Consider the following 144,179-nt stretch of genomic DNA (forward strand, 5'->3'; position numbering starts at 1 on the left):
AACCCATCAAGGCTCCAATAACGGCTCTAAAAGGGCAGCGGACGTACAGGACAGCTTTGCGAGCTACTTTCACGGCCCCGGCGCTGTAGCTGGCAATGGGCTTAAAGGCTGGGTAACACTTTGCCAAGTGTAGCCGCCGCTGTTATTTCGCTTTAGTACAAGCAGCGTTAGTTCTTTACAGTCTTGGTGATTGTGTGTGTGTTTTTTTTTTCAAGTGCCACAGCTTATGTTTGTAATACAAAATACCAAGTACAATAACTATTTTGTTTGAAAAAACGGATTTCGCCCAAATTTTGTTAAAACTATGTAGGTTACAACGACTAAAAAAAGAATGAACCGAACACTTAAAAGTCAAATTAGATAAATACACGAAACCAACCATAACGTCAATTCATATTCATTCCATGGTACAGGTACATAAAGAAACAAAAAGAAAAAAAAAAACGATGTGTTAGAGCATCAGATAACTTTAGCCGCACAAATTAAGCTGAAACAAAGTACAGTTCACTAAATTTGGAACAAAATTAACTCTCGTCACCACGTTTCTTCCTGTACAAAACATGTTGCGCCTGCTTTAAACTGGATCACTTAAGCTGGACGTGACGTCCAGCTTCAGTGATGTGACATATTAAGGAAATGCCGCCTCCAGTGATGAAGTGCACACTTTCAGCTTCATTTTTTTTTCTTGCTTCTATCATTCAGCCTGATTATGAGTGGCTTCATGCTAAGGAGGGAAATCTCATCGCCATCTGTGGTTGCTGTTGACCTCATTTCGTGTAGTCGATGCCTGTTTTCAGTCAATGTAGCAACCATTCAATCATCAATGTCAACTTGCCTCCTTTCTGGTATTTGGCTTTTGCATTTCTTCGAATTTAAAATGCGAGTGAAATCGCTGCGAAAAGTTCCTGTCAATGCACCTGCATGGACTTTGTCACGCTCCCCTGGCGAGAGCGGCGGTTCTTGGATGTGCTGGTCGTTAGACGTTGGCTCTGGTGCAAAGTCGTCATCCAGCACTGTCTCGTCACGACTGTCCACGTAAAAGAAGTTGCACAGCATTCCGACCGACCTGCTAGAGTCACTGCCTGAGGCAAACGTTGTCTCATCACGACTGTCCGTGTGAAAAGAGCTGCGCAACACTATACGTCTGGTGGGCTTGAGTCACTGCCTGGAGTTGGCGCTGGTGGAAGTTGCGCTTTGTCGCCGCTTTGTTGGGCTTTCCTCCGATGATGGAGATGATGCTGAATTATAAAAAAAAAAATGTTTTATTTGCAATTAGCTGCATCAGGTACACTCTCTGATAGATTATGCAAGCTTTAATAGACGTAGAAAGTGCTTTACACAAGGAAGTATTTTCATCTTCACTTCGCAAAGGCTATAATGCACAAGATATTAATTGTTAGGAAGCTTTCATGATCTAATATTAAGTTAGGAAATAGTCAATCGGCACGTAAAATGCCAAATTAGACTTCAGCGAAACGGTATACAAAAGAAGTAAAGAACGAATGGGCCAAAATAGCTAAAGTAGTATCGGTAAGCACACAAACTGGGCATAATAGCGTTGAATGTCTACCTCCAGCTCTGGATTGCATCGGCGAGGAACATCAGATGTGGAAAGAGGATCCATTTAGTTGGCACGTCCGCAGCTCCACTTTCCGACGGTGTGTACACCTTCCTTATAGCCTACGAAACTTTAGTCTTAGGCTGTTTCACGTGTGTTGAAGAACTGTCTCTGCGTTGGAAGGAACAAAACAAGATATAAACGCAAGTTCAGATTTCACAATGACCGACCCACTAATATATGTTTTTTAAAATGTAATGTGACCTTCGGAAAACATTTAGGTTATAAATGTTATAAACTAGCGGACGCATGGCGCGAGAAAATATCGAGCAGTAAACAACGCACACGTTCGTGAACGGCCTCGCGATCCTTTTGCAAGCAGCGGAGCGACCGATATAATCGCTAATCTGCATAGCCTGCACACAAAAATGAAAAAAAAAAAAAAAAAAAAAAAAAATATATATATATATATATATATATATATATATATATATATATATATATCGCAAGGGTGCAGGCGAGCAATATTAACCATGTTGAAATAACTTGAGACTGGGGCAGAGAAGAAACATCAAAACGTAGAAGAAACAGAAACGTAGAAGAGACGACGTCTAAGAAAAACGTCGTCTTGTATATTTTTTATCTCTTCTACATTTTGATGTTTCTTCTCTACCCCTGTCTCAGGTTAAGTCAACACGGAAACAGAACTGTAATATCAATACTGAAGAATATACATTGCCTGCGCGAGCCAAGCTTCGACAGCTCTTGTAGCTCCATAATTAGTGAGCATTTACCACAAAACCAGAGCTTTCTTCAATATCGCGCAATTTTCTGCTTGTGTCAGCGCCGAGCATACACAAGTTAAAACGGACTTACCGTTTTGTCCAAGCACAACGAATATTTCTCTCCAAGCGTTCATCTTTCGTTGAGTGTCTCAGTACACCTTGAGGCGCTGGCTGGTCATAGAGTATCGGCCTTGCGCGCACTTCTATCAGCAGCTCGTCCGTCAACAACGTCCCCATACCTACGCGCCAGTCTCTACTCGCGGAAACGAGCACAGCACAAAATTTACTAACTTCAAATGATACACACGCCACAACAGGCCGGCCAAGGATGCAATGTAACACCCTGGGAGCTAGAATCCGTAAGCTTAGAAAGCTACCGTGCAGAAATGGCCAGTTGTTCCAAAGCACCGCGCTCGCCACTCTGGAGCGTGGGCTGACGGGGAGGCGGAAGTCCCGTGACCACTAGAAGCTAAGCGAAACCTTGCCGCGCATTGGCTAATACGTATTGGTCGTATCGTTAAAAGGCGTAAAAGTTGAAGACCCTTTCACACCCTCATGCACGAATTTTACCGTCAGGTGCGCACGTAGTTATTATTCTGCTCGTAGTCTGAACGAAACCGTTATGTTTGTTAGGCTTACGATTGCGTGTGTTGTGAAAGATCGGCGCGTTGAGTCCGTAGTGTGAACATAGCTTTACCTACAGTATTGAAGATTGGGTCGTAGTGAACTTCCAGCGAAGATTGGGGGACATCACTGAAAGCCAAAAGCACCCCGTCAGAGCAAGATCAGTGAAGTTGAAATATTCGACTTCTCGAACTACAATTCACTCTCACAGACTCGTGGATGTTTGCCAAGCCCCGATGAGCTGGAGCTCAATCAATCGGCCTTTTTTTAGTCGGGTTAGACAATGGGAAGTGCATATGCAGTTTTACCTAATGATAGCGCAGTCTCAGTAACAAGAAATCAGACGAAGACAATTAAGACTGCTTACGTGTAGGAATGCTTTCGCATTTCTACACGCAGCGTATTCGTACAAGCAGAGCGCCACGTCTTCCTTTTTTCACACGGCGCTCCGGCGGTGACATTACGCCCCCCCCCCCCCCCCCCCCCTTAATTGCGCAGGCTTCCGTGACGATGCATCAGCTTTGACATGCTTTTCTTTGTTTTTGTTTCTGAGGCGCGTCCGCTTTGTCCTTGAGCGCCTCGACGGCATCTATGACGAAGCATCTGCGTTGCTCTGCTTTTGGCGATTAGGAATTTAACTGCCGTTTCGCTAAGCCAATGGGAATTGAGGTGCCGTTTTTCGCTGCTACAGACAGAATTTAGGTGCCGTTTTTCGCTGCTACAGATAGCACCGACTTCGCTCCATGGGGCAGTTCATGCTTTCGCAATAAAAAGGCGTCCACTCCTTTTACCATGACCTTTCATATACGCAGCAGATTCAGAATCGATCAGCCCTGGCACGGCTATTAGAACAAGATGCCAATGCTGCCTTAGCTGTTTGAATGAAGATAAATTAATGACTGGTATACCCACTGTATCGCGATGAGGCATACACCTAAAGCTGGTTCACACATGCATCATAGCGCAAAATCAACACTAGGAACAGCATTGACGCGGCGCTAACTTGAACTTAGCGATGGCAGCGGTGTATCAGGGTTGTATAAACACTAACAGCCCGAAATCGGCATTGCATCAGTAAGGTCAGCGCTACTTCTGTCGCTGAACAATTCCGCCGGTGTAGTGCTGTGGTGTCTGTTTCAGCATGGCATTATAAACTTCTAAAAGTCTGGTGCCTAACTGTTTGTTTGTCGTTTCAAATATCTTCGAATGTATATCAATTTTTCCTCGAGTGTTCGCCCGTGCTCTTGCTTTACGAGAACTCCGTGGTAAGGCGCACGTACTTGACGAAGAATGCGCTGTGCGTCAGCATCTTGTCCCACTCGTTCGACGCCCGCAGCAGGAGCAGCTTCACTACGTCGGTCAAGTACGACCAGGAATGGTTTGTCTGCAAGTTCGAGATCAATCCAAGAAGTAAAAAAATGATGACACACTGTTTGATGGGTGGCGGTTTTGTCCACACTCGGAGAAGCTCCTGCGCGACCGGTGCCTCAATATCCTTCTGTTTAGGGTGATGCCACCCTTTGTAGTACCCGATGCCGACAGCACGCGCTCACGGGGAAAATACAAAGAAATCAACGAAAACAAAATGTCGCCATAATACAGTCAACGCCACAAACGCATGCAGGGCCACGCTCTTTCACGCGCTTCTGAACAAAAAATAAAAATAAACGTGTGAGACAAAATGGCGAGATGCATCCACCCTAAGCAAAGCGCACATGAAGGCACCCTAGCGCGACCACGGTTGCGTCAACATTCGGCTCAAACTTGACTCGTTAAAACGCTGATGCAGCCCTCGTTTCCAATCTGTGGCCAGCGTTGGTCTTCTCTGATGTTACCATCTCATTCGGCACTGCTGCTTCGTTATCTAGGAGGTGTCGCGGGGCGACTACTCCTCTCTGGCTCCGCGCCAACTGTGCGCGTGACTTTGACGAAAACGAAGGGCTCGTCTCGACGAAAACCCGGCGGTGTCTGTCCGTTTGTCAGCGCCGGGGAGAGAGGGAGGGGTTGACGCGTGCTGACGTCAGCGCATCGGACCTATGGGAGCGTCGCACGGCCGCCACCTCCCCCTTCTTCTGCTGCTCTCCCCGGCGCGGACAAAACGAAATCCACCGCCTGGTTTTCGTCAAAACGAGTGTTCTAATGCTAACGCATTAAAAAAATGAGGTAAACACACAAAGCTGCGTTTGCGTTGCGTTGACAAAAGGGCCGCGAGTCGCATGTCATCCGTGCCTCCTGTGAAGCGTGGCCACCAATTCATAAAATAGCTTGGCAAGCGGTATGCGAAGCACGAATGTCCTGGTCACTGGCAGTCGCGACTCGGTACAACCAGTACCACGCTTTCAAACTACATATCGCCACTCCAGCTCGGCGTGCCATCTACCCTTATGGCCACTAGATTATACCGAAACCGGCAGTTCACTGTGGACGTCATTTTCGTTTTAAGAGCTTGTATAGCGGTAAAGCCAACCGTCAGTTTCGATTTCGTTGATTTTTAGAGCGCAGCTCTTAGGCGCCCGTTTCCGGCTTGAGCGGCGTCGGCGTCGCCGTCTGCGTAACCAAGGTCACCCCAAAGTCACGTGACCCCAGGACACGTGACCCCCAAGGTCACGTGACCCCCGAGATCAGGTGGCCCCCAAGGTCACGTGGTCCCCCTCCCCGAGGTCACTTGACCCCCTCCCCTCGAGATCAGGTGACGCCCCCGGAGCATATTAAAGAATGAGGGGAGGAGGAGGAGAAGGAGGAGAAGGAGGAGGAGGGGTCTACCAACACCTCCTAGAAGACAAGGCCGTAGCGCTCTCCTCGTGACGTCGCAAAGGAAGGCCATTGCGGGCGCGCGTCGAAGCGCCGAATCGAAGGCAACGCACGTGGATCGGCCGTCGCAGCGGCGTTTTTAGTTACACAAGCGTGTTTAATTAGCTAAACTTCCACTGCGCTCATAATGAAAGCTCGGAAGCTGATTTTATTACTCGGGAAAAGTATTGCGGCGTCGAATTTTCGACGTTAAATGGAAGAATGCTGCAGTGTTTAGCATTGTCCCAAGATATGTTGTGTTCATTCGTAAACAGCAATATTCCTAGTGGTATAATTATTCCTTGAAGATGAATGATTTTATGAGAAGTAATTATAACGAAATGACTAGATGCAGTGATAGCGAATTAACCACATCCTTGCGTGAAATAAAAACGTCGGAAATCATCACTGAAGACGAGTGGTCTAATTCCTTTTGTCTCGAACTGTTTTTTTTTGCATGCGCAAATGCAAAACGTACAGCACCAAATGCTTGCCAATACAATGTTTACAAAAGCAGAGAACATTTATGCGAAAGACTGCATGAAGCTTGTCAGCTAGAATGTAGCTAAAATATTATTTTTATTCCAGTAAGCTATTAGGTAAATGGCTACCTTACACTGCAACAAAAGCTTTAATAGGAGAAACTTGTGCACTTCATCACATGCCTGCCACAAATTGTGAAGATTTCTAACGAGCCAGTTAGGTTGTCATAAAAACTTAGTTGTAACTAGTTTGGTGCAGCATGTCTATTGCTTCTGCCTACTTCAATACATTAGTCGCATTATATCAAAATATTCGTGCTTGGCAGCAGTGACAAAGCCCCAATCCAGTTTCTTAGGCAAATCGCAGTGTTCTATGAAAACTTTGAAAAAAAAAATCTTTCGAGGTACTAAAAATAGTTCTCCAATGTCACCTGACAAGCCTACAAACTTCAACTGAATCTGGACAGCATCACAATCTCATAAGTACGTTTTCTGCTTAAAGGTAAATAGTTGGAGGATCGTTCTGCCCATGACTTGCATTCAGCACTATAAAAGTAAATTGTAAATACTGCATTTCTCACCTGAGACAGTTGGGGAAGAAAACCGCTCGTCTATCCAATGGTTCTCACGTAGCCGCGCATGTGCATTTCACATGCTGTTTTGTAGCTCTCCAGACGTGACATGCACGACACATACTGCATGTCGACTTCAATGCCGTATCACCACCACCACACTCGAGAAAGAGCACACATAACACAGAATAATGTGGCATAAACCTTCAGCACATATATTTTAGATGCACAACCATACTGTCTTCGCTCTGCAATAAAGGGCTTGAGTTCTTTGGTTGGGTGACTATCACGATAAACAATTATAATGTTCATATCACAGTTGGTCTGCAACAAAATATCACAAATAAAGTATAACACCGAGGTGCCTGCAATGAGATGGAGGTCTTCACAGGTGCAAAAGCCAGAAGACTTATCACTGAGTGGCAGTTGAATCGGAAGACTTGTGGCGAGCTTGCGCAGGTCCAGTGATGGTTGATTTGGCTCTAAGAGTTTCTGCTTTCCTTTTCTTTGCCTTGGCGTTCGTATCAATTATCTTATCATTTAACCTGCGGCACAGATTCTTCAACATAATGTTTGTGCTACACCATAAAATATGCTTAAGCACCTGCTCGCTCGTGTGTCCATCTCCACAGGTGTCAAAGTCCGAGAATTCATCGCTGGCTAGAAGTTCAACAGTGAGCTCTGTTGCTACCTGCCGCTGGTTTGGCATCTGCAAAAACTCTGGCTGCTTCGACAGTTGGACAACAACAACATAGTTGTTTGCAACTGCATTTACAACAAACATTGTTGGATGGATGAGTCCTCCCCTGTCAAGTTCTCTCACAAGGTCGTAGTGCTGCTGCATGACTGAAACCGTGATTGTTTTGTCTATTGACCATACAGCCCTGCATTTCTCACAGTTCAGCTTTTTCACAGTTGCATACACAGCATATCCTGCTACATAGACAAGGACCGGGATGATGTCCTTTATCTGTGACAACGCTTCCTCAGTTACTACGACGTTGCAATTGGGGCGTGGGGCATCCGTGCGTTTGAAGAGATCTTCCCATTGCTCGTCTCTTTTGCTGCCACTTACGGAAGCTGTGGCGATCTTTGGCAGAGTGCTTTGCAGCCGCAGTTTATGCTCAGCTTCAAAAATTTGCCTTATGGACACATGATACTGTGATCCAGCCAGTCGTCTGTACTTTCCAAAGCGCTCTTCCAAGCTGTCCGTCTGAATCTTTCCCAAGAGAAAGTAGGACAGCTGCAGTTCTTCGAAGCAGTACCTGGCGACCTCCAAGAGTGCATAAGTCGTCTGGTGGAGAGCAGCATGGGTCTCCGGGGTTAGCTTGCCTCCGGTAAAGTCTGTACTCTTCCACTCTTCGAGCCAGTCCAGAAGGTTGTAGAGAAAATCCACCTTCGGATCATCCATCGAAGGAAAGAGAGGTTTTTGAAAGTCATCCCTTTTTGCCATTCCTTTGCATGGTGTCTTGACATTCATAATGTTCCACCATTTCACTATGATTTCGATGAAGCTTGCTGTTTCCTCACAGTATTGGAGACTTGTTTTCGATCCAAGTGCACGAAGGGCATGGGGCAAGGACTCATGGAAGATCTGCAAAGCAAGCTTCACGTTTTGCCGTTCAATACTTGAGGGGTTCAGAGCCTTTCTTGACGGAGTGTAGCCAAACCTCAGCACTTGCTCGCATTCCAAGTTGTGCGCATCTCTGATTGTTTCAAAAGATGCTCGCAGCCTGCGCCGCTGCCTTGTCGGCTCACTCTCAAACTCTGGGTAGTAGAAACAAACTTTGTCATCTTGTTGGTTGAGCCAATTGTTGCGGATACACTTCAGAATGTGCACCGGATCTATCACGAAAAACAGTGGCCTGGGAGGATCAGATGGGTGTGGATACACAATCCGTGGTTCTTTGGGTGGTGGTGTAACGAAGTGGGACATCGCCTTTCTGTTCACCGCATTGTTATCACTCACGACACACACAACCCTGTAACCGATGTTCTCCAGCTCACAAATCACGTCTCCCAACATCTTGTGCAGAAACTTCGCGTCCGCTCGGTGCACAGGGACGATGTGGGCAACTTCCTTGAAGTTGGACGTGATGCTTTGAAGCATAAAAACAAACGCACTGTTGGCTGGTTCCGTGGAGTTGAGCGCCACGCCGGTGATGTTTCCGCCTTTATAGTCAAAAAAGGGCTTTATGTGAACCTCATCCACCATAAGTGTCACAAAACGCTGGCGATCATCAAGGTCAAAAATCCTCTTCCTCATATAGCTCAGGAATGTTGAACTTCGATGCTCGTGTTGAGGATTCATGTCGTACGAGGAGCAGATTGAACGGATGGTCGCCGGGTGTGGGAGAAAAATGTTACCACTGCTGCGGACATACTTGTAAGCATGAGGAGATATTGTAAAAAAAATACAACAAAAAATCATGAAGTCGACTGAGTAACGCCTTTGCTCCTTCTTCTTCGATAGTAGCGCCAACTGCTCATTAAGGAACTGAATGGCATGGACTTTGTCCTCTGCTGGTGTCGTGGACAACTGGCCAAGTAGCAGATGAATGGTCTCGAATATGTCCTCATCTGCATCCCGGGTGCTTAAGCTGTTGTCCCACAATTCAATGCTCTCTAGGAGCTTGATTAGTGCCTTCTTGCTGTTGACGCTAGCAGGAATCTGTAAACTGGATTCTAGTCTCTTGGTCGCCATTTTCCCAACGTGGAATGTAAGGCGCAAATCAGCATTCAGGACAATTAAATACTTGATCCATGGTGCTTCATCGTGAACAATGTGCACCAAAATTAGGCAATTGTTGCTTTCTATAACATGCCACAATCCAGACTTCTTGCTTCTTAAGTAGTCAGTTACATCTTTTATGCCGAGAATCCTATCGGCCTCCTCCTCAGCTTGGAACAGGTCCATAGATTCTGCAACTGCAGTTTGGAGAGCATCGGCTTCCAGGCGTACTCTTCTGGCTTCTGGATCTTCTCTCACATTTACATCAGTAGTCGACAAGTAGTTGGGGCAGTTGCGGAATTTGTGCGGCACAGCACCTTGGCAGAGTCGAGGATACTGTAAGGGTACCTTTACGGTGCACCCTGTAGCAGCATCGGTGTGCGATGTCACTCGAAGAATGTCGCTGTCAGCAAAATGGAGCTCGCACACCTGGAAAAAAATGTTGCCTTTGTATAAATAACAGCTACTTGTCAGCATCTCTTTAATTGGACCCACGGATCACGTAACGAAGAGATGTCCCAATAAATTTATATTACGCAGACACGCATGTGACCATTTTTCACATGCACGATTTTTACGCGGGCATATATGACGCTTATTACAAGCATACGACCTCTTTTAAACACTCTACAGCGTCCAAAATTTGGGGAAAACTACTGGTTGCCGAAACAAACTATAGACCTTTTCCGTGTACTCTCGTCCCCAGCCACCTATAGGCGAATCCGGTATGGGCGACGAAAAAATAATCCAACGTTTCAACCTGCAAATAGTAAAAAAATAAAGGGGAGGCAAAACGACAAAGTGTGACGTTTACGCTTATATCGTAAATGCCTTCTATTGGCGTGGCAAAGGCGAAACAATGTTTTCGCCCATACTGGAAGTGACGTCAATTCAAGATGGCGGCGCACTCGCAGAAAAGGTCTATATATAAGTATGGGCCTGCGAGAGCAATTTCCCGCGCAACGCGTGCTCTGTTTGGACAGACTCTCAGCTACCGGCCGTATTCTCGTCCTCGAGGCAAGCTGTTTAACGTCATCGAACGCTACTGTCAACGGGCGCTTAGCACCGAAAACGCACGACGCATGCCACCAGAATTAAACTCCTACTCACAAGTTTCGTGCAGCGCTGGCAAAGGCAGCGGCGCGAGCCAACGCGAGCACGTGGCTTTAGGAAATGTCTTCCTTGCACAAACGCTCGTGCAAACATTAATCTTACGGCGTTCTAGAAAGCTCGTCAACTGACTTTAATCTATACTCCTTTCACCTTAAATCTGAGACTAGAAGTTCCGCCTTCAGCGCGAACTTTCTGCACTTGCTAACACAAGTGTGAACGCACAGGAACGCGCAACCAAAGCACTGCGGAAGCCAGCGAGGTCGTTCTGAAAGCGAAACTTCTAGCCTCAGCTTAAGGGTGAACGGAGTATAGCGCTGCACACAACTGGTAACATCGAGGGGAACTCGAGAACCTCAGAAAGCTGACGAAACTGTGCAAGAGAAACGGCAATTCGAAACAGTGGGGAAGTTCTCACCCTGGAGTGTCGCGAGACAACGAGATTCTCCCGGGGAATGGCTCGTATCCACGACCGCCGCTGGTCGCCGTCTTCGGGAAATTTGAAGATGTGCACTGTTTCGGTGTTCTTGTAGTTTCCCCGACAACCCGGAACGCAGCACTTGTTCCGCATGCCGACCAAACAAACGTTCGCGCGCGCGCGCGGACAGTTTACGGAGACGAGACGAGACACTCACGAGGCGAGCACGACGAGCACACGAAACAAAACTAACTGCAACGGAAAAGTTTGAACGCGGGAGCAGCGGGAGCTGGCTGGAGCATGCGCGTTCAGTGCCACTCCGCGCGACGCCAGCCACGCCAGCGACGCCGGCGCGCCGGCCCACCGCCACCGCACCGCTCGAGATGGGCGTTTTCTCACGTCGATGCTCGATGGTTTTTCTCACGTAGTTGTGCGATGGCCTTCCTTCCTCCGCCATTGTGACGTAACCACTCGGAGCGCTATGGCCGCTATGGCCTTGTCTTCTAGGAGGTGTTGGGTCTACCCTCCCCTCAGTACCCTTCCCTCCTCCTCCTCAAGAGCTGCGCTCCAATTCGGCGTTACAGGGAGTTGTAAACGGCTTTCACTTTTAGAGCGCAGCTCTTAGGGGCCCGTTTCCGGCTTTAGCGGCGTCGGCGTCGCCGTCGCCGTCGCCGTCGGCGTAACCGCGCGGTGCATCATGGGAAATGTCCCATAATGCACCGCGCAAGCCCCCCACCGGGGTCACGTGACCTCGTGGGGGGCACGTGACCCCCCGAGGTCACGTGACCCCCCGAAGTCACGTGACTCCCCTGAGGTCACGTGGCCTCGAGGGCTCGAGGGGGGTCACATGACCCCCCGACGTCACGTGACCCCCGCCGATGACGTCATCGTCACTGATGACGTCACCGGCATCCACATCGTCATCGTCATCATCACTGATGACGTCATTAATGACGTCACTGATGACGTCACCGGCATCCACATCGTCATAATCACTGATGACGTCACCGGCATCCGCATCGTCATCGTCATTATCACTGATGACGCTCAGGAGCCTGGATTCAGGCTCCAGCACGACCCCGAAGCGATCCATACGAGAACCACCCTACAAAAATAAAGAGACGCCATGTTGGATTCTTTACGGCTTGGCTTAGAAACGGCTTCAAAGTAGGCTACTACGTCCCAAACGTGTATATAGAAGTCGTTTTGAAAAGTAAGCCAGATATTTTATTAATAGCATGGTTAGCTCTTAATATAATTTTACAATTTACCGAATATAAAATAATAAGTTAACTCGCTCAAGTAATGAGAGCCCCCCACCACGGACGAGGAATTCGGCGCTACTGTACAAAACTCGACTCCATTGGCCCTATGGAATCCGTCCGGGGGTTGCTATGGCCTTGTCTTCTAGGAGGTGTTGGGTCTACCCTCCCCTCAGTACCCTTCCCTCCTCCTCCTCAAGAGCTGCGCTCCAATTCGGCGTTACAGGGAGTTGTAAACGGCTTTCACTTTTAGAGCGCAGCTCTTAGGAGCCCGTTTCCGGCTTTAGCGGCGTCGGCGTCGCCGTCGCCGTCGGCGTAACCGCGCGGTGCATCATGGGAAATGTCCCATAATGCACCGCGCGAGCCCCCCACCGGGGTCACGTGACCTCGTGGGGGGCACGTGACCCCCCGAAGTCACGTGACTCCCCTGAGGTCACGTGGCCTCGAGGGCTCGAGGGGGGTCACATGACCCCCCGAGGTCACGTGACCCCCGCCGATGTCGCGTGACCCCCGATGACGTCATCGTCACTGATGACGTCACCGGCATCCACATCGTCATCGTCATCATCACTGATGACGTCATTAATGACGTCACTGATGACGTCACCGGCATCCACATCGTCATCGTCATAATCACTGATGACGTCACCGGCATCCGCATCGTCATCGTCATTATCACTGATGACGTCATCAGTGACGTCACTGATGACGTCACCGACATTCGCATCGTCATCATCACTGGTGAAGTCATCAGTGACGTCACTAATGACGTCATCGGTATCCGCATCGTCATCGTCACTGATGACGTCATCAGTGACGTCAGTGATGACATCTTCGGCATTGGGGGGGGGGTTCACGTGACCTCCAAGGTCACGTGACCCCCAAGGTCACGTGACCCCCCCAGGTTAGTTGAACCCCCTCCCCAGTACCCTTCCCTCCTCCTCCTCAAGAGCTGCGCTCTGATTCGGCGTTACATGGAGTTGTAAGCGGCTTTCACATTTTTTTTATACAAAATAATACAAAGTATTACTTTGTATTTTGTATTTTTGTACAAAGTGTACAAAAAGATCGATAATATTGCAAGGTCTCTATAGAAAGTCGAAAAACACCGTTTCTAAAAAAAGATTCTAAGAAAAAAAAATTCTAAGAAGCTTCAAAATCTGCTTCATGGTCCCTTTAAATGTATTTTTTTCGCTGTTTAAATTATTTATGTTTCTGCATATCTAAATATAATTTTGAATTGTTACGACACAAATTAAAGTAAATGATGCAGATACTTACGAATGGCACTGTCATGTTCGCGAACTGTAAGAAACGGAGCATTCACCGTGGGGATCGTCATCCAATAACTCAAATTTGCTCAATTTTTTTTTTTTTTGCACGTTGGATTACGTTATAAACCACTAGTTGCTTTGAGGCCCCCCTAAAAAAGAAATAAAGGCTCGTTCTCACAGTTGCGTCGACTGCGTTGAGCTGCGTTGCGTCGTGAAGCACAGCACCTCCCTAATGAATCGCCCTAAGAGTAGCCACAGCAACAGCTCGACGCGAGCAGTCTTAACGCAGTCAAACGCAACTGTGTGTGATGACGACTTGAACTGAATATGCCAGAACAGCTCACATACACGCGAAAGTTTGAAGAGGCTCAACGCTGTGTTGACGTCTCCCGACCCTACATGGAGTTTGACCAAGACATGTCTGCCAGTGCTCGGACTAACGAACATTTCGAGCCTTTTGAACCATACTGGGCACTTCGCTTGCACTTTCTAGTGACCAAAGGCGGTGGTGCGTTAAAACAAAGAGCGCCTTTCTTCCTCGCGCCTTTGTGGCGTCTCCCTTTGCATCGTATGTCACAAAGATTTGATCACAAACAATAGGTGTTGGTGACGGCGTGATTCGAACGTGCAGGCACGTATTAACCGTGACTGCCTTTGTAACTTGTTCGTGGCAGTCGGCCTCCCGACTTACTAGACAAAAAGGCAGACAGGTTTGTTACGTTGAAAGGACACAAACAGTGCTGCTAGAACACATTTTACAACCCTCGCGTAGAATTAAATCACTGACAAAATATACAAAACGTATGTAAGCTAATAGCAATTGCAAGTCCTATCGCACATGAGCACTCTTAAATTTGGGATAAAAATTACATATAAAAAAAATGCTTGTTTGCATTCTAATATATCTATCAGTAAATGAACAATTCCCCGAGCACTCATCTCACCGGCGATAAATTGCTACCTTACAACTTACGTTCTCGATCAAGTCTGGGTTTTGCTCTGCGACGACGAATTTGATTCCTTTTGCCTAGAGAAAGAAGCAGGCTATAATGTTAGAGAACATTTATATCCCAAGATGTCCCCGAGGGTGTCTGGCACTGTGAAACACACGAAATGCCAATCAAATATTGTTTCGATCAGCTCAACTAATGAGAACGCGAGGTGGCACAGGGACGCACCTCTTTTGAATCACTCACCCTGCACGACAAAATATTTAACTAGAAGGGAAACCGATATACCGAATTTGCCAAGACAGCAGAGACGGCTGTCTTCGTTGTCTCGGCGCGTTTTCAGGACAATGAATGGCGGCAGCACATCTATCTCAATTCAAAGGGGAAAACTCCGAAGCTGCGGCCGATCCAGCCATTCTAACTATAAAGAAACTGTCGGCGCGAAGGTCGTCGAATTTGCGCGGAGTAGGTTGCGTCCCCTAGTAAAGTATTTGGCACGACCACCGGGGCACGACTCCTCTCGCCCTTCCCACTGCAATGGACTGATAGCAAAGACCAAGAACTGGTGCGCTACACACGTTCGGAGGTCTTCTGGAAGCGACACCTTTGACGTCACAAGGCCTCCGGTGTTCGAAACGGGGTTCGGATATTAACGAAGAAGAGGGATGACCTTGCTAATGGCGTGCTGTCTGGTATTTGCGGTCATCCACTGGCTGTAGTCCAGGTTGTGCGCCATGGTCGCCCGGAGTTCTTCGCACATTCGAAGGACTTGCTTCTGGAAGAGAAACATTACGTACAGTACATAAGCAGTAAAACTTGGATATGTTTACTCTAACTGCCATTGTCCTTTTCGCGTTAACTATCCTTCGTATTTTGTAAGGCTCCGCGTAGTTAGTGTGAGGCAATAGCCACACACTAATAAAATAAAAGCACAACATATAAACTAAAATTCTGAAGCGACAAGTGGCTCGCCCTTCAGTGCCTTGACGGCGTGTTTCCAAGCACCCCAACTTCTCGATAAGTAGATAGCAAGCATGGCTTGCGACGATAATATGACTCAGTATCAGAAACCGTCGAAACGCTGAAGGGACAGGGGTGTGCTGTTTGTGCTGCTTCGCGCTGAACTGTACCAAGCACTCAGCTGGCGATGATCGTAACACTCCCCCACATGAGGAAGTGTTCGCATCTCTTCTCCTCATAACGGGGAGTGCTTTTCAGGCCCTCACTCATAGGGGAGTGTTTGTAACATTCACGGACATGTAAAGGAAGCTTTCATAACACTCCCGCTTACAGAGGAGAGTATTCGCAACACCCTCTATTACACAAACGTGTTTGCACCCTTCCCCGTTCTCCAACTCTCCACATGCATCGCTTCTTAATCGGAGAGTGGAATGCTCGTCGGCACCCTGTTGGGCGCGAGCTGATTGGAGCGCGCAAAGAGTAGCTGTCCCGCGGCGTGCGGAAGCCAGGTCCAGAGGTCGTGCAGGCAGAGCTCGGTGCGGGGCGCGTTGCTGGCCAGGCCGACGCGGCGCAGGAAGTCCTGCTGAATGGCCACGAAGGCCTCGCTCGTGTACGGTCCCAGAGCCAGGATGACCCGCCAGGCCACGTAGTTGATCAGGTGGCGCCTGAGGAGTGCGGCGAAGCGAGCGCGGTGGGACGAAAAAAAAAAGAAAAAAAAGAACGAAAGCTTTATGGTCACCGAGTGCTTGAAGAAAGCTGGGTAGATTGAGTTCCGAACATCTGCAGGGTTACCACTGCGCAGCCAGTAAGAATCTGGCATTGAAGAATTTTCGTAGAGCGTTTTGATATCTCCGATAACGATACCCGATGCTCGGCAGACACAATAGAGAGTTTTAGTAGATCGTTCCCATGACTCCGATAACGATACCCGATACTCCGCCACCGCCTCCCTTGCGCATGCATAGTATCGTTATCGGGGCTATTGGAGGTATCCGAACGATCTACTAAAACTCTCTACTTGCGCATGCATCGTATCGTTATCGGGACCGGTATCGAAATTAGCGGAACGTTTCTATGTTAGACGATAAAAACGCCGAAAAACGAATCATGAAGTGCGACACCTGAGCCCAAGAAAAATGCACTCTCCACGTTTCTTGAAATGGCTGTAGATATAGCTCGCTAATCCAATCGCCGAAAAGGTTTTGCCAGATTTTGTCTTCCACTTCTGCACTGCCTTGATTTCATCCGCCATGATTCGGTTTGCTCGCTTCCTGCGAAAGTTCGTTCTGCAGCTTTAATCTTATGTCGAAGAAATATACCTTCGAAGAAAGTAACAAGCGGGAATCGTCACGGGTAGGGTAAGATGACGGCATGACGACAAGTGTAAACCAATGCAGCACTATCGGACGCTCATGCTTCCCTTCGAAGCGTGCTTCCCGAGCGGTATCCAACTTGGGAACGTTTCTACAAATGCCTATTACTATAACCGGATGGCCTATATTAAAAAAAAAAAAAAAACATAAAGAAGGAAAGGGAGTGTATTCTTTCAAATAAAATGAGATTACCTTTGTCGGCGTATTTTTTTCTCAGTAGGAAATAGTGATTCGCCTATCATTATTCCTCTAGTAGATTAAATTAATAACAAAATTAACTAAATACACAGAGGATAACTACTTCTTGGTTTAGGAACTTTACAGCTGTTGTCCTGTCGTCCTAGACCAGCGCTGTGTGTGTGTTTTTAGCCTGGTTCGGTGTTATTACACGTGCTGTCTTCATTCGAATCACGCAAGTAGCCCAACTTCATGCTTTGTTTACAGCTCTGGTTAAGACGATAGAACAACATGACCGCAACTAAAGGCTCCCATTGAGTGATCCTCTTATTTCGTACAGCATAGATACTATGGCAGGTGTTATATAGATACAGCGGTCAACTTCACTTCCTGACGCCTACCTGATAACCGGCTGCCTAAACAGGTGGGACAGGTAGTCGAGGTATCTCTTGCTCCACAGGACAACCTCGAGGCCTTCGAGATCGCTGATGCCCGCATTCCTTGCCACGTCCTTGATGATCCACGTCCAAGGAATCTGGGATAGATAGTCCACTTCCAATTCCCTTCTTTCCTTGAAAGTAAAGGCAACTTCTTCCTAAGAAAGTATGCTTTTTGTAAAAATAATACATCTGTAGTACTGAAACACCAATAATAATAAGTCCCATCATGAAAGTGATCACCATTGTGGACGTATTAATTTTCGAGAACTTGACCACGGCGGAAGTCCAAAGGAACGATTTTTCGCTGAAGAACATTTCCACAGTCTACAAAAAGAAAAAGAAAAAAAATCATCAACAAGTATTATTACAGGCCGTGCAGCCAAGAGAATATTAATAATAAGACTCCACAATGCATTTGCAATGTGCGAACACCCACCTTGGCGAGGTTGACCTCAAACTGGACGATCTCCCTGGCCACCGTGGAGAGGCGTACGTCGGTGCGGAAGAAGCGCGCCACCCGGACGATGAAGTCGTGGTAGTGGTCCAGAACGCCGGCTTTCTCGGGGTACTCGAAGCGGAGCAGGCCTTCGGGCAGGCCGAAGCTCGGGTTGTCAATCTGGGCCGCAAGGGTGTCCTCGTCGGCGAATTGTTTCGACAAGACCCAATCACCTTCGAAGCACCCGTGCGCCTACAGCTCCCCCCTAACATCCGTGCAAACACGATCTTCCAATGGACATATTTGCAGTTGACCCCGCAACACCGCAAGGCGGTTCTCTACTTCCTGCTCAACTTCGTTCGGACTGCCGGACTACAGGATTCCTTGTAAACACATACCCCACACGTCGCTCGCCTTCATGCCCAACCATCCCCCATCCAGAGCCTTCATACTGATGACTGCTGTCAAGAGCTACGTCGTATCATTTCAGCTTAAGAAAGACAGGTTTCAATGCTACTCTTACCCTCACCAAAGCCATCTTCGTGGATTACGAAAAGGCTTCACGCGTATGGCACATATGCGTGAACGAATGAATGCAGCACAAACGAATGCAGCTCGCAAGAGTATCGGTCATATATAAAAAGGGCGATAAAAACGATCTTGGTAACTATAGACCGATTTTCATTTTGCCAGTCTTCTCTAAAGGACTAGAAAAAGTGCTGCTCCTTCGATAGTCATTATTTGCAGATAGTCATAACTTAATCGCCCCATCTCAGTTCGGTTTCCGCAAGCAACGATCTACTGAACTCGCTCTTCTCACTCAAAAAGAATACATTCTTAAAGGTTTTGAAAATAAAAAAAAAAAAACTAATTCTCGGCTTATTTATTGACTTCACGAAGACTTTTGATTTTCTCGATCATAAACTTCTAATTAAAAAGCTCGAAATCTATGGCTATCGGGGTCAGGTTTCGCTTCTTATTCAATCAATCAATCAATCAAATCTTTATTCAACATCGCACAGATGTTGGGGGCGCAGACAAAAAGCCTATAAAAGGCTTGACTAAGGGTCTGCGCCCCCTACAAAAAACTTAGCATTGCAACAGGGGCACGTCATAACAAAAATAGATAATCACATTGGAAGTGCGTCTCAATTTTGCGAACAAAGCACTGTAAGAGCGGTACAGCAACAGAAAAAATAGAACATACTGTGACTTGCAAGTGCTAATCAACATTTAGATTATTTAATAAAGAAGGTAAGTTAAAACGAAGCATCTGACGACCGTAATTTGTACGTGTTTGTGGAATAATCCAGTGACAAGTGGAACGTATATCGTGTATGTATACCTTACGTTGTAGATGTGATAAGTTTAAAATTGCCATGTAATGTTGTCTGATGCTCATATTGTATCGTTTTAGTAAAATATCGTTATATAATTGAGGTATAGGGAGTATTTTGTGCGTTTCAAAAACGGACTTAGTATGGGCATCGTATGGTATGTTTGCCATGATTCTAATGGCTCGTTTTTGGATTACATGCAGTTTGTTGATGTTGGAGAAAGTCGTTGTACCCCAAACCAAAAAGCAATAAGAAATTACAGAGAAAAATAATGAGTTGTACAAAAGTTTCTTAATACATTGAGGCATAAAATAACGCAATTTAGACAGTACACCTACAATTTTGGAAATTTTTTCGGCAGTCATATCAGTATGCTGATTCCATGTGAGATGCTCTTCAAATAACACTCCTAGGTTTTTTACCACCGAAACAATTTGAATGAATTCTGAGCCAAGCTTAAGGTCAAGAGTGGGAACATGAGGATATTTATTTCGGGGTCTGAAAAGTACTGCATGAGATTTGCTTGTGTTTATGGTTAACGAATTTGAAATGGTCCAGTTTTGAAGCAAGCGCAAACAATGGGAAGCTTGTTCTTCGAGGTCCGACACTTGTGCGCCTCTAAAGAATAAACTGGTGTCGTCGGCGTAAATAACGTATGTGGGGTTAGAATAAATAAGAACAATGTCGTTGATGTAAAGATTAAAGAGTAAAGGTCCTAATATGCTCCCTTGAGGAACACCGGCAAAAATGGGTTTGAAGTCTGATAATTCGTTATTTATTACAACCTGCTGACAACGAAAATCTAGATATGATTTGATTATTTGTAAAAATGTACCACGAAAACCGTAGGAATCAAGTTTTAAAAGGAGTGTTTTATGGTTTGTGGAGTCAAACGCTTTTGAAAAATCTATAAACACACCAAGTGTAATTTCTCTGTTTTCAAAAGATTCCAAAATGAGCTCTTTTTGAGTGAGAAGGGCGGTCTCTGTTGAGCGAAGCTTTCGAAAACCGTGTTGGCAGGGTGTTAATAGGCTATATTTCTCACAAAAACCGCAAATTCGCTTGTAAATTATCTTCTCTAGGCATTTTGAAAAAATTGGAAGAATTGATATTGGACGATAGTTAGATATATCATTTTTATCTCCTCCTTTATGAATTACAGTTACTTTGGCCATTTGCATGCTCTTGGGGAATACTCCTTGCGCGAGGCAGCTGTTAAATATATGCTCCAAAACAGGACTGACTAGATCTATTACATGTTTTATGGGGTAAATTTGTAGATTATGCGGATCACGTGATTTACTGTTGCGGAGAGTCAAAAAAGAACTTATAATTTCATTTGCGTCCGTTGGAAACAAATAAGCACTGTGGGAATTACGCGGGCCCAAGTACGTCGTACAATTTGGATCATGGTCGCTCTTAATTAAGGACACATAATAGTCATTAAAGCAGTCGGCTAATTTTTTTCCGGATAGTTTTTCATTATTTGATGTAATTTCAATAGTATGATTTGTGGCTTTTCTGACATTCAAAATCTGGTTTATTTGTTTCCAGACGAGATCGCTTCTTTTCAATATGTCTGTGTTAAATAATCTGTGCATGTAATCTTTTTTGGCCTGACGAAGATAAGACGTGACTTTATTTCTCTAAGTTTTAAATTTTGCAAGGTCATCTAAGCGTCTACTGCGAATAAAGCGATTGTAAAGGAAGTTTTTTCGTTGAATCATGTTTAAACATTCGTTAGTAATCCATGGCTTGCGCGCTTTTCTTGGTATTTTGTATGTTTTAAATGGGAAACACTGAAGATATAATGATGTAAATTTAGTAATAAAAGCATTATACGCGTTCTCTGGATCGGTTTCCTGATAAACATGATCCCAGTTTATATCTTCGAGACTGGTTCTAAAAAGTTGAAGCGTACTATCGTTTATGCTTTGATATGTTTCATAGCAAGGTTTGTGTCGTGATAAATCGGTGTGACAGTCAGCAAAAAGAAAAGTTGGCAAATGATCGCTTATTTGAGTAGATATTACTCCTGGCAGAAGGGATGAGATATGCATGTTTGTAATGAATGCATCAATTGACGCTGATGTCCTCTGTATGCGTGTTGCTTCTTTTATGACGTTTGCAAAACCATTGCACTTTAGTATTCTATTTATTTCACGCTCTGCTAGAGACGGGGATAAAAAGTCGATGTTTAGGTCGCCTCCAAGGATTAAATTAAGCTTGTTTTCGTTAATCCAAAATAAATATTTATCAAGAAAAGATAAAAACCTAGAGAGGTTTCCGTTGGGAGGGCGATAGACAACAGAGAACACATTTTGACCACAATTCAAGGATAATATTTCGCAATCACTATCAACTTTTGAAAAAGCGGGGACAGCAGAACATTCAAAAGACTTTTTGATAGCTATCATAACCCCTCCTCCTCTTTTATCTTGGCGATTTTGAAGGAAAGTGTTATGCTGCGGCAGTTCAATTACTTTGCTATCATTTTGGTACCACGTTTAAGTTATCATAATGATGTCGAAAGTGAAATCCAGCATGCTATTCAATATACTTGTCTTTCCGTCAGCAGTATGTCGACATCATTGGTCAATTTTCCGATGTAAAGCCAATCAAATCAGGGGTTCCTCAAGGAAGCACTTTGGGTCCTTTTTTATTTAATCTTCATATAAATGATATTGTAAATATAAGCAATTCAACAAAATTTATTATCTACGCAGACGACACGAGCATGCTGTTTAATGGAGATAGCCCCGCAGAGCTTATTGAGAACGCAAACGTCACGCTAGAAAAGTTAAATACATGGAGTAGGTGTAATGGGTTAAAAATAAATGTGAATAAGACAAAGCTGTTTTGTTTCGTCCGAAGGGTAAAATTGTTAACATAGATGAGGATATAATGTTCAATTCTTTTAAAATAGAAGTGGTACCAGCATTTAAAACTTTCGGTGTCTTTTTTTCAGAGAACATGTCATGGGATGCTCATGTAAATTATGCTACATCAAAGCTGTCTAGCATTGTTGTACTGGCGTATCGTCACAAAGATATTTTGCCTCTTAAAATAGAGTTGCTAATATATAACTCGCTATTTTACTCACAAATTAATTACGGCCATTTAATTTGGGGAACAACCAATCATACAAATCTACAAAAGATATTTTTATTACAAAAAAAGATACTACGAAGCATTTGCAATGTTTCACCGGAATTTCTAACGGAAAAATTATTTAACCAGCTAGATGTAGTTAAAATTTTTAACTTGTATCGATATAGCCTATGTGTTAAATATAAAGCTGAAATGAGTATGAATGTACGGCATCTTGTGAACTTAGCTGACTTAAAAGAAAAAGTGTATGCATATCCAACAAGAATCACAGAACCTTGGGTAGTCCCATTTTTTAGAACTAATTACGGCCTTCAAACCGCGGCGTTTACTCTTCCAACCACCCTCAACTATTTTTGTGCGCAACACACCGAGCTTGAAAATATATCTGCAGATAACCTTAGAAACATAGTAATTCTTAGCCAAACTGATCAACAGTGAGTGGCATGTTTATATGTTCATTTTTTTGTAATATATGTAGTACTGCTATTGTGACTTTTCTGTTTTGAACATCTTGTTGATGTATGATGTGATTTTGCTGTTAACTTCTTTTTTTTTTTCTTCCGCTGCTGATTTCTGGGGGCTCGGGACCAGTCAAGCTGTTTCAGCAGCTTTTTTCCCAAGCCCCACCAACACTGTACCTTATTCTTGGAAATAAAGCTATTATTAGAGTGTCTTCTTCTGCGTGACTTTATAGATTCCTGGAGAGGGATTGACTATGGCGTGATAGCTGGCAAACTAATTACCAAAAGCAAACAAATTATCCGAAATTACCTAACTATAGAGTGCTTACACGTCTGATTGTCTCAGAGTGAAGACGTCTTTTGTTGCACTAAGTGGGGCAGCGCGTGACGCGGTGTGGCTTACACAGTGCGTGACCTGTGCGGTAAAATGGTGTCTGAGCATTAGCCAAGGCTGCTTTCTCGAGCTAAGTCTCACCGGGGCTGCGCGCACTTCGAAAGACATAAAGAAACGATGGGGCGGAAAATGGCTGAGACGTCACCACTCAAGCAAAAAACGCGTACACGTTTGGATGAAGACACTCTACGCATGCCTAACTTTGTTCTTTTATTATATGCGCCTTAGCCGGCGCATCCCAATAAAAACAAAATAAACCTCTCATAGCCCTTTTTACTATGCTACCGCTGCGCGACGGAGGGCAACGAGCGTGTACTGGAGTCCGACAGTGGAATAAGATACCCTGCGTTTCTTGTCCTGCCAGTTCAGAAAATATTTATTCTGCTTCGCACTGTCCGGCAGTGTATTCGTTCTAGAAATATTCCCTCGCAAAATTTATTAGGGAGCAAACAGGAAAGAAAAACTGCAATTTTAACGGGAACATAGAAGCGTATGAGTGAGGACTCTTCAAAAAGGGGAGTCCGTGCTCACGTTGAGCAGGACCTGGGAGCGGTTTCGCAGGCTCCGTCGCACCCTGAGTGCCACGAAGACGTCTAGGCGATAGAGTAGCAGGACGCGCTTGAGCAGCCTGGACGTGTTGTACTCCTCGCCGTACACGTCCAGCAGGGGCCAGTAGCGCACCGACAGGTTGGCCAGCACGTCCCGTAGCGGAGACAGCTCCAAGGCGTTGCGCCCCGCTGGACACGACGTCGCGGGAGACCGCCCTCACGGAAGGGCCCCGAACGGCGTTCGAGTCGGAGCTCTCAGTTTCAGACAAGCGGAATGGGTAGGGAACACGCGTACTTTTCCGTTTCATTCGCACTTTCCAGCGAGAGTGCTTTTGTTCAAAAGTCCCCCTCGTCTGACATCTTTATCACCAGAAAAGCAGGAGATAAATTTTGGGGATACACCTCTTCTAGCCAGTGTGGTGCTTGCAACGCATTCCGTTTGTAGTACGGCTAACGCAGCGGAGTATACGTGATTGAATAAAGCTAACATGTTTTGTTCGAAGTTGGTGGGGCTTTATGAAAGCCAAGCAGATTGCTGCCTAGGGAGGCGTTATATCACCCCGCACAAAATTCGCTGCGTTGAACCCCGTAACTTTCTTGCTCGAAGCAGGCACGAAGCCGCCCCCCCCCCCCCCCCCCCGAATTCTTTTATTTTGCTGGGACTTCCTCTCCCCCTCCCCCTCATACAGCATTTTGTCATTGGCGGCGCCAATGACAAAATCCTGGCTACGCGCCTGGCTCGAAGGAACATAAAATTAAGATTTTAATATGCGCCAATTTACTCTGTGAGTGGCTGCACGGATCTAACTTCCGCCGATACGCGACAACTTCGGCTACCTTCGGAAATTTTGGTCTGGTAGAGGAAACCGGACGACATATCCGACGGATTAAAACGCCCGCGGCAAATGTCCCTCAGAGTATAGTTCGTTCGAAATCCACAAGGTGACAACACACCTTTTGCGAAAATGCCGAAATTTAGCGCGTAAAGTTCGCAACAAATTAAGGAAACGTATTTGCTCTAGTAGAATCTACCAAAGAAGATAGCGAGAAAGACCGGAAAGTCGATAAGCGCAGTTGCTTGTTTGCCCTCACCGCTCGCCTGCAATTCCTCCATCATCTTCAAAATGCCAACAAACTGGCCAGTGTCACTAGCAGTCATGTTTGCAGGTGACGGAGTTAGCAATGGTCGTCACTCTCGATCGGCACAACGAGCAGATGAAAGATCGCCATCTGCTTGCTGTGCTTTGTACAAAATGACGTCAGTTTAGAAGTGTTGCTAACTCTGCAAGCATGACCACCGAAGGCCCTGGCAAGTTTGTCTCATTTTCCCCAGCACTAAGAACCTTTGTACACACCTATATATGTGCTAGTCATGTTAAAATTTGACAAGTGTTTCACAGTGCCAAAATGGCAATATTTTCTTTTGTATAATTGTGATGTGCAATTGTTTTTATTTTCAGTGTTGTGTTGTTCTAGAATAAATATATTTCCAGAATAAAAGCGCGAATTCTTGTCTACAGATTCCTGGTCCAACTTTTTTTTCGTAAAATGGTGGTGTTAACCTGCCTGAAAGTTCGAGCATATCCAGTCTTCGCAGGCATCATTACCATTTGAATTAGGTTTGGACATGATGCTGCTTGCTTGGCAACACAGGCTTGCTTTTTCCAAATAAAGGTGCGAGACTTCTCAAACGTACTGCTATGTTTCCACCTTTTAGCTGTGAAAGGTCTGCAGTATTGAATACCTGCCTGTTCTGAAAAGACACTTTGTTCAACTTTTCAGAAGAGATACCTTTTCAGACAAGTTGCGCAATCTATACCTTTTCTGAATAGGAAGCTGTTCAATGCCGCTAACCTTTCACTCCTATTCATAGCTGAAGGGTCTCACAACTAGTAAATTCGTCTCTAAAAGTGGCAAAATTCGCCCACAAAGGGACCAAAGTTACTCCCTCATTTCTGTAAAATTAATCTCTAAAAGGATCAACATTGACCCCCAAAGGGACGAAATTTACTCCCTCATTACTATCAAATTCATTCCTAAAAAGGTCAAAATTGATTCTCAAAGGACGAAATTTACTCCCTCATTACTGTAAAATTCATTCCTAAAAGTGTCGAAATTGATCCTCAAAGAAAAGAAAGTTACTCCCCCGTCATTATAAATATCATTCCTTTAAGTGGCAAAACTAATCCCCAAAGGGACAAAATTTAGTCCCCAATCAAAAAAAGTTAGTCCCCAATCACCACTGTTGATCCTCAAAGGAATCAAAGCTACTCCCCCAATTACGGACACGACGCGTGGCGCTCAAGGGACCACTATTAAACCCCTGAAGAGTTAAACTTGGTCACTGATGCCCCGCTGTAGGGATCAAAAACACTCCTTTTAACGGATCAAAACTTCGACCTCAAGGGATCAATGGAAAGGGACTAAGAGAAAAAGAAGGAACTAAACCGGGGCTTTGTCGTTTTTGGGGATCACTCTCAGTGACATCGATTTAGTCCCCAAAAAGGACGAAGTACTATTCCTTTTCTTTTAAAGAGTGTTTGTCGTCTACTACAGCCGGTTATGATGTTCCCAGCAGTCATTGTGGCGCTCCGAAGTTGCAAAATGTCTACTGCGTCGCTGGAAAGTGCGAATATTGCGGGTTAAAAACAATACCGTAGCGATACGAGGCCTGTTTAAGAGGACATATGAAGAGAGGAACGAGGCTTCTTCACGTGACATTCAACTCACTCCAGTTGGTACAGGAGAGGTAGAAGTGAACCGCGCTGCTTTCCGCCTGTGTCCGATTCCACGAGGGCCTTAGCCTGGCTTTTCCTATTGCGTCTGCAATTGAAGGTTACGGTCTTCAGAAGTATTAATGAAACATAAAAAGGTTTCCTTCGACGTTAGCTTCGTTTATTCAACAAAAAACCGCCGAAGTGCAAGCAAATGCATGGTGTCAATTAGCGTCAGTGGTCTGAAATTGACTGTTTTAAAGCGGTTGCTTTATAGGCCCATCCACGCTCAAGGTCGCGTAATTAAGGTCTAAGGTCACCAACCGTCCGTGGCTGAAGCGATGGTGGCTGAAGAATATGAGGTTAAAGCGCCGGCGATCGAAGCGCCCGTGGCCCGTGTCTTCACCAAAGGGGGGGGGGGGGACCGCTTTGGGTGCCGCTGACCCTAGGGTCGCCACTGCCCGTTGCTCAAGCGCTGTTGGCTGAGGCGCCGGTCGTGTAAGCTGTTATGCGTCGGTCGCGTCAGCTCCGGTCGCGCAAGCTCCGGTCGCGGAAGCTCGTAAGCGCCAGTTGCGTAATGTCCACTCGCCTAAGCGCCGGTCGCATAAGCTCCCAAGCTCCAATAGCTGAAGCTGACGTGACAGGACGTCCTTGACGTCGCCCTAGAAGTTGTCTTAAAGGTTGTCCAAAACGTCGTCTTTGACGTCGTCCTCTAGGACGTCGCCCAACACCCCATCCTAGAGATCGTCCTCGAGGTCGTTTTAGAGGTCCTAGACGTCGTTCTTGACGTCGTGCCATTTCCTTTCCGAATTGTTTTTACTGCCGATGTTCCTGTAAGGCTACAGCATTTCATCGCGTTTCGTCGAATGAACAAAGATGCAACAAATTTTCTTAAAAAAACAATTCCGGTCGAAAACGGAAAAGAAAAAGATTGGTATCACTTTAGTGGCACGAGAAATTATCACAGCCAAAATATTATGTGAATGTGAATTCGCGTTTTCTCCTAAAACCAATTTTAAAGATGCGACCAGCTGCTCTTTAGCGTGCGGCAAAAGGGGGGGGGGGGGGGGGGGGGGCAAGCGGGGCAAGCGGGCGGCAAGCTTTTAGTTAAGAGACATTGGCGCAGCACCCCTGTGGCGTCACGTCGCGGTGCAGCTGCGATTGGTTGATTGTAACATGTACCACAGCACCACGATGACGTCACTTTGCGACCGGATGGATGGATGGATGGTAATGGCTATACCCCTTTTAACAGGCAACACTCCGTACGGCTGATGATCAGTGTTGCCACCCCTCTAGCGGGTAGTTTTGGTTTTGCCATAGAAGCCAGAAACCAAATTTGAGCCGTGCCCATTTATAAAACTACACACGATACCGAGAGAACAAATATATCTTGTTATTCAGGGACACTGTCTTAGCTGAAAATAGTGGTAATCCCAAATTAAAAAAATATTGACCGGAGTTGCCCTTTAAAGGCACAGACAGGTCAAAATCTTTTTTTTTTTTTTTATCGTCCCAAATGATTGCAAACGACGCCTTTACATTACCCTAAAAATTCTGATCTTAAAAACACAATTTTTCAGAAGCAAAAAAAGAAAAAAAAAGAAAAACAATTTACCAAAGCCGAATTTGAAGTTTCCGCGCCAGCGCAGTGACGTCAAGGATTGAGTCGTCCTGAAAGTAGAGTTTCCCTCATGCCTCCCAAGCGTCCCGACCCGAAGTGTCGTGTTTGCCCGAGTCCGGCGATCAATCGCTCTTCTCCGTGCCTGCCGCCTATCGCTTTGAACAGACGACGCTTCATTTTCGAGTTTGAAGTTCTTTTAGAGCCCTTTCAGCGATCTCAGGCACCTAAGAAAGAGAACTTCGCCCGATTCCCCGACTCAGCGACCATCCTGAGTGCTACATGTGCTGAACGCCGTCATGTTTCCCGAGTGAGGATAAAAAGCCAGGAGGCGACATCATTCAAAGCTTCAATATGCGGTGTACAAAAAAAAAAAAAAAAAAAAAATACCGGAAGTAGTGCATTCGAAATTGCAAAAAAATTATGTACTACGAATGTTGTTGTTGTTAACGTTGTTAAATATCATAAAAATGTCGCTTACCAAGCTTTTAACTTTTGTAATTTTTGACGTCACAAATAAAAAAAGGCGAGGAGGGGAGAGTAGGGAGAAAAAAAGTGAAATAAAAAAGCACACGCGCTAGTGGGAATTTTTTTTGTGGTATTTTTTGTATGTCTATGACTACAACTTGTATTGGTTTAGGCAACAACAAAAAAAAAATACTACATTTGGGGTGTCAGTCAACCTTTAATTAATAGTTCTTAATGTCGCATGTACTCTCAAATCCTACACTCTGAGAAAAAAGGGCGCCCTTACACCTTTTGTAACATGTAATACACCCTAAACTTTCAGTTCCTCGTTCAGCGCACTGACGCCGTTCAAATGAGAACCACCCGATAAGGTGTGTAAGAATATATACTTTTTTTTTCTTAGAGTGTAAAACGTTCAGCACCGAATGTTTGCATTTTATTGCAGCCGATCTGTCGGACGGCAAAGAAAAATCTCCGTTCTCCGACAATACCAGGCTCGCACGGCAGCCAGCGTCAGTAGAAAAACGTCCAGCGAGCCGCCGTGCCGATAGTGCGGTTGGTCCTTTATGGTTCATATTCGTGATGTCACCACCAAGCTTTGCCTCGCCGTGGCCTCCCAAGCTATGAAGCCAGCTAAAAATCAAGTTATCATCAGTTTGGAACGACAAGATCAATGACGTGTGTAAGGAGCACACGCTGGAACCTAGCAGTCATCGCATGCTCAGCTTCAACACCATCAAACTTGACTTTCTGACCTCGACTTTGTTGTCACTGATGAAAGCAGAATAAAACGCACTACAAACGTCACAGTGAGCCGCTTTCCAACCACGAAGGGCCGACCGCAGCCACGCTCTTGGTGGCACATGTCTCCAATAACGACAATGTCAGCATAAATCCCCTTGATGTGTTCGTGTTTGTCCTAAGCCTGATTCACATGGTGTAATTTTACTTGCGATTTCGCAGTTGCGATGTCGCTCGTGCGGCGCGCAGCACTCATTCATGTACATGTCTCACGCGTTCGCACATTTCATATTCGAGGGGGGGGGGGAGGATAGTGCGCGCACAGCTCCAGTCAGCGCTCAAAAAGGGAGAGGGCACGCGTCCCCGTACCTTTGACAGCATTGCCAAAAAAAGTTGGCCCCAAGTATAATAAAAATGTAAAGCTTTTTTTTCCTTTTTTTCTCTATGGCCTTTATGTGAGCACGCTCTTTGGAAGACCTCCGGGAGTAAAGAAAGCCCCTGGGAGCTTCTTTGTGGCATGCTCTGAAAGGCGGGCCGCCCAGTTCGCGCTTTCCACTTTCCCCTTGCTTCCTCCTTTCTCGGCATCTACACTACCCACCGTTACCTCTTTCCTCCTCCACCATGGTGAGGAGGATCTTCTGCCTTGCAGAATCTCGAGTCTGGTCGTCGGCCTTTGAGGCTGGTTCACATACTTGTGACCGCTCACGACCGATCTTGACGAGAAAACACATTGGCCCCTTCTATTGAGTAGCCGTGCATTTTCGTATATTTCCTTTTTTTTTCAGGCATAATTTTTTTTCTTGCTCAAAAAACGTTTGTCAATGTCATAAACGACCATTTCTCATAGATTGTACGTACATTTTATCTCGCAAATACCACAAAGTCTTCGCGCTAGTGAAATTAACTTTCATAGTCACCTCATAGATGGCGCAAGCGTGCTAGCGTGATCTCTCGTCGTTAGAGATCACAAGAACTCGGTCGTAAGCGAACGTGAGTGTGTGAGCGCTCCTGGCCTCCAAGAGCCTCATCAAACACCAAGTTCCTCCGACCAGCTTTGACTCCCTCCGTGCCTGGTTTGGGTCCCAGTCTCCCAGCAAGAGTGCGACTCACTGTCGAGTTCCATGAAGACGTTCCTCTTGAGCAGGGTCCACACGTTGCTGGCATTGTCGGCCAGCGTAGCCGCCATTGTCTTGGGCCACTGGTGGCAGGCGTACTCGTAGAAGTGGCCGCACGGCTCGGCGGACCGGTTCAGCGTCGACTGGAGGAACCGGGCTGCGCCGTGCAACGAACAGGAACTGCATCCTCTGAGACTCGGCAGCCTTCCAACAACTTGTCAGTCACATAGACGCTTCAAGGAATCGAGTGAAACCCTTGGTGCTGGTGCAGTAGCAAAAACCCCAAACTTTCTGTATTTGTTCATGGCCATGATATGATCTGTGTTTGGCCGAATTACTGCTCGCACAAAATATTTTAACTTATATCGTTTTTTGTTTCAGCACACCGACGTAGTCTGGCATGACCTGGCACCTGGCGTGGTATTCATGGTTGACACCGCCGTGTTTTGAAACACTATGTATTCTATTGTTCATTGCAACTCAAGAAGAAAGGGCGAGGGAAAGGAAGGCCGGGGAGGAGGAAGCAGTCAGAACTCTGTAGAGAGCAGGAGGTTTTTCCCCATCTCCTCTCCAGCTTTCCGTCTGCTTCTCCTTCCCGCAGCCTCCATTTCCCTCGCCATACCTTCTCGAGCTGTAACTTACTCGATCTGATTGTCATAACAATTCTTTTAATGCGATAGCATTATTAAGCTACTCATTACATATTTCTGGGTATCTGACCTTTAATGTTCACCGCTAAATTTAGCGGAATAATTCACGTCACGTGACCTATGCTCCAATTCAGTTTCCCCGCTAAATTTAGCAGAAACATCTACGTCACGACCTATGCACCAACTCAGTTTCCCCGCTAAATTTGGCGAAAAATTGATGTCACGTGACCTGACGTTACGTGACATCCGTACAACCCTAGTTTTTTTCATTATGCGTGTACTTTCTAAAACTTCTCCCAAATGTCTTCAAAATTAAATGAAAGGATGCAGACACAACCACAAACACGGCTATCATGTCAACGCACATTTAAAGGATTAAACGACTACATTAAATTAAATTATATATATATATATATATATATATATATTTATAACTCCAGGTCAACTTTTAGTCACTTGCTGCTCCAAGTTCTAACAGACCTCGCGTACCATTCTATATGTGATTTTGCTGACAATTGACTCGATTCAGCGCCTCCAATTTCGATCGCCTACAGTAAGAAGATGCGCTCTCATAATTGAAAGCTCACTTTAGAGCGTAGTATATACTATATCGGCAATGACTGCAGCGTGGTGCGAAAGAGGATTTTAATAAGGGTGTAGACGTACGCCCTCTAAGCTGGTTTAACTGGAGCGTACGTACACTCCTAAACCAGCTTCCGGCGATGGTAAGTGCATGTCAGGGAGCACGGGCAACGCGCCAGGAAATCCTTTCAATATTTGGAAACGGCCCAGATGGCCGTTCAGAGTCCTCGCAGCGAGACCCGCGCCCACCTTGCTCGATGCACACGTCCTTGGTACAGACGTCGAACTCCATGCCGAACACGTGCTTGGTGTTCACCATGTTGTAGGTGGTGGCGAAGTAGGCCAGGTACGTGGCGGTCGTCATCAGCAGGAACAGGCCGAAGCAGAAGCCCATGGACAGCACCTGCTCCAGAGGGCTGCGCTCGTCCCACAGCGACTCGCCGAAGTCCATGCTGCACGCACAGAGCGCGGCACGGTGAGCACGACTAAGCAGTCGCCACTTTATTTTTTATTGCTGATTTTTAATTAGAATTGTAAAAAAAAGAAAACTTAAAAACTACCATCTGCATGTATATTGTTAGGCGATGCGCTCGGAATTCCAACCCTTCATTCAACCAGTGAGAACCGGGATTGTTTTCTGGCGTCCGTGGTCGTGCAGCATCAATAACAAAAACTCAAATGCACAAACCATAGGGGACCAAGTGTGCAAGTCACGCTGGCTACCAATTGACATTTTATTTCAAAAGCACAGCCTAATCTAGTGTCACCGCTTTTTTATGTTTGTGGGCCAATTGGGTGGGGAAACGTGATTTATCTTGGTTAGGTCATTTGTTTATGTCTTAGGAAATAACTAATATTAGAAAATATAAAAAAAAATAGTTAGTAGTTGTGTGCTCTGTTTGTGTAGTTTGTCGGCTAAACCTTCGTCTTGCTAGATTTTTTTTTACTCTATTCTTTATCTTATCTTCATGATTTGCTGCCGCATAGCTGTGGTGGCATGATACCGTGTTCGCACTTCTTTCTGGTTTTCTGGTTCATATAATTGAAGAAAGACCATGCAATGATCGGCGCTCTGAGCTTATCGTTTGGCAGTTCTATCTCGGAGACTTCTGGTAGTGTACAGTGTGATGGTATCAACTCATCACTGTGGGCAACGTAATGTTTTATTTGTCAATATTCTGTCATGGTAAGATGCAAAAAAGCGCAGCCTGTTTGTCTTCACTGTAAGTGCGTTACACACAGGGGGAAGAATAAAAATCAAGATGATATAAGTCGTGATTCAAATCACGTCATTTTCACTAAGATGAATTAGGGTACAATGAGACGAGGGGGAAAATCCGACAGTCTGTGGTTAGCGCCATTCATATCCTAGAAAAGAAACGGCTCGGACTTGAGTCGTTTAATAAAGATTATTCTCTCTCTCTCCCTTTCTTTTTAGATATACAATTAGAGTCGTTTCAAACTTAACTGAGAGCTGGAGTGGCCTGTCCACTTTGCGTGTGTCAAAAATTCGAGCTGTCGGTAAGACTGTTCTCGAGAAAACAAATGCGGAGGTGAGGTTCACGACGGCGAAGAGGAGACGTCAGAACGCCGAGCTCTGGTTGTGTCTGCTCACTCTTCGAACGCGTTCGAAAGCGGAACGCTAGACGCCGGGGTTTGTCAATCAAACGCGTTCGAAGTGTGAGTAGAGACAAAGACAGTGCCGAGAAAGTGAGGGAGAGAAGGAGACCAGAGCGCGCGGGGTCGTCAGAACGCCGAGCTCTGGTTGGAGGGATTAGTGGGTAGACCTAAAGCTAGCAGCCTTCGTCTCTGCTCAGTCTTCGAACGCGTTCGAAAGCGGAACGCTGGCATCCGGCGTTTGGCTTTCGCATTCGAAGGCGTTCGACGAGTGCAGCGGAGACAAAGGAAGCCTTATTCTGCACTGCACTCGTCGAGCGCGTTAAAACGCAAAACGCAGGCGTCTGGCGTTCGTCTCTCGCATTCGAACGCGTTCGATGAGTGCAGCGGAGACAACGGAAGCTTGCCTTTAGGCCTATCCACTAATCGTTCGAATCAAAACTCAATGTTCTGACCCCCCCCCCCCCCCCCCCCCAACTCTCGTCTCATCTCCCTCAGTTTCTCGTCGTCTTTGAAAGATCAGTTATTGATAGTTAGTGCGCATCGAGAGGCAATACATGCAATGTTCAAAGGTAAAAAAGAAAAAAAGATATGCATTTATGTTTGGGGTTTATAACATGGTTTGATAGCCGTGGTGCATATATTGAAATTCTATTTCTATTTGCAATTTTTGTGGTGCCCACAGACAGCCAACGAACCATTAGTTAATAATAAGTAGTAATTATTAAAAAAAAATACTAAATTTTCTTTTCTTTTTCAGTTCGACTCTTTGTGTGAATTAGCGTTAAGCTGACAGTACCTGGGGTACAGCGTGGAGAAGGTGGTGTGGAAATCCCCTCCGGACCTCCTCGGGGGACTTGCGGCGGGCCGGATGATGCTCGACACGGACTCCCATCGGCGTCCGTAGTCGGCCAGGGACAGCGTCAGCCTGTGGCCCCACGAATGTCCCTCTGGGGAAGAATGAAAACGGACGTGACGTCGCTGCGCTCGGCTTCGCGATCGGAGCTCTTGTTTGTGACGCCACGCCTAGGGGGTGGAGCTGGCTGTTGGCCGAGGCATGCGCTTCACTCTTCGAAACCAACAAAGAGGTTTCTGCGCACGCGGGGCGCCCACGTCAAATGCATGCAGACGTGTTTGCGTGCACAAAAGATGTATACGTGCACGAAAAAATAGTCAGAGTGCAGGCAAGCTGGTGTAAGTTGAACATGATTGTAAACCTGAGATTGGGGCAGAAAAGAGAACACAACAGAAGGTAGAAAAAGAGAGGAGGCAACGTCTCAAACTCAGCTGCAAAGTTTATTTCGTTCACGCCTCATATACCACAACTCCAACGCCGTCTCTACAAAAAAAGAATATATATATATATATATATGACAAGAGGACAATGAGATTTGGGTAAACCTCTTACCTCCCTTGACCTGGCCTGCGAAGAAACACTCACACAAAGGGTCACATTCTAGCATAACCACCGCCACCCGGCGAACGTAAGTGAATCCCTACTGAACACAAAGAAAGGGTCTGACCTTCAAAGATGCGTTTCCTCTAACAACTCACTTAGTCCAAAGAAACAATCTAGACACTGCTAACAGCCGAAACTGGGGCCATCTCCAAAACTGAGAAAGACATTGCCCTCCTACAACTAACCACAATTGGCTAAACACAGCGACTTTCTCAAACAAGTCCAAGGATACACAAATAAACACCGCTAGTACAAAAAAAAAAAAATCTTTACAAGCGTAGAAATTGTTTACATTCGTTTCCAAACTGCAATGACGCCTGACTTATACAGTTGCCAGACGTTTTTATACGAACCGTTTCTTGAACTACACGTTTCATATCATTACGTTCTTTGTGAATTACTTCCGTTTCAGACCAGTTGGCTTTACAATTACTGTATTACACTCTAGAAGGTGCCTCGCTAACTCGGAATTGGACGCGTTGTTTTTCCCATTCCGTTTGTGTTCCGTCAGTCTATCATGCGTTGGTACATTAAAAGCGGTATTCGTAGGGACTTCCTTTGTACATTTCTGTTTGCTTGTTTTGTAGCTCAGAGGAGATGGGCTAGCTGGAAGAGATGTGAAAGATACGAGTCTCCATAAACGGAGCAAGTCGCTACCGGGCTAGAGAAATGGGGAGGCCGAGAGTGGTTTAAAAGAAGTATAATACAAATTTAGTGGAAGCCGGAATTATTGGTATGATAGATTTTCACCCTAAAAAAAGCCCGTGCGTCTACTTTCCCGCACAACACTCGGAGAGCCAATCAACTTACGGAGGCAACGCAGCGAATAACGATGTCGAAACATCTGTTTAGACCAAAAAAACGCAGTCTGAGTTGGGACATTAAGCAATGCAAGCGTGGCGTTTTGCATTGCTCAATTTCCCACTGAGGAATCCCGGAGAAAAGCTCACCGGAGAAAAGCTCACCGGAGAAAAGCTCACCGGAGAAAAGCTCACCGGAGATCAGCTCACCGGAGAAAAGCTCACCGCAAAACCGGCGGATGCGGAAAAGAGCTCATCGGCCATTGAGCGCGTGCGGAAAAAAGCTCACCAATTTTTTTTTCTTTTTTTTATATAGAAGCTGTTAAATCACGTGTAACATATGTCAATTTATTATCATTAAAAATCGCCGGCTGTAAAAAAGAAAATGTCCTTTTGTTGTAATATTTTTAAGCTTACCCTATTGGGTATATTGCTCCCAAATCAATAATTGCGGGTGATTGTTTTCTGTGCCTTACTCTCTAAGCAACGAAAGCCTTGTAAACTTTGCGAACTTGAAGAACATGAAAGAGTTCGAAAACGTAATAATGTCTGCCTAAAACTTAAAAATTCAAACTGTAAATGCCGAAAATCCGAAAGTGCATGAGCAACAACGCGGTGCCTGAAATTCTCTTGGAAGCTTTTGTTAACCTTTGAAAACAGGATAAACAGTCAGTAGGATATCAAGGCTGCTTTCTTCCACGGACATGCACGTTTTCTAGCCGTTCGTGCTGGTGTTTCCACACGTTGCCTTTGTGTGATAGTGCCCCTCTACGGTGAGTCACCCATGTCCTTCAGAGCTGCACACTGGCACCGTTGTTACTAGTGACCTATATAATAAGTGGTCCTCTGTCAGGTAGCGAATAGGGCCAGTTGGTAAAGGTCATGCCTGATGAAAACCGCTCAAATGACGACTACGGAGTGAAGACCACAAACACGACAGGGCGAACCTATTCTCGCAACTAAAGTTTTATTAGTGAAATTAAAAAAAGAAAACAGCTTAGCCGACACATATTACATCTAAGGTCCCTCTATACTGGACTTTATTACATCCACAAACACCTACTTATCTATTAGGCACTACACAATATTTGGAGCTGAAATGGTTCACACACCGCTATTCACATTAGCTCGCAAAGAACAAACCTCTTTATCTGACAGAGCTACTGGTGACGGCACACCGTCAGCTGTCAATAAAGCGTTGTCTTTTTTTACCGGTGTACGATGTTCTGGTATTATACATGCGGCTTCATTAATATACAAAATGGGTGATTACAAATTTCTGAGGAATTATTAAATATACCCAATGAACTTCAAGAATATTACAAAAAAGAGGAAATATTTCTAGTGAAGTGACGAATGCGAATTGTGATAAATAACCACGTTTGACGCAGAATCCTCTAAGTTAAAAAAAAAAAAAAATCGGCGAGCTTTTCTCCGCATCCGCTCAAAGGCCGGTGAGCTTTTCTCCGTATCTGCCGGTTTTGCGGTGAGCTTTTCTCCCGTGAGCTTATCTCCGGTGAGCTTTTCTCCGGTGAGCTTGTCTCCGCCGCCCCCCACTGAGACGGCGTTTTTTAGTCTAAACATATGTTTCGGCATCGTTATTCGCTGAGCTGCCTCCCTAAGTTGGGGTGAGTGGCTGTCCAAGTGTTGTGGGGGAAAGTTTAGACCAATAAACGAGGTCTGAGCTGTGACATTAGGCAATGCCAAACGTCGCGCTTGCATTACTTAATGTCACAACTCAGACCGCGTTTTTTGGTCTTAACATATGTTTCGACATCGTCATTTGCTGAGCTGCCTCCGCAAGTTCCGGTGATTGGCTGTCCGAGTGTTGTGCGGGAAAGTAGACGCGCAGGCTTTTTTTAGAGTGGGGAGGAGGTTAGACATAACACAAACCCGATACTGTAGGTATGCAAAGCAAAGCAAAGCAAAGCAAAGTGCGCGTGTTCTTTGCTTGCCTCAAGTCCTGCAGGGCTGTGCGATGTGTAGCCAGAATACACAGTTAAAACAGCACATGATTTTTTTTTCTTTTTTACGCGCGCTGATTTTGGAAAAAAGGAGTGTATATTTATAAAGCTCGCGTTGCTTTCTCTTTTGAATTGTCCCCATTACTCCTAGTGACCCTTCAATCCACGCAGAAAATAGTTTTATTTTTAATGCGTCAGCAACAACCAAAGACGTTTTTTTCATGAGCGGCCGTGGGGCCGTTACTGCGTGTACTACACTTGCGTTACTGGTCTACATACCTCGGCTTGCGAATAATTCACTTAGTGGTGCTGGACCGGATATTGAACACAAATGGGATTCAGATATAGCTAAGCAGAAAAAATAAAAGACTCCCTGCGGCCACTAGCAGCAGCCGTTTGACCCTACTGAGACACCGACCCGGGGGACCCCGCGTTTCCGGGTTGTAATCGTGCTCTGCATGACGAGAAGAGTCGTAGGTTTTCCGACCGCCAACTTCCGTTTCCGTACCATCTCAAAGGTTGTACCATCTCAAAGGTTGTACCATCTCAAAGGTTGTACCATCTCAAAGGTTGTACCATCTCAAAGGTTGTACCATCTCAAAGGTTGTACCATCTCAAAGGTTGTACCATCTCAAAGGTTGTACCATCTCAAAGGTTGTACCATCTCAAAGGTTGTACCATCTCAAAGGTTGTACCATCTCAAAGGTTGTACCATCTCAAAGGTTGTACCATCTCAAAGGTTGTACCATCTCAAAGGTTGTAGATTCCACTTACGCAGCCTCGCCGCTCTCTCCATAGTCGTCTTCCTCTTTGTGTTGTCGTTCCCCGAATGTTTGGCCAACTCCTCACTGGGAGAAAGCCGTGACTACTCGATCCTGGTGCTCGCGTGTAGTCTACACCGACGTTGGTCTACACCAGACCGCCTGCCACAGTCACGGCCACTTGACCCTTGTGTTCCACAGCAATCCTCAACATCGCATCTTGCCATATACACAAGAACCACAGTTTTCTGGGCAATCTATGGGCGCCATGCGCTCGCGCACCTCGAGCACTGGCGCGGCGCCTGCGTTGGCGCCGGCCGATCAGGCGCATTTTTTTCTTTTTTCCAAAAAGTCACACAATGTTTTAACTGTGAACGTAGAGTCGTCGCAGCACTGCTTCGCGGTGCAGCTGGAGCCCTCGCGCGACCTTGACAAATTTATTTGCAAGTCCTTCCTCGCTCACATTTTTCTCCTCACCTCCCCTTTTGCAAAAGCGAATCTTGCCTGACATGGTAGCCGTGAAACGGGAGGAAAACGGGACGGAAAATAAAAGCTGTTGGAGCTTCGGGGTATCTGTCCCGTTTTCCCCTCGCTCTTGGGTTACCATGTTAGCATTGAACCAACTCGCATGCACACTTTTTTTACAGCGGAACCGCTAAGGGCTAGTTTCCCCAGGATCGTGTCCCCCGCAGAGAAATGAAGACAAAGAACTCTGGGCACCTACCGCCATCTATGAGCGCGACGGCGGCGAGCCACGCATCTGGTTGCCGCCGTCGCTCATAGATGGCGGCAGCCTTTCCACTCTGCAGTGGTAGGGTGCCTACATGCAGGGCCGTACCCAGAAAAAAATTTCGGGGGGGGGGGGGGGGGGGGGGGGGGTGTTTCGGGGACAACGGCGGCCATTTTGAAAGTGTCTATTGTCTTATTTTCGCCTATGAATCATGTGCATCGGTGGCATATAATGGAGAGTTACAGCAAACCGGAGAACCGGTCCCGGTTTGGTACCCGGTAGCCGACCGGCGCCACTGCGCGTGCGCAGAGGTGGAGATTAAAATCGGCTGGCTGCCAGTGCACCGACCAGGGCCCTACCCAGAAAAAAATTTCGGGGGGGGGGGGGGGTCAGAACCCCCTAACCCCCCCCCCCCCCCCCACCCCCTGGTTACGGCCCTGCCTACATGTCTGTCTGTCTGATGGTGAAGACATCCATTGTTGCCCTGAATGTGCCAGCACGTGACGCTCTCGCGCACTCGGTGCGTGACTTGGGCGGTAAAATGGCGTCTGTGCATTAGCCAAAGTACTGTAGCCAAAGGTACGCGCTCGAGCTGAGTGACACCAGATTGCGCGCGCATCTAAATCCATAAAAAAGCGATTGGACGAGAAAATGGCTGAGATGTCACCACTCAAGCAAAAGCGCGCGTGTGTATGAAGGCAATCTACACTCTGGCTTGCCGACTTCCGGCCGGCCATTACTTTCCATTGTACAGCTCCGCTGCTTTTCCTTCTTCGCCAGAGTGGAAAGGCTGAAAGTTTCTTTAGGAGCGAAGCTCCTTAGTGTCTAGCCTTGTCCGTCCGGCGTTCGTGCTCACAACGATTGCCATCCCATCTGTCTTCTTAAAAAAAGAAAAAAAAATGTTTGCGCAGTCGACAGGATTCGAACCTGATTTCTAGTCCACCACCTTAACCACTCGGCCACGACTGCGGGACGACTAGGGGGCTCTGAGATTTGGTGGTAACTCAAGAGCTGGGGATGTCATGGATGAAACGTTGCATGTAGCCGCTCAACGTCGATACAGGAGAGGGCGCTGCGGTCAAATGCGTATATAATCGCGTTAAACTTTGCATCAGCACTATAGACCGACACGCGGGCTTGACGTCACGGCGCTGCGGCGGCGCTGCGATCGCGCCGGAGCCGGGGGGTGTGGGCAAAAGGGCGCACGTTTTGCAAGGGCGTCATAGCATTTCAGCATGCCGCGAAGCTGTGTATCCGTTAATCTCGCCGAAATGAACAAGAAAAGTAGCAGAGTGAGCTTCTACAAGTTCCCGGTAGACTCTGAAAGGCATAGAAGGTGGATAATATCCGTGGATCGAAAATTATGCTCGCCTCGCGCGAACGACCGTTTGCGCGGCAAGCATTTTCTTGGAGGCAAGTGCGGTTTTCATTTCAATCTCCGTCCCAAGGCTTGCTTATGTGCAGGGAAACCGTCGTCTGATCGAGACCACCCGGATTTTGTTGCCATGGTGTTCGCACACAAAGCACCGGCCAAGCGCTCGTCGGAAGCTCGCTACGCCCGTGCTCAAGCAGAAGGGGATCGGCGACAGAACGGCAGCGTTGTAGGCGTTACCAAAAAAAAAGTAACGAAATACGTTACTCGTTACTTGCAAATCAAAGGTACGCGTTACTGAGCTACGATGCCTAAAAATAAAAGAAACGCGTTACCGCTACCGATAAAAAGGAACGCACGTTACTTCTGCGTTACTTTTTAAGTTGTTATTTAACACGTTTTACGGTTTTGACGATACAGGTATGCATAAGCTCATATATAAATAAACATTATGTCATGCAGAAACTGACCATAATTACTGTATCCCTTTTTACGGTTTCAGCGAAACACTCACGAAAAAAACGCAAAGAAAAACATGGCTTGACGCCTAAAAACACGGAAAAAATTTAAGTGTAATTGTAGTAACGAGGTAACGTAACTACGTTGCTTGAAATAGTAACGTAAGTACGTTACCCGTTACTGTGTCGAAAGATTAATCAGTAGATTACTACGTTACTGAAAAAAGTAACGCGTTCCTGGTAACGCCGTTACTTGTAACGTGTTACCACCAAGACTGCAGAGCAGACAAAGCGTTGCTGCTTGTCATGCCTTGTGGTCACGAGAGTAGGAAAAATAACAAACCTTGACCTGAAGACACTGTGTGTATTTATTTAATTAATAAATACACTTCCGCAGACCCACAGTTTGCCGATCCCGCCGGCAGTGCGGAAACCGAATCGATGTAATCGTAGGCCTCGAGAGACTTGTACGCCTGCTCCGTGTCGGCCGTGAGCTGGCTGGGTCAAAAAAACTAAATAAACGACGACGTGAGTCGGCGACTTCGGTGGCAGCAAGTTGACGTCGGAAGTCCAGCAGGCCTTGTTTACGGCGTACGGATCCTCGTACGCCGTAAACAACGCAACGCCGTCCACGCACAGTTTGTTTCGATACCGCCGCCGTTCAGGCTCGGGTAGCGAGCTCAAATAGTCGGGCATAGCATACGACATACGTTGCCAGGAAACACGACTCACAAATAAAGCTAGAAGCGTCCCTACAACGTCAACAACGATCGCGCGCCACACAACGCAATGGCGAAAACACGGAGAGCCGGGTCGCTTTTGCCCACATAGCTACCGCGCATGCGCGGCCTTCTGGCCGTGTTGGTAAACAGAGCCGCTCCGCGTGTCGGTCTATAGGGAGTTTTCACTGACGTAATTTTGTCCGCCATTTTGTTGTTTTGAGCTGTATAGCGTGTGCAGAAGGCAAGCATTCCAAGGATTTACATGACCCCTTACATGCGTAGAACACAGAAGATTACAAGTCTTACCATGCTGACATCTCCTCAACAGGTTGCGATGTAATCCTTAATATTAGTAAATTTGTTTGAAAAAAATAAACGAACAACAAAATGGCGAATTGACGTCATATGAAAACAACCTATACTATGAACAAAACCAGTATCATCAGCACCACCAGAGCTTCGCCCAAATCAACATCATTCACCACGTGGAGAGGCGGTCATTTTTTTTTTTTGGTTGATAATTTCTGTCGCATACGGAAAATCTTTGGGCTAAATATAAATTCTATTTTGAACCTCGCTGGTCATCGCCTAACGAGGAATACTTTAGCTTTTTGTTGTTGGAGGCTCCGTCTATACCCGGAGTCATTACATTCCAGAATGTCATATTATACCGAAGAATACTACACTCTAAGAAATTCCTGCGCGTCTACTGACCCGCAAAACACTCAAAGAGCCAATCTCTGCGATCTAGGAAATCAGCTCAGCGAATGATGAGGCGGAGTATCTGTTTAGACCTAAAAATGAAGTCTGCGCTGCGGCATTACGCGATGCAAAGCGTCATGCTTGCATTCCGTAATGGAAGCATGACGCAGGCAGCTCGAGCCCATAGAAATAAATAAATTAGTTGGCTGTAAATTGTAAGTTTAGTACACGGTATTGAGTGATTATACTAGCGTCGCAAGCTGGTTTGTCGACCCCAAAATGTCATTCGATCGAAATTACATTACTTTTATCATGTGGCCGGGCAGGTACGTAGCCAGGATTTTGTTTCGGGGGGGGGGGGGGGGGGGGGGGGGGGGGGGCCGCCCATGACAAAATGCTATATGAGGGAGAGGGGGAGAGGAGGTCTCAGCAAAACGGAAGATTTCGGGGAGGGGGGGGGGGGGCGGGCCCCATGGCCCCCCCCCCCCCCCCCCCTTGGCTACGTGCCTGTGGCCGGGGTATGATGCAAGAATTCAGTGACTGCACGCGATAACATCGCTTGCATGATCGAAGATGACCCTTGTCTTGCCGTGTCCGCGTTGACTACGTTTACCTGATTTTTAACTGTGATCGTTTGCTGTGTCCAATCACTGCGTGTCGCGCCATTTCGTCGAATTATCTCTGTATAAAATATGCATTCCTACAGCCATAATTGTGTGACTCAATGTTTTCGACTTGAAACAATCACATTTTTCTATAGACGTCTTATAAGTTATACGCATACCTCGTGTCATTTCGTACCGATTATTTACTGGTGTGAAGCGAAAAATAGGGACTCTAGCTAAACATTTAATAAACATTTACCCGACGTTTCGGGACCAGTTCGGTCCCTTTTTCACGGGCGAATGACCGTGAGTGGTGTAATAATACCAGTATAATAAAATGTTTTCTACACCCGTTGCTATGTGCAGCTTTCATTTTAGCTAATAAGAAACGCGCATGAGTAAAAGCGCGATACGACGGTCGATCCACGCGCGTTGCTTTCGCTTCGACGCGCGCCCCCGATGGCCTTCCTTTGCGACGTCACGAGAAGAGCGGTACGGCCTTCTCTTCTAGGAGGTCATTACGAACCAGCGCAAGTAAACAGTTATTCAAAATCCAAACACACAAAAAATACACTCACACAGCGCTGTGTGAGCGTATTTTTTGTGTGTTTGGATTTCGAATAACTGTCTACTTGCGCTGGTTCGTAATGATGCCTTACCAGTTCTAGGAGGTGTTGCCATCACCCCCACCCCCCTCCCCACCGGCCCTAACGTAGTGCGTGGTGCTCTACTACAAGCCATTTGCTTTATTGTAGTATTTCGGGAGGAATGAAATTATCAAAGGAAGCTTTCGATCACTCGAAATCTTAAAAAACGCGCCAAAACAAGTTTCTTTCGCCTAGTGCTCACTAGATGGCAAAGAGTGCCGCCCAGTTAACAGAAAGTTACCTAGCCAGATGTATATTTTCTTTTAGTGACGTAATTGCAGCAATGATTTTTAGTATCTCCAGGAGTTCTTTGTGTCTTTCAACGAGATCTCGCGAGACGAGCGTCGCGAGAATCTGTTTCGCTATCCAGCAGGCGGCGCGCGTTCACCAATTTTTGCTCGCTCGGTTCTCGGGCATCGCTTTTCATGGAGTTCTGTCGGAGGATTTCGAGCTTTGCCGTACCGCCAGCCTCGAACGAGGAATAGGAGAAGCCAAGCCGAACATTCGCAGCGTCGACATGGCCACGGTGGAGTACGACCTGAACACGTCTGGGGGACTGATGCCCGTACGTGTCTTCCCGAAGCGGGCAAGTCGCGGCAAATGGCCCCCTCGTCTGACCGACTCTGCTCCGTTCCTCGCAGCAAATCCAGTCCCTGATCGCGCCCCCGGCCAGTGAGCACCCGTGCAAGAAGAAGACGCGACAGCGGCACCGTCCCAGCGGCCGCACCGTGAACCACGACGCGTGCGACAGCTGCAACGAGGGCGGCGACCTGATCTGCTGCGATCGCTGTCCGGCCACTTTCCACCTCCAGTGCCAGTGAGTCGGGCCGCCATTGGGCGCCGCTGCGCCTCGCGCCTTCTCTGTGACCGCAGCGGGCCCACTCGCAGCGACCCGCCGCTCGACGAGGACGACCTGCCGGCCGGGGAGTGGATCTGCCACCGGTGCAGCGTCACGGCGCCCAAGAAGCCGCCGGCGCCGGAGCCCGCGGCGGCGGCGGCGCTCGGCCCGGTATTCGGGCCGCTGCCCGCACCCGACACTCTTCCCCCAGGTCTGAACCCCGACGCGACGGGGTTGCCCGTTCAGGAGGCCCCGGCCGAGCCCACCAGGGAGTCTGACCCGGTTCCCATCCCCTGCGAGCCCAAGCCCGAGGCGGCTGTGGAGCCTACAGCGCCGTCTACTCCGGTATGTCACTCGGGCGTTCCTGTGCGCTCGCTGTAGCTGGATTTCGACCCGGCTTGCTTCGCTTTTCAGCGTTCGTTCTGAACACCCTGTGGGCGATCAGCCTCCGTGGGGGGACAAGCTTCACTGTTTGGAGTAGATTGCAGCTATGCATAGGGCAACAGGGTATTTCCACTTCCTTGGGCTCCCCCAGAAGCATCTTTCTGCTGCCTTGAGATGATGGGCAGTCCATAGGTCGCTTACCAGTGCTTCACGTTACAGCTACAGCTGTATTCATAATTCTGCTATACTCCGTTTCTTTGTATCATGGCAGAAAGGGCTACGGGTGCTAGCACAGGCTCTAATGCCGCATGAGTGGTTATGTAGCCGAGGCAAGTTCTAAATAGCCTTTGTCGTGGTCCACGTTAATGCGAAACAAAGTACAGCGATGCCTGTTTGGCAAAAACATGCTTGATTCCCCGTCATACATTCTAACTCGGCATTTGCACATGGATAGCATATTTTGAAAGCAGAGCTTAGCAGGGTTCCCCGTGGGAAGTGACGACTCACCTTCAAGCACTCTCCAAGTCGCTGGCCTCATATATCTTCTGACGTATCACTTTTTGATTGCATGAGCTTTGGAGTTGCACTTGATGTTCTTTGGAACCGCACTTGTGATTCGAAATAATGGCACTCTGTGCCTTTTCCGGACCCAGATCAGTGCCAGTGCCCCACATAGTATTGCTGAGATGGTCGCAATGTGCTATGTTTGAACTCAGCAAAATAATCTCGCAATATGTTTTTTCTTTGTCTTTTTTCTATTATGGTGCCATTTAGAAAGTATAGAAGGGAAACTGTAACGTTTTACTTTCACATTATGGTCACACTCCAGGCTAGTTCACGCACTTGCCACTACCTACGACCGAGCGCCTTGAAATCTCTTGGGATCTCTTAGGAAGAGAGAATACGATGAACACTTAGGCGTTTCCATACGTTTCCTATCTTTTTTAGTGCACCATTCTCTCTTTCTTGGATCGAAAAATCTTTTGACAATGTTATGAACGACCATTTCTCATAAATAGTCCGTACCACATTTGGTCTCGCAAATTCTGCAAAACCTTTGCCCTAGTGAAATGCAGTTGCAGGGTTGCCTGATAGATGGCACCAGCATGCCAGTGTGTTCTCTCGTTGTAAAAGATCGGAAGAACTCGGTCGTAAGTGGTTGCAAGCGCGAGAACTGGCCGTAACTTTCTCTCTTCTGAAACTGACTGCTATAGATTCCTTTTGTAGGGGTAACTCACGCGAGACTCGCAATGACGGGGCCTGCAGGAAAGTGCGGCGCCCTCCAGCGAGGAGTTGGGGCCCCTGCAGCTGCTCATCCGGGCCGCCTCTCTCATGAACGCCCAGCAGTTCGAGCTCCCGAACGAGCTGTCCTGTCCCGTGCAGTTGCCTGGTGAGTGGAGCTGCTCTCGTTCCGTAGCAGACAAAAAATAAGAAATATTATGCGAATTTGATAAGCAAGCACAAATGGCATCGTTTCGGCAGCCCACACATGGGGGATGGGTGAGACAAGAAAGTATTTACGTCACTACCACTGATAACATTTTCAATTACCAGTACTTCTAAAGTTAGTGCGAAATTTTAGTAACAAACTTTGTTACAATTTTAGAGTGACATGTACCTACTGTAATATAGCGAGTCATCGCCCACCCTCCTTTGTGGGAGAATATCGATTTAAAAAAAAACACTGAGTGATCGCCCACCCCTAGAAATACCCCAAACGCAGAGTCCGCGATCTGCCAACATTCATACCACCCAAATGACGCGACCGCGAACCTTACGGTTCGAGGGCCTCCATGACAAAGTAAAGGGAAGGAGGAAAAGACACTTTACTTTGTTTATGCTTTTCCTCCCTGATTTCCACGACTCCGAAGTCAGAGTGCATGCGTGCAAAAGGAAAACGATGGAGAAAACAGAATAAAACTTTGTTTTGCTTACATAAAAGTAGGGATGCCGCAAACTTTTTTCGAATCGAAGTTTCGATGATCGAATCAAGCGGTTCGAAAGATTCGAAAGATTTCGATTTTTCGAATTGTCTACATCGTAAAATTCGACGGAAGTCGAATTTTCGAACTTGTTAAGCTAAGAAGTTCGACGCTTTTCGAACCGTCGAACTTATTACGCTAAAAAATTCGATCTTTTTCGAACTTTCGAACTTATTGCGCTGCAAAGTTCGATGCATGTCGAACTTCCGAACTTGACTGACCAAAAAATTCGATGAATTTCGAACTTTCGAACTTATTTATCGAGAGAATTCGAAAAGTTTCGAACTTTCGAATCCTGAAAAGTCAGAAGTTCGACGAACTTCGAACTTTTAGAGTAAAAGTTCGAACTTCGAAAGACCGGCGGACGGTTTCATTTGAATTCAAGTAGTGAGGTACATTCGTAATTTTTTTCTTCTCGAACTTTTACACGCGTTCCTTACGAAAGACAATGCCGTTCGTTTCAATGTTCTGGCATGCTTAGTTTTAAAGAAATAAATTCCCGAAGGGGCGAGGAAGGACGACGGGTTTTTGACGATTGTCGTTTGTGCCAGATTTGAAGCGCTGTAGCCGAAGCTATTTATGGTAGAGATGTTCTACTTCTTTAAGAATGATCTATGTATAGCCTAGGTAAGTGCCGTCTTAAGATGTGATTATTGTTATTCAACGTGAGTTTTGAAGAAATGTCCAAACATGTATCTACATGCCATTATGCCCTAAACTTGATATTTATTTTCGTCTAAGTTGTTTGAGGTATCGCATTTAAATTAACACCACGGACAGTACATATCATTGCCATCTGAGAATACAAAATAATGTATTTATTGTTTTTTCACGTAATTAACTCATAGGAGAAGATTTCTAATAGTGTTCAAGTTCAGCACGTCATTAAAAGAAAACATTTTTTTTTTTTTCGCTTCACGTTCCTGGGAAGTATTTCTTTTAGCCCGCACACATTTTGATAAAAGGAACTTGTTTCAAAGTTTTGTACCTCTCAATATGCAAGAATACAACACTTCCGGTGAATTCTTGATAGTTTTTTTTCCAGCTTTTTATCCCCGCACTTATTTTTATTTATCTGTTTTTTTTTTGTTTTTTTGTTTTACTATTGGCACAGGTATTTAGGTTGAAAAGACATAGCTTTGAACTTCCGAACCACTAAGCATGTGACGAGTATTGCCTTCTGACAACGAGTTTCTAACAATGACCATCTACGCAATCTTTTATGCAGTGAAGAGCGACAGCAGCTATACATATGCATAAATAATTTCAGATTAAAATTAGCTTGACCACGCCCTCTTTCCCCGTATTGTTTTCTTTAACAGTCCGAAATATCTAGAAGGGGGGAAGGAAACCGAAGGCCCCCCCCCGCGCTACCCTCTTTCCCTCTTCCCCCGTTTTTCCTCTTCCGACGCCACTTGTATGGTAGAACGCTCCTCGACCTCGAGTTGTGTCGGCTTTTTGCGAGGCGATTGCTCCGTTCCTGAAAATAAACCTCCAGGACAATTACAAACTTAACTTACTATATGCCAGCGTCATTCGGGCGGCGTTCGATCGGATTACTACCAGCGTGCAAGGGGTGGCGAGGTAGTTTGCCAGGTCGCTACAAGGTTTTTCTGAGCCTCAACCAACTGCTTGCCCCTGGCCGTTTCGAACTGGATGAGTCTCGTAAAACAGTCTGTTCGTGTGATCACTACTGCGTGATGCAGGTTAAAGTCCCCCCCCCCCCCTGGGCTGGCGGTCACAATTACTGATCTATGGTCACACGTCACTCTGCACTGCCAAATATTCCAGCACCATCCGGGACACTCGTCGTCTCATTTAATTGCCTGACCAACTTCGCAGAATCTAGATATCACACCCTAACTTTTCTAAACTTGATTTTGTGAAAACCAGTGAGTCGTGAAAACGTTATTTGAAACAAACTGTGGAGGAATTTGAAAACCGGCCTTCGAACTTTGAAAACTTGGACTAGAAAAGAATTTAAAATCTTTGAGTTTTTTTTTTTTTTTTTTTCGACTTTAGCGTTAAAAGAGATTCGAAACCTTCGAACTTTTCGAACTTTATGCAGAAATAAATTCGAAATCTTTGAATTGTTCGAACTTCATGTCTACAAAAATTCGAAGCGTTCGAAGTTTTCGAATTTTATTTCCAAAGAATTTCGAAATCTTCGAATTTATCGAACCTGAAGTAAAAAAATATTCGAAATATTCGAATCCGAAATTTTAGAAATTGTGAAAGCTGCGAACTTTTCGATTTCGAAACTCACTGAGATCGAAAGTTGCGAATTTTTCGAATTCCAACCTGGGTCGGTACGAAAATATCGAAATTTTTCTAAATCGAACCTCAGTTCGCTTCGCAAATATCGAAACCTTTCGAAATCGAACCTGGGGTGGTTCGCGACATCCCTACATAAAAGCTTGTTCAGATAAAACAAAAAGAAAAAAAAGTCGTAAAGATAACAACCAGTGCCCTTTTAAGAATCGTGAGGTCAGCGAACACCCCATATCCTGGAATGTAACTGCGGAGTGTAAAATTAAAGATGCAAGGTCAGAGTCTGTCTCCACCGAAATAAGGTCAGCGTGAATCCGCTCCTTCTCCCGGAACGTCGTGACTGCAGTTGGTAAGGTTGTGCATTTTTGAGACGAAGCCAACGAGTAAATAAAGATTTGCTGGAACGCCACACACAGACCTTTGTAGAGGTTCCATTTCGAGCTCAGTGTCCATGCCATGTAGCAACGCCGTCTCAACCCGTGCTGATAGCAAGCCATGCACCAAACAAGGAAGTTGCACAGGAGCCTGCTCCTTGTGATTGGAAAGGAGCCCAACTTAGTTAGACACTAAACTATTTACCAATGCGTTCACCGGCTTTCCCACTTTCCCAGCAACCCTCTTCGTCGCTTCTTTCGCACCCCCGCTCGCTTGTTGTGCTTAGTTGGTTTTTCTATTTTCTTGTTGACTTTGTGTTTTACTAACGAAGACAACATTGCAGTGTTAAAAACATGCTTTTAGAACAAACGTTCGCGCTGTGTGCCGATCGGCGATGTTCATCGCGTCTATGCAAGCAACAGCCTTTTTGGTAGCAAAACATTCTTTCATGAGCATTTCTTGCATAAAACAATGAAACTAATTTGAGTTTTAAGTTTAATGTTAGAGGTGTGCGAATATCAAAATCTTTCGAAGCGAATCGAATCGAATAATAAAGGTTACGAATCGAATCGAATATTTTCGAATACGAATAGTAGTTTCAAATAAGGAGATATTTGAAAACAAATATTTTCTATTTGATGTGAATTAAACAAGAATGCTTAATAAAAAACACAACTGAAATTTTTTTTTTCAACAAACGTTTATGAAAAGGGTACTTTTATTGCAATAAGGAAAATGTCACACGTGTGACTGTTAAAAAAAAAATGAAAAAAGATCATTCAGTAAAACACCATTCCTTGAGTGAGGTTAGAGAACGTAAATGAAAGTGCAAAAGTGAAGGCGGGTCGGCAAGCCACAACGCTGTCGGAGATCGCATCACGGACGAAAGGAGGCACTTGAGCAAAAAACGCAAGTACACAAGCCGCAAGCCGCAATACAAAGTCGATGATTGCGTCTCTACTTTGTGCGATCTCTTTTTACGCTCGTGAACGCAACCACGTGAACGTAAATGGAAGTACACAAGGGGAGGCGGGTCGACAGGCACCAGCAGAGTTTCAGATTGCACGATCGCGCTGCGCAACCGCACTGACTATGTACCATCTCTTTCCGTGTGCACTAGTTCTGTCCATAGAGGGTGCCACAAAGATGCAATAAATTAAGAATATGTTCTTTTTGGCGGGGGGAGGGGGGGGGGGGGGGGGGGAGTCTCACTTTTACCAGTGAAAACGGGTAGAAATAAATAACAAAAGGAATGCTGGCAAACTGATGAACCGGAAAATCAAGCGGAAAATAACACAAGCCAGATATCACCGATAGCTGAGGTGAGCCATAAATCCATATCCGAAGCCATAGCACCATGGCTACTGTAGTCACTGTAGGTACGAAATCAAGAATATATGGTTGTGCTACATTAAAAATGAATGTAAACAGGAACGTATACAAGACGTCTCGGGTGGACGCCTGAAACGTCGTGCGGTCCGTCGCGACGATGCATGTGCCGTTGCAAATTGCAGTCCTTCATCCTATCTATCGCAGCGTTTGCGCCACGACCACTTAGCCACCTCTGCAATCCGGACATCACGGCAAGCAAAGCACAAATCGCGCTGCCGCGTGCAAATAACTTTCCAATCCTTCCTACAAAAAAAAAAAAAAAAAAAAGACACTTAGGTTGGTTGTGTAGGTTTGCCAAGCTTGAAACCATACTGCGCAGTCCAAAAACAAAACAGAGAACTCGACCGCAAGTTGACACTAATCAATGAGTTCCGCGTTATTCATAGTTTTCGAAGTATTCGAAGAACTCGAATAGTTCGAACAGCGAAAGGGCGAAGCGAATCGAATTGAATAGCAAGCATTATTCGCGAAGTATTCGAAGTTTCGAATATTCACACACCCCTATTTAATGTATTCCTTGTTCAGCTGCGCTAGATATGTTCTAAACTATTTGTGCTTACCCACCGAGACATGGCCCATCCCACTTTTTTTATGAATTTCGGGCAGCAGGGGGTTGGGCGATGACTCGGGATTATGGTAATTAGTTCAGTCACTTCCTTTTCAAAATTATTTCGACAAGTACATAAAAAAATTTAGTTGGCTTTCGTTTCAACATTAAACTCTACCAATAGCAGAGTGCCGAGTCAGAACAGAGTGGCGCTGTTATCTTTTTCATGTTGGAAACCATTCTGTTATTCGGCAGTCGTGGTACACTTTGACGTCGTGAGGTTTTGAACTGCAACGTGACTGAATTAGTTCCTGCGGTCTTACTTAAACCGTACCTATAGCCTGTTAGAACCATAGTCTGCAGTAGAAGTTTTGCTTCCAGTGCGAGCTTTCTACCTTTGATAAAATTTCAACGTGCACGCAACCAAAGCATTGAGAGAGTTAACGAACAGGCGCTAAAAGTGAAACTTCTCTTGCAGATCTTACGTTTCCACAGACTATATCTATTTGAAAAGGGTGGTGTAACTGCTTCAAAGGGTTTCTATCGGTAACTCCAATTGAGAGGCTCCGCCGAAATTGCCTTGCTACGTCGAGCTGCACGGAGTGCCGTGGATGTTCACATTCTGCGCTGTCTTGTCTCGCAGGCTGGAGCAAGCGCAGCCGTCCCACGGGGGGTCGTGGCTGCAAGCGACCTGCCTACGAATTGGACGGGGGTCTCGTGCCGCTCCCGGCCAGGGTCTGCTTCACCTGCAGGAGGTGGGTCAACCGCCTCTTTTGGGCGGGGTCGGACGACATGCCACGCGTGTGGCACTCGTCCGTGTGGTTATTCATTTTCCTGTGCGGAGAGGCCACGACACAAACATTTCTGAAATCTTTGCATTAACACCGAATCGCGCATCTTTTAAAGGCTGAAATAGTTTTTTTGCAATTTGTGCGATGGTCCCCTCATGATTGGGCGGTCTTTCTCTTTTCATCAACAAGCAAACACAGCAAATAGAAATTTATATGCATATTCTTCTGGGCGTTCAACAGAGACATAACATTTACATTTACGACATAACATTCGTGAATGTTATGTCGTAAAAAGTATCGCTCGAGAACGTATCGATGTCGTCCTGCTGTAATGGGTACGAGCTTATATTTAAAATTGCGCTATGTAGTGAATAAGAATGAACTGAGAATGCTTGTTCAATAAATCTAAATTTCATATGAGTGGCATTAATCTTGTTATGGTTTCAGTTTACATCTCGACAGCGATTCCGAAAGATGCTTCCGTTTTGGGGTCGACGTCTGGAAATGGAGGCGTTTTGGAATTACTCTTAACTCAAAATGTGTTCTGCGACGCGAATGCTGTGCTAAAAGAATTTCTTGTTTGGCAAAAGTTCATTTTATGTCGTGTATTCTATCGAGGCACTTGGAAAAAAATGGCACCAGTTAGCACTAGTCTGTGGTGTGTGTTTGTTTCCTGTTGCCCTCATTTCTTGTGCGCTTTAATTTTCACCACGAATCACTGCCAACTGGCCCAACTTTCTACCCTTCGGCACCAGTTAGACAGAGCCTGCACCATTCCTCGGATGTAGCAGTGCTGTCAGCGCTCCATTGCCCGTGTCCGTCCTAAAACAGGAGCTGCAGGTGGGCCCCCCTGATCCAGTGCGACTACTGTCCGCTGCTGTTCCACGCGGACTGCCTGGAACAGCCACTGGCCACCCTGCCCACCACACGGTGGATGTGCCCAAACCACGCCGAAAACCTGCTGGTGAGTCACCCAGGGATGTACAGAAGGACGTCATAAACTAACCGATTGGAGATGCTAAAGTCCTCTTCAAGTTAGTTTCATTCACTCAATAGTTGCGAGTAACAATATAATTTCGGTGATTGGAACTATGACTCAGTTACTTCTTTGGAACTTATAGCTGTGTTTGATTATTTCAATTCTTTCAAAGTTAGGTTGATAAGCATGTGCGTTTGCATCGATTTAGTTTCAGTATCAGTACATGCTTTTGCTTCCTCAAATCTCTATTGTGAGTATAATGCCCAAGTGAAATGGAATGGTGCAAACATCTTTTGTGTGTTTGGAACCAATGTGGTAATCTGGACTGCAATTTACGATATGGCTGAGACCGACGTGCCTGACACTCTCTCGGTAGACCAGATTTCTTAGTGACCAAGTGGAATCTCTCGGGGGCGCCTGTTCACCATTCTTTGTTTTAATGCAACTCAAAAATACATCAGATGACTCCCAATATTCAGACACCGAACACATTCTCGCATGTTCAGATAATCAGGACGGTACCTACAGAAAAGTTTGACTCCAGATCATTCTTTCACCGCTGATGCCAAGAATTAACTTTATGGTTTCATAGAGCATTACGAAATATGTTCAGTCGTGGAACTTCCCATAAATGCTTACAACAAATGTGTCTAGTTTTTTTTTAAGTGGTGGCACTGTTTGCATGTTACGACGCATAAGCAGGCAAGCATCTAGATGTGTTGGTACTTAGAGCAACATGGCAAAACCGTAGTAATAAAAAATAACGGGACAGTTCACATTCCTCACAAGTAACAGCCTACGCTCTAAAAAAACCTGTGCGTCTACTTTCCCGCACGATATTCAAGGAGCCAATCACTGTAACTTACGGAGGCAGCTCAGTAAATGATGATGCCGAAACGCATGTTTAGACCAAAAAACACAGTCTGAATTGTGACATTAAGGAATGCAAAACGTCACGCTTGCATTGCCTAATGTTACAACTCAGACTGCGGTTTTTGGTCTTTACATTGTTTCGGCATCGTCATTCGCTGAACTGCCTTCATAAGTTGTGGTGATTGGCTCTCGGGAGTGTTGTGTGGGAAAGTAGAGTCAGGGGATTTTTTTAGAGTGTAAAAGCTTTTTGAAAGCCATTCGTGGACCATCGAAAGCATGATAGAGGGCTAGTTCAAGATGAATGAATGAATTTGGGGGTTTATGGCGCAGCAGCAACATGGGCCATGATGTCATAATGCGGAGTATGCCCTTTTCTGAAGCTTAGTTGGACATCCAAGTTACTCCGACGGCTTCTCGTCTGCTGCTCGTGACGTGACCCCGATGGGATGCAGGAGGAGAAGCTGCTGAGCTCAGTGAGCCTCACGGAGCGAGTGAAGCTCTGGGACCGCTTCTCTGGGACGCTCTCTCAGGAGGCCGTGAAGCTAGAGTTCCTGCGCAAGGCTCGCCGTACTGCACCTCCGTTCCGCTGCAAGCGGGCCTGCCCCAAGGCGCTCCGGGCCAAGGTAGGTACACCCAGTGCCGCTGTGTGCACGCCGCTGTAATGACACCCGGAGTTCCAGCAGTAGTAAGCTTTAGAAAAAACACTGTAGCAACCAGACACTGGTGGCTGTCTTCCAAACCTTGCTTGAGTAGATCCGAGTGACGCCCGCTGGTCATATCGCGTGATAGTGCATCTAGAGCGGTGCTGGTGGCCGCTAAATTATCAGGTGCCAATGTACAAATCCTTTACTCTGGAGTATGATAGACTGAAAACATTATTGCAACAGGACGACCATTGGTTCGATTGCTCCATTCATTTGAGCATGTTGGTTTGAGTTTGGGACGTGTTCTGGCCGTGGGAATATGGGCACGGGCTATTGAGCTTGGGCAATGGAGCAGCTTTCTGCGTTGGGAAGGGCTCTCTCTGAGTGCAGTCGATTGTTGTGGCAACTAAGCTGGTTCTGAGCATTTGTGTGGTCACATGCATGATCGTCTTCGACCAATCTTGCCAAGGTAAGGCTGGAAATCTTGTGCCGCAGCTGTGGTGGCTTTGAAAAAAATGTGTGATTCAGAAAAACGTGGTGGCTGATAGTGCTCTTGGTAACTCTCCCACAATAACTTTAGTCATATGGACTTTCACAGCTGTGGAAAACTGCAGTACTTCAAATGTACTGTGTGATTCAAGGAGCGGCCAGGCTCTTTAAATCGACCGCAAAATTCGGTTTCTTAACCTATCGTTTTCCGATTTTGTACAGCGTTAGCCACAGGTGGTGCATTTTTTCTATACACCGACACGCGGGCTTGACGTCACGGAGCTGCGGCGGCGCTGCGATCGCGCCGGAGCCGGGGGGTGTGGGCAAAAGCGCGCACGTTTCGCATGGGCGTCATAGCATTTCAGCATTGCGCGAAGCTGTGTTGCCGTTAATTTCACCGAAATGTACAAGAAAAGCAGCGGAGTGAGTTTCCACAAGTTCCCGGCAGACTCTGAAAGGCATAGGAGGTAGATAATATCCGTGGATCAAAAAGAATGGTCGCCTCGCGCGAACGGCCGTTTGTGCGGCAAACACTTTCTTGGAGGCAAGTGCGGCTTCCACTTCAATCTCCGTCCCGAGGCTTGCTTATGTGCAGGGAAACCGTTGTCTGATCGAGACCACCCAGATTTTGTTCCCACGGTGTTCGCGCACAACGCACCGGCCAAGCGCTCGTCGGAAGCTCGCTACGCCCGTGCTACCGAGCAGAAAGGGATCGGCGACAGAACGGCAGTGCTGTAGGCGTTACCAAAAAAAAAAAAAAAGTAACGAAATACGTTACTCGTTACTTGCAAATAAAAGGTACGCGTTACTGAGCTCCGTTATCTAAAAATAAAAGGAACGCGTTACCGCTACCGATAAAAAGTAAGGCACGTTACTTCTGCGTTTTGACGATACACGTCATATATCAAGCAGAAACTGAACATAATTATTTAATCTCTTTTTACGGTTTCACCTAAATACTTACAAAAAAAAAACGCAAAGAAAAACATGGCTTGACGCCTAAAACACGGAAACAATTGAAGTGTAATTTCTTTAAGACTTGGGAAGTAGTAATGACTAAAGTAACAGCGTTACTTGAAATAGTAACATAAGTACGTTACCCGTTAATGTGTCAAAAACGTAACGAGTAGGTTACTACGTTACTAAAAAAAGTAACGCATTTCTGGTAACGCCGTTACTTGTAACTTAATTGTTACCGCCAAGACTGCAGAACGGACAGACCTTTATTGGTTGTAATGCCTTGTGGTCATGAGGGTATGAAAAATATCATACCTTGACTTGAAGACGCTCTGTGTATTTAATAAATTAATGAATACACACACTTCCGCAGACCCACAGTCTGCTAATCCCGCCGGCAGTGCGGAAACCGACTCGAAGTAATCGTAGGCCTCGAGAGACTTGTACGCCTGCACCGTGTCGGCCGTGAACTGGCTTGGCGAAGAAACTAAATAAGCGAAGACATGAGCCGCCGACTTCCGTGGCAGCAAATTTACGTCGGAAGTCCAGCAGCTAGGCCTTGTTTACGGCGTACGGATCCTCGTAGGCAAAGCCGTCCAAGCACAGTTTGTTTCGATACCGCTACCGTTCAGGCTCGGGCAACGAGCTCAAATAGTCGGGCATAGCATACGACATACGTTATGAGGAAACACGACACACAAATAAAGATACAAGCGTCCCTACAACGTCAACAACGAGCGCACGCCATAGAGCTCACTGGCGAAAACACGGAGAGCCGAGCTGCTTTTGCCCACATAGCTACCGCGCATGCGCGGCCTTCCGGCCGTGTTGGTAAACAGAGCCGCTCCGCGTGTCGGTCTATAAAATTTGCAAAGAGAGCTTACCTGAGGAAAAAGTAAAAAAAGAAAAAGGCCTAACTCCTATGGAAACGCAGCGAAGCCACCAGTCTTCAAAACATAGGGCACCCTATGGTTTTAAGACTGGTGGCTTTGCCACGTCTCCATAGGAGTTAAGCCTTTTTCTTTTTTTACTTTTTCTTCAGGTAAGCTCACTCTTTGCAAATTTTATAGAAAAAATGCACCACCTTTGGCCAATGCTGTACAAAATCGGAAAACGATGGGTTAAGAAACCGAATTTTGCGGTTGATTTAAAGAGCCTGGCCGCTCCTTGAGTCACACAGTAGGTTGACATTTTTTCTTGGTACCAGTCTTTAAAATTGGAGGTCGACCTATGATCATAATTAATGTTGAACTGTAAATCTTCCTAATCTTTACAAATTCACAACCCAGCATGCACATATTCGTGGTTTCTGAAAGCAAGCATGGCACACACTATACACAAAAGACTGAGGATGGCGCCTGCCAGAAGCCACTTATTGGAATGGTCTGCAAGAGTGAGCATTTCTTACATGCCCATCAAGCTAACCCATACGCTTTCCTGCTCAAGCCACTGCTCCTAGTACGGTGGTGCAAAGCAGTGAAGCTTCACTCGAGCAGGGAGGTGCATGTTAGACGTCATAATGCAGTGTCACCAAAAGTAGGAAACCAACTCTCTTTTGTTAAAGCAGCTACTATCCGTTTATTTTCCAAGCGTCTCCTCACAAGTCTTCACCTCGTTGCTTGCAATGTTGCAGTTGACGAGTCACCTTTAGCTAGGGTGAAGAGAAAAGCTGCAAGGTAAATCTTTTGTACAAACTGCTCCTCAACAGATGCCTCGCGACGGCAGTTGTTGTTTTGCCAATAGACTTTATTCTTCAGACCCAAAGACGCTAGGTCTCTTAGTGAAATGTAGGCTGCCATTCCAAGGCTTTTAGGGTCATGATGGTAAACACTGAGACTGGGGTTAAAAGAAGTAAAAACATTAAAGAGAGACTTCATGTTTTTACTATTTTTCATCCTAGTTGCAGGGTTTCCCTCATGCTTAATATACACCAGCACCTGCACTTCGAGAATTTTGGTGCTTTTGGGAGTCCTTTTCCCAGCCTCCTTTGAATTAGTGCAGCCCGGGCACGGAAGCTCGCTGCAATGCGAGCGTAGGCTCGGCGTATATCGCATTCGACCGTCGGCTTCCCCCGTCTCCGGCCGCTGCTTTCCGTCCATTGACGCCTGCTCGTGTCTTGTGCAGGTGCCGGCGGCGGTGCGTGAGCTGTACCGGCACCCTCCGCCCTTGCCCCCGGCTGTGGGAGCCAATCCCATGACCTTCGAGCCCTGCGCCCCTCGGAACTGCTCCGCCCCTCCAACCCCGCAGGAGCAGGAAGAGGTGAGGGAGCGGTCCTTTTGCCAAACTCCTCCCAAGCTGCCTCGTATAAGGTCCTTTGGGAGTGGAATGTCAGTTAAAGCACATGACTATTCCAGAGTGCCTAGAACATGTTAGCGTGAAACATTCCTTGGTTAGGTGTTCGGCATTTCGTGAAGCCTGGATAAAGGCGTGGCCGCGAGACTCGACGCTGATTGGTTGACAGGTGCGAGAGAAGCGATGTGCTTGATGCCGATTAGTTAACAAAGAGGTCATGTGACCACGGGTGGAATGAGGAAGAGAGGTAGACGAGATGGGAGAGGAGGAGTGGGTTAGAAGGTTCTGGAAGATCACCAGGTTTATCATATCAAGTGTACACATGCCACGCGTTAAATCTGTATCTGATGAAGAGTGCTGTGAACATAGGTGTCTGGCTGAGCACGCTACGCGTGCTGCTAAACAATCATATAAATGTTTGTGATGCTAGACAGTTTCATGTATGCAACAGAATTGTCTATCAATTTGCCATACATTTTTTCCGACTGGTGCGTTTGCCACATCTTATTATTTCGTTTCCTCGATTTCCGGCCATTGACGACACGACCATGTCATGCCTTGGATCGTCGCGTTTCTGGTGGTGTAGCGGCAGCGGAGGTGAATTTGGCAACCGCCCATTCTGCTTCAGGATGCTCTAGTAACAACAGGTTGGGAACACCACGACACCAGAGGCAGCTGCGTCTGTTGGTGTTCTTCGTCAGCATTCCGCCGATGTTGAAACTTTTGTACCGTTGCTTGGTGGTCCCTGCGACGTATTTCGCTGCCACTTCCGGGGCGCTTCAGTGAATGGGTCGTGCATAGTAGTCTCGATACGCGAGTCGGACACGCGTTCCAGGAGCTCCAAGTTCAACACTCGGCGAGATCTCTGACCGCCGTGATTGGCCAGTGCCGCATTTGACCTTGGTGCTGGCCAATTGCGGCAGTGGAGGTCTTGCCAACCTTCTCGCCGAATGTCCAACTTGGAGCCCCAGGTTGCATGCTACAACTGCACGGAGGCTTCTCAACTTCGGCAGGGTGCGCAGTGTCAGTGTTGCAAAGAAAAACGGCCGAATTTTGCTTGCAAAGGATGGAAGCGAAGCAGAAGTGCCCAGTGGTGCTGTCTGATGTCGCAGTGGCTGGCAAGCGTCGTGGCGCTGCAGGCGAGCATTGCCCGGCACCTGGCCCACCGGCAGCGGTTACATCAGGGCCACGCACTCAACGGCGACGCCACCCTCGTGAGTGCTTCTTGCAGGGACAGAAGGTGGGCCGAAGCCCACACTAACTCTCCTTGCAACTGTGCACACTTTTTTTTTGTGTGTTGTGTACTTGATTGCATATAGTTTAGCGTGTCTGCTAGTCAATTTTCTGCGTTTCCTCCATTTGTTTTTTCTGCAACCTGAAAAGTGCACAAGCTTGTTTTCATTTTCATTTGGGTGTTCTTTCTTGGCCTCAAACTTTATAATAAATTGAAGTTTTGAAGCAAAAAAAAAATTTATCATTTGATTTTTTTTTTTAGGAAGTATGAAAATTAGATTTTGTTGCCATTATACCTCAAAAAATCTTTCTGCAGATATGTAATAATCAGGTTGTGTCCTTCTATCTTAGAAATGTTGCAAACCGTTAAATATGTAGCCAGTAATGCAGCTATTGAACTTTGCAAACAATGTCTCGACTTGGGCATTAAAATTTTTAAAGCACGGTAAAAGAATGTGTAAACAGGGTGGCAACAGCAAAGCTCTGACAGACAGATCACCTTTATTGGACTTGACGACAGAAGGAAATACCCGTTTGTTTACGATGGACCACTTGAAAGTTGAGCACATATTCTGCATAACGAGGGGTGGGACCGATGCGACTGGATTGTGCCGTTGCGGTTGCCATGCAACCTACGCCCTAGAACATTGGCTCAGTGTCACGTAACGGCAGTCGCCGCGACGGCGCGTCCTCCCGTGTGCAGGGGAAGGAGGACGCCTGGCCCGTCAAGGGGGACCCCGCTCTCCCAGGGGGCTGTCCTCCAAAGGGACCCCCGCACGGAGGCACCCCGAGGCCTCACCGGACGAGTCCCCACTCGGGTGAGCGAACATGCTGTCAATACGTGGCCGCATTCTCGGGGGGGGGGGGGGGGGGGGGGTTGGCACGTCGGTGTTGGCATTGACGCGCTCGCTTCTCATAGAGTTCTAGCGGAGATTGGAAACTGTGAAACAGGTTTTTACACATTAACCAGCTCGTTTTTTCACTTCGGCAACTCATTCGCAGAGTGAAAATTCATCATTCATGCACAGTCACATTCACTAAAATGCGTCTTCAACTACCGCGTGTGCTGTGTCTTTAGTTTTGGTCTCAAGTTTTTTTCGACGCGACGTCACGTCTGCCACATTTAGTTACCGGTCACGCATCCCGGTGTTGGCGGAGCAGTGGAGATGGTGCAGCAGGTGCCTCTATCGCCATGGGTCGTTCGTAGCCAGCCAGATGACAAGAACTATGGTGGCTGCAGGTCGAGATGCCACGACGGCGGCAACCCTGGAGTCTGCTCGCCTTCGTCGGCACTTCTGCGATGTAATTTATTACCATTGGGGATCACTTTAGATACATAGAGTGGTAAACGTCGGTCCAAGACGTATTCCAGGTATCATAGTTGGGCTCGCCCGAGGTCGAGGAGCAGCAAGGGGTCGTTGTCCGCTGAAGTGGCAATGCGGGGGAAAGAAAGGGAATGCCGCAGCCAACAGCTACTTGGGGACCCGACACATTGCCCAGAGGATGCACGCGGGAGAGAAGGGTCCCCTGGTTTTTAGTTTTTTTTACGTCCTTCGGTTCTGTTGAGGAAAAGAAGAGGTGGCGACATTCCCATCTCGCAATTTACCTTTAAGCCCGATCCCGTCAGTGCTTCCGGAGTACCGTGTAAGGCTAAGGGCTTGTTCACCTGGTGCCGATGCAGTGCCGAGTTGGCGACGACCTTGCGTTTTCCTGGCACTGCGTTGCACGTGTGAACCAGCCTTGATGCATGCTATCTGTTTTGTTCTTCATCCACCCACAGGCAAGGGTTCTCCCAAGAACGGCCCATTGTCCCCCGCCATGGCGGGCTTGAGCGGCAGCCTGCAGGCCTACGTGGACGGTGTCGGAGGTGAGCTGTCCTGGGGAGGGAGAAGGGCTCGTTCGATGCCGCTCCCCTGTCGTTGCAGAAGGGGATCTGGGCAAGTTGGACGAGCGGTTGGTGCGCATCCTGGCCTGGCAGCGCCTGCAGCAGCTGCTGCCGCCGCCACGCAGACCCAACGGGCTCGTCAGGAACTCGGGTACATTGCCTGCTGTCTGTCCATTGCTTTTCCCCAGTCGCCCGATCCGTTCCTTTTCACGAGCTCCCGGGAAGGCAAATGTGAGCTTTTTCAACTCGCAGTCGATTAGATTGTGCCGCATTGGGGGCATGGTTCGAAGCGAAGTATTGCAGTTTGTGGCCTCGCAGTAGACACTCTCTAAGCTCGATCGTTTCCTTTATATGAAAAACGTAAACGTAAAGAAATTTATAAGCAGCGAAGGAGGCTTTATTGGACAAACGTTTCGGGGAAGCGACTTCCCATCATGTCCTGAAGCATAGCAGACTTAAAGTAGTGAATTTACTTCACAAAAGAAAATAGAAGCCCAAAATATTTTCTTTTTTTATTCCGAAGGAGTTACCTAAGGTGTTTTCACATAATATCCATACGACTACTCGTGTGTTTATTTTTATGGGAGGGATTTCTTGCCACATCACGGTTTACTATGAAAAAGCCCTAGCACGCAAGCATTTGCCATTGTGAGGATGTGAGTTTGGGGGTGTTTCTATGCTTCTACGCATTTTGAGGGTGTTTCCATATGTGGGGCATGCTGCCGCGATGCTGTGGCAGACAATTGTTGTCCTGGTGTGGTGCAGGACCGGTGACGGAAGTGCGTGCTCGAGCAGTGGTGTGCCCGGTGGGCGGGAGGGGCAGCCCCGTGCCCATGTCCTTCCGCACCCTCACCATGGGATCGGGTGAGTTCAGAAGCCGCTGTGCGAAACTGGGACGGAGTGCTATCAGGACCATACGGGCCGCACAAATCGGAAGCAAATTCGGCTGAAGCCGTCGGGAAGAGCCCAAAAAGGATATCCTGGAAGCCTCAAGCACCCCAGGTCAAGATCAGTTCAATTGGAGCTGGATTATGGAAGTGGTTCCAGCTGGAACTAATTGGGACCAGTTCCACGATGCTTGGCCGATTTTCACTTCGTACGACAGCAGATCTTGCGTTAGGAGTCATATCGACACTCAGCAACAATTAAGAATTGAGCACTGTAGTACGAATCTCGAAGGGATTTGTACTGCCAATGACCAGCCAATCGCTTCTTCTTGTTTTCGTGACGCTCCGACTTTAAAAGCGAACTTCTTCCGAAATGTCATTGTTCACCTAGCAATAAAGTTGTTTGCAGTGCCAACTTTTTGCACAGCGATTTTAGCTTTTTGTGCTTTGCTGGGTCGTGAAGTTATCTGCATTTGTTTACGGTAGTTTCTGTGCAGCGACGTGAGAATCCACAAGGTGGTAATATCATCCAAGTGTTCGATGTAAGCAGTTGCTCTAACGTTCCTTAATTAGAAACATAATATTTTCTGCAGCATGCATTTCTCTTTCTTTTCTGGGTTGTTGTGTCTAGCTCATTAGACTTGGTCAGTGCCACCCCATAAAACCGTGTTGAAAATATCTTCTGTTCTTGTGTTAAAGCATTTATTGGCGCACTCACGAAACCAGTATCTGCAATTCAGTTATGTAAACTGTTTGTTCCTGTCCTGGAAGGTTTACTCATATTCTTCATTTACCATGGAAGGCAGATTTCTGATGTGCTCTCCTCACATTCTGAGAGCTTGCATGGTCGCAGAATTGTAGAAAGGACATAGAAATTTGGATTCTTATACAGTCTAAGCTCATTATAACAGACCTGGTTACAACAGACATTTGGATATAATATACCGATTTGTGAAGTTCGGTTGGTTTTCCTCTATGCGCCATTGACTCAACTTCATATCTGCATAGAACATACTCCTTCTACAACAGACCGAAATCTTGGTCAAAATCAAGGTCTGTTATAACGAGCTTAGACTGTAGTCCATCTTCTGAAATATGCCAAGATGTTGGGAAGCTGTAAAAAACACTGGGAAACTTTGGCCCATTACGAAACCATTGACAAAATTAGAGCCAATCTTGTAAACTGTTGCACCGGCAGTTTAGAGCCCTCGGCTAATTAAGGCCAGCCTTTGGATTGACTGCCAGTTCCAACTATGCAGGGGCCGACATGGACGTGTGCCTGAGCCACTTTGGTCACTGCAACTTCGTTTCCTCAAAGCATGCCTGCATTTTCTACGACGAGGTGAGGAATGCTCAAGGGCGACGTTGATTCCAAATGCAGAGACCGATAGAGGTCATCACTACTTTTGAAGCCTTTCAGGTAGGGGTGTGCGAATACCGAATAGTAGTTCTCGAATCGAATACCGAATCGAATCAAGAAAAAAAACCCGAATATCGAATCGAATATCGAATAGTGATTTTATTTGTAGGAATTTTTCAAAGTGTGCTGCGAATGAGACTATATATGTGCAGAGTATGCGCCTGGTGGAGAATATGCATCTTGTACAGAACAATAGCAAAAATGTAAAAAAGTTCTGGTGAAAAAAAAAAAAAAAAAAGCAGTTGCTGTTGGACGTTGGGCACTAAAGATCCAATTTTATGTCGCAAACATAATCTATCTACCCTTAACGTCACACACAGAAAAGAAAAACAAGAAAAGTTACAGCCACGCGTGCCTTTTTTTTTTCTCTCGTTAAAAGCACAATTTAACACCGCGACTTTTTTTTTTTTTATATATTTGTGTATCTCAGAAAAGGGGCATTTTGCGATATTTGGTCTCCATTTTAAGGAAGAAAAAGGACACCGGCGATTTTATTTCCCATAAATAAACATATAGGTGTTAAATCTGAGTAAACAGGCTTAAACAATATAATCTGAGTAATCTGAAGCAAGAAAACAAAACGTTGTTAGGTGGCGCAAGTCACCGTCCGACTGCCTCTATGCATCCATTTTTCCGTCGTCTCTCTCCCGTTTTAGAGAGCCTTGATTTAAAAGAGGAAGCAAGCGAAACTGACATTACGGAGACGGCTCCAGCGCAGATTGGTCGTAAGTGTGCATGTGTTGTGTTGTCGCGTGGAAAGAAGGCGAGCAAACAAAAGAGCGACGACGCCTGCCCTGCCTGCCCGATCCCGATCGACGCTTTCGTCTTTTCGTCACCTTCTCGCAGTTCAAAATTCAAGCGCGGCTATTGAACGGTTGGAAACCCTCTCAAATCTAGGCACACTATTTTTCCGTTCCGTTTCGTTCCGAATCAGAATTTGCGGCTTTCGGCGCTTGCGGTTCCAAAAGAACGACGACGATAACTCGGCTGGTTTCATCGGCGTGGTTAACGTAGTTTTCTTTGTGTGATCGTGCAGTCGCCGATTTCTGTGAATGCGGCAAGTGTGTTCTACATCGGCGCTTCAATTTGAAACGAGGGGCTTTACTCGTCAAAAGAATTAGGCATGGCGCGGAATTCCGGCTTCTCTGTTTCGGTTGCGATTCAATGGAAGATCGTGTCACGATCGTGAGTAAATCTGCGTGCTATGAAGTTCGTGGCGTCCGTTACTTTTCTTTTTTCTAACCTGTGCGTTAGATTTTTGTGGAATGGTAGGACCAAGAGGTGTTTCTCGCATAGTCTGTCTAATATCACGGCGCTTACATCGGGAGAAAAAACGGCTTTTTTGTCAGCTCCGCGCCGACCGCGCGTCTTTGGGCGAATATATCGAATATTCGAGTGACCGAATACTAGGAATTCGATTCGCGAATCGAATTATTCGGGATCTTTCTATTCGATTCGAATTCGTATATTCGAGTATTCGCACATCCCTACTTTCAGGTCATTAATTCGCTAACAAACAACAATCTCTTGCATGTTCTAAAAGGACTGAAAAGTGCTAAAAAACACTGAACCTAAGAAGGAAGGTAGAAAAATTTTTCCCTACCTGGTTAGGACAAGCATGCTTCAAAATAAAAATTCCTTAAAAAAATTTTTTTTTTTTTTGCGCAATAGTTATGTTACAATAATAATTTTTCGATTTGTGGGCAAAACCGAAATTGTACCCGTGGGATGATGATGATGGCATTTGTACCAGACTAGAAAACGCTCAGAATTCGCTGGATCTTGGAGCACACACTAGTTTGGTACAAATGCTATCGACATCATCCCACAGAGGTAGCTGCCTCGGTGGCTCCGAGGCGAGAGCGCTGGCCTACGGATCCCCATGTGGCGGGTTCGAATCCCGGCCGAGGTGCCCGCAATCTGACGGAGGCTTATTGCGGAGAAGGCGCCGTATAACCGAGCTTTCAGTTGCACGTCAAAAGATCCCCAGGTGGTCGAAATTAATCCTCAGTCCTCCGCTGGGGCGTGCCAGATGCCTGTCGTTGGTTTGGCACGTAAAACCCCCAAATTTGACTTGATTTGATCCCACAGAGGTACAATTTCGGTTTCGCCCGCAAATCGAAAAATTGATATTGTAACGAAAACATAAAGCAAAAACATTTTTCTTTTTTGACAATCATTTATTTTTAATAATTTTGTCCTAACCAGGTAGAAAATTTTTTTTAGTCATTCAACTTGCAGACTGCTTCGTAGCAGGCTCGTGCCAGGGACCTGTCAGGAGCATGTCGCAAACCCATCAAGAATGCATCAGCAAATAGTGACAGGCATCTGGATCTGTACTTCGTTTCACGCTGGTGCAAGCAAGAAATGCCGCATGCAAAGTGCATGGAGCATTCCAGGTTTGGGATGTTGATTGTGGCGCAGATGAGCAAGCACTACGAGCTGCTCAACTACAGCGAGCACGGTACCACGGTGGACAACGTGCTCTACTCGTGCGACTTCTCGGACAAGCGTAGTCCACTGCCTCCGGCGTCTGCGGCCGTGGCCGCCCTCAGGGGATGCCTAAAGGGAGCCAGGGGGGACCACCGCATGAGTGCCACACCACAGCCCCAGGTGAGAAGAGTTCTCTGGATTCGGAGGAATCGCCATGTTCACTCATTGCGGATCGTGGTGCGCAATAGCCACAAAATCTTCTTTTACATCTTGGCCGTAGTTGATAAACTAGTGGTGTGCAAATAGCAGTTTCAAACAAATAGCACAGTGTCAAGTCTAGCTTCAACACTGTTAAGGCGACTGTTTCTCGTGACTTTCCCTTGTGCTGTGAATGACGCAGCTCTATTATATTCCAACCACTATTCAGATATGTCCAATATATATCCTCCAAGTACCAGTTTCCCAGCTGCGAGATGTCATTTTGGCCGAGACAATGCATTCTTTCCACCCTGTTCAGAGACACTGAAAAAAGAGAAAAGCGTTACCCACTGTCATTGTTCTTTGCTATCTTTCTGAAGTAAAGAACAAAAAAACGCTTTTGCCTGCATGTCGTAGTTCTTATTTAAAAAATGGACAAAGATTGAGGTTTTCATCACCTCTCAACTCCTTCGCCATCTTCCGAGTCATGTGCTCTGTGACGTCAATGCCAGTCGCGTGGGGTTCTGGTGAAGCTCTCTCTCTACAGCCATCAGTGAACAGCGAAAACTTATCCGCTCACGACCGCGTGACCACATGCTGGTGGAGCGCAAACAATATGGTGAAAGGAGGAAATTCTGATCCGGGTCCGTCCATCCCCATCCGGCTCTGCCCCAGTCCCTTTCCGGCTTCTGGCGGATGTTCACGGTAGCAGATAGAGCGGACGGTTTTGTAGACCTAGGATAGATGGCACCACTAAAACTCTGTATAATGAAAACGTTCAGCCTTTCCACTCTTATGAAGAAGGAAAACCAGCGGAGCTGTACTCTATACACTGCCGCAACGCGCACGCGCCCGTTTCCCGCTTCTCGTTTGACGCGCTGCCGATCGTGGATACGTCTCCAGCGACCCAGAGTCGGTCGCACACGGCGCACGTGACGTCGAACGGGTAATCCCTGAACTCCCTCCGGAACATCCCCGTCGCACCCGGGAACTGTTCAGTTGGCGTGGAGTGCAGGCGTCGCCGGGCCTCCGTGGCATGATTGTCGTCCGTGGCGTTGGCCCGTGGCGCCCTTTACATTGCTGGTTCTGTTCTCGGCGGCGGCTTTCCAGGCGAGCGATGTGCTCTTCTTTAGCGTGGGAATCTGAAGCGCTGGACGCAGTGGAAGTCGAGGCGACAGCAGCTTTGCAGCGGTTACGCACCCATTTGCGATGCTGCGTACGTCGACGCTCCTTCCACAGCCAGTCTTCTTTCCCCGAAAGGGCGCGCAGCCGACCCATCCTAAGTCCAAACCGAAACTGGTAAGAGCGTAGGAAACAGCGCGCAAAACAGGCGAGAACGAAGAAACACGTGACGAGCGCTGCGCACGTTACGTGTGCTTCTTTGTTGTCGTCTGGTTTTCGCGCTGTTTCCTACGATGAATCCTAGGATGGGTCTCATGGCTGCCGCTCGCAGCTGCAGGTCGGGGAATATTCTAATTTTTGCCTCGCAATTACACAGCGGAATTGTAACATTTCAAAGGAAGGAGGTGTGTTTTCTGTCCTTTGTGACAAGGTGAACAATGTCAAAAGTAGAAGATGCCAATTGTTTCAACATTAAAATCGTTGCACAGCTCCTTTAGAGCCCCCCTAAAAAAAAATGTTTTTTTTTTTTTAGGTTTGATTGGGACATGCGTGTCAAAAAAACAATTTTATGCGAAAAAAAAAAAAAAAAAAAAAATTTAGTGCAATATTGACAGCACGAGATTAGTTGGTAGTCACCTCCTTTCCACTTGTTTTCTCCCTCAGCATTTCGGGCACGTGGAAAGAGCAAATTACCATCTTGTTGAGCGAATGACCATTCTGCGACGTCACAGACTTTACGCGCAGATTTTTATATAAATCTCTCGCAGTCAGTATACGCCACGCAAGTGGGCTCATTTTCGTCTTCTGCGCATGAGAAAGGAAGTAGCGGTCACGTCAGAACGCCGAACCCTGATTGGCTGATCGCGCCCCCCTATCTGAGCGTCGTCTGCTCCTTTGCAACGTCGTCTGCTCGCAACGTCGTCTGCGTCTGTCTCACCTTTCCTGCGACTTTCAGAAGTGCAGGTCTTTACATGCGAGCTCGACTTCGCCTTTCACAGAGGGCAGACGAAATAACTCGAGCGGTACGTTGTTTTTGTCTAACAACTAGCAGACGCGCATCAAGGAGGGAATTCAAAGGACTCACTGGCGAGGTGTCCCGAGGCGCCGAGGTTTGTTTACTAAGAACCGGGAGGTGAGCGTGCAAGTTCCCTCCCAAATACTTTGTCCCTCCTTTCGTGTGCGGCGGGACCCCCCATTCTTTAACAGCGTCGGCGGGTTGGCGCAGTTGACGTCGTCTGCTCTACGTCTGCTAGTCAAAGCGATGGTTGCTTTGCCTTTCCTGCGTCTGTCGGAGATTCACCGCTTTTTCACCAGCGAGAGTCACCGTGGCCTCGGGAAACAAGGAGATAACAAGAGGAAGCAATTGACCTCTTAATCCAAAAGTGAGGTCAGCGATCAAAGTATAATACGGGAAGGGTTCACAAGGGTCGCGCGGGCATATTCCATTCCGCACGCCAGCCGGTCCTGGGCAGACGGTCGCCGAGTCCGGGAGTGCCTGCTAGGCCTAACTGCCGTGCTCGCTTGGTCGCGTTCGGTGGAATCATGGCCGTTGGAGCTTTTCCCGGGTGTTTGTGGATCGAGCGTTCTTGTTCGTCGTGGTCTGTTTCAAGTACTTTTTTCTTGCTGCTTGAAGTCGGGACGCGTGAGAAGCGCAGGTAGAAAAATAAACGTCCGTGGGTCGTCACGACCGCGACGCTGTCGGCCATGCTGATTTGATCGTAAGAAGTGCCTACGACAGCTTCAAAGCTGTCGTAGGATTTCGTCGTAACCTGCGCAAAACTTGCGAAAATTTCGTTTCGTGAATACAAATTCGTTTAAAGTTATGGCTTAAGCATATTTTTGGCGTAAGATTGTTTCCTGCGACTTCCGAAAGTCGCAGGAAAGGTCAGACAGACGCAGACGAGGTTGCGAGCAGACGACGTTGCCAAGGAGCAGACGACGCTCAGATCGGGGGTCGCGATCAGCCAATCAGGGCTCGGCGTTCTGACGTCACCGCTACCTCTGCGCAAGAAGCAGATGAACTTGCCCTCCGCATTGCTTCACCCAAGATTTATTTCTGGACATGCATGTCCCAATCACTGTCTAAAAATGTTTTTTTCTTCTTTTCAGAGCCCTTTAAGAGGGGTTTCAGTCTAAACTTTGACATCAAGAAACAGGAATAGCTATAATTGCATGCATAGTATATAAATGAAGAAGACCCTTCTACAACATTCTCTGCACTAAATGCATTGATCAGACAGGGGTCTTAGTCTGCTGAATCTTAATAGTCCTAGATCTGAACGCAAATTACTTTAAAAAAAAGTACAATGAAATGGTGCTTTTTGGATCTCTGGAGTCTTTTTAAAGGGCATGCGAAATTAATTTTTCACTTTGGCTAACTCATGATCAGAATAAAATCCTTCAAGATTGTCACACCTAAACTTTTATATTACACATGCAAATTTAAAAAAAAAAAAAAAAAAAAATCTTTCTTGAGGTTTTTTTAATTTTTTTTTTTTTTGTGTGTCAACTATTAACTCTTCTTTCTGGCCTGGCTCTGGCCCTTTAAAAGAAACAAAAAAACATACAAGGATATGTCTCTTGGCTACAGTTAAGCCACAGCTTTCCGGAAATGAAACGCAAAAAAAAAAAAAAAAAAAAAAATAAACTCGGATTTGAACAAAGAAAAAGAAAAGAAAAAAAGGCTCGAGGTACACCTAAGCACTTCTTACGAGTTGTGAATGCGAAAGCATGCTTGTTGTCCTTCCGCATCGGCCGTATTTGCGTCGGCCGATCGTGCGCTCTCCCAGCTCTCCTTGCTGCTCCGACCTTGGACGCTTTTTGTGTTACCAGCGTGCTCGCAGTGCGGACACGAACTGCCATGGGATGGGCGTCGTTGAAACAAGGCTCCCATTGGACGTGCAGCGGCCAATGGGACCCTTGCGACCGATGCACGCCAGCCAATGGGACCGAAGCCGAAAACCATCAGCTTTAAGGCCCGTTCACACTCTTGCGACCGAGTACGACTGAGAAAGACGAGATCTCTTACAACTTCTTAAATGTTTTTAGAATGAGGGAACACACTGACATTGTGGCGCCATCTATGCGGTGACCCTGGAACTGCATTTCACAAGAGCGAAGGTTTTGCGGGATTTTCGAGGTCAAATGTGCGTAATACCCATAGAAAGGCTCGTTTATAACATTGTCAAAAGTTTTTCGAGCCAAGAAAGAAAGGATAATGCTCGAGAAATAAAAAAAAATATGCCGGACCGCCGAGTTTACACTGCTTCCCAATAGATGACGCCAGTGTGTTTTCTGGTTTAACAAGTTTTAAGGAACCCAGGTTTAAGAGGTCGCAAGCAGTCGCAAGAGTGTGAACGGGCCTTTACTCTGCTCCTTTAGGATTGGGGAAACTAGGTGCCGTTTTCTAGGCTTTTCACGTGGTTTCATAGCTGGGAGCTGGCTTCACTTGGAGAAAGGATTTAAGGTGCCATTTGGCGCTGCTTCAAAACTGATGACGTCGGCTCGCTCGATGGGACAATTAATGCTTTTGCATTAAAAGAGAAAGCAACAGAAACGTGCCGAAGCCAACAGCGGCATTTCTGCTTGCCAAGGCGTTACGAAGGAGACTTGTTGTCGTTCTGAGGAGACGACTGGACATGGGAGTGACAGGTCGTCTCGGTGCCTGTCGCCAGTGTCGCAGCACTTTCAAGGTGCGTCCCAATTTGTTGCAGGCGCGCAGACCCTGCGGCTGTCGGTCGAGTGGCTCGAGCCTGATTGGAGGAGCCGGCTGGGAGGGGACGGCTCTGCTACACCATGGCTCCCACCTGCGGCTGGGCTGCCTGCAGTTTGTGTTTAGCGTCACCCAAGAGGAGCCCTGGCCCTGACGGTCGTCCCCACTGCTGTACATATGGGCCCCCCTGTACATACTCACGGCCTGGGGGCGTTTTAACAAGACTCGAAAACAGATACCCACGACTCCGTCTCTTTCTCGGCATGGGGGAGGTGCTCTCGTCCTGGCGCGCTTCTCTGGATCCTGATTGGTAATAACAGAGCTACATAGGCTATTTTGTAGTACCGTGCCCTCTGCTTGATTCGGTGGTTGGGAACGTTGTTCTAAACAAATTCGGACGGTTACTGGCACGAAAGCGACAGCTGCCCGAGAAATTGCCGCGCTACCTATTTGCACAGATTGACAAATCTATAGAGAGAGGTAAAAACAATTTATTCACCTTGTACCAATTGCATCCTGCTTGGCAGTCGTTGTGCGACACAAACGTCAGGATGCTCGACATGCAACAATTCGGCCTGCTTCCTTGGGCGGCTTTCTAATAAATATATGTACAGGCAGAACAAAGGCGCCACAGCGCACAACGGTAGTGTACACAGTTATGTTCTTTGTAAAGCAAACTTCCGTCTCTGCTACGTTTTTTGCGTTTGCATCCTGCAGTATTGCAGGGCATAAATGCTTTGTAGGAACCAATGTTCAAACAAGCTATATTTAGTATTGCAGGGCATAAATGCTTTGTAGGAACCAATGTTCAAACAAGCTATATTTAGTATACTGGTGTGTACTAAAATGAGGGGTATCGTAAACACTGCCGGTGTGCTGAGGTGCTTGGTGTGCCCAGGTTTCACACAAATGACACCGATTGAGCATCTGCTCGGGACGACATCATGGAAATCTGTGCACGGCGATGCACAAGGGGACTCCTAGCACCGCTTTATTCTCGTTTCCGACACCCGACAAGCATGTGCCAGATAACCGTTGCTTTAAACGGTCTTTTTATGCCCGTTTATCGGGAAGCCCAATGCTATAAAATGCACAGTCACAACAATGAAGTAATGCATGTTTACAAATCAACAGCTTTTTTTTTTTTTTTTCTTTTTTTACATGCACAACTTTGCAGCTTCTTGCTTGAATCATTTGGGTCGCAACACTCGCCCAATTCTAATAATACTATGTGCCTTGCATTTGACATGCATGCGACATACTTTCCCATATTGTACTGAAATTCGGAGGGATCGATGAAGTAATATTGTACTGGAATTGTCTTTTCCTTACCAATGAAAGGAAGTTTTAATGGTGTAAAAAGCATAGAACTGAAGTGTGCTAATATCTGGTGCAAATCCTCCTGTGCTAAGTATTGTATATGCAAAGTACCCATGGGGTGAAAGAAACCGTGGCCGAGTTTCGTTGCGATGCTGGCACCGTCTTCCGCAAACAATAGTCTCTAAATATCATAAAATAGCGGCGACTTGCCTGCTAAAACTTGGCATGAATATATATCACAAAAAGTGCCCAGAGCACCTGCCCTGGGTGAAGGTGGAACATGAGTGGACACAAGGAAATGGAACCTGTGTAGAGTCGGAGATTTCCTCTAGTTCCGTCGTCTCCTTTGGACGTGTAATACGTTTTGTTCAAACTTGCTGCACTCTAAGATAATGCATGGCACAATTCTCACAATAGTGGGTAGCAATTTGAAGAGAAAAGTGGCCTAAAAATCTACCTTCTCAAATTCATTCCTTAACAATGTAAAAACACATTTCAACATCTAGTTAAAGCTTCACTTGTTGCTGAACATTTCTCAGTTACGTCGTGACACGTCGAAATATTCAACAATCGGTGCATGCCATCCTTTTACTCCATCTATTTAGTGTGATCATTGGGTGGAATCATTCTAAGCAGTATTAAAGGACCACTTGTATAAACAAATAAGAAAAAGACAGTGGCCTTTCTTTTAGGGCTGGGTTAAGGTGCTTCTGACAAGATATTTTTTTGTGGTAGACAATTTGTACGAAAGATGCCCACAAGTCTCCAGCCACTTGGAAACAAACTAATAAACATTATTAATAAAAGTAATCAAATTCACAAACCATATTTTATGATAATGCAATTGAATTCTGCAAAGGTGCAAGCGAGCTGGACAAGAATGATGAAAATAATCCCTGAAGAAGGGGAACAAGGGGGACAAAGGATGAACACAAATCTCCAAGCACAGCTAGGGACTGGTGCACGACCGAAGAAAAAAAAAACGCCTGGTCCTGGTTTGCTCTACTGACGTCTAACTCCTGGTTAGCTCAGTCGGTAAAGCGCTCCTCTGGAAATGGAGAGGTCCCAGGTTCAATACCTGGACCGGGCAGATTTTTTCGGTCGCGCACTAGTCAGCTAGTTGTGTTTGTGGAGATTTGTATGTCCTTCGTTCCCCTTCTCCAAAGATTATTTTCGTCACATTTCATGACTGCCAGCCTACCAAACATATTTTGCCTTGGGGGGGAAAAAAAACAGCTGAAGTATATATAGTTGTGGGGAGGTGAAACAACACGTGGATTTCCGGGGTCCTTTATCTACCTCCACACTGGTCCTGTCTGTGGTTGTGACATTAATGGGGCTACAGTGAAAAATCAACTGAGGGGTGTCACGACATCATATTTTAGCGCTTTGCACACAATCGATGAACAATTCTTTTGAGGTGTTGAGGTCTTTTAAGCACTAGTACTGATTGCAGTATTTCCACAGGTAAAAGAATATTGCAAGTTTCTTTCTCGTGGGCTCACAAAAAATTGAACCGACAAGACTCCCCGATAAACCGGGACAATCCCCAGACATTGGCTCTGTAGCAAAACATGCACGCAGTGCTGGAAGTGCGCTGTGCCACCTTTGCTTGTCGAAGACGCACTCAGATAGCGGAAGAAATGTGACGCTACAGCTAACGGTACTCAAAACATTGAGCCCGAGGACGCAGAGTGAGCAAGGGATGTCACTGCACTCACGTCTACAGACGACGGCAATGGACGAAAAATGAGATTCTTACCACCACCTGTTCCCAAGTGCCATTCCTTCGTCAAACAAATCGCAAACTGCACCCGTACAAACAGATGGAGCAAAGAGAGCAAGTCTTTGTAAAAGTTTTGCTTGCGAGACGGCAGACTTGCTACCTATATTTGGGTCACGGTTTTCAAGACGAACGATTTCGACCAAGCCTAAATTTTGTCCCGTTAAGCAGGTAGCAATGTGAGCATCGAATATGATGAACATTGTGGATGATAAAGTATGGAGGTAGTCAAAGCTGGTAGAAAGAACTTGAAAAAGAACCTCTTGGGAGCCACAGAAGGGCAGTCAGTATTTTGCCGAGACATCATTGGGACGTGCATTTGCGTAATCGCTATTCTATGGTGCAGTCGTACTGCACTGGCTAAATTCTTCATCTGCAGTGCGACTCGCTGCTGCCATACCTCAAAGGAAGACGGGCCTTCCACTGGCTAAACAACTAACTTGCTTTGCTTTTGCTTACTTCATTAGGGCTCTGAAGAAGCCAAGTCTTGCAGCAAAACACTGGCTCTCGCTCTGAGGTTTTCAGCATGTTCCTTTCTCAACTCTATATGGTCAACATTGTAGATGAGCTTGCTTTTCTATGTTGTTATGGTAGTTCATTGGACCAAATCAGCTCTTTGTTTTGGACTTGTACTGGAAGCTTTGGCTTGAGCATCGCATATGCAAATGCGGTATATAAACCGTGCCACCGGCAAAAAATCTCTTGTCGATGACACCATCATGTAAAGTTACACAGCCCAATAATTCATGCACATGGCATGCATTAGGTATGTATGGGGTGAGGCACAGGTTGGTGCATGTGTAACAGTGCAGCTGCCCATGAAGAGTTCAGTGTAGCATTTTGGGAAGCACGGATGCCACTTACATTGAAAGACTTTTGCTGCACGTTACACTATACTTAACACCAACTAAATTTTTTTTTTTATGAAGGAATAGCGTTTGGAACAGGCGGCATATGTAGTGGCACAGGCAAAAACAGTGCTCAGAAATGGCAAGCAATCTCGATTGGAGTAAAGTGGAAGTGGTTCTATTTTGGCTATCGGGAAAGTGGCATGGCCCTCATATTAAAGGGGCAATGCACAGCAAAAGTCTGCTTTCTCTCACTTACTGGACTCGAAAAAGCAAATGACAATGGGAAGGGTAGCATATCAATGACGCTAAAAGTTCATAAAAAAAATCATCCGTTGTTCATGCCCAGAGAAAGAAAAACTGGCACCTTTCTCTTCTGCGACGCTCCAAGATCATTCACGACAATGCTATTCTGGCTGTTACACGAATGCAAATCGTCTCTTCTAGAAGTGAGAAAAGTCCGGCAACACTTCGTAAAGGATCATCTTTAAAAGTCTCGACTGCTCCTTGCCAGTGCTACTAAAAGTGATGTGCCGTCAGGGTGACACGATAAACAATGTGCGACTATTTCAAACCATTTCCCACCGTTTGAAACAGAAGTTTTATACGGCGGAAGGGAATCATTTAGAACTTTGAAATTTTGAAAATTGTGCGTTGCCCCTCACGGACATAAACACTGGATTGTTTTCGACGTTTGAGGGCCTTAAACGATGACGACATACACTTCCAATATGCGAGGTAGACGATTGAACGTGCTACCGCCTTCACACGTTCCAACGACTATAGGGGGTGCCATTGCTCAACCAAGCGTCCCTTTCGTCTGCCATCTTTGGAAGCGGAAATGGAGGCAATCACTCCATTGCCACTGTCCCGAGTGGGCACCTATTTTCATTCAATTTGGGTCACGATAATGGGCATGACAATGTTGCAGGTAAAAGTATGCGCCTTCAGTTTGCCGCGCAGTAAAACAGCGTCCCGCGCATTTTCATGCATTTGTATGTCTTTCCCTTTCCTCTGTGTAACTTCTTGCTTATGGGAAATGAGTGCAATGATTCATTTAAATTGTCTGGGGGACGCCACCCAGCAGATACTTCACTGCAGCCAACTTGCTCGCTCAGCTATAAAAAAAAAAGAGGATGGCAAATCAGTTGTGTTGAGACGACTGCCACAACACCCGGGATTGGCTTGCTCGGAACGCGGAAAACGGCAGCTATACACCACGCCGGAAAGAGTGAATTACTCCTTCAAGCGGGCCCCGGAACTAGGCGCGTGCGACCGAGAACCGATACGCCGCAAAAAGTGTCCGGGGCGCCGTACGGCCGCTGCACGTTTCGAGGTTGGCCATGCGTTCGAACACTGCTGCGGGGCGACGGCCCTTCAAGGCTCGGAGTCTGGCCGGCGCCCCGGGGGGGGCCTCGGGGGGCAGCCCCAGCAGTTGCTGCTCCCACGGAGACTCTCCAGCAGCCGCTGCAGTGCAGGACACGATGACACAGCCTCTGGCTCCGTCTCCAGCGTCTGCGCACACCATCGTCGGGTCCCTCAACGTGAAACGGATACGTACGTTCGCGCAAGCGGAACCCCTGGCGCAGGGGTTCTCAAATATTCTTATCTTGAGGTTTGACGAACCCCTATGTGCCTCGACTGTCAACCGAGGAACATTTCCTGGTCCCGGCACCGACGCGAAGAATCGGTGCAGCGGCTTGCGGACTTTGCTAAACGGCCGTGAAGATGCTACGGAGTGTTTTGCTCAAAGTTATACTAGAGTTGAAGATGGAAACACTTTGCTTCGGAGCGAGCATGCCGGAGGAAACCTGAGAGCTCGAGGAACCCGTCAGTGAACCCTAAAGAACCACTACGTTCCTAGGAGCCCGGTTTGAGAACTGGCGTTAAGGCTGGCGTGACTGGTTACGGGTTTGGAAACAAAATAGTACTCCCAAAGTTAAAATAAAATTTTGCCGACCGTAACTCCGTTACATTTTTGGAGTGATGTTCCGATGACAAGGTTACAGTTGGCAGGTTCGAATCCTGGCCAAGGTGTCCGCAATCTGACTGAGGTTTATTGCAGAAAAGCATCCATGGGGGGGGGGGGGGGGGGGGGGTAATTAAGAGTTTGACTGCACGTCAAAAGATCCCCGAGTAATCTACGTTACTCCTGTCTTTCGCTGGGACATGCCAGACGCACCCCCTCCCCGCCGTTGGTTAGGCACGTGAAACCCCCAAATTTGACCGTGTCCTTCCCCCCGTCGCCCCACTTACCTCTATGACCCTCTCGAGCATAGTGTCGAGCTTGTCGATGTCCTCGGTGGCCCTCTGGTAGTTGTCCTCGTAGGCCTGCTTGAAGCGGGAGAACTTGCTGGCCAGACCTCGGAGCTGCTCTTCTCTCAGCACCAGGCCCTCCCTCAGGCTTTCCACCTGGACAAGCGCAATGTATCGAGAGAAAAAAATCAGTTTTATTTTTTTTCTTAAAAAGTCCACTCTCTACACGATTGTTGCTGTGCACTACAGTTGGTTACAGGTTAAGAAGGTAGCGCCAAATGCCCCCCAAAGGGACTCGTAAATCCCTCCGCCACCTCCGCATCCAATAGCATCCCATCGTTTCCGTGACGTCGCGGCCAACGCGCGAGGAGGGTCTTGCCATTCTGTAGCATATTTGCTTTATCTTTCGACTTTGACTTAGCATTGTGGAAGCCACGAGAGGGAGATTAGAGTTTCCCCCCTCCGATAGAAACAAATATGACTTTCGGGGATTACCTTCCCCCTCCGATATATACAAAGGCTGCTTTCAGGGCTCGGTTCCCCCTCCGATGAATACAAAGGTCGCTTTCTTAAAAAAGTGGGATCGGAGATAAGTTGGCATCACTCTGTAGCCAATATCTATCCATTGAAGCGGAACAAGGGGCGTTTCCAGTGAACTCTTCTTTCGACTGCGGAGGGATTTGTAACGGGCGCATCACGCTTGTGGGAGGAGCTTCTCCTACCTTCTTGACTTGTAACCGACTATAGACAGCCTGGCTGCAACCGCCTTCTCACTTTCGCTCCGGATCAGGCATGACCTTGAGCTAAGCTTGAAAAGAATACAGGTTTCCACAACACCCCATTCGTCTTTCCCTCTCTTTCTTCTGAACATGCTTCTGTTGAGCACAGTGGCTCGGTGCCGCCTCTTCCTCTAGTTTCATTTCAAGTCGAGTTCCTAGCTCATAACTGTACAGCGCAAGCGGCGTGTTTGCGATGCGCGTGTCGGGCTCTATTGCTCTGCACCGGCGTGAGCGTCAAATTTCGCTGCTTCGCACTGGCATGTTAGGAAAAGCAAACTAGATTTTACTTTTACCATCCATTGCTCCCACTGAAAGTTCCAGTTCATTCTTGGCAGCTGTTGTCTGTTCTGGCTTTGAGCTCCTCGAATATGGAGTGCAAATAAAAGAAGCCTCAGCACAAAGCTTTGGGGGAGTCTTAAAGGGGCGGTGCAACGATTTTATGATTAAAAGAATTTGCATCTCGTCATTTTTACGTTGTTTATTGTGTCCCGGAGGATAGAGAAAACACCCCCTTCATTGAAAATGTTGCGATTCCGCTGCATAATCGCAAAGCGAAAGTCGAGCTTTTTCCCCCACCTGCAGCCCCAAGTGGCAGCCGAAGGAACTACGGCGAAAAGATTACGTGACCTCGCTCGGCTCTAAGCTGCAGCATAGCGCCAGCTAATGTACGCAGAGAGAAGGAGGGGAAGCGTCCTCCGAGATAGCACACGGGAAGCTACACGGCACTCCGAATGACGTCACTGGGAGTGCGACCAGTTGTAACCCTGAAGGCTGGGAGTGAGTTGAGGGGTGCCCGAAATGCCAATCTTTATCTTTTTTTTACGCAACAACTAGGACACGCAGGCGAAATCGGTTTTCTGTTCGTTACTTCAGAAGTGTCAGGGGGCAACTTCCAGAAATCTTTGACCGAGGTCCGAAAATCGTTGCACCACCCCTTTAAGGCCCATTCACACAGGACCATTAGCTCATGTTTTCTTAAGTTACCTTGTGAATAGGGTTCCATGTTAGTTGTATGAATAGGAAAAAATCTAAAAAGCACTCGCCAGTAGATTTTCTGTCAATTCGAATTTATCCGATAAACTCAAAATTTTGAGGTCACAATGATGAAATAAAAAGCAAAAAAGATGGTGTTCTATGATTAAACTTTATCAGAGCACAAGGTCAGTAGATGCCACTTAAGTTTCCTTTAAAATCTAGTTCTGACAAAAGGGGGTTGCCTTTTAGCACATCGAGGTTCCTTGAGAAAATGGCTCATGGTACCCAGACCTTATTCATTTTGTTTTTATATCTGGGTGATTTCAGATAAGATCGACCAAAGGGTGGCTGGTCGACATTTTTAAATCAACTGATGTTTTTATATGACATTGTCTAGTGTCTGGTATAAACAAATCCACACTTAGTTTTGACCAGAAAAAAAATTTGGAGACAAGAAAAATCGTAAGGCAGGGAGAGGTGGACAGTTGCAATAACGCGCACTGATGGAGGGGGCAAGTTTGAAAGTGAATAATTAAAACAATAAAATTAGGAGAATTTTAAAACTTTTTACAAACAAACTATGGGTACAACTTGCTTGTAATATAAAGTAATAATATTTATTAAAAATTTATTTAGTTTTCTAAAAATTGCCAAACATGCCTGCTCGAACGACAAATGGCAAACTTTGGAAATCTGTATCTCATGAAATAATTTAATCATTATTACATAACTTGCAGACATTATTTTACTAATATATGGCTATTATTGAAAAAATAAACAAGGTATCTGAGTGAGACAATAGTCACAATATATTTAGGCAAACATGGAAAAAAAATCAAACAAAGAAAAATTCCAATGCGAATAAAAAAAAAACACCACCTTCGATTTTTTTTAAATTTGGGTACCCTGTTATACTCTATTTCGGCATTCATTTCTATCAAAAACATGTTGCATCATTGCACTGTGAAAGAAGAAACAACTCCCCAAAGTAGGGTCCTTTTTCAAAGCCTACACTTAGCAGTGTCCTATACAAGAAGTGACTCTGAGTTCCAGTTTCATGAAACTTGCACAAATCTTTTATATACATTTATTCAGATGAGGTCATTGATAAAAAGAGCGATCGGTCACACAGTAAAAGGGAGGAGAAACTATATACAGCATTTTACATAAGCGTACAAAGTGGTATCATATTAGAGACTAATGATTTGAGAAAAGATGATGCAGTGTGAAGTTGTACCTTCCGGTATATTTTACATCTAGAGTAAAATAAATAACTTTACTTCCACACACAAAAACAAAGATATAATAGTAAGATATTTAGGTTGGCTGTGTATTTACGATTACAAACAATTTCAGGTGACGGATGCCATAGTGCCTAACTGGAGCAGCTTCGATGCTCTCGGTGTATGAATGAATCGTGGCAAGCCGATATATTTTATCCTGCTCGAGGATAACATTTTGGGATTTTTTTTATAGTGATCAGATAAAAATTATTAGTAACCACCAACAAAAACAGTAGGTTAAATACCCCGTGAAGAAAAATGTGATAAATAAGATGTCCCTGCATTCAAAATGAGCAGTCCTTGGGAAATCAAATTCGGCACTTTACGCTAAGGTTTTCCTCGCTGTACCCATTTAATAAAGTTGCTTCCAAGCAGATCCGACTGTCCGTGCTACATATACGTCACAGGTCCCTTCTGTTGATGACTTGCTGAGCCGCCACGCGTGTCAAGACTGAATGCCAGGGAAGGCGCGCACCGTCAGCCACTCTTCTTTTTTTTGTTCACGATACCGAACAACCTCATTTTCGTCCAGATATACAAAATGCACGCCTTTCAGTTTCTTTGATAGAACGCTCACCATTGTCCTGGCCGTCTGAATTGCGCTTACTGAACGTTCTCTCAGGTTGTTCAGCGTGGCCTGGTGCTTCACGAGTCCGCCAACTCCGTCACGTGCATTTTTCCCATGTCCAGATGCAGAAAATAACCACTGGGCTTGTGGGCAATCGTCCTTTGCAAATTGGTGAAGCTGGTAGCGATTCTTAAAATGACTGGCGGCGCCGTCACTTACGTACGTCACGTACGAGTATACCGCAACGTTGTCTTCAACCCACTCCTTCACTTTTTCTAGAGCCAAGCAAGCGTGAGCGGCGTCGTGACACAGGTCCTCACTGATGATGGCAAAGCTGTTTGTAGATTTTCTTGTCGTCACTACACATGTAAATATCGAAACTTGTTTTTTTTTTCAGTGATATGCTTGCACTTCCTCAGGAAGCACGATGGTCCAGTTTTCAGCAAAGTCAAAATGAAAGACAATGCTCCCGCGTTGCATGCACTGTTTTGCATCGTAGATCGCTTTACCTTGCGTTTGCCGGATATGGTTGTGAAGTACCCAACTTCCAACCGTCACTTGGATGACTTTTAGGAAAGTCTCAGGTTCCAAAGTTTTTTTCACAAGGTCGCCGGACTCCCATGTTGCAAGCACAATCTCTTCATCCTCCGGGATATCAAGTTCCTGGAGTGTAAGAAACTGGCCTTTTGGGCAGTGATCACAGTCTCCTTGAAGGCACAGTTCTGTTGCTGGGTCGCACAGAAATGCCGAGTTCATTTCACCAGTGTTGAATGTTGAGCCTGTAACGTTCTCTAGAGCGGCAATACAAAAATAATAATTGGCGCAGCGCACACAAACGCACACTTCCTGGTGTGGAATACATTGGACCCATCTAGGGCGCAACGAATAAAATTTCGTTAGCCCAACGCCGGAATCGGGATGCTTGTCTTTGTATATACGGAAGGCCTCTCGTATTGAGCGTGTCATGAAGCGCTTTGGCACGAACGTTTTCTCTCCGTTGAGCATGACAGAGATGACGTCCTTCTGGTTGGGACTTTGGCGCGAACATTGTAGCTCGTCTTTCGTGAAGTACTCTAGGGCAGCAGACAGGTTCTCAGGGCTCACCTTGCACCTCGTGTAAGGATCCGGCTCATACCACACGCCATGCTTTTCCTTGAGTTTTCGGGATTTACTGATGAGGTACATTGAGGCCTGTGGAATCATCTTTTGAACCTCATTCTTCGTCAGTGTTGACGGCAGGAGTGTAAGCAGTTGACAACGTTCCCGGAGAGAGGTGGCGGTTTCAAAGGCCTGCCGAAAGTTGTCCACCCACTCAGTGCATGTGGAGCATGTTGGTTCGGACGACCCCAATGGTGCGTCCCTGTCGTACGCAATACGTAGCCTTGAGCGTATATTCTTGACAGCAACCTGCTCCAGTTCTGTCTGCTTTCTCTTGACATAGGCAGGCCTGTCCCGACTTCTTACGACGCTTGGTTGTCTCAGCGGCGACACATCTGTAGGTAGTATGCTGCGATTTAGATCTTCAATTGCTTCTTCAGCTGGCACAAATATGTCAGGGCACTGCTCTGAGCTTCGCATCGAGATCTCCTTAGTGATGTGCATGAAGCAATGGTAGCACAGGTAGTCCGTCGTACTCACTTTGGTGGAACAGTCAGGCGGAAGACTTTGCTTCAACGAGTTTAGGTCCAACTCGCCAACACTTCGAAAATTCCGCTGCTTTGGTATAGTCTTTTTGTGTTTGCAAAAGTAATCTGCACAAAACACTCGTTCGGAGCTCCAGGACGTCTTCATAATGTATACATAAATAATAGAAATTAAACCCCAACTGATGGCATATAATTGCCAAGTGAAAGAACTACTGGGTGCACAAGTGACAAGTCCGAGGCTGAGGAGAACTCACTGCAAACATACATTTGAAAAGAGAGGTCACAACTGAGGCTGTCGGCAAAGCTTGATCCACGTCAAAGGAAGAAAGAGGGAAAGTCTCCAGACAAAAAATTGTGGTCAGCGGCCTTCGAAAAAGACTTTCCGGAATCGCACTGTCGTCCCTCCACGCGCTGATATGAAAGCACCCGAGCTTCTACCACGTGGTTCATGACACAGCCTGAGCCATGTCGGCGACCGGTTCGCGAGGGGTTGGCGGTGGGGTTACATTGATGGTCACTCGGATTAGCCCTTGCTGTACTGAGCTACCGCCTGCAGTGCCTTATCGCCGGCTGGTGTCAACAACGAGAACACACACACCCTGTCTACACCAAAACTACAAGCGTTCACCGCACACGCGTCGCCGCCGCTTTTAAGCTTTTGTGAAATTGCTTTCTTTTGCCGCGGAGAACCGCCTTTATCTTAACTACGCGCCTGAAATCCTTCCAGGCGGGCGTACACAATATCAAGCGTTTCGAGAAATGCCCGTGGAGTAGAACTATGGGAAAATTCGGAGCCTGCGATGTCGATATCGTCGCCGTTGTGTTAGTACGCCGTCGCGTACTGCAGTCCCCCGTTGGGGGAGGGGGGGGGGGGGGGGGGGGGGGTCTTACTACGATAACATGGCGACAGCGTTTACACTCTATGTATTTACGCGAGGCTCGAGTATTTGGGGATAATGCTGCCGGTTGGTGTGCCCCTTTGTGCCTGATATTATCACCCGTGACGCCAGCGAGTGAGATGGCGACAGGCATGACTGCTCAGTAAACAGGCGTCGGCGGCCATGTTTTGCTGGTTGAAGCGAACCCCCTTGTCCTTGACAGCGAGCGGGGAAATGCGAAAAAAAGATTGTATCGGCCGTTTTGCCAGAACTAGCGACGAGTGTCGTCTGCGGTTTCCGGCAACTATTTTGCCATAATCGTGAGCTTAGCGAGGAAATGATTTTCGCTAGCCACAGAACACTACCACGCAGAAAGGGAATGCTTGAACATGTTTTTGTTCTGGATATATATCAGGGATATATATGAGAGAGAGAGAGAGAGAGATGAAGGTAGAGTGGAAGAGGGAATAGCATATAGTGTCGCAGGAGAATAAAGTAAACAAAGTTCCTAGTGGCCGATGGTTGCATGATCTTTTCTCGGATCACTAGTCCGTAATATGATACCTCTTTGTACACAGTAGTTTCTCCTTAATTTAAGTGTGTGAACGATTTCTTTAGTTGTCATTGGCCTCATCTGAATAAAAATATATAAAAGATGTGTGTTGGTTTCATGAAACTGGAACTCAGAGTCAGTTCTTGTATAAAACACTGCTAAGTGTAGGCTTTGAAAAAGGACCCTACTTTGGGGAGTTGTATCTTCTTTCTCAATAAAATGATGCAACATGTTTTTAATGGAAATGAATGCCGAAATAGAGTATAACAGGTTACCTAAATTTAAAAAAAATCGAGGGTGGTGTTTTTTTTTTTATTCGCATCGGAATTTTTCTTTGTTTGATTTTTTTTCCATGTTTGACTAAATATATCCTAACTATTGTATCACACAGATACCTTAGTTATTTTTTAAATATTAGCTATATATTAGTAGAATAATATCTGCAAATTATAACATAATGATTAAATTATTTCATGAGATACAGACCTCCAAAGTTTGCCATTTGTCGTTCGAGCAGGCATGTTTGTCAATTTTTAGAAAAATAAATAAATTTTAAATAAATATGATTACTTTATATTACAAGCAAGCTATACCCATAGTTTGCGCCTAAAACGTATTACAGTTCTCCTAATGTTATCGCTTTAGTTATTCACTCTCAAACGGGCCCCCTCCATCAGTGCGCGTTAATGCAACTGTCCACCACCTCATGCCTTACGATTTTTCCTGTCCCCAAGTATTTTTTCTAGTCAAAACTAAGTTTGGATTCGTTGATACCAGACACTAGACAATAACATATAAAAACATCAGTTGATTTGAAAATGTCGACTAGCCATCCTTTGGTCGATCTTATCTGAAATCACCCATCTTTAAAAATATAAGAACACAGTAGAATAAACTTTCAATTTCGAAGAATTGGGAATCTAACAAAAATAAACTGATAAACGCCCAATTTTCAGCGAAAAATAAACTCCGAGAAACACCCTCCAAACTTCGAGAGAAATTAACTCCAAAAACACGGAATCCCAGTTATGAATCACCGGAACATCCATATTTCGAAAGTCGCGTGTAATGTCACACCTTCAATTGGTTGCCATGCTTCACACAGAGTACACAGGTCCTGGTGACTAACGTAAGCTCCCGTAACGTTACGCAGTGTAAGCAAACGGTGCTACATGAACGGACCTTCATGCTAATGCTGAGCCTCGCCGTTACGCCAGAAACAAAGAGCCCAATATCAATTATTGCACTTTGTTTCGGCGCAAGTCTGCCACGTTACACCTTCAGTCTTCTCAGTTCATCCCTCTGTCGTCGCCAGTTATCTGTGACCGTACGCTTAAGGTACTTTGTCGCTTTATACGTGGTTTTGCTTTCACTCTGACCCCCAATGCAAAACGTAAAGGGTAACTGCAATAAAAATATATATTTTTTTTAAACAGCCTAATTTAGACAAGCATGTCAAAAAACAATTTTTCCGCAAGAAAAAACAATTTTTAGAGCAATATTTATTGTGTGAGACTGATTTTAGTTTGCGGCTATTTCGTCCGTTTTTAATCACGCACCACAAAGTTGGTGTTCCGTGACGTTTAGCACCAATTGGCTGCCATACTCATCATTGGCTAAGAGTTTGATTGACAGCTTCGATCTTGGTTGTTAAACCTTTGTTATATGTTGCAAATTCCTTTTGAGCGGCATATTTTTACGTTTCAAGAATAACCCATGCAATGAGAGTTATTATTTTTTAGAAAAGGTTTTCAAGAAGGGCTCTTCCATTTGCATTCATACCATAACAAACAAAAGCTTCGCCATTCTTTCATGGCCGCCGATGTCTCTACTCCCGCCTGTCTCGCCTACCTCGACTAGTCGTTTCGCCGAAGCGATCAGTGTTTTGTGTTGATCCAGGTGCTTGAGTGAGACTTCCTGAAGTGAAGTAGTGTGTGTTTAGGGCTATCGCAGTGTTAGTGATAGGAAGCGACGCGGGGTTTTGGCTTTCATAGCCCGGTTTGTTACTTTTGTTTTCCGCTTTGCTTTCTTAGCGTGCTTTTTTTTTTTTTTTTTTTTTCACTTGCGCGTGCAAATGCCGACTTTTTGGAGATGCCACCTCCTGTAAAGCGGGGCTGTTCTTCTGTAAAGTGCTGCGAAATGAGTGATCATGACAGCGAGGCTTCCAGCAGCCATGTTGCCCCGAAAGATCACAAGCTGAATGCTATTTGGCTGCGGGCAATCGGGCATTTGCATAACGACAAACGAGGCCAGGTATGTTCTCGTCATTTTGGGATTCGCACCGGGTGCACCAAATGTCCGCGACTGAGACACAGCTGATACGTAAAAAACCCGATTATCACGTAACACCCTTCCGCAGAAGCCTTCGGACGTCCAAATTCTGCTATAGACAGATTTTTTAATTTTTTTTCTTGGCTTCCGAACCATTTTACGTTAAGTTGTTTCATTTGAATGTGTACTGTTATCGTAAATCTTAGCTTGGGATAACGCCTTTGTAGATCATCTTATTCGTCTTGCTGGAGAGACGCTAACGACGGGCATAACAAAATTGTTTGCATATTTCGCATACCTCGCAAAAGAACTTCCCCAGTCATCTTGCGAAACATGGAGTTTGCACCGTCCTGACTTCCCAATCTTTTACCTGCTTTAGAGCAGTTTGTCCCTGCTAGTAGGTATGCCTACTGAAACTGCAACTTGGGGCAGTGCCAGAGAGGAGAGAGACTGTTCGGAAAGCTTGGTCACCTTCCCCAATTTCTGAACTCTCAAGTGATTGTACCATAATAAATGCACCAACGCCTCTTCCCAAAATAAAGAAAAAGCACTAGCACTATGTTCACTACGTAAAAAATGGTCTCAGTTCATGCATCTGTGGGCAGGTAGGAAATCTTGCCCAAATTTATTCACACCGCATGATGAGCGCTACAAACTCGCACGAGATTTACAGGAAAATATCAATGGTGACTTAAGTTTCCCTGAAATTCTGTATAACCGGTCGTTTGCAGGACTGAATCATCTACTCGAGCAGTATGCGTCGTTGTGCAAACACGTCAATGTGCAAACGCAGTCTAACAACACCAAGTATAAAAACGGCAGATTTAGGACAACAATCTGGAGTCCATTGTTCAATTCAAACAACATAATTTTGTTGAAAACGCCCCGCAGCTTGTTACTCACGCTATGTGTCGGGAATCTTCCACATTTTGAAAAGAAACGAAGGAAGATTTAAGTTTAAAAACGCTCGCAACCACAGCTCGCTGCGTCCTCTCGGACCAGCTGGACCAGATAAGCTGACGACGACGGGGCTGAACCCGTTCAATATCAACCCCACAACAACCATTTTGCGCTCCGTGTTAGTGTGGGTTTCTACTTCCAAGCCCCGCACCACACACCACGAACGTTTCAGTTCTTTGTCGCATTGAGGTGTCGCACCTAACAGAATGAGATCGCCGAAGTCAAAGCAGTACTGTCGTGAACGTTGGCTTGTGGTTGTGCACTCGTGGACCCTGTGACTCCCTTCGCTTTCAAAGCACACACGACGATTACAAATGATACTTTCCGTCTCCTGGGAACATCTCAGAGGCACTTCTCAGGGCATGTCCTCGCTACATGTGCTCGCAAACCGCGGAGGCTTCTTGCGTCCCGTCAAACCAAAACAATACCGGTGCCATGTTGATTGTGCGTTGTTGCAAGATTTTCACCCACCAAACAAATACAACGAAAGCAAACCGGCTCTAGCTTCCAGCGTACATCAACGGCACCTTCCCTTAACTCCCTCCCTCCCTCCCTCCCTCCCTCCCCCTCCATCCCTCCCTCCTCCTCCTCCTCCTCCTCCTCCTCCTCCTCTTCCTCCTCCCATCCGCGACCTGAAGTCGACACTGCGTACTCCGCAGCCAAGTCAATCCAAGAGAATCCAAGGGCAAGGTGTACTCCTCCTCCAGGCGGGTCGAAAGAGCGGGAGTTTCAAATGTGGAGAGGTTGTGACTCCAATCACGTCCTGTAGCGTAAATATTGCTAAAAAAATTTTTTTTTCACGAAAGATTTGTTTTGTGACATGCTTGTCCCAATTAGGCTGTTTAAAAAAACACTTCCTTTCTTTGCAGTTACCCTTTAGCGATCCTCTAGAAATTCATCGTCATACGTGGCACCCTTGTTAAGTGGATTGCGTTACGAGTAGAGAATAAATGGCCCACCTGCTGTCTGAGCTGGAGCCGGTCGCAGATGGCGTCTGCCTGGCACAGGAAGCCCTGTGGGGGCAGCAGCTCCTCCCGCAGCTGCCTGGCCTGCTCCTGGTTCACCGCCTGCAGGCAGCGCTGCTTCTCCTTCTGCTCCTCCAGCTGCTGCAGCAGCAGCTGCAATGCAATGGGAGCCGCCCTCAGGGGCACGCCACTATCGGCCCTTGGACACAAACCCGCGTGTATGCTCAAGTCGGCATCCAACGACCCACGCTTTGTCATTCCTGGGGTCCCCGGACAGACTTTTCTGCTTTCGCGGTGCCGCACAATGTGCGCCCGCATGAATCCTAGCGGGTCAATTTATATGACATGGAGTTCTTTCACACTCAAATAACATGCCGTGTTTTCTGATCAATAAAATGCACCATTGTATAGACCTTTTCCACAAGGGCGCCGCCATCTTGAATTGTCGTCACTTCCAGTATGGGCGAAAACATTACTTTGCCGTCACCACGCCAATAGAAGACGTTTAGGATATAAGCCTAACCGTCACACATTCTCGTTTTGGCTCCCCTTTATTTTTTTACTATTTACAGGTTGAAACGTTTTACTATTTTCTCGTCGCCCATACTGGAAGTGACGACAATTCAAGATGGCGGCGCTCCTATGGAAAATGTCTATAAGTTGCACCCCACTATAAATGCCGTTTTCACAAAAAAGATCTTGGTTGGAATATAAATCAAATCTTTTTATAATTCACACTTCTTATTTCGTATACCGTAAAGTTCCGAGAGAACGCCCCCGCCCGAAACCTCGCCCACCCACCTTTTTGGACGAAATATATATTTTAATAAAGTTCCCAAACATCGCCCACCCCCTAAAAATCGCAGTAGCTTCGACGCATTCGAAAGCCCGGGAAGCCCCCGCCGCGAACATACCTCTGGAAAAACCGATGACTCGTCCGCAAACACCGCCAGTGACCCGATTTCTAACAAAAGAGAAGATCTTTTCCGGTTAGATTGATAAGATAAGGGCGAACTAGAAGTGAATCATTCAAGACGTCCGGGTACAAAGGAAAAGAAGAAACAGCTCAAGCAAACAAACTCCACACTAGTAGACAGTCATTCCTCTGCGTGCCCCGCAGCTGTTCACCTGCCCTCGCTTCCAGCATCGACCATGAGGAATAGCTACACCATCCAGAGAAAGGTGGAAGTTGTCCAGTGGCACAAGAAGAATGGAGACAACGTAAGCAAAACTGCAAGACATTTTGAGCTGGACAGGAAACGTGTTCGCGAATGGAGCACCAACTACCAGTCCCTTCTGCAGCAGTGCCACGGCAAAAACAAATTCAAGAGAGCCATCAACAACGGACGGCCGGTCTTCAGCGAAGAGCTCGATGAAGCACTCATGGACTTCTTGGATACCGAGCGGGCGGCGGGGCGAGCGGTGAGCAACCGCGTCCTTCAAGAGCACGCACGCAAGTTGGCGGTTCAGATGAACCTGGGCAACTTCGAAGCTTCGAACCACTACCTGGCCCGCTGGAAAGCCCGCTTCAATGTGTCGATGCGAGTGGGGACGAACGAGAGTCAGAAGCTGCCGGCTGACTACGCTGACGCAATCTCCGTCTTCCGGAGGGCTGTGGGAAGCCTGCGCCTGGAGCACAGTTACTCCAACTTTAGTATAGCCAACATGGACCAAACCATGGTACGCATGGACTGCCCAGCCAAGCGGACAAACAACGTTGCCGGCGAATCAAGCATCCGCATCGTGAACACAGGCTGGGCGCGTCGTGGACTGACGGTTGCACTCTGTGCAACAGCTGCGGGCATCAAACTCCCGGCTCTCATCGTGCTCAAGGAACCGACGGGCCGGATCCCGCCAAGGGCACTGTTCGCACTTCAAATCCCAGGTATTGTCTCAATTTCCGCGTGCGGCCAATGTTACTTCTGGTTTGCCCAAACAAATTTCAGCATAAAAATAAGTTGAAAACATGCAGTCACGCCTTTCGCATAAAAAAAAGAAAAAAAGTTTTAGGACAGCGTTGTTTTGTGAACGATATAAAAAGCGCCTTCCACATGTATTTGTGCATTTCTAGTAGAGGGCGCTGCATGGGTTCGTCACAAGTTTTGTTTTTTCATCAATACCGTCAATACTACGCAGCGATGCGGCGATGCTTTCGTGTTTGCGGCTGCTCCGGTTGTTGGTGGTTGGCTTTGCCGGAGTTTGGAATGAAACCGAATCTCGGCTCCTTTCAGAAAATGTGAGAGTGACCTGTTCAAGGAACGGATGGATGACTACGCCGGTCTTCCTCGAATGGGTGCGGAGGGTGTGGGGTGCCAACAAAGACGACGTGAGGCGGCTGCTCGTCTTGGACCAGGCGCCCATTCACAAGACAGAGGCAGCGCGGGAGGCCCTCGACGGGAAGGAAACCGACGTTGTCTTCATTCCTGGCGGGTGCACGTCTATTCTCCAGCCAGCAGACGTGTGCTGGATGAAGCCCTTCAAAGATGCTCTCAGGAATCGTTGGTCCTCCTTCTTGCGGGAAGGGGCTGTCACCGCCAAAGGGAACCTCAAGAAGCCGTCGCGTCAGGATGTCGTCAGCTTCGTGTCCGAGGCTTGGGCATCTCTATCGGAGGAGGCCGTCCTGACGTCGTTCAAGCGCTGCGGCATCTCAACACGCCTCGACGGCTCAGAAGACGGGGAGTTGAACCACCGCCTGGCCTCTGTAAGCGACGAACCAGCGATGGGGCCCGAAGCTCGGGAGAGCATAGTGGACGAAGTAGTGCAACTCGTCTTTGACAGCGACAGCGATGAGTCGTTCGATGGATTTAGCGATGACGAGTGAGCAATAAATGCGTATGCACCGCTGATCTGTCAAATGCAGCCATTTTTTTTGTAGTTTTTGGCCCTTGGCCCGAAACTTCGCCCACCCCATGTTTTTCACCATTTATCTCTTAATTTAGGGTGGGCGTTCTTTCGGAATTTTACGGTATAGTCGGGGCGGCCAAACTGCAATGATAAGCCCGTGTAAACACAAGCTGTTTTTCCTTTTTCTTTTAGATTTGTTTAAAAAAAAGTTGTGAAAGCTACACTTATGCGGTTTGTGCAGGTGAGTTATATAGCCAAGAGTACATACTAGTATAGGGAGATAGTCGCAACTATTATTCGGCTAATTAAGTAAAATTTGCTAATTAACTTTTTAATTAATCCAAATAGACATATAGTTCCAATTAGAAACTTGCTGAGCATGATCAAAAACCTTTGAATCAACTCGTTTTAGAAGGATATAATGCCGGGGCAGCATTTTACGGCGTTCTGTTAAAATGCTCCATTTGGATGCGTTTCTAGATTTCGATTTCTTATTGAAGCGCATCTACGCGCCCGCAGTCCTGCTCCCCAGTGGCTGCGACGCGCGACACACATCCGCCCTACTTCCCTCCATTCTACGAGGTAGGCGGGGGGGTGGCTTTGCGCCGCGACCACCAGGGAGCAGGACCGCGGGCGCAAAGATGTGCTCTGATAAGAAACCGAAATCTAGAAACGCGTCCAAATAGAGCGTTCACGCCGTCAAAATGCTGCCCCGGCGTTATAACGTTTTAAGAATAGTTGATTTAATGGTTTTCGATGACGCGCAGCAAGTTTCTAATTGGAACTTTATGCCTACTTGCACTAATTAAAAATTTAATTTACAAATTTTACTTAATTAGTTGACTAATAGCTGCGACTATCTCCCTATACTATATGCTCTTGGCCGTATAACTCACCTGCACAAACCGCATAAGTGTATCTTTCACGGGTTTTTTTAAACAAATCTGAAAGAATAAGTAAAAACACCCTGTATACTGTGATCGTAACATGCGCTTAAGTGGGAGTGCTTCAATATTCGTGCCAGCGAATCGAACAAGAAACATAACCCCTTCGGCAAACGTGTGCAGTTAAGGTCTATACATAAAAAGAAAAAAAGCATATGTATGTGTCACAACATTTCCAAGACGCAGTGACAGAAATTTTGTAGAAAGAAACTGCAATGTATACACCGGAAAATATGGTAGTTTATTTCTATGTATGAATGTATGGATGTCCTCCATCCAGCTGCTGCAGCAGCAGCTTGCTACGGGAGCCGACCTGAGAGGGCACGCGGCCGAATTAGAGTAAAACCTCTTTGATACGTTCTCGGTTCTTATGTTGAGAAGCGTTGGTATCGCCGATCTTGCATAGGAACACGTTTTAATTTCCTGCTTAGTGCATTTGCTTTCCGGGTTCTTGCGTCCAAAAAGCCGCCAACAGAGCACCGACCGATTCGCGGATGGATTCCGTGATGACACATCCGCGGATCGTCCGCCTCCCAAGCACATTCACACGGAGGGGGAGACAAGGGACGGCAAGGATTGGGACCAAACCACTTAGCGACTGCACAGTGTCGCCGTCGTCCAAAAGCTAATGCGATGTTTTCCGCCATGGTCACGGCGCCATTGCATTAATATGGAAAAGAATTGTTTAGCGCTGCTTTCATGTGCCGTGCAAGGCAGAATATTGGGAGAGGCTTAGCGCGGAGCGCCACTATCTTGACCAACCCAAAGCATAACAGAAGTGTGGTCTTGCTAGAGGAGGGTCAGAGTAGAAGCGACAGTATTGGGCTTGCGAAGGGGCGTTTGTCCGTGTCCTCGTCCCCACGCACTCGCGTGCAACACGTCGATATACCACGGGTGCAAAAAGATCTCTTGCCCAACCTCGTTGCATCTTGGTCTTGCTGAATGAAAGGCTGGATGGATGTGCAGGACAGAGTGCAGCATGCTAGACGAGTTTTAACATAAGCTTCTCAACACGGACCTGGAGGAGCACCGGAGCATGCCGTGCTAACCGGGAACAATTCCTGGAGTTTTCTTCACGCGTGGAACCAAGAATTGACTGACAAGACAAACCAGCGAACGGACGAGATGGAGAAAAGAGAACAATGCACTATCTGTTTTGCTTGTCAAAATAAAGTGTGCTGTTGCCACAGAAGACGCTTTTCTGAACCCTAGCCAAAAATCCGTAAAAAGCACAAACCGAAAAAGCGAAGCACTTCTGCACTTTTTCACTCGCAGACTTTTTACTTCAAACGCATTTAATCCAACTTTTTTTTTTTTTTAATGAGCAACACGACGATGGTGCATTACTGTGCTTTGCTCCGTTTTTGTTAGCTTGCTGGTCTGCGTTGTCGCGGGGTTCTTGGTTCCACACACGAGAGGCTGCGTGTACTCCACAAGGCTGATGCGCTGCATGGTTCTGGTACTCCTCCGGATTTGTGGAAAAAAAGCTTCTCTCAAAACTCGTTTGGCACACCACAGGCTCTCCTGCACATGCACTGACCCCTGTCATCCAGCGGGACTTTTTTTGTGGCTTTGGTAGACTGAAGCGCTGTGCGGGACTGCGTGGGGATGAACCGACAAGAACATCGGCAAATGCCCCTCCGCAAGCAGAGGAATCGGTCGCTCGTCCGTGCTTCAGTCACCCAAAGCACCAGGTGGAAATTACAAGCTTTTTCCGAACATATTCGAATTCACATTGACAATAGTTTACAAACTTTTTCCCAACATACTTGAGATCACACCTACGAATGTTTGTGTGAAATAAATTGCTTCATAGCAGCTGCCCTCCGTCTCATCTCTAGCTCTCCCAAATGGCCTTCTCGTTCCTTACGTTTCCCCGAATAGTACATTTTATTTCCCCGGTCCCCTAGAAACCGTATTGATGAGGTTCTACTGTAAGTGAACAGTTTAGTTAAAAAAAATTTACAATGTTTAAAATTAAAATTAAGAAAAGAAAAAAACAATGGCATTTTGTTTTATGGAGGAATTGTAACCAACAGTGCAAACAAGGCACCCACCTCGACCTGCCTGGCGTGTGCCTCCCTGAGCTCGAGTAGGCGTGCCTCCAGTGCCTGCACCTGTGCCTGGCTCATGGAGAGCTGCTGCCCGAGATGGCCGCACCCCGCATGGTCCCGGCACACGCTTCCCAGTCGCTGCTCCAGGGACTCTCTGCACATGCACCATCGTCGTCATCACCATACAGAGAAAAAAAAGAAAATGGAAGGATTTAAAAGGCAACAGGCAAGCCGGAGCCAGTCCTGGCCCCGAGAAACTCGTGATTTAGGCCTGCGCCGTGGCCCTTTCAGGTCATAAAAATACTATACAACTTAAAAATGTTCATAACATATTTTTTGGAGCATAGAAAGCTTTAAAAAAAATAACTACTCCCTAAAACTTGTCCAATTGTGCGTTTGCACATACCCCACAGTAGAGAATATCAGCACAACCGTTTTGTGGCCGTACATAAGATCATGCGACACTGACAACACGTAATGTAACGTAACATGACGTAAATTTAATGTGACGTGACATCACATACGGTAACGTAACATGACATCGCATAATGCCACATGTGGTTACATCACGCAACGTTAAATCATGACATAACACGACTTGACACCGTAATGTCACGTGACGTCCATCGACAAACAATAAGCTCTTCACTCCTTGAAACTGGAGCCCCCTGTTGCATCTGCGTTCGTCTTAGTAGCGACAAATGCGCCAATGCACCAAGCGCACACCGCATACGGCCCTTGGAAGCAAAAGGTGACCACAGCACTTGCTTATGGAACATGTATCATGCGCTTGCACAACGGCGATTGTTAGTACTTGTAAGAAACGCAAAGCGTGAATTTTGCTTAGCGGTTTTACCCAAAATGACTGTTTAGTGTCTTCTAAACAAATTTAGACAATTGCCCGTCTAGAACGAGTTGGCTACAGCGTTCATACATTGTGTTCGATCGCCTGACCAGACCACTTCCGCCCTCGCTCCAGAGTAGAGGGATGCCCGTGCTTACTGCCAACGTTACACAATCAAAAGCCGGTGACAGGCTTCCTAGAACTCCTGGCGCCTTTTTGCAGTGCGTCCGCTCGGTGGCGCTTGCTACACTATCGTGACACTCTATCGACACAAGCGACGGAACAGGTGGGGCGTTGGATGCACCTTGCCTGCAATGCAAGCTGATTCTATTGTGCTTTTGATGATAAACAAAGCTTGAGCAGAAGTTTGCGCTAAACAGCGTCATTTGAAAACGGTTCTCCTCTACTGCTCGTGGAGGTGTTCCCACAGGTGGCACTAGGAACATTATCTGCCCGAACCCACTCGCAGGCAGGAAACGAAGGAGAACCCTTTTCGAATGACAATCTTCTGTTCTATACAGCTTGTTGAAGGGTTGAAAAATGCTGCTCACCGGTGCGCTCTGCTGCTGGCCAGCTGGTCTAGGGCACGTGCCTGCACCCTGGCCTGGAGGCGCACCAGGCGTGCGGCCAGGGCCGCCAGGGCAGGCAAGAGCCGGTCAGGGGCCCTGGCCTCCACTGTGCGGAAAGGGGGCACCGTGCCCACGGGCTTGCCCTCCCCCCTCGCCTCTCCCACTGGGGGGCCCGGCTGCTGGGCGCTAAGCACAGCGCGCACCAGGGATCCCTTGAACGGCAGAGGGGGAGGACTGTCGTCGGGGACGGGGTCCTCTTTTGGGACTTCCTCCCGCGGCGCACTCTGCTTGGGGACCTCCTCCAGGTCTTCAAGCATCTGGGCGGGGATAGAGAAGTTTCAGATTGCCATCATCCTTAAAGGTGTACCTTGGTGTTTTCTTCCAAGTCCCGGACTTACCTCAAAATATGCTACACATACCAACAAACATAGCTGAAATAGTAACCCAAATATTGGGTTAAAATAATTTTGTTTTCGCAAAGTTATTAAATTGAGAATTTTTCAAAGTGAAAGTTTTTAAAAGCAACAATGAAAAAGTGACATCAGCAGAAGAAAGGGGTTCACTCCTTGGACTGTAGACTGCATTCTCAACTGATTAAAAGCAGTTTCGTGGTGTCAAATGAATACTTTGGAAGCACGCGCACCCGCACAGCAGCACGAAACAAATGCTCGGCATAGCCCATTTTTAGACTGCTCGGCGAGCCTGCAAGCCTGCCTTCCCCTGACGTCGCAGCACTGAAAAGCATGGGTATATTTGAATGGTGATCTTGGCATCATTCTCTCTTGCCAATTTTACAGTAACTATTCTGAATTTCACAATACTAAATGGCTGACCGGAAAGGGTAAAGTCTAGAGATTCTGAAAATATAGTTAGTTGGGGTAGCTCAAAACAATGCCGTCAATATTCCTAAAAAAAAACTTTTTTTTCGTATAAAATTAATTTTTTGACACTCCAAAAAAACAGTTTAAAAAAACGTTCAGCTTTTCCACTCTCGTGAAGAAGGAGGATCAACGAAGCTGTACTCGATACACTGTCGCTATGCACGCGCGCCCGTTTCCCGTTTCTTTTCGTGCGACAGGTCGCCGATCGTGGATATGTCTCCGGCAAACCAGAGTCCCATGACGCGCACGCAGTGCACGTGACGCCAAATGGGTAATCCACGAACTCCCTCCGAATCCTCGCCGCCACGTCCGGGAACTTTACAGCCCGCATAGAGTGCAGTCGTCGCCAAGCCTCGCGCTTGCGCTTGGCCTCCGTGGCACGATCGTCGTCCGTGGCGTTGGCCTGCCGGCGCCGTTTACATCGCTGGTTCTGTTTTCGGCGGAGGCTTTCTAGGCGAGCGATGTGCTCTTCTATGGCAACGGAATCCGAAGCGCTTCACGCAGTGGAAGTAGAGGCGACAGCAGCTTTGCAGCGGTTGCCATTCGCGCTGCTGCGTACGTCGCCGCTCCCCAGTCTTCTTTCCCCGAAAGGGCTCGCGGCCGACCCATCCTAAGTCCAAACCGAAACTGATAAGAGCGTAGGAAACAGCGCGCAAGACAGACGAGGACAAAGAAACACACGAGACAAGTGCTGCGCTCGTTACGTGTGCTTCTTCTTTGTCGTCGTCTGTTTTTCGTGCCGTTTCCTACGATGAATTCCCACCAACGTGCCCAACTATCCATTCCTCTACGATAGCTGAAAAAGTTGCCGCCATCTATGAGCGACGGCGGCAAGTGGACTGGTTGTGTGCTTGCCACTGTCGCTTATAGATGGCGGTAGCTGTCCAGGTAGGTTTGTGTCGACCTACCGGACACGATCCTGGGGAACGTAGCCCTTAACACCACCACTGTAAAGAACTTTTTTTTTTTTTTCAGTTTTTTTTAAAGGGGTTGTGAACACAACCCCTTTAAATATCTTAACTTTCTTATATTTGTTAAAGCACACAGATGTTGGTTCCCAAGTGTTATGGCGAAAAACCGCGTTGGAAATTAATGCTTTTTGGCCTGTCTGAAACAACCGTGCGACACTCTTTGGCAGCATGAGCAAGAAAACGTCACGCTATGTAAAAATTGATTCAACCTTGTTCAGTCTCCTAATACCAAATTTAGAATGATCGCCACATGAATTCTGCCAAGGACCTGATGTACGCTACTGTTAAAACAGTCAGTCCATCTAGAGGATTTATTTGCATTTGGTGGTCCCTTACATTCTTTTTCAACAGGTGCATTTAAAAGCGCAACAATGTCTGGATCTTCTGTCGTTCAATAACCGTGCAAACCACGCTGCTGGTCGTTCTGTGGCTTGCATTAATTGTGAAAGCTGGTTGTGGGGTGCGAGTGTGCATCAAGACTAGAATAAGACATTTAGTAAAGCAAAAAAATAAAAAGAGACTCCCCAGGGGATTCGGACACAGAACTTCGTGAAGCATGCAGCGGGAAGGGACGCACCAAATATCTTGGTAACCAACATATCTGGTTTGACAGTTTCATGGACATGTATATTTTTGCAGATGAACTCCTAGGATGTGTTTTTTCTTTAAACCTTCTTTTACCACCATCTTCTTCAGCAGAAACCAGACATGACACTCCCCAAGTACACAAAGGCAACTCATTTAGCTTGCATTTACAGCCCCTTCACCATTTTTATGAGAGCAGAACAGCATTTTTGCGGTTGAAGCGAAGACACATTCGTTGCATTCGCGGCCTGTCATTCCAAGGTCATTTCAAGACGTGGCTCAGCCTATCATGGTTGCAAACAGATCCTTTAAACTCTCCTCTATAGCACGACATACAACAATGCAAGCAACATCTGGTGTCGGTGTACAGCTCGAAACATAAAAGCCGACCTCTACACAATAGGCGACACGAAGCTCAGAGAGGTCGGCCATCTTACAATTATTTGAGCAAAATATTAGACGTCTTATGTCGCCTGTCGACTTGAATGCGTGACGTCATCATGGCGCCGCAGTTGAAGTCATACCTGATGCTCCGACTTCGCTTATCAAGTCCGGTGTACATCACCATCTTGCAGAGATAACAAATATTTCTTTTGTACTAATAGTGACATATTTCAAGGACTGAAGAAAAGGCTCCCCGGGAAATCGAAGTTACCCATCTGTTTTACGTTAGCAGATTAATCCCGACGAGCAAATAAACGTATGCGGGTTATTTAATGAAGAGCCAGGATTCGAAATAAGCATATATAGATAAGAATTTTCTAAAACATTTCATTTAAGCAAGACTGCACAAAATATTTTGATGTCTTGTGCAAAAAAAAATTATGATGGAGGAATGTTCATTAGTTCAACTGATGCACAGGTCACGCATTATTTTTAAACTTTTTTTTTTTTTTTCAAATTCAATAGAGTGGCTTTTTTAAGAACAAAGTGATTTCGCAGCTTCAACACTCTTTCAGAACATATTTTGACACAGTTTTAGGTTCAAACCTAACTAGTAGATACACACATAAAAATGAAATTGCATTTTGAACTACATTCGAGCGCAGATTGATTGGATCTGTAGCTGTATTACTTTCTAAGGCAAACTTTTACGGCGCTGCTACCCGAATCTGAGGGCCAAGCGTCCACGTGCCTGAGGCTCCATCTGCAGGTGCGACGTCCCGAAGAGTGCCAGTGCCTGCTGCAGGCTGTGCAGGGAATGGGACAGCGTTGACAGCGCCGCCTGGGGACCTTCCTCTGGCTGGCCCAAGCTGCGGAGAACATGGGAGAATCTCGTGCAGGCAGAAACTCTCAGTGCATGCACACACACTGTTACTATGGTGCCTGGAACGCGCCTCCAACTGTTGTGTGTACCGCGTCCAAAAAGCGGACCCTCAACTTCTGCCCGATGATGTCGTAAAAGTGTCATGCCGTTGCTGGCCGCGATCCTGGCGGCGTCACAGCAGCAGTGGTGAATGTGGCAGGTGCCCATTCTGCTGTAGGTTGCTCTCCAGCTCGACAGTCCACGGAAGCTTCAACAGCTGGGAGTTGTGACAGGGCGACGACGGCAACTCGCATTTGTTCGTGCCTTTTGTTGGCACTTCTACGGCCAGCCGCCCGTCCAGCAGCACAACACACTGGCTTTTGTGACGACGTTATTAGCTGCCATTTTGGGACCACTTTCAATGTGCAGGCAGAATAGGAGATCAAACACACCAGTTGGAAATGTGTTTCCAGGCACCGTACTGCTACTGCCCAGCTTTCTAGGGGGCTACAGATGGGACAGCTTAAGATATGCAGCACATGGCTCATCTCGACGGTTCATTCCTCGGCGCTCTTACCAGCTGATGCCGCAGTCTTATTGGTGTAAAATGAGCGGGTCTCGCCATCCTCTGCATTTTTTGAGTGGTCTGTTATGATGGAGGCGATTACTCACACATGTTTTATGAGGCATTTTCTAGCTGAAGATGAAAGCGGCTCAATGATGAATCAAACATGCATCCAACCACCATGAGGCAAAAGAAAATTGGAACTCCACAGCCTATATATAATATTAATAGAGAGATGTGGAAGTCTTCTGAGCTTCTTAAATTCAAAGGTCTCCATGTTCAATTCCAACTTTACATCAAAAGGTGGTTTAGAAAAATACTGAATAATTTTCGAGCGATTTTCTCGATGCACTACCATTTTAGTTTTGTCGAGTGTACTTCCTTCACAACCTGCTGGCATCATGTAGAAGCCACCTCTCCCCAAGACAAAAACAAGGGTGTAGTTTTTTTGCAGCAGATTCGAGCACAAAGCTGAAAAATAACCTCTTCTTGATAGAGCACCCCACCTAGTTCACAAGCGCAAGAAATGCTGACTTCTCAGTGCAAGAATTCAAATTTTAAAGCGGCATCTGTTTTACGAGTTGTTTTCTAGGAGAAAAGTTTCAGGAACGAGAGTCGTGGATGAGTGTCAGGAACAAGAGTTATAAAAGACAGACACGAATGAGTGCCAGGAATGAGCGACACGTTGAGAGCAACACGTGACTTTAAAGGGGCGGTGCAACGATTTTATGATTAAAAGAATTTGCATCTCGTCATTTTTACGTTGTTTATCGTGTCCCGGAGGATAAAGAAAACACCTCCTTCATTGAAAATGTTGTGATTCCGCTGCATAATTGCAAAGCAAAAGTCTAGCTTTTTCCCCCACCTGCAGCCCTAAGTGGCAGCCGAAGGAACTACGGCGAAAAGATTACATGACCTCGCTTGGCTCTAAGCTGCAGCATAACGCCCGCTAATGTCAGCAGAGAGAGGGAGAGGAAGCGTCCTCCGAGATAGCACACGGGAACCTACACAGCACTCCGAATGACGTCACTAGGAGGGGGACCAGGTGTGACCCTGAAGGCTGGGAGTGAGTTGAGGGGTGCCCGAAATGCCAAGATTTATCTTTTTTTTACGCAACAACTAGGACACGCAGGCGAAATCGGGTTTTAGTTCAGAAGTGTCAGAGGGCAACTTCCAGAAATCTTTGACCGAAGCCCGGAAATTGTTGCACCCCCCCTTTAAGGTTATTTATACAGCTTACAAAAACCGACTTAAACTCAACATAAGAAAGACACCCCAGCAGGGCTCAAACCTCGGTCGGCGCAATGGCAGTTGGGATACCGTAACCACTCGAGCTGCGTAGCACAGCTGCTCCGAAAGAATTGGGCTCCTGGCCAAATGTGCCAATCAGAGAGGTGTGATGTTATACCATGCGACCGCTCGCCATTGTGGGCTGTTGGCAATCCTCGAGCATAACGGAAAGGTTACCAACAAGGTGTACTAACACTACAAAAACAAGTATTGCAAGAAACGAGGACGAGCAAAAAAAACACGCGCAGGACAGATGCCACCCAACGGACATCACCTCTTGGCGGGTGTGCGTGCGGCAGGGCGTTCGCAACAGAGTGCCTCCCTCAGGTTCTGGTCGAGGGCCTCCCTGAGCCGCTGCGCCTGGGCCTGGGCCTCCAGCTGTGCCTCCACCAGGGTTGCCCGCTCCGCCTGCAGGAATTCCTGGCCTTCCTGGGCCTCCCGCAGCTGCGCCTGTGAACCGCAGCAGACAACCTTGTCGGTCGCAGAAAGAGCCCAAAGTCTGCCTCGTCTGCAACATCGTCGAAGCAACTCGCACGAGTGCTTGGATTTGTCTAATGTCTCGTTCGCATGAAAGTCATTATGCTCAAGTTAAGCCAAACTATCTTTATTCCTAAAGCAGTCATTTTCTTCTTAAAGGGCATCTCCGCCGTAATTTTGATGGTCACCGATTTCTATAAAAGTTTCACTATGTATTTGGATCCCCTTCCTGAGCATGTGTACAAAATATCTCGGAAAATTATTTTTTTTAGGAGAAAATGAATTTTGAAATTTACATGTACACACCCAAATCACTTGCTGCAGCCCTACTGGAAACACTGAGCAAGAGCGGCCCACAGAGGCTGCCATGATGGCGCTGACATTGCCGTGACGTCACATGTTGGTCAGGGGGCTTGCTTTGCAGCTAGTTGGTGCTAGCGACTGTCTGCTTTTTGCTTATGTTATCAGTTTATACAGTTATGTAAGAGCGCGTAATGGCGACTGGAGGAAATTGGGTGTTGTGTGTGGAAGCGTCGCTTGAAAACACGGACTACTAAAACCGTCTATTGTCAGACCCCAAGATATAACAAAAAGTGCCTCCAATTAAAAGGCATAACGTCGATCAGTTTTTATTGGCGTGCTAGCAACAAAAGCGGCATCTGGGTCCACATGGCGGCGGATCACGAATGCAGCCGCCGCTGGCGGTTTTCTCGGAGGCGATGCCGGCGGATCGTATGAGAACGGGTTATCGTCATCGTCCTCAACATCTAGCAGCATATCCTCATCGTTGCTCGATTCAGACGAGCCTGATGAGTCCATTTTTATCCGCGGCACGAACACAAAACAGTCACCTGCTGCCAGGCTGGCCAGGCTCAAACTGCACAATTGCAAGTGTTTATACCATATGTGACGTTACGTCAAAATGGCGGACCAGTCGAGTGGCAAGTTAGTTTCGGTATCGGTTTCAGCATATTTTAACGATTATAAATTATGTAAACAGTTTTTTCATGATTTAACCGCTGCTATAGGCTAAATTTTTAGTACACTTTCCGAAAATATGTTTTGATAAAAACGCTCAAATTGACGGCGGAGCTGCCCTTTAAGTGCCCCATTGTCATAACATAAACTGCACTTTTTATTCAGCAACAGGTTATTTTTTTTTTTTTCTTTTATGCCCGACTACGAAGCTTGAAGCTACTTCCACATGTGTGGCTTTGTCTACCGTCTCGTTTGTGTGACAATATGTGCGGAAGAGACGCTATACCAAGCCCCTTGCTTGAGCCATGGGCTTCGAGGGTGTCGTATGCCAAGCCCTCTTCACAGCACTATTCTTCCAAATTCCAAAGAAAATAGACTGCAGTGCACACATGGAGTGCAGTTAAACGAGCTGACAGCCCGACACATCCACGACACACACAGCGTCGGCTATCGTTTGCAGAATCTTGCGCTACAATCAAGATGTTTCATAATTATGAAGCCTTGAATGAACAGTCCATGTTCGCATAGACTGTTCGTCCATCCATCAGTCAAATAAATTGAATGCAGCCGAATATGTTGTGTGACGCAGCAATGAGAGCAACTTTAAGATCTTTTTCGTATCAGCAGTACATCTTTGCTATATCAATATCTAAAATGCCAGTACCAGCTTGGTACAAGCAGCTACATCTATCAGCAGGGGTTTCCCCAGGAATTGAAATTAGGGGGGGGGGGGGGGGGGGGGTGTCAAATTATTAAGGGGAGGGGAGGGGGTACAGGGAAGGGGGGGGGGGGGGCATTGAGAATAGAGAATTTGTTGCGAATTAAGGGGGTGCCTTTAGAAAAAGTGAAAGCCGTTTACAACTCCCTGTAACACCGAATTAGAGCGCAGCTCTTGAGGAGGAGGAGGGTAGGGTACTGGGGAGGTGGAGTGACCTGGGGAGGTCACGTGACCTTGGGGGGTCACGTGACGATGCCGATGATGTCATCAGTGACGATGACGATGCGGACTCCGATGATGTCATCAGCGATGATGACGATGCGGATGTCGGTGACGTCATCAGTGACGTCACTGATGAAGTCATCCGTGATGATGACGATGACGATGCGGAAGCCGGTGACGTCATCAGTGACGATGACGATGCGGATGCCGGTGAGGCCATCAGTGACGTCACTGATGACGTCATCAGTGATGATGACGATGACGATGCGGATGCCGGTGACGTCATCAGTGACAATGACATCATCGGGGTGGTCACGTGACCTCGGGGTGTGTCACGTGACTTTGGAGAGGAGGGTCACGTGACCTGGGGGGGTCACGTGACCTCGGGGGGTCACGTGACCTCGGGGGGTCACGTGACCTCGCAGTTACGCCGACGGCGACGCCGCTCAAGCCGGAAACGGGCCCCTAAGAGCTGCGCTCTAAAACAAGGGGGGGGGGGGTGTGTACACTCCTCCCAGGTGTGTAGAGAAATCAGTATATCAGTCTTTACTGCAAAGATATCTTTTACTTTGCCCAAAACGACCTCCTTTTCTTGGAGCTGCCGTCACCACCCTCCGCAGTGAGCTGAGCAGTGTGTGCTCTGACATGTCAAGACAGGCTTTCCCTCCCTCCCTCCCTCCCTCCCTCCTCCTCCTATTCCCTCCACCCCTCCCCCCCCCCCACCTTAGTGTGGCGGTACCTGCAGGTCGCACATCCTGGCTCTGATGGCCTGCTGGGAGGCCCGCTGCTCCTCCATCTCCAGCTGGTAGTCATGGAGGGCATCCCTGCAGCTGGCCACCTCCTGTTCACGCTGGCGCAGCGCTTCCCGGAGGCTGTCCACCCGACCACGCAGCGAGCTCAGCTCTGTGACAGGTGCGAGACTACCCGGTCAGCCGCGGAAAGAGCCACTACGGTCACCGACAAAATGAGAAGGGCAGGGAATGTCTTCCGAACGACCGGCCTCCGGATCACAATTCACGCCTTCTGCCGTGTCTTGGTCATACACAAGCACTCGAAGTGCACGATATACCAAAGCATCGCCAAAGGTAGAATGCTTGCGTTGGAGGTGAGACAACTGAAGTTCCTCCTTGCCGTTCTCACCTTGTCAGTGACGGCATTCACTCAAGCTCTCAAATGTTGTGATCTCGAGGAACACTCGTCTACCTCGAGTGGCACCGGAGCCCAGTCGCTATGGCCGATGACAGCATAAAAACAACAGATGTTCTGCCTCCGGTGCGAGCTTTCTGCTTTTAATAATGCCCCGTTGCACGTGCAGCCAGAGTCCAGCGGAAGGCAACAAGCGGGTGCTGGAGGCGGAGCTTCTGCCGAATTATTAACCCGTCGCCAGCCATAGAGGTCGTAATAAATGGACGAAGCAAAAAAGAAAAAGGCACCCACCGGCCTGCGTGGAGTCCAGCTGGTCGAGGAGAGAAAGGACCAGTGCCGCGGGGTCCTGGCTCGGCTCTGCCCCAAGCACCTGAAATACGTTCCGACTTTTGGGCCTGGGCGCCAATAACACTCCGGCTGAAGAATGCGATCTGCGCCGAGGTTCCAAGCGAGTCGACATCAGATGCCCGCCATTCAGGAGAAGTTCACTTTTTTTTCTTCATAAAAACATTACATCTCTTTTGCCGTTTGCCAAGCTCCCGTTGCAAGTTCCGTGTATAGGACGATGAGAGAAAAATTGGACATGTGGGCTCTCATTGTAAAACTTTTGACGCATTGGCCGGCAGACGCAATGCATTTAGTCCTAGGACAATGAGCGTCACTACCATTACTGAATTTTGCTCGTAGCACTATCAGGAAGCCAACTTCGTTCCCAGGTGGCACCCTCTCCAAGCTTCACCAAAAGTCCCCGATGAAAGTCAAGCTCATGTTTATTACGAGTACCATCAACCGTTGTCGCGCGGATGTGCGGAACTCGTGCCTTGAGGGAGTGCTGCACAACAATTTGCTTCCAAGGGTCACTTGTTTTCGTGCTGTGGTGCCAGTTACTTTTGAAGACTGCACAGGGCACAGGTCTCGTGCATTGGTGCATTCGATGCTACTCGTAAGACAAATGACAACAGAATGAGGGGCTTTAACATCGCCGCAGCTTGGCCGGCACAAATGAGCAGGTCGGGCTGCTCACCAGGTCCCAGTAGGCCCTCTGCGCTGACCGCAGCTGCCCCTGCAGCTGTAAGTCGTCCCTGGCATGCAGAGCAGCAGGGGGAAGCTCTCCGTCGGGGGAGTCGTCTTCGGGGATCGGCGCCAGGTCCCCGGGTCCCCCTCCGCTCGTTGGAGCCCCCAGGGAACCCTTGCCCCCCTGGCTGAGCAGACGCGCTCGAAGCTGGCTGTACTTCACCTGCGGGTGGCAAGAGCACATACCCGGGAGAGACGGTCATTCTGCGACGTAACCAAAGGTCGAATGCCTTGGAGACTCTTTGTCGGAGAAATTGTCCTACTGCTGGGAATTACAGTGGGTTCCGAACGAACATGGCCTTTTATTCGTTTTTTACATGTACTACAGTAGAACCTCGTTAATTCAACCCCCGCTCATTCGGAAATTCGGATAATTTGAACTGCCGATCTGGTCCCGTCAAACGTGTGTATTAGTCAATGGCACCAAACGCTGATTAATTTGGAGGGAATGCGCCGCGCTAAGCATAATTTTGGATGAATTCGGCAGGTGGCGCTAGCTACCGTCCGTTCCAAAGGCTATGACCGCCATCCATCCGAGGTGCACACATGGTTTTTTCGGTTTCCCATGGTTCTTCGCTCTTCCGGTTCTCCGCGTTTCGCTTCGCAACAGTTTTGTTCTGGATCGCCGTGCGTCGGCGCGCTACTCTCAGAAGCATGGCTGCAACGGAAAAAGAGTCGCACAAGTGACTGACGACCGGAGCAGCAAAATTGCGGCACGCGGTGCTATTGTTCCCGAGCGTGCCGATAGCGAGAGTGACAGTCACGTTTCATGCCTCAACGCGGGGTGGCCGGCAGAAAATAGCCCATCCTATAGCCCGCATTTTAACAGCTATCTACCCCCCCGTTGAAACATGGAACGTGACTGGCACTCTCGCTATCAGCGCGCTCGGGAAAAATAGCGCCGGGTGTCGCTATTTTGCCGCTCCGATCCTCGGTCAGTTGTGCTACTCGTTTTCCGTTGCAGCTGTACCAGGAAAAGAATTTAGCGACGAAAGTGGAAATACTGAGGGCCTTGAAGGTCGGCGTCTCTCGACAACAAGTGATGGAAAGTTACAACGTCAAGAGAAGCACTTTGGCCACGTACGTGAAAATTGAGGCCGAGATCCGACAGGCTTTTGAGAGCGAGAAGTTCAACGCGAAAAGAAAGCGGCTGTGGTAGGTGGTGCACCCGAAACTAGAAGAGGCCTTGCTGTGGTAAATCGTCAGCGCACGGGATGCGTAGCTTTGAAGTGCGGTGGAGCACCTGACCGTGCTAAGGAAACTTGTCGTCCCCGCCCAAATGTCGAACAGAAAGCAGGCGGCAATAACAAATTTCTTCTCAAATTAAAGGTATGTCACAGAGAAATGTTCTCGCGTAGTTTTCTTTGTCCTTTCGATATTTGGATTTTCTGATAATTCAAACTTTTTTGCCGGTCCCATGAGATCCAAATTAACGAGGTTTTACTGTATCTTTATCAATCAAGTCAATAGCCTCTAACATTGAGGAGGACCCATGCCCTTGTCACAGTTGATGGCAGATGAGAATGCAGACAACTGAGTTAGCAAGGCTTATGCCTGTGATGCCAGCTCCCGAAAAGCATGGCGAGCAGATAACAGCGTCGTTTGCTTTCAAATAAGGGCACTGTCTGCTCACCGTGCCCGTTGACAGATGGTCACAAGTGCAACTCTTGCTAACTCGGTTGTCTGTATTGATGTCCCCCGTGGCCAGGGTGTCAGTCTCGTTTTTTTGCACAAAGACCGCTACACTTTCAAATTTCCCCCGATAAAGTCCACCACCAAGATATACCTTTGATAAAAGTTTGAGATTGCTACGTGCAGATGCCAATTTTTACGAACCCTTCTAGAGCGTGCTCCGGGATGATAACATCCTAAAAAATTTATTATTAACTCATCGTGGCATATTTAACATTTTCCCATCCCTCTAGGCGCCCGACACCCAAGGTCTGTGTGAACTGCCCCTGTATCTGCGCTTCTGTACTCTGTGCTTGATTAAACATAGAAGGACTCATCAGGTCTGCTCAATTTGGTATAAAAAGGGTAACAAGCGGCAGTAAGAACCTTACTGGTTACCGACAAACAAGCAAGACCATTGGTACTATGGTTATGCAGCACATGCAAATTTGCACAATGCCTTAAATTTTTTTTTTTTTAGAAATCGTATATGGATGATTTAATTGGAATTTCTCAGCCTGGAGTGAGGCCAACCAACAATGAAACACTTTGCTCCTTACAGCAGCAGTGCCTTATTTTAAGCAGCCACGATGTGGCGCGCAAGGTATATGTGATGTGCAACACCAAACTTCCTTCAAATGTGTCAGTCAAGGGGGTGTTCAGCACCATGGTTGACGAAGTCACCAGCAAAAGAAGAAAGATATGTGATGAGATCATTAAAAAGCACCCAAACTCAAAAATTAAAAAAAAAAAAAAAGAAAGATTTAGAAAACATTTTTTTCTTTTGCACCTTGTCAGAACACAGGACCCCCCCCATCTGTCTTTTGGTGCTGCATCTTGTGCAGATGTGGCACTATTGGTGGTGCCGTTTCTTTTTCTCTTTACCTGTTCCGTTATTTCCAAGGCTTAGTGCCCCTTTGTCCCCGACCTCCTGCAAGCATGACTGGGCAGATTATCTGTCACCCCAAGATAATCCCTTCCTCATTTCTTTCACTAAAAGGACACTGACACCCCCCCAAAATTTTTTTTCATTTTTTTTTTCCAGGCGCTTTATTATGGTGTCGGAGGACTACCTAATTAATATTTTGCAACAGAGAAGCATATATTTTTAATAAAGCCAAAAGACGCAACTGCTCGAAACCAAAACCGTAACCAGCGCACGAAAGTCGGAGAAGTGGAGAGGAGAGGGTGAGCGGCGGAAGTCACGTGGCTACACCTGACCGTGGGCTTTTTTTCTTTCCCCCTCTGCGTAGCAGACGACATGAATGGCAGCGTAGCGGGAACAGTTTGCCGTGCGATTATTTTCCAGTTATGTTTGTTCCACTCGCTGTTCTTTACTTCAAGATGAGTTGTTTTGTACGTTGAGGAGTTGGAGATGAGTAGTGAGTGCCTGTGATGAATTTCCGTGATCGGCTCCGAAAAGAATACACTTAAGATGTTGCGTGAAGAGCTGGCTCATGTGTCCTGCGTCTGAAAAAAAGTGGCATTGTGCGACAGAGTTTCCGAAAGATCAACGGGATCGGGACCAATGGCTGGCTGCAATTTCCGCAGAACATTTACGGGCACCTCGGAAAGCGGACGCTACCTGATTTATATGCTCCTTGCATTTTGTGGAAGTGACTAACTACATTAAGTTCGCAGGTGCCAAAAAGGAAATCCCATACCATTTAGTTCAGCAACATTTCGTCCACAACATTTGTTTGTTATTTTTTTGTTTGTTTCTTCAGTGAGAACTAAAAAAAAAGAAATGAAAACATCGCAAAATGTCTGAAAAAGAGAAAAAAAAAGAAAAAAAGTATGGCTTCACTGGGGATCGAACCCGGCCCTGCCGCTTGTAAATCGGAAGTCTTTCCACTGAGCTACTGGGGAACTCTCTTCCCAGAAATAATACAGCCAGTAAACTGCAAGTTGGAAAGTCTGCTGCCGATTTTCCTCCAGCAAAAGCACTCCCGGGTCGAAGTCACAGCACCATGCATTGGCGACATTCGCACCTAGTAAAGAAATCGTACGAAATATTCAACTTGAAGTATACACTTCGTACGGTGCTTGACGTTTACGCGAGCAATGTCTTCAGCCACGACAAGGGAGCGACGGCTCGGCGACGACTTTGTGAAACTCGGCTTGGTGGTCGGGCGTGTCGTCCGGGATAAATACCAATTCCTTTGATCAGTCCCAAATTTCTCTTTTAAAGGCAGACAGAATTCGCCGGTAGCGCGAACTACAGTTCTGAAGTAGAGGTCCCACGCCCGCCGTCCCCGCGAGTCCCACGATAGGCGAAACGACGCACGCCCAGAATGCTTCCGGTTCTCTGTGCAACTTTTTTTTTTTCAATCAACGTATTTGCAGCTTTTTAGAAGCCATAAAAATTGTTTTCATATTTTTTTATATTTTTAATATTGAGTGTGTGCCTTCAGTGACCAACGACTTTGATTAAATTTGGTGGTTGCGTCGAAACCTTAGAAAACGGCCCGTGAGCGAGACTCGAACCGGCCAGTTCTTGATCGCCGGTTTTCGGGCAGAAAGAAACCGAATTTCGAGCCGTAAATTGTGTTCTGGGTAGTTGGGCTCTCATATGTCATGTACAACTAAAAACCTCGGCGAGCATAAATACCCTGTCAGTGTCCCTTTAAAAGGACACTGAAATTTAAAAAAGCAATGTTTTGTAGAGGGCCTAACTGGGACAGATAATTTGTTTAAAAACTTTACCGCAAAGAAAAACAACTTTTTTAACAATATTTAAGTTGCTGGACGCATTTTAGGTGGAAGGCCACAGCCCGCTAAGCCCCGTCCTATGCATACGTCTCTCATGGCTGTAGAGATGACTGACATATGAAATTATGGTTGTAAATTTGTATCTCCATGCTGTAGTAGTATTTTGACCTACAATTGTTTTTGTTTGGCAAACAAACAACCTAGATAGAGTCATTATTTATTTTCAATAGTATCCTGAGATTGCCTTTCCCACTTTGGTTTGAAACAATAACAAACATGGGTCCCGGCATTTCGTTTAGCTCGTCTATTTTTATCAGTGCGAGTCGTTTGGCTTTCGCCTAGGTGTTTAAGATCTCCTCAACTAACACAGTTTGCAGCAAACAACTGTCGCAAGTATGCGCTTTTGAAAGCGCTGAGCAGGTGCTTGTTTTCGTAGCGGGACTGTCCTAAGCCTACGTCAACTACTTTGCTTGATCTGAAATGATTGGTTCGTTTGCATCTCTTGATGCTGAATAAAGATGTTGGTTTTCATAACATCATGATTGCGACCAGGGTTTAAATTCTTACCTCTGTAAATTCTTACACAGGTAAGAATTTGCGAGTCATTTGACTGGAGGCAATCGAACGTTTGCCTCAAATTAAGTTTGTCCAGGTACGTTCCCATAATTTTGCTGCGAAACACAAATAGCCCTCAAGTTTTGCAGTGCACCTGGTCTGCCAAAGCGAATATTTCACATTGTGTTTTAATTGTGCATTACAACGCTCGCCCGCCTTGCTCGTGGACGTCATGCAAGAAAAAAGAACATAAAAGCTGAAAACACTGGATGGTTATAGTGCTGACTTTATTTAAATCCTTTCATTCGCTTTCTACTGCCTATCGACAAACCCTGATAGATGCTTGTATTGGACCGTGGCTCGTGCATGATGGAACGCTAGAACGCCGCTTTTATGGCCGCGTCTTACAGGCATAGCAGATGACAATAGACGGTGGTGGAACAGCAGGCAACGCCGGAGGCTGTCGTGCGTCTGCTCGTACGACTAACAGGCGGTGTCAGATGCCAGGTTAGACCAGTGTTGCGGAATGGGCACCCCCATTCCATTCCAATTCCATTCTGGGGATAATTCAATATCTTTCAACTCCTAGGAATGGGGACACTGGGTCCATTCCCACTCCTGGAATAGCTGAATCGTTCTATTCCGTTCCTGTCTAAATGTAAAAAAGGCACTTGACAGCTACATTGTGTTGCAGGGTTGGGCAGGGATACTCAAAAATGTATTTAGAAATACAAATACTGGGACAGATGAAAATAGTAGCTAAAATACTGATACTCAAATATATCTGTAAAAATGCATTGTGACAAGTATCGAAAATACATTTTAAAAAGAGGCTACAAGTCTATGGAAATACAAATACAGGAATACATTTTAGGGAGGGCAGAAATACAAATACTGATAATGCAATACATTTTTTCAAATTTCTTTGAGACGCCAACTGAGATGAAGCTTTAAGTATGAAGTGGAAGTTTTTTATCACAAAATTACTATCCTGCAGGCTTGGCACTTCGCCTTGAAGGTAGTGGTTCCGGACGAGAGGAGTCTCCAATGGGTTCAAAAAAACGTTCCATCAAGGATTGACCGCGGTCCCTTCACTGGCGTCCTGTCTGTCTGACGAGTGGTGTGAAAAGACTTCGACCTCTAAATACATCTCATCATAACATCACCACTCCCCTGTCCAATAACGGCGCCCCTGTCAACACTGATCCCACGACGTCACAATGGAATGAACTAGTATTCTTGTATATGTAGGTGTTGCCTTGGACATGAAACTTTGCCCACGCTGCTGTATGAAAGGACAATATGTACTTTCGTTGTAGGTGACGTCGTTGAAGAGCATGCATTTGGAATTTTCGAGAATAGTGGACCAGCTGAAGCATCCTGGCGCAAATGTCTGATCTTCTGTTACAGCTGAAAAATCTATGCGGTGGCATCCCTGTTGTGACGGTCCTTCCTGCCGACCCTCCGCCTCCAACGCATGAATGGTAGTCCTCAAGTTTCGCCTAGCATCATCCAAAGAGAGAACTGGTGGATCGCGACCTGAAATGGCCGGCACAGGTGCAAGCTCTCTGAGAAGCAGTGCGCTCGAGACGAGTCGCAGGTGCACAAAGTCTGGGTCAGCACAGCGAGGCCAAGTCTGGCCTCCTTCCTGGTTATCGGATCACCAGAGCAGCGGGTCACGTTCCCGTGGACTGATGAAATACCCTTGAGCAGTGCAATATTACAGGTGCAGACGCATTTGGATATGTGTTGAATTTCACTGCGTCAGTCATCCTACTATTTCATGTCAACCACCGCCAGACTTGTGTTGCAACAGACTGTGACTCAGATACTCAGCCACAGGCCAAGCAACACTTCCTTTGATTTTCGATTTCCTGTTTCTCAAGGCTCTGACTAACTAGGAGCAGGCATTGGATGCCAATAAACAATGATTCATGAAGTCCCTACTGAAGGACCTGTGGTAGAAGATGCTCCGACTCAACTCCTGGCATGCTACCTGTTTCCAGTCCAAACGACGCAACATTTCTCATTAGAAAAAAATAATATGGAAAATCGGAAGGAACCTTGCTCAGAACAGTAAAAATGCACCAACATCTCCTTAACCCTAATGCCCATAAAAAAAAAAAAAAAAAAAAAAAAAAAAAAAAAAAAAAAAGGCGTTTGGATTTGTATTTTGTTTTCCCGGGTTGGGGGGGGGAGGGGGGGGAGGTATTTCTCAAGAAATGTAACGAAATACATTTTATTCTGATTGTATCACGATAAAAAGAAATATTCCACATGTATTTGATACAGGAATAGAGATACAGGTGAAAAAATGTATTGCGATACAGAAATACAGATACGAAATGCATTGCTGAAATGCGATACTGCCCAACCCTGTTGTGCTGCCGGCATAAGCCGCTGAAAGCTGACATTATCAAATGCATAAACAATTGCAAAAAAATGCTAAATGCCTCAAAAAAGCACCGATTTCACTAAGCTCACGGTGCTGAATTATCTGGGGTGACACGTAGCGTCTGCAGCGGTCCATCGCAAGGTGAAACAAAGTATGCAGACTAAAGTCGAAGAAAATGAGCGGGAATCCGCTAGCTTGCTTGTAACCCTAACCTACCTGAATGTAAAGCATATAACACAGAAAACAAGCATCGGAACGAAGAGAGAGTAAAAGGCGAGCCTACACATAAAAATGCAGTATAAAAAAACAAGCGTCGGAGCAATGCGCAAGAGGAGAAGAGAGAAGTGAATCTCGCTTTGTTTTAATGCCAAAGCAAACCCAGATTTCGCATTTCAAAGGAGTGCGCACAAATAAACATGGACTGCAGCAGGGTTGGCCACCTGCTAAACGACGCTCCTCAAACTATAAGAAAACAATAACTGATCCTCTTTCGATAACGGGTGAGTCAACGAGTAATCAGAGCTCAGCGAGTTAGGAGCCGCCCCCGCTCCCACACCTGTCTTTGTGCGCGCATGTTTCCTCCATCCCGTTACATACATACATATATATATATATATAAAAAGCAAGACAAGAAGCAAAGAAGCACGATGAGGAGCCTTGCATGGCTGTTTCTTTCTTTGCCGCACCCTTCGTCTCTCTTGCTTAGTGCTTGGTTTCTTGTTTCGCTCTCGTGTAACACCAGTGAAGCCCGACGCAAGCGCATCCGTGAAAGGCACCACCCCCCCCGCCCCCCTTCCCTCCTCTGGTCTATGCTTTGACGCTTGTCTTTTATATTAATTTTATTTCTGACTCGCTGACTGGCTCGGTATAGCTGAAGGTAACCCCCCCCAACCCTTTCCCCCACCATCCCCCCCCAAAAAAAATATAATAATAATAAATAAATAAAAGAAAATATAAAGAACCGGGTCCATTTCATTCCGGGGAAAAGGAATCTAATTCCATTCTATTCCCCTCAACGTTGCCACCATTCCGTTCCCCATTCCAATCCGGGGTCGCAAAATGTGGAATGATTCCGGAATCATTCCAACTCTGGAGTGGCAACTCCGCAACACTGGGCTAGACGCACTGGACGTAGCGACAGGAAGACACTAGGCTTGCGAGCGTGTTTAGCCGAGTAGCCAAGCCAATCCAGTAGTAAAGGGTGGGGTCACTGATCTGAAGGTGGGGCTTAGAGACGACCATGACCCCCACCTAAATTGTTTATAAAAAAATATTCTGCAAAACCTTTTTTTTTTTTTTTTTTTTTTTAAGGAACATTAAAACAAAGGAAATGTGTCCCCCTTTAGGCCTTTTAAAAACATTTTCTTTTCTTAATTTAAGTGTCTTTTTAAGGGGTGGGGCCAAGCAGTCGGGGGGGGGGAAAGGGGGCAGACGATAAGAGAAAAGAATATGCCACTCACAAGAACACTATTTGCAAGCACCAGTGCATGTAAACAAAAGCTAAGGCTGGCTCGCATTACAAATGTAGAGTGTTCATTTTGAGCACTATATTGTTTGTTGCAGGCGAAAAAACGCAGAACAGGCTTCTCCCACGAAGATCTCCAATCGCCATGACGAGTAGTCTCCTCATTATCCCTCCAGCGTTCGTTCTGCCAAAGTGAAAAGAGTGGAGGGCTTTGTGGGAGGAGTTTGTTCCGCTTTTCTTGGTCTGCAGCAGACTACATAGTTAGCCCAAATGAAAGAATCGTCTCGCGGAACCCCTTTGGACGTTCGAAGGGGACGCCTGTCGGTGGCCCCACCTGCAGCCTGTCGTGCTCCTGGACCAGCCTCTTGAAGTGCTCCTTCCACGGCTGCTCTGTGGCCGGTGCTGCACCCCTGGGCCGGTGACCGGGGGCCTTGCGGGGAAGCATGCTGTGCAGAGAGGTGCTCATGCCCGGAGGGGGCGGGGCTCGTACCAAGCGCAGGCTGCCGTGCCTGCGCAAGGGACTGCCCCCTTCCTGCGGTTCCGCCCCCGGAGGGGGCAGGCGCAGACTCTTGGAGCGCACCAGGGTGCCGCGAGGTGCCGGATCGCCCATCGCACGGCCGAAGGACACCTGGGTTAGAGGTGATGCGGGAAACGCAAACCAGATGAAGCTCAAGGCAAACCAGATGAAGCTTGCGGTAAAGTGGGACGCTGAACTGGTCGCCACAAATTCTGCTTGGCGGCAGCCCGTTTTTCACTCATGAAATCGCAGTTTAATGGTGAGCTCTACCCAGGCATAGAAAGGATATTACTTAGATATATTTATGTTTCAGTAGACACTTCCTTTATTAAAGCTTGTTTTTGTTTTTTAGGAAAATATCTTAACTATGGGTGCCTCAAATGCCAGCATGAACCTTTTCGTTGTAAACCTCTTTTCAATTTATCCTTCTCGTGTCAAATTAAAATAGCTGAGCCTGTTAATGCAGCAGTTTTCCCCATATCTCTGGTGGTTGATGGTGGAAAAGGGTATTAAACGTGTAGATAGGGAGCCTACACCCGCCTTTCCAGCGACGCGGCATCGAAGCTCGAATTAACTCGAAATATTTAGGTGTGCACAACGGTGCACGACCATAGAGATTGGGAGGAAACGTCCAAACAAGAGAGTTGGTTCCCGAGAACGCGAATACGACCACCAGAAATATCCGCGTATGTTGTTACATAACAGGCAAGACGCTCGGTCGCAACGGGACTCGTTCAGCTTCAGTCTCTCCTTTTCTATAGACCGTCAAATACGGCCCTTCCTAAGTTGTCCATCGCTGCAGTTGCGGCGTCGGCGCAGAAAAGTAGCGCATATAAACCAGCTCGTTTCCGGCAAGCCGCCAGATGCGAGGACAATTACCGATCGTGTCATCCGTTCACGGCGACAACATCGTCGCGGACACCGACCGAGCCGCAAAGCGTCGGCACGCAAAATCACCAAGCACCTCTACAAAAACCCGGCGGCGTGCGAAATCGGGGATGGCCGCGAAGGGAGTGGGAAAAAGAAACCAGCAGACAAGGTGTAGCGCGTACGCGCACGGACAGGTAATTGGTCGCTCAGGCGATACGTGCGATAGGACCGTGTCAAATCCAATCCAATCCTGACTGCCTGACACCACGTTCGCAAGGGGGGCCCGGCGCCAAATCTTCTACGCTACGTTACTGGCAAGAAAGCTTGACACTGAGCACGAACTGAGAGTAGCGGGGGTGAAATGGAAAGGCTAGGCCTATACGCGGCCTCGAACTCACCGACGTCTTCTCTGCGGGGCTTGGCACTGGGAAGCGGCGCGAAGCGCGCACGGACGGCGCACGGACCCGCTAGAAGAGACTAGGGCGCAGCGACGTCATCGCGTCCAATGCACCACTGTGCCTGTTTTGCCGCGGGCGAAGAGCTCCTGCTGCGGCGGATCGAGATCACCGTCCAGTTTTACGAGTGGATCTTAACGCGAGGCGACCGAGAAACCGGGATTTCGGCAAGATTCGGTTCCCGATTTCATATTTGGAACGTTGCCAGATCACGCTCGCGTACGATTCGTTTTTCAACCATCTGTCAAACTTCGAAACTTCTTTAGGCGAAGGCTCAGCCGAGACGTTACAGTTGCAAAGATTATTATTTAAGATGTTTGTATATGTTTACTTAGTATACCAGGAAGTAAGAATAATTTCGGCTGTTATGGCGGCTTCAAAACGGCGCGCGTAGTTTCGGTTTCGGCTGTCCATGGTAAAGCCTGTAGAGTGCGCAATGGTAGTGGTTATCACTTCGCACTCATTTCTTTGTAAGGTGTATTCACACGAGGGAGAAATCCCGGGGATTCCTCCCCGGCACGCGCGCATCACGAGACGAAAACGCGAGGCTTTTGCACATCTCAAAGCCTGACGTTTTCGTCGAGGGATGCGCGTGCCGTGGAGAAATCCCCGGGATTTCTTTCTCGTGTGAATACCCTTTAAGGGGCATTCACACGAGGGAGAAAGACCCTCTTTGTCCGGTTACGTACGCATCTAAATCCTGCAGAAAATCTAGCACCGATTTCCCGTCAGAGTACCCCGAGTACGTCGGCGTAGGCACGTTCAACCGCGGGCGGGGTATCGGCAAAGGCGCGGCACTCGCGACGCTTGGGGCTGTCCCCATCTGCCGCGACATCCGCGTCCATCATCCGCGTCATCGCGCGCATCAGTTCACCGGCGTCTAGCACGCCTTCCGTCGCTGGTGATGCTGGGGGCGAAGTCCCAGTCTCCGGAGGCGCGCGTGAGCAGGAGTCTCCGCTAATCGGAGCAGCCTCCGCGCTATCTCACCCAGGCTCGTCCTCCAACGAACCGTCCTTACTCGCGCCGGTGGTCGACCTGGTGTCGACCATTGTCGCTTTCTACCAACTCGAACACAATTCGCCAAATTAGAGCAGGCTACCCTCCGAAATCCGCGAAACGCAAAGTGCGCGACCCCTCAGGGAGAAGTCAGAAAGCAACGGCCGACCGGTCGGGCTCCCACGTGGGCGCCAGATTATGTGGGTCGCTACCTAATGGACGCCCGATCGGGACGTGCCTCGCGCTGCCGATCGGGACGTGCCTCGTGCCAGTAAGCGTCTGCGCACGCGCACACCCTTTTCCCTTGACCTTGACCACCCTTTCGCCATTCTTGGGGGGCACTGTTTTCTTGCGACACTAATCTGTTTCCATGGAAGAAGGCGAGTCCGGTTGCCCTCCATTTGTAGTAGGCGGCGAAACCGTCATGAGGCGCTCCTTACTGGAAAAAGGTCTATTAAACTCACTCGTTGGTGGTCAGCGTCCTGTCCTCGTCCTCGTCGTCGTCGTCACGCACTGTCCGGTCCGCAGGTTCAGAAGGGACCCTCTTTGTCCCGCTTTCCCCACCAATCACGTGCCCACCACGACCCGTCCACGTGTACAGGCACGCCCTTGCCACGGTCCCCGCACGATCCCCGAGGGGGGATGACGAGCCGTATGGCGGCGCTCCCCCACCCAAGGATCCGGATGAGCAGGGAACGGGCGGTTCGGCCTTGGCAGGGCGCGGGAAGAACGGGCGAAGGGGCAGGGAGATGCGGGAAAGACGGGACTCCAGGGTGGCGCGGTCGGACGGATCCCCACACGTGTGAAAGGATGGTTGTAAATTTGTTTCCGTTTCCGGGTTTCGCGGCGTCGCCGTCGGCGATACCGCCCCGCCAAATTTAGCGGCAAAATTTCCCCGCTAAATTTAGCGGGAAAATGAAGTTCTTGAGGTCACGTGATGTTAATTTCCCCGCTAAATTTGGCAGTGAGATTTTCCTGCTAAGTGTAACGGGAAAATTCCTCCGCTAAATTTAGTGGGAGGAAAGGAGGGGGGGCATCCCCTCTCCTCCGTACCCACCTCCTCCTCCTCAAGAGCTGCTCTCTAATTTCGCATTACAGAGATTTGTAAACGTCTTTCATTTTTTTATGTTTAAGAAGCAAATAATCAAGATAAAGAATTATTATTTTACGAAAACAAAAGAGGGGACATTGAAGTCAAACAGACAACACAGGCTCTCGTATGTACACACGCACAATATCCGGTATGTCTAGAATAGGGGCAGATACAGAACTCCGTTTTGTGGGGGGCGGAAAAATTGGGGGGGAGGGGGGGGGGGGGGGGGGCTCCGGTTGCGCCTTTTGTTTTAGCCGCCGCAGAACCACACTGCGCCGACGGCCCCTAGATGTGCGCCACAGCGCCCTTCTTGGCTGCAAGCCGTGCTTTGAAACCGCCGCCGCGGACTTCAGTCTCGGATGAAGCGACGGAGTGGTCCGCCAAGTTCAGAGTACAAATGTGCCTGCTAGGGTGCGACCTACGCTAGAACCCTCGTCCTTGAGTACCGAGCCTTCTACCATCTGGCAGGTATGTAGTCGGTTTTATTTCGGGGGGGGGGGGGGGGGGGGGCGACCACCCCCGTCGCCCCCCCCCCCCCTCCCCCTCCTCCTTGGATCCGCCCCTGGTCTAGAACCAAGAAAAGTGTATCGCGTGCGAATGAGTATTGTACATTCGTGAATGGGTCAGATAACTGAAAACGCAAGCAGCGCATTCGGCCACGGCGTAATAGCATGAACTGAGAGGAGTAGGAACGAGGCGGAGGGGGAGGAGGAAGAGGGGGAAGAGGAAGAGGAGGAGGAAAGGAGCTCGAAGGATGAGGGGAGGAGGAGGTGAAGGAGGCGGGGAGGAGGAGGAGGAAGAGGGAGTAGAAGTAGTAGGGAGGATGAGGAGGAAGGAGGGGGAGTATACCCTCCCCTCAGTACCCTTCCCTCCTCCTCCTCAAGAGCTGCGCTCTAATTTGGCGCTACAGGGTGTGGTAAACGTCTTTTCTTTTTCTTTTCTTTTTTTTTATGAGTACGAGTGGTTTTGAGTTCACAGAGGTGTTTAGAGGACGATCGCCTCAACCGACGTATAGTTTGCAGCAAACTGCCACAAGTACGCGCCTTCGGAAACTCTGTGCGGATGCTTGTTCTCGTAGGGGGGACTGGCCTAGGCCTAGCGTCCCAGATCAGCTGTTTTGATATATCTGGCTTGATTTCTTTCTTTGCGCGTTTTGATGCTGAATAAAGATGTTAAGATGTTGGTTCCCGTTAAAGCGGCCCCGCTGCACCGGACGGCCATCTTGCATGCGGCGAGACCGCGTTTTTGCTAGCGCTGCAGAGGTTGGCAGCAGCGTGATGAAGACACGTTTTCTACTCGTTCATCATCATTCGCCAAATCAGTCTCTTTTTTTTTAACTCTGTATAAGCGGTGAGAATTGCCATTCAGAACACCTGGACATTTTTACGGAAGCGCAATGCCACAGGAAAAAGTCGCAACTCGTCGAAAGCAAGTTTCGCCGGTCAACTGGGATATGTGCACTTTTGCCCCGTTTTAGGTTCAGTGTGTGTCATTCCTTCATCGCTAACATAACTTTTTTTTTTGGAGAGGGCATTGTTTTTCTTGTGAACCGTGGTAAGAGTAGAATAGGTACTGATCCTTTTGTTAAATTTTGGGGGACATTGTAGGGTTATCTTTGGGAATCGGCATGAAGGCCGTCCATAGTACTACTTTGTGTATAGGAGGGTTTGGCGTTTGGACTGTTTAGAGGTTGTCCCTTTGTGTTGGTGGTGGCTGATTGTGGGCTACATAAGGAGGCGGATTGAATAAAGCTGGTAGCTGAGTTTGAGACGTCGTCCTGTCCCTTCCTGTTGCTTCGGCTTATATGTTCATTTCAGGGATGAGCAGTATTTCAAATACAAGTATTTGAAATACGTATTTCAAATACTTTATGTATTTTGTATTTGTATTTAATTACAAATTTGGTAATGTATTTGACGTGTGTATTTAAATACTAAAACGTGGGTATTTCAAATACAATTGTAATTAAATACAATTTTGTGGGCGAAAATACATCCCTCAAATTTATTGTCACTGTCCAGAGCAGGAAGAAAACTACGTTCTACACCGAATGCAGTGTCTATCAATCAAGCACAAGCATTTAGTGACTTTGTGATTACGGTGCTAGTCCGGGGCAAGAATAGTGACGAAATCGACGTTCACAGGCAGACTGGCTAAATAAGTGCCTGTGACAACTTGTGATGCTTTCCAGCCTGATTTCCATCCATATTTTTGCCTGGAACATTCTAAATGCGCGGGTCGTCCAAATGTTCGTAACTGGTGCGAGTTGCAACAATAAAAAGTTGTCTAGCTGGTGCTACGCGTCTTGCTCGTCTCGGTTCTTTGTTGGTCTATACCAAAATGTAATCGACAAAAAAAGCTGCTTGAAGCTCTGTACTTTTTTCACCTATTAAGTCCAAGCTGATTACATTTTTTTGTGACTATATTTCTATTACGTTACTAGAGCCTCGCACACTAACTCCCGAGTGTGCGATGCAAAATTAAAATGAGATACCCAGAAACCCGTTGTAGGTGCCCTGAAGTCGCTGACGTAAATTTTGAGGAATGTATTTGGAAAAAGTATAGGGAGGAGACCAAATACATTTGGTTGTATTTGTATCTTGTACTTAAATGCTTTTTCGGAAAAGTAATTAGATTTGTAATTAAATACAATTTTGAGGAAGTATTTTGTATTTGTATTTCGATACATATTTGCATGTATTTTGCCCATCCCTGGTTCATTTCTACCCCAGTCTCAGGTTTATTCAAAATGGTTAATATTCACCAGCTCGCCTGCACCCTTACTATATTATCTCTAATCATCCCAGAGGCAGGCTTAGTCCCCTTTTCTTATGGTTCAACAGGGCGGCGGAGAAAAGCTCACCGGAGAAACGCTCACCGGAGATAAGTTCACCGGAGAAAAGCTCACCGCAAAACCGGCAGATGCGGAGAAAAGCTCACCGGCCTTTGAACGAATGCGAAAAAAAGCTCACCGTTTTTTTTTTTGTTTTTTTTTTAGCTTAGAGGATTCTGCGTCAAACGTGGAAATTTAAGACAATTCGCATTCGTCACTTCATTAGAGATATTTCCCTTTTTTTGTAATATTCTTGAAGTTCACTGGGCATATTTAATGATTCCTTAAAAATTTGTAATCACCCATTTTGTATATAAATGAAGCCGCATATATAATATCAGAACATCGTACACCGGTAAAAAAACGACAACGCTTTATTGACAGCTGACAGTGCGCCGTCGGTAGCTCTGTCAGATAAAGAGGTTTGCTCTTTGCGAGCTAATGTAAATAGCGGTGTGTGAACCATTTCAGCTCCAAATATTGCGTAGTGCCTAATAGATAAGTAGGTGTTTGTTGATGTAATCAGTGTCGGCTACGCTGTTTTCTTTCTGTTAATTTTACTAGCAAAACTTTAGTTGCGAGAACAGCTTCGTCCTGCCGTGTTTGTTGTCTTTACTCCGTAGTCGTCGTTTGAGCGGTTTTCATCAGGCATGGCCTTTACCAACTCTCCCTATTCGCTACCTGACAGAGGACCACTTCTTATATACGTCACGAGTAACAACGGTGCCAGTGTGCGGCTCTGAAGGTCATGGGTGGCTCGCCATAGGAAGGGACTATCACACAAATGCAACGTGTGGAAACACCAGCACGAACGGCTAGAAAACGTGCATGTCCGTGGAAGAAAGCAGCCTTGATATCCTACTGACTGGTTTATCCTGTTTTCAAATGTTAACAAAAGCTTCAAATATAATTTCAGGTACCGCGTTGTTGCGCATACACTTTCGGATTTTCGGCATTTACAGTTTGAATTTTTAGGTTTTAGGCAGACATATTATCACGTTTTCGAACTTTTTCCTGTTCTTCAACTTCAGAAAGTTTTCAAGGCTTTCGTTGCTTAGAGAGTAAGTCACAGAAAACACTCACCCGCAATTATTGATTTGGGAGCAATATACACAATACCGTAAGCTTAACAAATATTACAAAAACGACATTTTCTTTTTAACAAAGCCGGCGATTTTTAATGTTAAAAAATTTACATATGTTACGCGTAATTTAACAGCCTCTATATAAAAAGAAGAAAAAAAATCGGTGAGCTTTTCTCCGCATACGCTCAATGGTCGGTGAGCTTTTCGCCGCATCCGCCGGTTTTGCGGGCAGCATCCCGCCTGGGCCGACACTCGCGGAAGGGCCGAGCCAGACTTGTACGTAATCCGTTACAAGTAACGAAATTACTTGTAATCCCTTACATTTATCAGTAATTTAGTAACGGAATAATTACATATTTTCTGGAGTAATTTTAAAGTAATTCCCTTACATTTTTGACGTAACGGATTGCTTGTAATCCGTTACTTTTTTTTTTGGTTAGAATTAACCCCCCCCCCCCCCCCCCCCCCGCCGCGCCCCTTCTACATAAAGTTTCTTGTTTTTTTTTAGTTTTTGTAAAGTCGATCGCAGTGACACTGTCACGCGAATTGACCAGCGCAAAGGGAGGCTTGGCGCTCTTCAGTTCCGCAAAGCCTTTTCATGCAACACCAAGCCCCTGAACTATTTTTTTTAGACCCTAACAACAATGTCAAAAAATCCAAATACACATTTCTACAAAAAAAAAAAAAAAAAAAAGGAGGGGAGGGGCAAGGTATTTCCGTTTTTTTTTAGTCCCTTTGCTTTTCTTTTTTTTTTTTGCGATCGAAGACGGGGAGAGGAGGACACCAAGTGATTGTATGCCTCTTCGAGAAGCTCGAGGCGGTAAGTGCACTGAAAAGGATTAACAATGTCCTTCCCGGTTATAGTGACTACGACCGTTTTCATAATGTCACCACACGAGACAACGCTCCGTCTAGAGTGCCTCAATGTTGTTGGGGCGCAGCAGCCAACAACACTGAGGCACTGTAGCTCCGTCTACCCTACCCTTTTTGTGAGTCAGCTTTTTGCGAGCACTTAGAAAATGGTAATAGTCTTCCTTTCCACTTCTTCCGGTTTTGCCCCAGCAGGACGAATCTTATCTTAAGCAGATATTTTTACAAATAAAACATAATGATGACTGACGTAGACTTGATATTCTGAGCTTGAGGAGAGAGTGAAATTCATGAGTGGGGCCATAGCGCGGCTTACTTAGTACTCTACCCTTTGCTGCCCTTGGCATCAGCGGACGTATCTGGAGAACACCGGAGTAAACTGCAGTCGGTTCGTGCTCCGTGCATTTTTGAACTGCACCAAGAAAGGTACACACGGCAAACGTGCGTATACATTTCCTTGTTTTAACCGACGTTCGAACTAATTGTTGTTAGGATTGTCCCTCTTTTTCTTCTATTACTTATATTTATATACTGGAAACTTTTTTATTCACCAACGTCTCAAGTGGGGCTCGAACTGTTCAGAACCAAAGGAAGAAGAATATCGAGCCAAACCTTAGTTATTATTTAATTATCACCTTACTGTTACAACTATGTTTTGCTATTGATGACTTCCACAGCTTCGCGATTTAGACAATGGAGAATTTTAGTAGCTCGGTCCGATGACTCCGATAACGATATCCGATACTTCGCCGCCGTCTTTGCGCATCCATCATATCGTTATCAGGTATCGCGGGTATCGGAGGTATCGGAAGGACCTACTGAATCTCTCGAATAACAGGCCACTGCTGCAACAATGAAGCTTTGTTCTATCTTCGATGTAAATCGTACTTCACTTGCTTCGCTGAAAAAGCTCAATGCAGAAAATGAAGCATTCGTGAGGAACAATTTGGCACTCCAATCCAGTGCCTCAGCTAAAATGGTGTTCAGCGTAGCAGTCGACATATTGAGTAAGAAATACCGCAAGATGTTTGACGAGACTTTCCAGAGCCAGCTGTTGCTCAAAATACTCAAGGTCATTAAATGGAACACGTTGCAACAATAAGAACTTGAATAATCCTTTTCCCTTTGTTTCTTACTTGAGGACATTAATGTTAAAAGTAACGCCACGAAAGTAACGGATTACTTTTTGTGGTAACGGTCAGTTACTTTTATGGGAGGGTAATTGTAATTGTAATAAATTACAATTTAGCCTTGAGTAATTGTAAATGTAATTCTTTACTATTTTTCAGTAACGTGTACAAGTCTGGGCCGAGCGTGGATTAGGGCCGAGCAAGCCGGAACTGCCGAGTGCGGGGCCTAGGCCGACCACTGCGAAAGGGCCGGGAGGAGTGTCGAGGCCGAAAGAGGGGGAAGGCCGGGCACGGCGGCAAGGCTTAGGGAAGCGTAAGGGCCGATAACGGGGGTGGGGATTAGAGCGATCAGTGCACGCGTGGCTCCTTCGTCGACGCGGGAATTCGTTGGAAAGAAAACCGATAGATGGCGCGCCCTGTTTTCGCTCCTTTCTGTTTGGAGACCTGTTTGATTTGACGAGTCTGGCGTGGAGCACGGTGGAAGAAAAATGCCTTCCACCGTAACCTAAAAACCTTTTTTTTTTTTTTTTTTAACACACATTTTGAGCGAGCGATTGTAACGACAGAGTGAAGTCTGGAAAAGCGAAACAACGTAACCCCGCTGCATGAGCTCTCGTGCAGCCAGATCCTCTCGCAGTGCTATGAACTCGTGCTCTAGCTTTCGCTATAATACAGGGGGCTCCTAAATAGACCGATTTCACCAGCCAGTTTGACCACTCTGCCGCAATGCATCGAGGGAACTGTAGTCTTTCCGCATGTGCGACAACTGCGCTGGAGCTCTGCGCGTGTGGAGCACGAGCCCTTTCGTGCACTGCCGTTTGCTTTATGTGAACTAAAGTTATGGCGGCGTCACGCATGCGCCAAACACTTAGTGAGATCGGTATATTGTCTCAACATCTTCGTCTTATATGTGCTTGCCCAATAGGGCGCGGGCACAAGCCCTGTTTGAATAGAAGCCTCTTGGCTCCCCTCTAGGTTGACTGGCGCAGTGTCTTCACGCAGCAAGGTCAGGAGCTTCGTTTCGTCGCGTACTAGTACTTCCGACTTTATAAGCCCTCACAGTGGAAGGCAAGAGGCAGACTACAACCTCAGTTTTTTCTGCGCCCCTGCCAACAGACGAAAAATAAACTTACCATGATCCCACGGATAAATTCGGAGTACACTTGATGTGTGGTGTCTGAGATGGCCAAAAAAAAAAAAAAAGTGCAAAATACTTCTACGAGGGCAGCTAAGCCTATCGCACATATTACACATTCTGTGCACTCCGAATTGTGTGTGCGATCGATCTAGGTAATTTGCAAAGAAAAAGTCTTCTAAGCAAACGTTTGGATACAAAACAAATGAGGAGATCTACGGAATGGGATTTGCTCCTTTTTGATCCAGGGGCCCGACATGGAATTCTAAATTGAAACCCGGCTCACACCGCTTACACCTCATACAAAAGACAGTCTGACAGACACGATCGAGTCACCGCGAGATCCGTGTTTCGAATGCCGCGTGCCATGTCTCTTCTTCAACTCATTGCCCTGCAGCATTCGAAGAATGGACCTCGCGGTGACTCGCGTTCGAATCTTTCCGCAGACCGTCCTTCGTAGGATTTATGAGCAGTGTGACCATGGCTTAACGTTCAGGTATCAATTTTATCATGAAAATCCCGAAACATTACGTAGACGGGAGCGGTATGTCATAAAGCAAAAGCGGGATTGCCATGGTGGGGAAGAACAATCAGAGATGCTTAAAAGAGTTGTAAAAAAAATTGCAAGGCGAGTAAAAAAAAAAAAAAAAAGAATCAAGATTAATTAACCGCGTCTCTATGAGAAAGCAAATGACGTCGCACTGAGTTTCTATTTGTGCACGAGCTCACTAGGTAACCGGACAAAAGCTCACCGGACAAAAGCTCACCGACAAAAGCTCACCTAATTTTTTTTGGCTACCAGGGCGAAAGACAGGCTGGGATAAAGTGCGGACACGATGGACATTGCACCATTTTTAGGACAACTGGTACGCCTTACCATACAAAGGTGTCGACAGATAAGCCATAACAGGCAAAGCGACGATTTGGGACCAAAATTTAGGTCACCGATATTGAGTGGAGCTGATAACATAAAGCTTGCTTAACTTAAGGTATGCCGGAGCACCCTTGCGCCACGCTGAAGGAACTTCGTGGATCGAAGTTTTGAACCCGCTTTTTCAATGTTCTTATGTCACGCTAAACGCGCACATAAAAATTATGCAGAATCTACTCATCGACATTGCAAGAACACAGTGGCATATAATGGTCAGTGTTAGTCTGGAAATACCTTTAGCTTATTACTGGAAGCATGCTTAAATAGGCCGGTTAAGACGTGTTAGCTTTGCCTCGAGAAGTTGAAGTTGCTCGAGCGCTTGTAAACTTTGTTTAATTTTGTCAACGCGCGATTCAGGTGAATTTCTGCAAAGTAAAAAAGAAAATAGCGTGGTACAGAAATTATATATGCTTTGCTGTTTCTTTGTGCATATTAAGGCGTCGCAACCAAAATGGGTTCATCGGGACCGCCAACTAGGGCCGCCGTTATGTCCACGGGTCTATGCCTCGCCATTCCGTCGTGGCCAAATGCATGGGAATTTCGCTCTAGATTATTATGTTGACTCTATAATCCCGACAGACAAGCTTCGTACCCCAACTGCGGGTTTATGGACAACACTTCGTGTCAGATGAGAAACCTCTTTGCGATTGACTAGAAAAAAATATATTCTGAAATGTGACTATAAAAAGACGGCTCTCTGACTACGGCACTACCGCTGCCACACTAAGACGCAGAATGCCTCCAACATGGCGTCAAGGCACTGATAGCAGACGGCAATGTTGGTTTCGATCGTTTCGATTTCGAGTCTAACCGGAAGTGACGTCAGGTGCAAACTCTAATAGCGAGTTCGTTTCACACGCACTGGCACCGTTCGAGTTCTCTCCCAGAATCCCCAGAATGGATCGCACTCGCAGTGTGTTGCACGGAGAACTGGACTCAAACGAACACGCCAAATGCACCGAGTTCAGAAAACTGATGATGCCGCCATCTATGTTGTAGAAAGAGTACCGACCTCAAACCGAAACTAGCGCCTTTCTGTTCGGAGTGATGGGTGGGAATGCGAGAGTGTAGTCCCTATCAACGTTTATCTATACAAACGTTTAACGCTGCAACCCGTTGTTCACAGTTACGATGACTTCAAACAACTCGGCTGTCGTAGAGATAGTTACAGACGGCGTAAATTTCCGCATCCAGCTGTCTACAAAGCAGCTGGTTGCGTTTACAGTGAAGAAAACTGATGAGGCTGTCCGAGCAGAAGCTTGATCCGTTCGAGCATGGTATTATGGGTGAGCCACTGAAAGGGTACGGCTTAAAACTAGTATGTTGGAATATCCAGCAAAGCTTTTCGTGGGACTTTCGATTTCGATCGTCATTACAGGAGGATCAGATATTAGCCTTGGTGAGGACGTCGAGAATGAGAGCTTTCTCGAACAAAATAAACGGGGCAAGTTAGCTGACGTAGGTAAGTGTTAAACATGATGATGTTGCCCAAGCCTCGAGTAAAGTCACTATGTTTAGCTTTCTCGCATGCTTATTGGGCAGACAGAGGTATCTGTTGAAGGAGTTTTGTGGACAAATGTTAAATTTTTCATCCGCACACGGATGGGGATAAACATCTCGGGAGCCGCTGATGCGTTTGTTCTGAGCATTTCTTGACACACTGGTATATTTCAGCGTCTGTACGGTAACAGAGCGACTTAAAACCTGCAAATAAAGCACGGGTTGTTAATTGCTTCTTTATGAAATAGCAGACGCTCACAATTCAAGCTCGCGTTTGATTATGTTGCACGCGGGACGCGATTTCTATCAGAAAATCTACTTTTTTTCTTTTCGGTTCCGCGACACATCGTAGCAGACGAACCCTCGTCGTCTGCTCCCGCTCCTCGCCGGCTTCGCCGGAGCGAGGCATGATGGGATTGCATTTTGGCGCACGCCCGATTTTCTCGGTGCAGCGAGTGCATGCACGCGTGGGGTGCCGCCGCTGAAACGAACTCGAGGAGTGCAACCACTCGTGGAGTGCCTGCCGAAACGAACCCGCTTTACGCCGCGAGTGGGCACGCGTGGACACGAGTGCCGTGAAACGAACCCTATATACACACTTTATTATACCTCACCCCAAATGAACCTGAATTCCTTATGTGATGAAACGAATGACGACGCACTGATGCAACCGTCATACTCATTTACACTGATTTTGAACGCCTCAAAAATTTCTCCTCTGTTTTGGGTTCCTACTTCATCCAGCAAAGGATCACACGAACACTTATTACAGTGGAATTCGAAGTTCCACGAAGGAGACCGCTTTACAGAATGTTGATAATCTATGTACGATCGGGTGGTGCACGAAAGCACCCGATGACAAAAGCTCCGTGTGAAATGACCACGACTGACACATTGCCCTTTTGCCCCGCCTTAAAATGGCCAGTTTCATCAGGAGCCAATGACGCGAATCCCCAGATCAGGTGGCCGGGTCCTCACCGTGACGGCGGAGCATTTTGCTTTTAATTAAAGGGCCTCTGACACGCCAAAAAATATCAAAGTGCCCGCCAGTACCCTGTGACGTAACAGTGTACCGCAAGGTGTCGAAGCGGTCAGAAGGGAAGCATTGACTTACGTCACTAAATTGTGTTCCCCGGAAGTCACGTGAGTGTCGCTTCTCGTGCTCCCCACGACCGTGCTTAAGACTTTTTTTTTTTTGTCTTCTCCACGAGTGATTGTAGAAAACGAAGTTTCAGTTCCACTAGCTTTTTATCACTGCACCGTTTGTTAGTTTGCGCGCTGTAAAAGTTGAGGACGAAGAGTCAGTAGATTGACGTGATGGAGGTCAATGATCAAAGCGTTGCGAGTACAAGCTGCAGGAGTGCATGCCATCAGTCCGATCGTACAGAGCCATACTGGGGACAAAACAAGCTATCAAGTTTTGAAAATAAAAATTAGAACGCTCGCAGAAATTAGGAGCTGTAGCATACGACACGCCCGATCGCATTGCTGAAGGTTCAGACACCGAAGTCGTCGAATCATCGGATACTATCCAGGCTGAAAATGTTCACCGTCTAGAGAATACGAGCTGGTGAGTGTATCAAGTACAAGTAAACGTCGAGTATAAAGTACGTGTTTTGTCTAGAACATGAGCAGAACTTGTTGACTAGGCTCACTGACTCCTATTCTTCTACCGTTACAGGCTCATTAAACGATGAAAAGCAAATAAAGAAACCTTGTATGCTTGAATTTCTCGCGCAGGTGCGGAGAATAACAAAGATATAAAAACGATAATACGCGCGGACGCGGTAAGCACGAGGAGTGAGACAGCTCACGTGACTTCCAGTGATGCCTCCCTTCTGACCGCCCCGACCTCTTGCGGTACACTGTTACGTCACAGTGCACTGGCGGGAACTTTGAATTGGCTTCGTATTTCTATTTTTTATAAAAAATCTACGCAACCCTAAAGTGAAACAATTCTTTGGTGATATCCTGATACAACATTTTAACGCCTAGCAAGAAAAAAAAATGGGGGGGGGGGGGGGGGGGGGGGCGTGTCAGAGGCCCTTTAAGCGGCAATAAGTGGGCACGCGAGCGTGTGTAACGTAATCATGCCGTTATTGGAACAATGCTGGTTGAAGCTTCCACAGGGATTCTGCACGTGGGGCTATCATGCTACATACGTACGAACGCCCATCTGTCGTTGATATTTTAGACTACCGATGTAGCGCATCCCACATGTTTGTGTGAATCTGTTTTTTTTTTTTTTTATTTTGTTTTGTGCGCATGCTCTCCTGTTTTGTTTATTTTGAAGCATAATCTAGTTAGCTTCAAAGGTGTTCTGAGGGAACGCCAACAAGGCCGACAATTTTTCTTGAAATTTATATCGACCCTTCTTTTGTTCGTTGGTAGCCATTTTATTTTTTATTGTCACTTTTTAATTTTGACAGTATGCTTCAAGTTGAGTTTCGAGCTTCGTATCTCTCAGTCGCTCTTTGTCCTTTTGCTCTAGAGTTTTTTTTTTTTTTTTTTTCTTATATAAGCAAACTTTACCACATTCGTTTCGGGACAACCGGATCAGAGCCTTTTATACTGGGAGTATAAAAGGCTCTGAACCGGATAGCAAATTTGAGCAGAGACAGACGAAAGTATTTGAGAAAGGGGAGAGCACAGGGGAGGGGCGAGCCTGACGGCCTCGGAACGGATTGCTTACCAAGGTCGCCCGGCTAAACTCATGGCGCACCCTCTCTTTCCCTCAGAAAGGGCGAGAGACGTGATGAGAGAACAGTTATCCTCCCGTTTTCCCCACACAAATCTCCTTTGTGGGCGAAGAGGACTCGGCGTCCTTGAGCGACAAGGAATCCGTTCATTCCTAAGCTGACAGTACAGGGGGAGCTACGCGCCCGCCGGATCAGTCATCACCTGCCCCGCTTTCTGCGTGTGGTTACGGGAAGGAGCGTGATCACGTGATTAAAGTTAGACGTGCGATTGGTTCACCGAGCACCTTAGCTTCCTCCACACTCTCAGCTCAGTGGTGACGGAGTCCAGCCAGCGAAACACACACAGAAAGTGAGGTCGCGTTGACCAAGGCCACACGATCAGGTAGGGGTCGACTGGAGGACGGTGGGGACTGTTCGACTGTTTCGGGGAACTTTCGGCAAAATTCGACGAAGTTCGCCATCGTGAACAGTGTTGCGCAACCGGGAACTACAAACGGGCAGAAACAGCTCTTTTCTCCAGGAGAAAAGAATTGCAAGATGAACATGCGCATATCAGGACATCGTGGTGTCAGTTTTTAAGTTGTTTTGGTGCATTTTATTGCTTAGCGGACTATTTTTATCGTTCGAAGGGGCTCGACATCTTCACCATCCACGCTACCTCTACTGGAAACGGCAAAAACGGTGGTTTTAGAGCTCCGATCACCAGCAGCGCATTCCGTCTTAATGCCAAGTGCGATCTTGAACATGCGGATTGTCAAAACTTGTGCCACTAAATAAGCTACGCTTCAGAGTAACGACACTTGGCCGTGTTGTGGCTTAAAATCATGGTTGGCAGTTATGTGAAGCTTTATCTGAAATCGCAGAAAACGCTTTTTCGTCGTCCATAAATGTTTAAACAATTCGCGACAAAGCAAAGCTATATTACATGAGCTTCCTTACACCGAATCTAATGTTGAGGAAGTCGCACTTTTGAATCATGACGATCGGCAGCTACGTCTGCTCTGCACACTAATGCCTTCGCGTCTGCTGCCATCATGATCTTCACTCCCTCACCCCCTCTTCTTCTTGAATCATAATCATCACCATCGCCATCGCCATCAGCAACATCATCGTCATCACCACCACCTCCATCATCACTTCCATCATAATTTTAACGCTTCTAAAGCTGGGTAGTGCTGTAACTCCCAACGCATACGGCGGCAGGCTGGCAGACGCACACGCGTAAGGGTTTTTGCCTATCTGCCTTGCCTGGCACGCCGCCGTGTGCGCACCAATTTAAGTGCAAATAAATCACTCACTCACTCACTCACTCACTCACAAGCACCAAAAATGGCGGCGCCCACAACAATGTCAGCGAACGGAGTGCCGATACTCTAGACGCAGCTCATTCAGTGGCTCTAGTCAAAACCATGGATATACTCTCGGCAGCCCCTACACACCTGTGACCTTCCTTTGTTGTGTGCATTCATGTCACTACTAGCTTCGGCGGACCGAAGACGCGACGGACCGCCCTTCCTTCCATGTGAGTGACAAAGAGATGACCTCTTGACCATCGGGGACATGTGTTCTTGCTACGCAATGTACGCTTTGTCATGATCCGATGAGTTTGGACTGCGTCGAACTCTGTGACAGGAATCTCCGACGAGTCCAGCCTGCCCAGCCTGTAACCCAAAGAGATCGGCCCGACAGGCCTTGTACAGCGCTAATTGTAAGTTTTTTTTTTTTTTTTTTTAATTCTAATAGACTATTAGAGACGTTCTGATTGGTTATTTTTTATGTTCGAAGTCATTTTTATTTTATTTTTCCTGTGAAAATATGGGTATCTTCGTGTCGCAAGATTTATGTCTAAAGCTGAATACCACAGAAGCGTTGGTTAACCCTTATTTGCCCAGATTCGGTTTGTTGGCTGGAAGTGGAGTTTAGCTTATGTCAACGCGCTATGTGAGTGTATTTGCCTGTAGTTTTCTTTACTCGTCAAGCTTTTTTTACGTGCGTGATTTATTTTGAATTCTTGATTGATTTAAGCTTAATGTTCCGTTCAACTGTAATGTTCCTCTCGTATAACAGGCTATTTATTGAACTGTTAATTTCGTAGTACATTTGACACTGGTGAGCTGAAAAAGGCCAGCGATTTGATTTATAACTTGTAAATATAATGGAGGAAATATTAGTACATTTGTAACTACGCGTGCCGCAAATGCCGTAAATGTAAAGAAGTTTTTTTTCCAAATCAACGTAGAGATATAGGTGTTAACTTAAATGGTGAGATTGTAATTAGCAGGTCTTAAGGCTAGATGAAGGGTTGAGGAACCCTGTGATGTTGCAAGAATAGGGCTAAACAATTTATAGATTAACCTTTCTACTATTTGATTAATTTCTTTAATCACTATCAATATTTAATACTAGATCGGTTGAGCTCTGAGCTAGGACAAGTCGGGCGAACAAAACAACAGTTAACGCCTATGCCGGCTTGCTGGAAACAGCGTCTCAGCTGAGAGTATACGGAAAGCACTGTCGAAGCCAGCGCAGAAGCTGAGCGCGACTCATACCTCGTCTCAAGACGCTCGCGCGCCCCACCCTTTGCAGTGCTTTTTTTTCACCCATTGTCGGCTGGGGCGCTGATTGCCGCAAGCCGGCCCGGGTGTCTTGCTTGCTCATCTATTTGTTATATGAGGCAGCACTGCTATCTCCTAGAATACTCAAGTATATTGTATACAAAATAGCGAAAAATATTCGCTGGAGGAGAAAGTTTTCATTATAGAAAAGTAAACATTAAAAGAGTCGGTAGGCCTTTCTGAGATTTTATGTTAGAGAGCAACTGAATCGATTAATTGAACAGTTGATTAAAGGGCGACGGATAATAAACCTATATTTTATTTCGATATTCATAATTGACAAGGGTAAGAGAGAACTGACAGTGACTGAAGATGAAAGGTAAATGAATATTTAAAATTACAGTGGTATGAGGTGGCCTAGTGGGAACTGGCACCTGAATCGAGGCCTAGCTCGCTTCTGTTTCTTTCAGAACTTTCTGCCCAGAACTCTGCGTGCGATCCCACCACGTTCTTGCCCGGTTCAAAGCTTGCAGGGGTGAATCCTGGCACTCATTTTCGCTTTAATCTTTCTTTAGTTGTAATACTTAATAAAATGAATTGACGGTACACTTTGAATTACGTGCTTCTATATTTACCTGGATGCGATAAAAAAAATTCCACAGTGAATGTGGCTTCTTTACTGCAGCTTTCTTTTCAGATGAATATGTAGTGTTCAACTGATCACTATAAATACATCTGAAAAGAATGCTGCATGTCCGCTAATATGGCTGCCGAAAATAGTACAACCCGCGCTTGAAATCAGATGCCAAAATTTAAATAGCCAGGGCATAAGGTTGGTTGCTAATATTGGATAAGCCAGTGACTAAACTTTGATGCCAATATTGGTTGTAGGATTCACAATCAATAGTGGTTCAATGATGGCTTAGGTGTTGGTGAAATTGTGGCCCAGTGTTGGGCTTAAATTTTGGTTGAAAGGCAGTCCGACGATGGCATAAATGATGGTCCAATATTAGCCTAAATATTGGTTAAATCGTGGTCCTACATTGGCATTAGTTAATGGTCTAGCGTTGGATCGGGTAGCGGTTTCGAGAAAATAAACATTAGGCCAACATTGGAGCCAATGGTTTGCCAGTTGCGGGCCTATTTGGTGCAGCAATGGTGTGCTGCTTGGAAGCTGGGGCGCAGTAATCCTCTAAAAGATAACGCACTATGTTTTTTCTTTTCTTTTTTTTTTTTTTCTTTTTTTTATTTGCGGAAGTGATGTGTTTTGTCGTCTGCTCTCAAGCGCGTTCTCGCTGGGTTGAATCATTGGTCTTCCTCGCGCAGATTCCGTCTGCGACGCAGGTGACTTCTACACTCATTATATAGAGCTGTGACTCTAGTGTGTAGTTACTCCCAAGCATGCTTTGCGATCCGTGATCCCTCAGTTTTAGCAGACCGTTTCTGCACCTTCGATACGATACTTCAGCGGTGCGGTCGGCCGTGGAGTAGTTATGCCTGGGCGCGTATCGGGCCAGCTGGAACCACGGCTACTGTTCTCGCACCGATTACAAAATTTCGATTCCGGTACCGTAGCGGGACTCAACAGGTTTTAATCACGACTGAAAGTAAACATCTTGCTGTCCTTTAGTTGCGGCAAGTATATTTGAGATTGCTAAGATTGGTAATAGAAAGAAAAAAAAAAAAAAAAAAAAAAAAAAAACAGGAGATGTGCATTCTCGTTTTTTCTTTTAGAGCGCAGCTCTTAGGGGCCCGTTCCCGGCTTGAGCGGCGTCGCCGTCGCCGTCGCCGTCGCCGTCGCCGTCGGCGTCGCCGTCGGCGTAACCAAGGTCATCCCAAGGTCACGTGACCCCCAAGGTCACGTGACCCCTCCAGGTCACGTGACCCCTCCCAAGGTCATCTCAAGGTCACGTGACCCCACGTCTCCCAAGGTCACGTGACCCCTCGGTCACGTGACCCCTCCCAAGGTCATCTCAAGGTCACGTGACCCCCAGACCCTACGTGACCCTTTGAAGGTCACGTGACCCCCAAGTCACGTGACCCCTCTGAGGTCACGTGACCCCCGAGGTCACGTGGTCTCCTCCCCAAGGTCACGTGACCCCTCCCAAGGTCATCTCAAGGTCACGTGACCCCAAGGTGACCCCCACGTGACCCCCAGGTCACGTGACCCCTCTGAGGTCACGTGACCCCCCGAGGTCACGTGACCCCCCTCCCCGAAGTCACGTGACACCCCCCCCCCCCCCCGAGGTCACGTGACCGCCCCCCCGGAGCATATTAAAGAATGAGGGGAGGAGGAGGGGTCTACCCTCCCCTCAGTACCCTTCACTCCTCCTCCTCAAGAGCTGCGCTCCAATTCGGCGTTACAGGGATTTGTAAACGGCTTTCACTTTTTTATATTCCTAAAAAGTTGACGCAAAATCCCTCATGCATCCATGGCCTAGCGGATAAGAGGTCTGCTACTTTGGCCTACCTAGCGAGTGGATTTTCAATTAAAAATATTAAGGAAACCAACCCGTCCTGGGTTTCGAAACCCAGGGCGGGTTGGTTTCCCTAATATTTTTCCTTAAGAAAGTTTTGCTAATAAACTGTGCGTTAAAAAAAGAAATGAAAAAAAAAAAAAACAGGTTTCCAGACTAAACTTGTCAAACCAAACAGGTCTCCAAACAGAAAGGAGCGAAAACAGGGCGCGCCATCTATCGGTCTTCTTTTCAACGAATTCCCGCGACGCGGGAGTAGCCACGCGTGTGCTGATCGCTCTAATCCCCGCACCCGTTCTCGGCCTTTTCGCCTCCCTTAGGCTTTAGCCTTGCCGCCGTGCCCGGCCTTCCCCCCTCTTTCGGCCTTGACACCCCTCCCGGCCCTTTCGCAGTCGTCGGCCTAGCCCCCGCACTCGGAAGTTCCGGTTCGCTCGGCCCTAATCCACGCTCGGCCCTTCCGCGAGTGCCGGCCGAACTGGTAGTGACCCGGTTTTGCGGTAAGCTTTTCGCCGGTGAGCTTATCTCCGGTGAGCTTTTCTCCGGTGAGCGTTTCTCCGGGATTCGGTTCAACAGTCGCACCTCCGCCCAACACGTTAATTCTCCAAGCAAAATTACGGTTTTGGACAAGCTGGGCCGTCACTTGGCCGAGCTGGATGCGAACGTGGCTTTCTTCGGCATCTGCCTTCGGAAAAAGTTCGTGGACCCGGAAAACTTCAAGCATCTATCGCCAACCAGTGTTCCCTGGTACGCCAAGGAAAAAATCATCAAGGCCTACCGGGACGGAGCCAGCAAAAGGATCCAGGACATCAAAGGAGCCTGCGACAGACTTTGAACACTTCAATGGAGCAGCACCAAAAGAACCCTATTGGACCGGTTATGGTATGTGAAGCGCAGACATGTATTGAACAGTCTAAAAAACTCGAAAATTGTTAATAATGGGGCTCGGAAAACGTGGTTTGGGTTTGATGCATGTTGTAAGTCCCGGCAGTCGTCTGTCAACCCATGTGGGGAAGAGTTAACACGCGAAACAACTGGTTTGTAAAAAAAAAGGGGTTGTAATTCACGACCCCTTTAAGCACCGGCCAGTCTGTCCGATATAAGAGCGCCCACAAGAGAAGCGACTGAGGTAGACCACTGCTTTTACATACAACACGTACTTTTTCCCATGTTTTACTTTGCATGCGTTATGTTCTGATCTTGCGTTTCCTTCCCTGCGTATACGCACAGCGGAACATAATCTGCTTAGTTTCTTTTGGGCTGAAAAAAAACAAAACAAAAAACATTCAAGTCATAAATGGGACGCGACTTTTTTTAAGTCCGTGTGATTTTTCTTTTCTGTCTCTCTTATAAAGCTATGTTCTTATTAAAACTATTGCTTAGTCAGTGCTTGCTTTGCGTTCTCTTCGTCTTTTGTCCGTGACCCAGTTGGGCTGTTGTTTGTTTTTTTTTCAACATGAACTTTTACCAACTTGCCCAGTTATCTATCCTAACCGTGTGGTTCGTCTCTCGTTGAAGCCACCGAGCGGCAAGGCTCGGAACTACAGTATCCTTGGGCTGTTCATGAATTTCGTAGACCACGTTTCCTTGTCCGCTAAGCCCTCCGCAACGAAGAAGCCGCTATCGCGCCTGCGCGCCATTGGCCTTGACTGTAGAGTTCGGGGTATCGTCACGGCGGGGTTGCGGAGAGGTTGCGAGACGGCGAAAACGATCTACGAAAACTTCCTATTTGCTTTCACGCCCATAGTGCATTGGTGTGATTTGTCGATACCTGTAAAGCGAACACATACAGATCAAGAGGTTCTCGAAGCAACGCTCGAGTATTCACATGACGGTAACCCGCCGTTTTGCTGTTCGATATCAGCGTAATTATAGTCATAAGCTTATATGTGCGCTGATAATCCCGGCCGTGACGTCACAGGTAGGAGCCACAAGGGAACGCTTCAAAAACATCCAATCGCCAGCCTCTGAAGAAGAGACCGAGTCGCCGACCCCCCTTCCTCTCACACACACACACACACACACACGCACACACAAGCACGGGCGCACCACGCACGCGCGCACACACACATACACACACACATACACAGCCCTGAAATCCAGCCGACCTTATATCCCATTTTTCTCTAAAGAACAAAACAAAACAAACGCCATAGTCAGAGTATCGGCCTGACTTGCTTACGCCACCAATATGGTCCTCGTTGGGCATTGTCGTTTGTAAAATTCGCAAAGAAAGTGGTTGGAAGCTTCCTCTCGGCATACTTTTGTGCAGCAAAATTTACAGTCAATAAAGGCTGACTTCTGTGGAGCAAATATTCGGCGGACAATTATAACCAATGAGCTCTGCCCTGAATTAGGCCCTTTCACTTTGCGCGCTGCCGCTGCCGTCCTGACGCTGCGCGCAGAGCGAACGACGCTGAGCGAAATTCGTCGCCCGTTCGCGGAATGCGCTCTAGGAATTAACTCCGGGATATTTCAAATTTATGAAAACAAAAAAGGCAAGAAAAAACGAGCCATACGCATCTATGAAAACTTGCATCCCTTCCTTTTTAGAATGACGAATATTCCAAGAAAATCAACTAAAGATAGAATGGCACGCATAAAAAAAAGTATACTAATAACGCGACAAGCGTTGCCGCTTCCCGCAGTGCATGCTCGCATCGTTCATTTTTTTCCCCGATCTTTTATGGGCTTTCAAAGAAAATGGGACTCAGTTTCAATTATGCTGTTTTATAAAACTGTTATCTTTTTTCTTTCTTTTTGAATGGATGCTCAGGCATTTCTGGAACTTCGCCGCTGGGCGTTTGACACGCCTAGCAATCTTCTAACATTGTAATAATAATAAAAAAGAAGTTTAAAATAACCTGGAGCATTCAAAATTACGCCGCTCGCCAAGCGTGGGCACATTCCGGCGATGAGTTCAGGGATTCACGGAGGAAATGGAACTGATCCACGGGACGAACAGAAAGCAAGTGGGGCACTCCGCAAATGATCGTGACTGCTGCGCTGTTTCCGTGCTGTTTCCTTTTTATGTTGGAACACTCGGCCTTCTGGATATTTGCTTTGTTCTGGTAAGAGAGCTAGAGAAGTGTATACAACAAGTCTCGTGGACGTGGAAGACATGCGATGTGCCAATTGAACGACCGCCAGACAAAGTTCTCTCGCTGCCAAGAATCAAAACGGCTGAAACGATTTTTTTTTTTTTATTTTACTTTTGGGGAGGCGAAGTTCTCTCTGCGCCTTAGCGAAATCTCTTAAACATAATGAGCAGGGTCGGATTATTGAGGTTTCAATGGGTTCAAATGAAGCTGTCCCTCCTAATGAAGGGGGCCCCCGACCCCGACATACTAAAAGGAAGGGCGCCTGGCGTATAATATGGGTTGCGAAATACTGCGAAACATAGCTAAATGTCAGCCGTAAGTAACCCTATGATGGCAACAAATAGACATTATCAGAATTAAAGGGTATATTTTTTTTTTACGGAAGAGTTACACATTAAGAACAGAACACGGACAACACTCCTGTCCGTGTTCTGATCTTTGTGTTAACACTTCAGTAAAAAAATGTATGCAATACCAACGCGCTCCTTAAAAAAAAAAAAGAACAATTAATGGGTGTTCCACATATTGTGTGTCTTACAAACATGTACATAACACGCTACTAGTGAGGAGTTCCTTCTACCTGGCTACTTTTTTCGGTAACCAGTAACGTATTTAGTTACTTTTCTTAAAACAGGAATGAGTAACGTACTTAGTTATCTTTGAGCCCAACTAACGAGTAATGCTATTTTATTACTTTTGAGAAGTAACGTATACAACAACGTTTGAACGGTCTCGTTTTAATTCTAACCTGAGTATGCGTCTATCGCGACAAAGGCAGATGGGCAACACGAAAAATAACTAAAAAGTACGGCTGTATTGCAACGTTTATCGTTGAATACATCAGTCGAACTTCATAGCTGAAAATGTCCTTTACCTGGCAAACAAAAAATAAGGTTCGTTGGTTGAACCTTCTAGAATCGTGTAGATGCCGAATGTCAACCCCGAGGTTGTCAATACGGGGAGGCACTGAACCCATTGTCATTTCGAACTTTAGAAGCAGAGAGAGCAAAGGAAAGAATCCCAGATTCGCCAGCTCTTCCTGAAGCACAACACTGCCGTTCCTTCGAGCACGTCAATAGAACGACTCCTCGGCTTTGCGGGGGATGAATTCTCATGGGAGCAGGGAAACATATAGCTGAAGCAAACTTGGAGAGGCAGCTACTTGTAAAGTGCAATGACTATACTGAAAATAAAATAACAAATCATGAAACAAAATCAGTTGTATATCAAAAGAACGAGAAACGTAACTCGTTATAGTTGAAGTAAAAGTAACGCGTTCCTTTTGGGAATCGGTATTGAGTAACATATTTAGTGACTTTTTGAGCGAGTAACGAGTAGCGGTATCTAGCTATTTTTTGGTCTCTTATCACTGCTTCCAGCAAGTGGAGTCACTAAAGAGGAGGGTGGACGGGGGGGGGGGGGGGGGGGGGGGGGGGGAACACCACACCGGGTGTAACTGACCCTAGTGACGCCACTGCTTCCAACACATTGGTAGACGATTGTCTGAGATATCGTAACGGCTGCGTAAGCGATCACTTTAGCACAAATCTCGAGCCACGAACGCCGCAAAACAACACTCGAAAACGTCGACAGCAAATTCGTGCACCCGGTGACTTTCATTCTGATGCCCTTGGCTAAACACTCCTTTTTTGTTTGACAATTCGTGCAAAAACTCTAAAGTCACAAAAAAAAAAAAAAGTAATTTTGTGATTCAAACTTTTATGCGTTGACAGTTTTCTCCGGTTTTGGTTTGGTAAACAATAAATATACGCCCGAGTTAGCAGAATCCGGAAGGTGATTTTAAAGCAATCATTCCAACAAAAAAGACAGGCTGCGAGAGGCCCCTCAACGTGCGGTCTGCCCACTTTTTGAGCCGTGAAACCGCTATTTCACAGAACAAAAACATAAGATGGGCTAGAAAACACCGGAAAGGACACAACGACACCCCGGCATATCACTTCTATATATATAGCTTAAACCAACAGCTTGTTCAAGGAACATATTATGTGATGACTGAGTCGATCGGGTGCATTAGTTGGCTTTGTATCCTCCAGAATTTTAGAAAAAAAAAAGTTGTGCCAAACAACAAACCTTAATAAAAAAAAAAAAAAAACTGAACAAGAAAAAAATTATGACAGCCTAACGAAATTACAATTAGCACAAAATGAATTAAAAAAAATTGTCAAATTATTGACAGCGTTGGACTTGTCTTAGTTTACAGCTTTCAAACTAGCGCGACAAGACATGTCACCACGTCAGCACATGCGCACGCCAAGGGAAGCGTTCTCGTCATCTCTTTACCTCTTCTTTGCCTTAGTGAAATAACGCGCGAGAAAGCAAAGGGCGCTGCCCTAGGCGTGTGCAGTACATACGGTGACGTGTGGTGACGGTGCCCATTTTTGTCGCGCGCGCTTTTGAAAGCTGTAAGCTAAAAGAAGTATAGCGCTGTAAATAAATAAAGAAAATGTATATATGTATTTTTTGCGGAAAAATTATTTTGTAATATTTGTAATTTTATTAGATCGTTTAAAATTTCCCCTTTTTAGTGTTTTTTATATATCTTTTTTTATTATGGAAGTATACGAACTTTTGCAATAGACCCTTTTCAAAACCCCATCAAGGAACATTGGTGATCGTCATTTCTTGGGCACGAAGTGTGTGATTGGATCCGATTTGTTCTACTCTCTTAAAAATGCCCTGCGCGTCTACTTATTCGCAAAACACTCGAAGAGACAATCTCTACGATCTACGCTTGCATTACGTAATGCCTCAGCGCAGACTTCATTTTTTAGGTCTAAACGGATGTTCCGCCTCATCAAACGCTGAGCTGATTTCGTAGATCTCAAAGAGTGGCTGTTCGAGTGTTCCGTGGGTAAGTAGACGGGCAGGCATTTTTTTTAATGTGTAGTTCTGAGCTCAGTCGAGTTCACGCCAAACACTGCGCAGCGCTCGAATCCAATATATAGCACCTGCCCAGATAATGACGGACTCAAATTTATTCGTAGACTTTTGAAAAGGGTTTAAAGCCCGACCTACAAAATGATTTACCGCAGGGTGGGAAATCCTCGTCTCGCCCTTTCGTCCAGATACCAGTGGTAGAGGAGGAAACGGGAAGGTTGGCGAAGAGGATTTTCCCACGCTGCTGCAAATTGGTTTGTAGGTTGGTCTTTAAAGCAGTTTGCAACCTTTTAGCAAGCTATAGCTCTTTTTCGCCAGCCACCTTTGCCAAATTGAGGTATCGCAAAGGATGCATGTTCCAAGGTGGCTGAGTTGAACGTGACCTATATTTTAGCAGATTGACAAAGTTTCATTACAAAAAAATAGTGTGTACCAAGAAAGAAGTAAAAAAATGAAGGACGTTCCAAATTCTCTGTAATGCCGAATTAGAGCGCAGCTCTTGACGAGGAGGAGGGAAGGGTATGCCCCTCCTCCGTCCGTACTGAAGTACAGAGGGCGACCGCCTGTAGCGCAGGCGCGACGGGTGTTTCACGTTTCTCCCTCTTCCGTTTCTCCCATATGAGCAGCTCGCGTTGGGGTACAGGAACTGAAACCAGGCCTGAAGAGAGCTCCAAAACCTCTTCAGCACCGGGAGCTGCCCCGCTTTCCAAGATCTTTGCAGGCAGAAACGACGAAAGTAATTGCAACGTGCGCCGGTGCTTTTTAAATCTTCCATTTAACTGTGTGATCAGGTAATTCATCAAAGGAAGGAGCACGGAGCGCTTAAAATGCTCTTCCGTGCTTCCAGCGAGAACGTTAGAGCGGTGACGTTGCCGACTTGTTGCTCGCGGCATCTGATTTTCAACTTTCGCTGTCTAGCCCATTTTAATGGTGGCTTGGAATATTGCCTATACTTCGTTTCACCTTATGTGCGAGCGAAGGCAAAGCTGGAAGCGCGAGCACAAAAGCTCCGTGCGTTCAGGCTTTGCTCGAGCGCGCGAGCTGGGGAGAAATGCAAAAAGCGAAACGAAGTATTTTTTTTTTAGTGTTTGTGGGTGTACGCTTGCGCTAATTTTTCAACGTCGATTTTTTTTCGCAGTTTAATTTTTTGTGACAGTATAGCTATCCTCTTGTTTTGCATGGCCAGCACGCGTTCGTAATGCAGTGGTACCTCAAAAAGCGGAGGGAGTTGTGTGCCGTGAGTAGCCTTTTGAAGTTGGTGGGCCGCGACTACCACGACAACAGAACAGTGAGACACCACGCCCGTATTCCTGCAAATGAAGCCTGCTCCGTTTTGAAAAATGACAATGCAGCTTTTCCCGTTTTATCTTAACAGCGCCTCCCTAATCTTAACGTCAGCGTCCGTACCGTCGAGTTCACCCAGCATCATCATGGGGGGGGGGGGGGGGGGGTGATAATAATTCCCGTTGAACCGCCCCCCCCCCCCCCCCCCCCCCCCCCCCCCCCCCCCCCCCCCGATATATAAAATCCTGGCTACGCCACTGGGTTCTAGTAACGTTGGTGTCACCCTAGCTCGCTCCCGAACTTTCTAGGTCGAATGTTCGAGACACCTATAGTAGGGTAGTAGATGAGGACAGCGCGGTCTCACCGACTCATTCATATTCTCCCGACGACGACGCGCTCTTTCGCCGGCGCTTTGCTTTGCGTTTCCGTCGACTCCGACCCCCACAACCGACTGTTGTTATCTTCATCTACCCCTTCTGGTTGTTCGTTTATTCTGGCACAAGTTCGCCGATTAAAACCTCTATTTTCAGTTTACGCTCGTCAAAACTCTTTCCATCCGCGACAATATTTTACACGTCCATTCGTTTCGGTCACAATTAAACTAACAACTCAGTTTTTTTTCCTGCAAAACGGGCGTTTTTGAAACAAATATTAATGCCACCGTCTTCTATTATAAGCACAATGTTTTATTATCAACCACGATAAGCACTTAAATAACTAATCGATACACTCCTGTTTTATTATGTAACCTCAGAGTGACGTAGCAATACAACGATTGAACGTGGTTTTATATTGTTTAGGGCCATTCATTACCTACGACGCTATTCATTCGATGCAGGGCGTGTTTTTGACAGTTGCTAAAACTAAATTTTGTTTGTAGGGTCCTAATGTTTCGTTGTAAATTATTTAAAAACAAAGAGTGAATACTAAAATCTTCACTAATGACTCTTCGCAGAGTCTCCTGTGGGGTATTTATAAGTAGAATAATTTGAAATATTAGAGAGTTTTAGTAGACCGTTTTCAGTTTCCCGCTCCGCTCTATGGTAAGCGGAGTCGCCATCGCGCATGCGCGACCCGCTCTGGGATTTGAGCGTGGAGCGTCAGCTCCGCTATCGTCGCCATTTTGAGAAGTACGTTCCACTCTCAGTAAAGGTTCACTAGATGGTGCTTTTCTGGAAAGGTGGGTGCTCGCTGTTTGAAATCATGCTTGGGAGCGCGCTTGACCCTTATGAACCTC

At 46.7% G+C, this 144,179-nt stretch overlaps 3 protein-coding genes and 1 pseudogene across 3 annotated transcripts; 1 reads left to right on the top strand and 3 right to left on the bottom strand.

Moving 5' to 3' along the window:
* Window positions 1–1,566: 1,566 nt before the first annotated feature.
* LOC121835766 lies at window positions 1,567–2,580 on the bottom strand (annotated as a pseudogene).
* Window positions 2,581–7,373: 4,793 nt separating this feature from the next.
* Window positions 7,374–15,346, bottom strand: LOC121835767 (the record flags this gene model as incomplete). The annotated part of the gene is made up of 3 exons (XM_042290248.1): window positions 15,227–15,346; window positions 14,580–14,633; window positions 7,374–9,971 (listed from the first exon to the last, which is right to left on the bottom strand). Coding segments are annotated over exons 1-3 (2,772 nt in total), but the record flags the coding sequence as incomplete, so codon positions are not given.
* A 28,495-nt stretch (window positions 15,347–43,841) lies between these two features.
* LOC8033099 (PHD finger protein 12) lies at window positions 43,842–71,463 on the top strand. The gene is made up of 16 exons (XM_029993648.4): window positions 43,842–44,086; window positions 44,163–44,338; window positions 44,410–44,704; window positions 46,010–46,133; window positions 51,954–52,065; window positions 52,933–53,065; window positions 54,406–54,576; window positions 58,168–58,302; window positions 59,448–59,549; window positions 60,272–60,386; window positions 61,349–61,435; window positions 61,494–61,604; window positions 62,219–62,317; window positions 63,600–63,682; window positions 66,185–66,373; window positions 71,227–71,463. Exons 1-16 carry the CDS (start codon window positions 44,039–44,041, stop codon window positions 71,377–71,379), a joined length of 2,133 nt encoding a protein of 710 aa, XP_029849508.3. The 5' UTR covers window positions 43,842–44,038; the 3' UTR covers window positions 71,380–71,463.
* Window positions 71,464–71,702: 239 nt separating this feature from the next.
* Window positions 71,703–116,558, bottom strand: LOC8033094 (early endosome antigen 1). Its single transcript, XM_029993649.4, has 12 exons — window positions 116,302–116,558; window positions 114,851–115,144; window positions 105,669–105,881; window positions 104,936–105,014; window positions 104,238–104,401; window positions 101,378–101,553; window positions 99,138–99,255; window positions 95,548–95,882; window positions 94,156–94,306; window positions 88,305–88,463; window positions 77,433–77,588; window positions 71,703–76,691 (listed from the first exon to the last, which is right to left on the bottom strand). The coding sequence occupies exons 2-12, from the start codon at window positions 115,124–115,126 to the stop codon at window positions 76,554–76,556; spliced, it is 1,965 nt and encodes a 654-aa protein (XP_029849509.3). The 5' UTR covers window positions 115,127–115,144; window positions 116,302–116,558; the 3' UTR covers window positions 71,703–76,553.
* Between the last annotated feature and the right edge of the window lie 27,621 nt (window positions 116,559–144,179).

This window comes from Ixodes scapularis, unplaced genomic scaffold (genome assembly GCF_016920785.2).
Source record: "Ixodes scapularis isolate PalLabHiFi unplaced genomic scaffold, ASM1692078v2 PGA_scaffold1__304_contigs__length_218370807, whole genome shotgun sequence".
Lineage (NCBI taxonomy): Eukaryota > Metazoa > Arthropoda > Arachnida > Ixodida > Ixodidae > Ixodes > Ixodes scapularis.

Coding starts and splice junctions, on each gene's coding strand:
- LOC8033099 (XM_029993648.4), top strand. CDS start 44,039: ATGGCCACGGTGGAGTACGACCTGAACACGTCTGGGGGACTGATGCCC. Junction 59,550..60,271: donor TCAACGGCGACGCCACCCTC/GTGAGTGCTTCT, acceptor TCCCGTGTGCAG/GGGAAGGAGGACGCCTGGCC. Junction 62,318..63,599: donor CACCCTCACCATGGGATCGG/GTGAGTTCAGAA, acceptor CCAACTATGCAG/GGGCCGACATGGACGTGTGC.
- LOC8033094 (XM_029993649.4), bottom strand. CDS start 115,126: ATGGGCGATCCGGCACCTCGCGGCACCCTGGTGCGCTCCAAGAGTCTG. Junction 101,554..104,237: donor CCAGGATGTGCGACCTGCAG/GTACCGCCACAC, acceptor TGCGGTTCACAG/GCGCAGCTGCGGGAGGCCCA. Junction 95,883..99,137: donor ACCTGCAGATGGAGCCTCAG/GCACGTGGACGC, acceptor ATCCCCGCCCAG/ATGCTTGAAGACCTGGAGGA.